The following is a 121896-nucleotide window of genomic DNA, read 5'->3' as shown; positions in this document are numbered from 1 at the left end:
ATGGAGCTAAGGGATTGAGAAACAGGACTTAGGCTAGAACCTAACTTCTCATTCTCACCCTTTCTGGGTTCCAAAGGAATGAGATGGGACATTGGAATAAGACATATGTATATTTTCACATAGTCATAGTTTATTTCTAAGTTTGGCACTGGTGTGAAATTCCATAATGTTGTTGGAGTACCATGAATTGTTCCCTACATGGTATCAGGGGCTGTTAAACACAGTGTGGCATCCAAGGAAGGTATGGTGAGTGGGAAAAGATATGCCAACTTTATCACAATCCCATATTTCTGTAGGAATATGTTGCTGGAAAAATGATTGGTGTATGAAAAGAATGTGAAGTCATTGAGATAAATGGTAATCCTTAAGTGATATTTTAATTATTGTACAGTATAAACATACCATATGTGTGTGTGTGTGTGTGTGTGTGTGTGTGTGTGTATGTGTTAAGATAGAAAATGAAACTAAATAAAATCTGTGAATCTGTTAAAGTCCTCTTTGGGAATGCCTCAAGTGACCAAAGGAGAGAGTCTTGGACTTGAAATCTTTTCATCCTGAAAGAATTTATAACAGAGGAATTGGCTAATTCTCTGTATTAGGTTGAATGATGATCCCCCAAAAGATATAGCCATGTCCTGATCCCGAGACCTATGAATGTGACCTTATTTGGAAAACGGGTCTTTGCAGAAGGAATTCAGTTAAGCATCTCGAGATGTGATCATCCTGGGTTATCCAGGTGGGCCCTAACTCAAATGACAAACATCCTTATAAGACACAGAAAGAAGGAAAGAAAAAGGTAATGTGAAGATGGGGGTGGAGATTGGAGTGTTGTGGCTATAAGCTAAGAACTGCCAAGAAACACCTGGAGCCAATGGGATCTAATCCTGAGTATTCCCTAGAGACTTAAGAGCGATTGAGGTCTTGCTGACACCTTGAATTTGGACTTCTAGACTCCAGAACTGTGAGGAATGAGTTTCTGTTGGTTCAGATTGCGGTAACATGTTATAGCAGCCCTAGGGAACAAACAAACATAATCCCCATGGGAGAGAGTTCTAGAGGAATTGAAGAAGCAAGGCCATCCTATCAAGGGTCACCATGGTGGCTGGAGCATTACTTCCACGTGGCCAGGTATGGGACAGCAGTCAGGTTCTCACTGGAATTTCTCTGCAAAACCTAGGCATTTTTGGCCTCAGCTCTATCATTCCAACAGTCATTACCAGTGGGGACATCCCGGTCATGTACTGTTTATTTGTATGTCTGTCTCCTCAGTCGGATTGTGAACTTCTAAAGGCGAAGAGCCTTTTTTTCTTCCCTCCGTGGAAATTATTCAACAATTGGGATGTGCTCTACTCTGTGCCAGCTGCTGATATAAAATACCGGGTAACACATCTTTCTTGCTTTCAAGACTCAGGCAGACTTTCGGAAGGTACACGGCTTTGCCTTCAGCTACCATATGGTGAATGAAGCAAAGAAATATGGACAAAACAGCTCGGAGGAGTGGATGGATTGTACCGGGAGCCCCTGCGTGCAAACTGTAAACTTGCGCAATTTCCTTAACTGCGAAATGGGGAAAATAATCCCTACCTCGTAGGGTTGCTAGGATCATGACCATATACATATATAATGTTAATGAATAAGAATCTTATGTTCTAGCAAAGTTTCAGTGTATCTATCCATGTCCAAAAAAGGTAATACATTCTATCTTGCATCAGTGATATCTAGCACTTTTCCCATGTATTTTTACTTAGCGTGTCATTTGATTTTTCTCCAGCTTCCTAATGTAGGCAGGCCACGGAGGGGTCTCAGGTGAGGCACAAGAGTGAAAGACTGAAGTTACAGGAGAACAAGGTGATGGATGGTGAAGCTAGACTAAACCCCAAGATTGCCTGGCTTGCAGAGCCCTGTATTTACCATCACAGCCACGCCAGGCACACTGAACGAAAACAGTCCCTTCCATGGACTCTGAGAAACAAACTGAGGGCTTCAGAGGGGAGGGGGGTGGGGGAATGGGATAGGCTGGTGATGGGTAGTAAGGAGGGCATGTATTGCATGGTGCACTGGGTGTTATACGCAACTAATGAATCATGGAACTTTACATCAAAAACCAAGGATGAACTATATGGTGACTAACATAATATAATAAAAAAAATTATTAAAAAAAAAAAAAAGAAAAGAAAACAGTCCCTTCCAGGATATGGGGCGGGCTGCTCACAGTTACAGATAAATAGGACTCATTTTTCTCAAGAGTCCATTTTGCCCCCAAATTTGGGGAACACTATGTCTGCAAAATATTACAACAGAGCTTCATTTTAGAGTAGAATGGAAAAAATAATCATTATCAACCTAACAACTAGTGCTTATGTGCACCAACCTCTGTTCTAACCGCTTTTAAAATAGGAACCCTATTCTTGTAAAAATTCTTACCATTCCCCCAGGTACCTCCTATCACTTCCCCATTTTACGCATTAAGAAGCCAGAGGAATAAAACAGTTAAGAGGCTTGCACAAAGTCACATAGCTAGTTGGTGGCAGAGCTGGGATTTGAACCAAAGGAGTCTGGCTCTAGAGGTCCTGATTTTAATGATTTTGTTATGAATTGATAGACAAAACATGAAAATTCAAAGGCATTTTATCTTTTTTGATGACCCGATGGCATACGGGCTATCGTTATTCTGTTGTTTACCATGTGACTGCATACAGAAGTGATTTTTAAGGACCACTTGTGTGTGTGCGTGTGTGTGTGTGCGCGCGCGCGTGCGCGCGTGCGCACGCGCGCCCGCACGCGCACGCATGTGCATAATGAGTGAAAGAGAGCGAGCATTTCACAGTGTATGTAATTTTAGCTTAATTAGAATGGGAAGACTATTAAGTTATTTTTAAATGCAGCAAAGATCAGGAGGGGTACTAGAATGAAATTCCGCTGTGTGAGGCTGATTGGCAGGCCATGTCATGTGGGAAAGTTCACAATCTCGTCTTTATCAGCACAGTTTGCAAAATGCCTGGGAGCTGTGGCCCCAAACCCATAGTCTGGAGCTATAATTACTCAAGTAAAAAAAAAAAAAGTAATTGGAAATGTGATAAGCGACGATTAGAAGGCCTATTTCAGGAAGAAAATGAACAGAATGAGCAGATGCCAATTGCGGCGACTTTTGTGAACAAGGGTGGACACACCAGTTCAAAGGAAAAGTTTCCTGAATGTCACCTAGGGAAAGGATTTCTCTCAGGACCGCACCGTCATCTGCAAAGAGAGCTTACAACAAAACCACCGCCACAAAACAGGACCTGCTGGGCACTCAAAAGCTAGGCACGGGTGCAAGAGACCGCGTCCCTGCTGAGGGCACTTGGAGACTTACTGCCTACCGGGAATGCTCCTGACCTTGCAGTAGCCAGCACGGAAATAGCCCCGGCAAAACGGAGCCTGCGAAGGGGGTCAGAAGACCTTGGCTCCTGTTTTGGCTGAAGCTCTTGGGCTGAAGCCCAGAGTCCATGTGCCTTTGAGGAATGACTTTCTCTCCCTGGGCTCCCTTATGGCCAACTCCCTCCCCTCCAGTGCAAACTGCATTTTCCTCTTCCATATTTTAGGCTAACGAATCAGGCTCTGGAGCATGCCAGAGGCTCCCCCCATGCTCTCTTACACCAGCTTTATCTTGTGTTCAAGGTGGGAGAGAGAGCTCTGGAATCTCATTGCTTCAGTTCAAATGCTGGCCTCACCATGACTAACTGTGGAACTCTTAGGAATGGCTCACTCTGCCTCAGTGTATCGCTAACATGGAGGTAAGGCTACCTCGAAGGTTTGTGGTGAAGATTAAAGCAGATAAAGAAGGTAAAAGAGAGAATAGCGGTTGATGCTTCTGAATACTCAATATATGTTAATGATTAATATGGATTCATATTTGTGAAATCCGAGGCTTAAGGTAGTTTTTTTTTCCCATTGCATGTTAAAATAAAAATAGACCCACTAAAACCATGTTTTTAAGGGTTGGCATGATCTGAAGTCATCTGAAGAAACAGGGTACATTTCCCACATTAGATAACGCTGTCCACACATATTCATCTTTCAATCGTTCTCATCAAGGCTTTAGACAACATTTATCATGTGAGTGGAGAGCTAGAGGACAATAGAGTTGAAGAAGCACCTTCTTCGCCTCCACTGAGCCAACAGATCCATGGTGGGGAGACGAGAACAATGACCATGCCTTGTGTAGATGGAATAGAACATTTCATCCTGCTGTGGTCTCTCATTCCACTGGGCAGGCCAATTCCCTCAGGAAACAATGTGAGGTGGAGAAAAGGACCAAGCATGATTCCAAATTATGATTTCAAATTATTCTAAATTCTGGGACAACTTGGCCTCGCACTTGGATTCTACATCTGTGAGACCCTAGGCTTCTTTCTTGAGTTCTCTCGGCGTGACTTCTCATCTGTAAAATGGGCACAATATCTACCTCAGGGGGCTAGTGGGGGATTAAATGTGATGACACAGCAGCTAGTGAATGAGAGTTCTCCTCAGACTGTCAATACACAGGACAGAAACACTCCTGTTCTACAGGCCTGTAGCATGTGCCTAGATCTCTTCTGTGTTGTGAATGCTTTCTAGGGTCCACCTCAAAATCTACCTCTTTGTGAAAGCCGCCATTGGTGTACTAAATCAACTTAATGTTGGCCAATACGCATCGCAGGCTTTCCAAGTTCAAGACACAATTCCAAAAACTTTTGCATGTATTCCTATCACAACGGTATCTTGTATAAGATGAGGCCTGCAAAATCCTATTTTACATATAATTAAACTGAGGCATGGATAGGTTAAGTAATTTACCCAGGTCACATAGCTGGTAAATGGAGGAGCAGGTAACCACTGAAATTGCCAACCTACTAGTTAAGATAGGACCATAACTCATGCCCACGTAGTATAGAACGATATCATCTAGTTCACTGATTCTCAGCTGGGAGCAGTTTCATCCCATAGGGGGCATTTGGCAATATTTGATGACATTTTTGGTTGTCACAGCTGTGGGGTGGGTGCCAGGAACGCTGCCTGCAGTGCACGGGACAGGTCCATGCCCCAAACAAAGAATTATCCAATGCAGAGCATCAGTAGTGCTGAGGTCTCTAAACCTCAGCATTATTACATTAGATATTTAGAATCTTAACTATTTAGAACTCAGCTGATAACTTAGAAGAAACCATAGAATCTCTCAGATTCCAAAACAGGTAGCCCAAAGTTTGGACAGCAAATCCTATACAGTTACCAGAAAACCTTCAAGCAATGACCTGGAACCAACCGCCTAAGGCACATTCATCTGGTGATGCAGATAAACTGATTAAAATCCCCAAGTAGGATGCTGTGGCTAAGTAGAAAGGAAGAGGGAGGAACCATGACACATAACAGAAGTCAAAAAGATATAGTCAACGACCTGCTATGTGAAGGAAGAAGATAGAAGAAACAGACAAGAGCTCTTAGCAGCGGCGTTGGCTGTGCCAAGCCATGGAAGAAGCAGGCATGTGGATGGAGGCAGTTCCTGGGACAGGCAAGATGGCGGCCGGGGGATGTAGAGACTTCATGCCCAGGCCACCAATGGCATCTGGTATATCTCATATTATGGATGTTTTTGTGATTACTTTTTTTTTTCTTTAAAGGACTCGAGACTGTCAGTTGAAGGTGATGATATGGGAAATTTGGAGAGAATGTGTCTTGTGAATTTTCCTGCATAAACTGTAGAGTAACCAAGTTTTTAGGTTAAATGGCTTAACTGCAATGAATGGGATCAGGAGGCAGGAAGCTGACCTGAGTATTTTTGCTTTATTCCATCTAATAAACATTTTATTTATATAAAAGACAAACAATGCATAGAATGAAAATAAGTGCTTGAGACATTTGATATAAGAAGAGTATATAGCATTCACATTCCTATTTTAATACATGAGTACGGCTGAAGTGTTCCATAAAAGAATAAAACTTACCCTTTATGTATAGTAGTAAAAAAAATCAGTATTTTTAGGAACTACAGAATGTTATTCCTTGGTCTTTTTCTTGACAAAGAAAAAAGAAATAAAACAAGCCACTGTATCATCTGACACTACATTCCAGTTTATGCTGATGACCACCCAGAAGTGATAAAGCTCTTTCGATCTTGGAAAATCCCATTAATGGACCAGTATTCTAGAAATTCACCACTAGAGGTCGATGAGCAACAGCTATTGGGACAGCATCGACAAACCCTAAGGTGCATGGAATTTCTGGGCACTTCCAAGGTACTGCTGGCAAGCTGTCCCGAACTCTCCCAGCCCACCCCCACTGAGCAGGTTGCCTACGAGGTTCACCGAATCCCAAATCTCAGCATATCTGCTAAACCACAAAGAGATGTGATCTTCCAAAATCCAAACGGAACTGATGTACTCACTGCCAGACCTCTCTTACATTCCTATTTGGCTGAAAATAGGTAGCTTCAAAAACATTTTAGAAAATGACGTTTTCTGCAGCATTAACAGTTGTTTGTGGATTAACAAGTTCCTATGGAGTATTAAAGCTCATTCTTTGTTCTTGCCCATGTGGACACGGGCTTCCTAACTGCAGATGGGACTCTTGTGTCCCACATTCAAGTCCTTGCTGGCAAATCCTGCAAAGGGCGGGAAGGCTGGTATGGTGGAGAGAAAGATAACTGTGGCAAAAATTTCTAGGTAAGAGCTCCCCTCCCTAATGCAGGGGTGGGGGGAAAGCTCTTCATATATAGACAAAAATAGATTTGGCTGACCTGGGACCACTCAGAAGGGGTCCCTTTCAGCCCCAAAAAAGACCAACTTCAAATCTTAACACCAGACCAGGAAGAGGGAGGGACTCGAACTCATATCGCCAGAGAATGATTGATGGGAAGTACATTTCTTACAAGAGGCCTGGTTAGGGGTGGGTTTAATTCCCAGACTGGGGTGGGGTGGGCAGTGGAAAATGCAAATGTTTACATCAAGAAGTAAAGCAGCTTTATAAGTGTGTCCACACCTTTGTTTTGTGAATAATGTGGACGAGGGAAAAGCTATCTATCCTCACTTGTGGGATCCAGATTTTTTTTTTTTTTCAAAATCTCCAAATATTTAAAAAGTGACTCAATTTTGTCAAACGCCATGCTGGCCAAGCAAAACACATGATCAGAGTGCCTGAGGAAACACTTCTGACCGTGGCAATGCTGTGAGCTCAAATCCTTCTGACTAGGTCAAACTATACCTGAGCATTCAGGAGCCCAGGCAGATGGAACCCACTGGTGTTTGCATAGAAAGCTAGACATTCCAAACCAAGCCTGATGACAAACCAAACACAACGAACCCGGAGGGGAGATTTGCTCCCTTTAAGGAAAGGGAACAAATTTTTAAAGTAGCACGGGAGTATAGTAGCATAGTTCTGGGGGCAGGGGGGTAGGGGGTGACGATTAAAGAAAAGAAAGAATGATCTCTCCTTAGTAGAATACGTGGCAATTTCATAAGTGGGGAAACTTGTGTCCCGATTTTTATGCCTGTGAAGCCTGCAAAGGTAAAAAATGGGGCTCTAAACTTTTAAGCTCTTGGAGATAGGACAGGGTTTCTGAGCTGGTTGAGGAAGTTGGCTCACAAACCAGAGGTGGGCTTGAAGCTCAAGTGAAAAGTCCAGCAGACACAGTGGCACACAGGAGCCCCAGGATCCGGTCCCCAAACAGTGTGACTATGATTGGCTCCAGAAAAGCCCCCTCTCCCCCCCCCCCCCCCAAGGGAATTATTTTGCAAAAGCAAGTGCAGTGTGGCCACGGCAGGCTCAGAGACTCGGAGCCCCTCTCCTAATGCAGAGCCCCCACCTCGTGCGGGCAGAAAACCAGCGCACGTGTTGATTGTCAAGTGCTAATGCTGTCACGGATCCCTTCCTTCTGCGCCTGGTTCCGGAGCTCTCCAAACAAACCAGTTTCCTGGGATATTTGATTTTATTTTCCTTGTCTCTTTCCAAAGTATGGCTGTATATATATAGATATAGACATATATAGATATATATAAAACATAGCTATTCCATATTTATATACAGGCATTAATAAAGTGCAAATGTTATTGCTATTGTAAAAAATCAGTCTCAATTCCTGAGGAAGAGCTAACACAGCTTATCCTATGACAACGTCAAAGGCATAGAATGCTTCATGTCACCCACTCCCTGCTGCTGGTGGATCATCCCCACCGGCTTACAGGGAGGGCAGTGACCCCCTGGGCTTCCAGGAAGCATTGGTTCAGGTTAAGGGGCAGCCTCCTGCTGCCTCTGTTCTTTGGTGACAGGGGCAGCCTCTTTCCACGTAGGCCAGCCTGCCCCAGAAGAGCTATTTGGTAGTGTTCAGCGAGCCATCTTCGGGAATCTTCTCCTCGGAGCAGCTCCTCCCTGAGAGCCTGTCCAGGTGCTCCAGTTCGCTGAAGCGCTCCGCCACGCACTGGGCCGTGAGCCGGGCCTCCGGGTCGTGGTCCCAGCACTCGGTCAGAGTTTCGCACACCGTCTGGATGCCCTGCAGGTGGGAGAGAAGGCACAGACACCCTGAGCTGCGGCTCTGCGGGGCTCCACGGACGGCAGGCGGGCCCACTGACCTTGCTCCTGCAGTGCAGGCTGGGTGCGCAGGAGCCTGCGCATGCCCACGTCGCGCCTGAGCACCCACTGGGGCGGGGGAGGGGCAGCCGCTTGTCTGTGGAACGAAGGGGCGTGCACTGTCCTGGAAGCCTGCCGTACCCATTTGCTCCCGTGCGCCATTTGATCACGACAGGTCGTAAAATGGAGAGCCAGCACGTTTGATCACGACAAGGCGCCTCCAGTAGGCCTCTGGGGTACAGGAGCATCCCCAATACTGGAAAATTCCCATGAAGACTGGCCCCTAATGCCCTGTCACCCTTTCCTATTTTTTTTTAGGGCACTTTTTGGTTTTCTTGTTTAGGGTGGTTTTGGGTTCAATTTTTAGCAAAATTGAGCGGAAAGCACAGAGGGTTTCCATATACCTCCTCCCCCATCACGGACATCTTGCATCCGTGCGGTATATTTGTTCCAATCAATGAACCAACACTGACACATCACTACCAACCAAAGTCCCCAGTTTATATTGGGGTACATGTTCGGGGTTCTGACAAATGTACAATGACATGTATGCACCATTATAGTACCCCACAGAGTAAGTTTCCTGCCCTAAAAATCATCTGTGCCCCACCACCCCTTCTTCTTCCTCCCTCCCTGAGCCCCTAGAGACCACAGAACTTCCTGTCTCTGTGGGTTTGCCTTTCTAGAGTAGCCTCTTATAGTCGGAACTGTAGACACATTTCTATCTCAACAGCATTAAACACCACGATCGGAGTGAAGTCTAGGCTTTAGTCTGGTTTCATCTCGTAAAGTCACAGGTTCTGTGGACAGCTTCCAGCAGCTGCCAAGGGTGGTCCCCTGGGCCCCACTGCCCCCCAGCAACATCAGGCTGCACTCTAGAAGCCGCTGTCTTGTAGGTCAGCTGTGCTAGACTCTAGGCTATGTCAGAGGGTTTAGTCCAACCCCGTGAAGGCCCCATTCAAAAGGCCCAGCCAGTAAATGCTGCCCAGTATGGTGGCCATGGTCTTCTCTCACAGCCGTAATTTTTATTTTGCATTGCAAGTATTTTTATCATTTCAAGCCCATTTTTGGCACTAAGGCAGGCAGGGGTTAAACAGGTGGGCAGAGCTAGTGCATGCTCCTGGCAATTAGAGAGGCTTGTGTGGTCACTGGTGATCCTTCTCACAAGTGGCCCAGGTGGACTGGATCGATCCCAGCACTTTCCTGTTCAACATCTACCACCAATAACTTGCCCAACACACCTAGGAGCCTCTGCCTCCCTTCCCGACCTGTGAGTGAATTCATGATGTTGAATTAATTGTATAATTCACCTAATTGACGGTATTGATTGATGGCCTGTTAAGAGTGGAGTGGTATTGTTGGTACACAAGTAACATTTATTTTACTCTGGCACTGTAATTACAGGCAGTAAATTAAATTAAATATTAAGCATTAACTTGAAATCAATAGGGCAACAAATCTCATTAAAGAGAAAAAATGTATTATGCAAATTCTTTCCAGAATTTGATCACCATGAATAATGGCTTCATTACAAGAACTGTACAGCGGAGGAGGCAACAGAGTCTGAGAGAAATAACACCAGGGCCTTCTGCGTTCGGAGCTAACACAGAACAGTCTTGCATTTTCAGTCAGAGAGGCTTTGCCCGAAACCCGGGGGAAGCCCTGGGCTGCAGTGGCCCGGTTCACGCTCTCTCCGCCGACTTTATTAGGGTCTGTCTGCTCAAGTGGCTCCAGGCCAGGACTGGCACAGACCGGCCTTCCTGCTCCATCTGTCTTCCTGATTGTGCGTGATTTGTTGTTTCTGTTTCTTATCTCAATTTGCCTGGCCCTGAGGAAAACCTATGACTTAGCCCCAGCCTTCACTGGCTAAGGGAATTCTTCCAAGGGAGGCAATAAAACACTTTACTCCGGAGAAAGATCAGCTATGTCAGTGGGATAGGGGTACACTGTTCTCTCTCCTTCCTCCCTCACGGCTCTGCCACCCGCCACTTTCTTCTTTTTCTCTGACCACTGCCCTCATCGAAATGCCCCCAAACAAAGACTTTGAATAGTTCTCCCTCACCCTATTAAGTCCAGAATCGCTGTCCTTCCATAGATGGCCTTACCTACCATCTCTTCGGAGGAAAAAAAGCAGCAGCCATGAAGATGTTCCCTATAGACACATTTCTTATTTGTTCACTTGCACTTTCCTATTCCTCTTGGCTTTCTTTCTTCTCACTCTGCTAAGTGTTTCCTTCTAGAGCTGAAGATTCCCAGGAGAAAATATTTGGAACCCAGAAGGAAACAAAACATAAACACTCTATGTCAAGGCTTGGGGGTGAGGGGCAGAGGCTGCAAACAAAATATTTTAACCCAGAAACAAGCAGGCTTGCCTAGTGGGACAAATGCCCTTCAAATGCTTCTTTGAGAACCCTCTTTGAATGGCGTGTCTACCTGCTGGCTGGAACTTAGAACAACAGGTCCACACCACTTGACTGCAATTTTCTTTATAAACAAAACCTAACAGGATCATAGAACACAAAGGGACCTGCCCTCTGATTAAAGCCCAATAGCCTAAGATTCTCTCCACCCTCGGAGGCTACTTCGGATAAACCTTATTCTCCCCTCCAAGCAGCCACTCCTTACCTGGTGGTTGAGCCAGGAGCTGGGAATTTCTGGTCGCCCTCGGTCTCTCAGCACGTTGTCCTTCATGCTCTCAACACAAGGATGCTCCCGCACCTTGGAACCAAATGGAGGCTCGTAATCTTTCACTTCTGTTAAAGAGAGCAGGTGAACACGGGGCATTGAGAAAGGCACGTGCAGCTGGGGATGTGAGCAGGTTGTGAGGTCTGGCTGAGCAGCCTGAGGGACTAAGCGTCAAAATATATCTGTGATTACTCCGAGAGCAATTTTAAAGAATAGTGGATTAAAATAAGAAGGAAGGAGTGGTTGTGGGAAGAGCTTGAGAAATATTCAACAGATAATCATTGAGGGCATGCTATGTGCTAGGTCTTGTGCTAACAGCTGGAGATGAAGAACAAGACCCACAAGGTCACTGAGCTTACATTTTATTTATTTTTTTAATTGATTAATTATTTTAGAGATAGAGAAAGAAAGAGCACGAGTGGGGAGAGGAGCAGAAGGAGAGGGACAAGCAGACTCCGCACTGAGCTCAGAGCCCGCCCAGTGCTCCATCCCACGACCCTGAGATCATGACCTGAGCCGAAATCAAGACTCAGATGTTCAACCGACTGAGTCACTCAGGCGCCCCCTGAGGTTACATTTTAATGCAGGCATTGTCAGTGGGGTGATGTTGGCCCAACGGGGCAAAACTGGTTCTTGGGAGACAGAAAAATCTTATGTATTACAATGGTTGGTAGCCCTACAGAGGTCCCCAGTACATAAGCAGCTTTAATATGTGGTGGTAAACTTCATGGGGATACCCAGCCTCAAAGGGAATGAAATTTTGACATGTTACAACATGGATAAACCTTAAGAATGTTATGTTAAGTGAAATAAGGCAGTCACGAGAGGACAAATACTGCATGATTGCATTTATGAGGTACCTAAAATTGACTAATCCATAGAGACAGGAAGTAGAATAGTGGTTGCCAGGGACTGGGGGATGAAGAGATGGAGGGTTGTTGTTTAATGGGTACAGAGTTTCAATTATAGGGCGATGAGAAAGTTCTGGAAATAGATAATGGTGATGATTGCACAACACTGCGAATATACTTAATGCTAGTGAATTCTACACTTAAAAATGGCTGAAAGGGTGAGTTTTAGATTGTGTATATTTTTCCACGAAGGAAAAAAATTGATGTGGAGTACTGATTAAGAAAAAAAAAAATGTCGGGGTGGCTGGCTGGCTCAGTTGGTAGAGCATGTGACTCTTGATCTCAGGGTTGTGAGTTCAAGCCCCATGATGGGTGTGGAGCCTACTTAAAAAAAAAGAAAGGCAAAGAAAACGAGGTCTATAAAGGCTCTTTACCATAGCAATGATGGCATAAGTGTTGAACAATGCTGTTTACTGGGATCACGGAGGAGAGAGATTAACAACACATCAACAAGCAAAATTTAAAAAGGTAATTTTCCTTTAGTGACTACATTCTGGTGGGGGTGGAGTGGGGGTGGGGGATGGGTGAGAGGGCAATAAAATTAGCACACGTAGGGCAAGTAAGTGTGAAACTGTGTGGTAGCAGTAAATGCAGTAAGATTTAAGAAAAAGAAGTCAGGGAAAGGATAACGAAAGATGATGTTTAGATTAGGCCTTGAATGATGGGTGGATTTTGAGAACTGGAGAAAGGAGGGGAGGGTATTCAGCAAAGCAGTTGGCCACAGATATAGAGGTAACGTGGGGCAAAGAAGAGAAGAGAGGATGATATGCCCCTTCCTTAGGACTTCGGGTTTCAACTAAGGTCAATCTCTTTACAGAAACTTCCTTGAATATCCCCCAGCCGTTCCTGGCTGGGTGTCCCGGGCAGAGCTCTATTTTAGTCTGTGTCGTATTTTGATATAATGACATGTTTATTTGTCTCATCTAACAAGACTGCGAACATCTGAGGGCAGGTTCTGACTCCCTTTTGTCATTCTTGTATCCCTAGCATCCCGACAGGACCTCCTATACAAGAGGCTCTCAATACATTCTTTGTTGAGGAATGAACGCAGGTGTGAATGAGTCTTCGATCGGGTCCAAAGTGGCAATGCTTAAACTCTAGGTGAATACTAAAACAAGACAGTAATTTAAGTGGGTGGATTAACATACATGTCACTACGGCCCAGGACCACTGAAAAGATAGAAAACACTCCTGTATTAAACCATGTCTGCGCTGGGAAGGGACGATGGGCCACATCCAACATTCTTCTTCACAGAGTAAGGCCTTTGGCCTGTAGCTAAATAATCTTGTTCAATGAGTAAAACTTTCGATAATTTGTCCTTCCAGGCTAAGAACTGAAGAAGCTTTCAGGGTACATTTTGAAAACAGATGGCCTATTCTTATTGGTTTATTTGTTTTCTCTCCTTTCCCAGAACCCCACTTGTATTTTCATCTTCTGTGATACCGCACCCTCCAAATAGAAGAGTGGCCCGGATATTGTCTTTTTCAGGAGATTTGTGATGAAGGCCTCCCATCACATTGAGACAAGCAAAAACCATCCTCCTGTGTGTCCGCTTTTGCCCTCGAGTGCCGTAACACTTAACCCTTACTGTTCTAGGGGTGAGATCTGAACTTTAATCAGCATAATAGTCTTATTTCTTTCTTCCATTCCCTTATCTTCTATAGACTATACATTCCTAAGGTCTGAGGCAGATGCTGAGTCTAGTGTCTTCCAATGCTCTGCTCAGTGTTTAAAATTGTGCCATATACATAGCAAGGCATTCACTAAATAGGAGTTGTGTTGAATTCAAACTAAAGCAGAGGACTGACAATCGGAGCTGGTTCTCAGTACAGTTTACTCTGACCTAGCTCTTCTCTTCTACCAATGGAAGGGGCTGAATTGGATGACCTCCTTGTTCCCCTCCAGGCTTATCCTGTAATCTAATCTAATCGAACAATATGATGCATTCTGAGCACCATGACTTGAGGTATGTATATTCTAATACAATATAATGGGTTACGATTTGTATATGATATAATGTGCTCCTTAGATAACCTATCAGTCCACACAGTCTCCATTTCCATTGGTTTTGGCTGCCGTGGCTGGTGTCACTGGCTCCCTGCCCGGATCCCTTTACCAAGCCAGACCCCAACTGCCCTTCTCTGGAGGACTTCCCTTGGCTGATGAGAGCTGCCTGGCCTGGAGATTTCCAGAAAGCTTCACCTGAGAGGCAGCCTGCAGCCCATGATAAATTGCCTCTGCAGGGAGTTGACTGTGGTGCAATTCACCCTGTAGAGTTCCCCATGAGATCAGGCCAAGGCTAGAACTCTCTTGAAACTGCAGCTTTGCTGAGCTCCTCCCCTTCCTGCTTCGCTTACTGTCTTCTCCTGTGACCTTATCCTCAATAAACTATTGCACATTGTGTCAGACTACTTCTAGTAAAGTTGGCCTAAGACAGCCGCCAAGGAAGTGCTTTCTCTTTAGGTCAATCTCTCAGCTAAGTGGCCCTATCTGACCCTAGTTGCAAAGCCAGTCTGAGGAAGCCTTAATACGGCCTCTTCTTGAGAAATGGGATGTACTAACCCATCAACAATTCCCATAGCCCAGTGCTCAGAAAGGGGCAGGGGATGACCGCCGTCAGGGAAGGAAAATGGCGGGATCAGAATCAATCCCAGGTGTTGATCTCATGGCTGAGATTCCTACACAACAAAGAAAAAAATCTCCATAGTTGAGGTTATAACCCAGGACCAATTTATTTCATTCCCAGTCCTAATCTTCAAAGTCACAGAAACCACAGTGTCTAATTTTGTAAGTTCTGTGGGGACCAAAGCAGGTTTCCATGGGGAATGAGGAAAAGCTCAGAGAGGATGGCATAGGGCATCACGCACGGGTTTGTTTTTCTGCGTAAAGGAAAAGTAATGAATGCTCCTTTGGAAAGGACGACAAAGGCGATAGTCCTTTCCCAGAGCAAATAAAATTTTAACTGGATTAGTTCCTACTTTCCCTAAAACCTTGGAAAGTTGTGAGATTCTCTAGTATCCCTGAGGGGTATGAGGCCTGCTTCCTGTCTGTGACTTGTGGGAGATTTCATAGGGATGGGAGGTCAAGGACAGGCTGAAAGCGGCTGGCCCTGAGTCGAGCTGGGAGAGTGTGAATCTATGAGTCTCCTTCTAAGGTTAAATTAGACAAGTCTGGGCGACCCTAATGTGACCCAAACGGGCACACCCCAATCCCTTAACACTGAAGTAGTCTTTCAGGTGAGGAACCGAGATGAGATTTAACAAGCATGCATGTTTAAAAAAAAAATAAGTGGGGCACCTGGGTAGTTCAAGTTGGTTAAGCATTTGACTCTTGATTTCAGCTCAGGTCATGATCTCAGGGGCCTGAGATCGAGCCCCGTCCTGGGCTCTGTGCCGGGCATAGAGCCTGCTTAAGATTCTCTCTCTCCCTCGGTCCCTCCCTCCCCTGTGCTGTCTCTCTAGAAAAATATAAAAATTAAAAAAAAAAAAAGTGTATGCATGTTTTAAGCTGACCTTTCTTCAACTCCCAGTGGATGTCATATTTATATAATATATATTTTCCAACATAGTTAAGTGGGCTTTTTTGTCTTATTGCGGATTTTTGTAATTCTTCTTTCTTTGCTCTTCGCCCTCAGTTTAAACATACGACCCCCACCTATTTTTTTAGTCATGCCCTAGAATGTAAAGATGACCCATGTTTGGGAGCACCTCTCAGTCACGAGCTTTAATATCTGATGGTGGCCGTCAGGAAAACCACTGTCAGGCAGTACTTTTTGGTTTTTTTTTTTCCTTTTGTGGCTGTTAAGGCAATGCCACTCTCAGGCCTCCACCAGAATGCAGAGGACAACTGCTGACAGACATTATGCTGGAGGCTGTTTCCTCCTGGAGGCCCTCGGGATACTGAGCACATTTGCTTTGCCTGAGCAGAATGAGGTGGCCACAGACGCCCGGGTTGAGGCCTTAACTCCGGGCAGGTGGTTGAGGGCAGGAGGCCTCTGCCAGCCAGGTGGGCCCCGGTGGTCCTCCCTGGGACGGGATATCAAGCACTGACACCCGGATGGTCCTGGGGAATCGAGCAGAGGTAGTGACTGGCCAACCCCGGGGCTGGTTTTAGCTCCAACTTTCTCCCATGGTTTCAGGCATCTAGAAGCTGAGACACTTCAAAATCCACTCTGGTAAAACTGCTAGGTCCAAATTACATATCTTTTATCCCTATTTATCTTTTATCCTTATCTACTTATTTTTTACATTGGTGCTTAAAGTATTTTTATTTTAGAAAACGCACGTGAGGAGTGCCTGGGTGGCTCACTCGGTTAAGCGTCCCAGGGTCCTGGGATCAAGTCCCAAATTGGGCTCCCTGCTCAGCGGGGAGCCTGCTTCTCCCTCTCTTCCTGGCTTGTGGTATCTCTCTCTATCTCTGTCTCTTTCTCTCAAATAAATAAATAAAACCTTAAAAAAAAAAAAGGAAAAAAGAAAATGTATGTGATTAAAACCCCCAAATTACTAAACAAATGGATACAGCAAAAGCAAATCTTTCTCCCTACTCCTCATCCCTAGTTGCACAAAAGTGGCTTCGGCTGAATGCTGGGATTAAAGGTGACTTAAATTTTCCCCTTACTGTTTATGATGAGCACTTCTCAATCTATATTTTTATAAAAGATGAGGTGTTTTGCCCCCCAGTTCACAGGGGACTGAAGCTTTAGTAAAACACTGCAGAAACAAATCACAAGAAAAATGAATGCTACTCGGGTGTCGTGGGCAACACCGAATTGCTATTAAAGTCACAAAACAGCCGCTCTGTCCTCATCGTATCACAGATCTGGAACAACCCACCCTAGGACCAGCACCTTCCACAGACCACACGTGGAGCAGCATTGCTGTAAATGTTTTGCAGGGAATAGGAGTTGTGTCTTGACAGAGGAACTGAACACAAGTTATTAAGCATAGTTTAAGCCTTTCAAGTGAGTCAGACAGAGAATGTTGAAGAAGAGTCTCGAAAGACGTGATCCAACACTTCATTTCACAGTTGAGAAAAGAGAGGCCAGAGAGTGCCCTGGATTCCGGGAAGAACACTCAGAATCGCATGCTAAATTACCGTTACTCTGAAGATGGTTTTGCCTTTTTAGGAAGCCTACATGCTTTCTCCTCTCTCCTCAAGCATTTCAGTGAGCTCTTTCTCCCCCAACCAGAACAGGCCCAGCTGGGGCAGCCCCAGGTGGGAACACGCCTGTCACAGATGTGACAAATGTGTTCCTCCCTGCCTTGGCCAGCCCCTCCGCGCTGCATGACTCTGAGAAGGGGAAGCTTACGGAACCTATCGAATGGTGATGGTTTGTAATTTCTAAACGAGTTATGCAAAAACCCACTGATTACAAAGAGCAGCCCTCTCCTTAACTACTATTATTTACCGACATTAAACCCAAACATTCGTCCATTTTGAGTTTAGGGAAACAAGTGGGATGGTGGGGGTGGGGAAAAATGAGCCTGTCACAACTTAGGTCACGAGCACCAGATCAGGGCAGGGTTGGCAATGGAGTTCATGCATGGTTTTCTAGAGTTTTCTAGAGTCCTCTTTGTGCATTTGATCAAATGCCTCCCTTCTATGGAGTACTCTAGAGCAAGCAAATTGAGGGGTGAGCAGGCTCCCCCACCATTACTCAGTCTACTCCTAGAAGACAGCTGGCCACACAACTTTCCATGCCTGCTGGCCCCACGCCATGCGGAATAGGCTGGGCAGATTGTGTCCCCCTTCCCAAACTAAACCGGGAGCTACCTTCCACCCAGGATGGATGGGGATTGGAAGGTAAGCCCCCAGCTTCCTCGTGAGTCAGGTGATGTGATGCCGAGGCGTGTGTTTGACTCTGCACCCGGGGGTCCCCGGCAGGACCGTGCTCCAGCTGTCTGCAGTGGTGCCCTGCTTGATAACACGCCATTTCTTGGCCTCCTTCCCTTTCCTGACTCACTTCCCGGTTCCCTTACTGGCATTTCCTGAGATCACTTCCCAAATAAACCACTTAGGCTCAATGCTTGTTCCAGGCTCTGAGGCCCCCAACCCAAGACAGACGCTCACACAACAGAATTATTCAATCAAACCCAGTCTCTGCGCCCCCTCCGGCTGCCTTCCCCGGGCCAGGCGCACCAAGGCCCAGCACCTCCCGATCTCCCCGACTGCCTCAAATAACCTCTTTTCTAAGACATTTCTTTACTGGGAACAACTCGCTCGTCCTTTCCAACCCCCCTTCCGCAGTCTTTCCCCAAAGTCTTTCCGTGACGGCAGCCAGCCTGCCCTCCCAGACCCTTGCAGCTTCTTTTAATTTCTGTCGAAGGCTCTGAAGGGAAGCCGAGCTTGCTCTCCCCCCGCCCCCCCAGCTCCGCACGCGCAGAGGGCAAGGCTCTGGGACGCAGTGCTGTCTCCGGAAGGCAGCATCTGGAAGGCAGCTGTTGTTTCGACGCAGTGCCAACTGAAGAGGGCAGCACTGCTGCTGACGGGGCTCCCCGAAGTTTTAGATCTGCTTCCCGATTTTCCTCCCCGAAGCCCAGGAAAACGAAGCGCTTCTGTCCTGTCTCTCTTCTGCCCCTCTCCCCCCTCCCCTCTTTGCTGTTGTTGTTGTGGCTGTTGTTGTTTTGGTCTCTCTTTCCTTCCTTTTTGATTCGTGCGCACTTCTGTCTGCTGTGCCAGGCCGGGGCAAGCTGTTGGCGCTCAGGGACGATGCTTCTCGTCTTGCTAAACGCTTGCTCGGCTGGCGGCTGTGTGTCAGCTTCTAGTCAAAGGCCTAAATGGCCAGGGATTTGGAAGTCGGCTTGCTTGTGGGCCTGGGTTGGCTGGGGTTTGGCTGGGGAGGATGTGACTATTGGGCCTGCTGTGCTCGCCAAAGGGGGCCCTCAAAGGGTCCCCGCCTTCCTCCGCCTCCCACACACCACAAACACTCGCCTGAACAAGAAACAAACCGAAAGCCGGACAGAGATTTCTTTGTCAGACAGAGCCAGTCTCTGCGTCTGTCCTTGCTGAGTGACGACTGCATGCCTTTCCTCCTTCTTTACAAGACAGCAACAGACTAATCACCTCCTTCTTCGAACAGCTCTGAGAGACCTGTTTTCTGGACCTTCATGTTCTTTCCGATGATCCAAGTGTCTGAAATAATGCCCTCTGTCATAATCTGTCCCTAACTCTTTATTTTTCTTTCTAAACTCATCATATGCGCCTCCTCCCACCCCCGGTGGTGTATCACGTATCTGTTAGTTCACTACCTTTCTTTCTAGAATATTAGCTCTTCAGAGACTCCTTGTCTCTTGAGGACAGAGACTGGTTTTTTGTTTGTTTGTTTTAATTTTTTCACTGCTGTGCCCCTAGCATTTTGAGTATGCCTGCCATGTAATTGGTACTCAATAAATATTTGTTGAGGGAAGGAATGAATGAATAAATAGATCTTCAGAGAAAAGGGTAAGAAAGTTATACCAGACTTTAAGGCGCTGAGCCTGTAACATGCTCAGAAATGAACAGCTTTGGCATTCGGCTAACAGAGATGCACCCAGGGGAGACAGCCATGTCAATCCCTGGAGACTTTCACGAGTGAGGCCGTCATCGAACATTCCTCAAGCGTGTGACTGTCTTGCCAGCTACTTCCGGAAAGGCATCGAATTAAAGGCCAGGATGCACAAAGTAGCACCGGCTGCTTAATCATAATGATAATAACAGTGATGGAAGCTGTTCTTTACTTAAGATGTCCTTCACCGGTCAGGCCGGCAGTGTCCTAGGAACGTTCGGGTCAGTGGGCTGGAGTCAGACAGCTGGGCTCTGATTCCTGGCCTCACAGCTCACCCACCTCCTGACACCTTAGTTCGCCCATCTGTAAAATATGGCTAATAACAGTGCTTACTTCAGGGTCCTTGGTAGACTGGAGGAGCGGGCCCATGAAGCAAGCGTGTGGTCAAGGGGGCTACTCCTCCGTCGTGGCTCTCTTCATTATCACACCTGCGTCCACCGGGAAGCCTTTCCTTTTCGACCACCCTCTTCACTTATGACAGCCCATCTCTTGAGCTCCTGGGAGCGAATGGCGCTGTACCAGTTGGCTTCAGAAGAGCGCTGTGGTCCTCTGTTCGCATTTTCTCATCTGCTAAGAGCGACTTCTCCAGTGTAGCGCTCTATCTTTCTCTGTTCCCCTTGAGCCACTCTGCCCAGAGGACAGGCTGATCAAGAAGTAACGCACGAGGACACTCCCGAGTCTTCCCCTTCCTTCCAGCGCTGACCTAACCCCCCGTGCCTGACCCTACCGCCTCGCTCTCCTCAGCTGACGTGGGCCTGCAGTGCCACGCGCCCCTGCCTTACCTTCCTGCCACACTGGTCACAACTGAATTGCACTTGCCTGTTCAAAAGTCTAGTTCAGTCCCAGTTAATGGCATGAGACACAGCCTAGTGTCGAGACCTAAAAGACATTCATAGAAGACCTGCAGCGTCGAACATTAGTGCCTGCGGAGACGAGCCCAGAAGGGCGAGCGGGGGTCAGGTTTAGCATCCACGTGACGAGTCTGGGCTCAACCACAAGAACAGAATAGAGTCACTTAAAGGCAGGAAAGCTGGGGTTTCTCATTCCCTGCAAGACTGTCCCCTGATGCTTAGTCTTCTGCTGCATTCAGTGTGGTATTTTGCTTCCCAGAATAAAACCCGAAGGAGTATTAATTGACCTACGTTGCAAAATAAAATCTCAATCTACAAGCATCAGACTAGGTGAAGCTTCATATTCCATCATCTCCTTTTTTGAAACAAGGCTGTCAATGAAAAACAGTAATTCTGTACGTTATATTTCAGGTTGCAGAAAAGAAGGTTTAAGCCTAAGGAGAAAGCCTTTTTATATCCTGTCCTCTGTTTTAGATCTTCAAAATTAAAGCCTAACGTCAACTGGAGGGAATTCTTATCCATTTTATTTTTAAGGTAAGAAATGTGTCTGCATGTGTACATTTTTAAAAGGTAAAGAAAAAGAAAAAAGTCTGTCTCATCAGTAGGTGACGAACTTCCTGAGGGCAAAACCTGACCTTCTAGCCGTGTGTCTACAACAGCTGGGAGGGAAAGCATTTATCTGCAGGCTTGATATGGTTTCCACGGGACTCCTGAAATATAGAAGAAAAGTCTCTGAAATGAAGACTAGGCTAAGAATCTGTCTTTAATGTCTTTAAGACAGATTCCCCCTCAAAAAACCACAAAAAAAAAAAACAGAAAAACAACCCAAAAATCCCTAAACCAAAAAACAATGCTTTCCAAAGCAGGTTAACGAAAGAGCTTAATACGTGAGTTCACACACTAAATCAGCTGAAGGGCTTTCAGTGGGACCAAAATGAGCACAGATAAATAACTTGGGTTTCTGCAGCCTGAGCGGAGATGGGAGAAACAGGACTGTGGGCTTAAGATCAAACAAAATGAGAACCGGGATGGCCTCTTTCCGGTTCTCCCAAAGCCGTCTGTTCTTATCCTAAAGGTTATGAAAGGTTTTTTGAGACTAGCTGAGCAAATGAGATCCTGTTCCTTCCTTGGGAAAACTTGTTTATACTGTATCTGTTTTTAGACCTTGTAAAAGTTGGTGAACTCAGTTCTTCCCCATTAGCCCGAATTCTTCCACACTCAGCAAATATCAACAGGAAAGGGCTTCAGTCATTGATAACAATGAAAGCAGGGAGCTCACATAGGGCCTTAATAAGCTGGCTGCGCTGACAGAGGGAAAGACAGACCCACAATCTCCAGCTCATGTTTATAGAATAACGGGTTTGAAAGGATAGAAAAGATACCGAAATCTGGGTAAATTTATTCCGACAGTGACAACAGCATCGTCTCTTACACAACTCATACCCGTCTAAGGATTCATCTTGGGACTGTCAAAGCTTTCAAGCAGAAAATTATTCTCGGTGGCTGAAACTTGGTTAAACAAATTTCACTGTGCAAGGAAAAGTCAAGTTAGTTTTGGAAGTGCTGGTGGGGAAGAAACTCAGGTAAGACAGTCAGATAGGAAGTGCCATCCCCATGTAGGAACCCCAGCAAATAGGTGATGGGACACTAAGGTTTCCAGTGGAAAGGAGTGACCTGGACCCATCCTGGGGAGTCCGCTAAGGAAGCTCTAAGTTCTAAACAGGATGAAGACTCAGAGCCAGCGTGGTGCCAAGCTGATCCACCATGTTTTACCCATGGGTGGCGTGGTCCAGTGACCGAAGCTGCAGCGATCTGAGCAACAAGATAAATATTGATGATATTGGATACCCATAGAATAAAATAAATATTCGCAGCTCCATACTGATATAAATGCATAAAGAAAAGAATAAATAGCGGGGGTGGTGAGAGAAAAGACAGCTCTCCCTTCCAGCAGAAGACCTACTAATACATGTAGAAAGGATAAGAAAATAGCAAATCACTGACAGGCAAACATTACAATGATAATTGCTGCCAACAAGGGTGACGGATGGATCCTAAAATCAGCAGGTAAAGTTATGATAAGAAACCAGCCTAATATCCTGACGAAACAGGTGTTTAGTATCTTTAGAAACAGGTCAAGGTACCTTCTTCTAAGATATGTTTTAATTACAAATGGAAAAAAATAGCATCTTCACAGGGGAGAAACCTGGTAGATACCACCCCAACCCAGGGAACAAGCTGAACAGGCACCCTGACATCTTGTGCCCCCTCCACGAGCTGCCGAGGAGAGCACAGCATCAGTGCTGTGCTCTTCTTGCCCCAAATGCACAATCTCAATCCAACCATGAGAAAACATCAGAGAAACCCAAAGTGAGAGACCGTCTATGAAATACCTCGTCTAACTGCTTCCTGAGTGTCAAGGTCATGAAAGACAGACTGAGGAACTGTCACAAGGTGAAGGAGACTAAGGAGGCATGGACGTTTACTGGAATATAGGATCCTGGGCTGGCATCTGCTCCAGAAAAGGACATTAGTGGGAACTTGGACACATGAATAACTTGTACGGACTAAGGAAGAGTATCGTGCCAATGTGAATGGCCTGTCTTCAATAGCTGTGCTGTGGTTTAGGTAAAGTGTTCACGGTAGGGGAAGCTGCGTGAAGACTATATGGGAACTCCCTATACTATTTTTGTCACTGTTCTGTAAGTCTAAAAATATTACAAAACAAAGAGTTAAAAATAAAACTGGAGTTGGCTTGGCTTGACTTAACAGCCAGCCAGGACCAAGCTGAGATGCATAAATTTCTAAGGTGAGAGCAAAGACCGTCATGGAAACTACTGAGAAGAATGAAAAAAGGGCAAAAATGTAGACCCGGGCCATTCTCATGTCCACGGAGACCAGGGGACAACGCTGTCTAAAACAATGGCATCCCACCTACGTCCCTGAAGACTACCATGGCATTCCTTAATAACCTCTCTACTAGATTTTTATAAAGCTAAACAAATATATCAAATCGTTCTACTTGTATTGCCCAACAAAGGAAAGTCATTTCCATGAAAATAAATTTTGAGCCAAATCCAGCACCTGGACCTTATAGTTCTTAAGGTTTAAAAACCTTAAAATAGAAAACCAAACAAAATCAGATATTTTCCTAAGTAATATTTTCCATTTGATAAGTACAACAAATTCTTATAAATTGTATCAGTGTTCATCTTTTGCCAGATATTTAAATATCAGTGGCGAGATGTGTCAAGAGAAAAGTAATTATACTTCTAAAAGGGGGATCAAAAGCTCTATGCTCCAAACATGGCTTTCAGCTTAAAAATCTAGGCTTTTTAAGCATGATTCCCAGTCATTCTGGAATGGCTGTGTACTAACAGATCTCAACTAGCTCTCACTGTGGGGTTAACTCTGTTGTACCCCTGGAATCATGCCTGAGGCAAGCAACATGACATCATTTTGAAGGCGCGTCACCTCCTGTACCATGATGGTGGTCCATACGTACCTCCCACCGCATTGCAGCGAGATGTCATTTCCCAGAGTACCAGAGCCATGGAGTAGACATCCGTCTGCTTAAAGGATTCAACGTTCTCCAGATTCATCCTGGACTCTAGGACTTCTGGAGCCATGTATCTTGCAGTTCCCACCTAAAGCAATAATAGACATTGAGGCCCATCGTGTCATTCCCAGTGGCATCTTTATTTTATAAAAATATCGCGGCTGTTTGTCCCCTACACATGCAGATGATCTCTGGAAAGCACAGTGCTCTTTTAAATCACGAGACTGGCCAAGAAAGGTACAGATTATGAAATTATTTTTAAAAATAGGCTTTCTCTCCCTGAAAACACTTTTAAAAATATAAACAAAGCATACCAATAAGGAAATGCCAAACCCCAGAGCTGCTTTATCTAGCTTCATGATATATGCCTTTGTATTAGACAATAGCATCCTCACAGATAACCGGGGAGACAACATCTGTGATACCACAGATCTTTATTTTTGCTTTCGCAAATTAACTATTTTCTCATTCCCAAAACACCAAGATTTATGGAGGAAAATAAGAATCATTGCCATTAGTTTCGGTCACTTAAGGACTGTCTCAGTCTCCTTTGTTTACTCCATGGTACATTCTAGTGTGCCAAGAATGTAGTATCATTTCATAAAATCTCTAGTAAACTAAACTGCATGAAAGTATTTCTACAGTAGAAGCCCAAATCCAGATCATTTTACAGTTTCGATGGATATGCTATGTAGTTTTGTTTGGACAATGACGGAAAACGTGAAAACACTGGTATACATAGGAAAAAGAAGAAAGTTATTTCTTTCTAAATGTTTGATCCTGTAGCATGGATAGCTTCATTAAATAACAGTGGAGTCCTACCTTTTCAAGAAGCTAAGGAAGGTCAGGTGAATTGATATTACTGTCCCAAGGAATGTTTCTTAATGGTACGTGTCAGAAGAAAATTTTCTTCTCAATAGGTCAGTCAGTGCCTGACTCATTTCCCTGCCATATTAATCTGTCCATATTTCACTCAGTATGTTTATCTGAACATTGGCTGCGCAGGACCTCTTGGACCTGACCCAAGAGGCCAGATCGAGCAGTAACCAAATGCTTCAGAAGCACATATCCCCACCTGCTTAGAGGTAACAATGGTGCTTTCCAGATTCTACTGTAATCCGCATCAAGCTCCCAGTGCGTGAAAACATGGGCCGCCATCATTCATAAAGGATGGCTTGGTAATTTCTAGTGACCTTCCAATAGCTCCTTATCCAAACAGATTCCTATTTTCATCTGTGAGATGCTTCAACGGAACTGCAGAATTGTATATTCACCCAGTCTGTCAACTCACTCAAATATTTATTGGTCACGTTCGCTGTTCAAGGCATTGTGCTAGATGTGAGCAAATGGATGTGGATTTGGGCTACAAGGAGATCGCCTTCTAGAAAGGTAAAAAGAAACAAGGTAGCCACCACTAGTTCAGAGTAAGAGGCCTGCGTAGAAGCATAAGAGAGGAAAAAGAGAGAGACAAAGCACGAATGGTGTTGGAATTAATGAAAAGTAATTTGCAAATGGGAGAGAAATGAAGACCAACTCAAGGAGAAGACTGTATGTCCTGAATTAGATGGGCTTGGCAGCAACAGGAAGAGAAATGTTGTTCATTAGAAAAGCACCCTGGTGAGAGAGAGTGGGCCATGCCCAGGGGCAACCCTTGACTTCGGCTAGATTCCCTCGACAGGTGTTCAGAGGGTAGGGCTGTTTGAGACAAAAGACATGAGAGATGGGTGGAGAGGTGGCGTGGGCCCCCACAAGTAAGGGGATCCAGGTCTAACTTACCTGCCCACTGTTGGCCAGGTCATCCACAGACAGAGTCGGGTCGAGGCGCAGGGAAAGCCCAAAGTCACACAGGCAGCAGGTCAGGTCGTTCTTGACGAGGATATTGGAGCTCTTGAGGTCCCTGTGCACGATGGGCATCTTGGGCCTCCCGCACAGGGTATGGTCACTGTGCAGGTGAGCAATGCCCCGGGCGAGGGAGCTGCCCAGCTTGCGCAGGTCCTCCCAGCTGATGACGTGCCGCGTGAGGTACTCCTGTAGGTTGCCCTTGGCGTGGAAGGCTGTGATCAGCCAATACTGCTTCCCCAGCTCTGTCTTCCGCTCCTCGGCCGTCAGGAACTGCAGGATGTTCTCATGCTTCAGGTTGATGTCTGAGAAGATGTCCTTCTCTGTCTTCCAGGAGGCGTACTCCTCATAAGGGAAGATCTTGACCGCCACGGTCTCGAACTGTTCTGAAGTGTTCTGCTTCAGCTTGGCCTTGTAGACCTCGGCGAAGCGACCTTTCCCCACCAGGGTGTCCAGCTCAATGGGCAGCAGCTCTGTGTTGTGGTTGATGTTGTTGGCGCAGGTAGAGCTGATGTCGGAGCGGTCGTCTTCCAGAATGATGGCCAGGTGCTCGCTGAACTCCATGAGCTTCCGTGGCTTGCTGGTCTCCCAGGACGGGCTCAGCTTCTGCTGCCGGTGAACCCGGTAGCAGTAGAAGGTGACAATGACGGCTATGGCGATTCCCAGTGGTGGCAGGAGGCTGACGCCTGTCACTTGAAATATGACTAACAACAGGTCAGGGTTGTTGGTGGCATATTCTGATGTGGAAACAAAAGGAGGGAGAGAAGAAGTTGGGATCAGTGGGTGTGTGGGGTCAGAGAGTGGGTCCACACCTCAGGCATCTAGAGCTTTTAACACCTGCAGAGTTTTCGTGGATAATAAATTGTGACTTTTTATTCCAGGGATGGATGCACTTGTCTAGACTTCCTTGCCCCGGCCACCTATTCAATGTCTCCTATTCATCCCTGAGACTTCAGCTTCAATATTACTCTCTAAAGGAGATCAAGGAAAATGTGGGGAAGTGTTTTATTTTATATATTCTCATCACACTCTACATTTTTCCTACATGACAACTTGGCACAATTTGAATTAAATCACCATGACTCCAGTTATGGGGTCTTTCCCTATTTTCCCTACTTTCCCCACCCTCAACAGACTGACAACTCCATGCCGGCAGGGGCCATGTCTTTCTTTTTCACTACTGGAAACAGTGCTGAGCACACATCAGGTCCTCAGTAAGTGTTGAATAAATGGACAAAGCATTTACAGAGTGTTAGCTAAGCCCAAGGCATTACGGGAGGCTTCGGGAATAAAGTAAGAATGACAGTGCCTGCCTCCGAAACGCTTGTGTAGATGGTATCAGGTAAAAATGAAGAGATGGTCACGGTTCTACCATTGTCTTTGTTCTTTTCTATAGTCTAGCTTGTCCTGTTCTGACCGACATCCAGGCCACCCTTAAGCAAGTGGTGGGGAGAGGGTGGGGTCTGTGCAAAAGGGTCTCTTTGGAAGTCAGTCACCTCCTATCCACCCAATATCCCTCTTTTTCTTCCCCCAAAGGTTTTATTTTTTTATTTGAGAGAGAGAGCGAGAGAAAGAAAGCACGAGAGGGGAGAGGGGAGAGGGTCAGAGGGAGAAGCAGGCTCTCCAATGAGCAGGGAGCCTGATGTGGGACTTGATCCTGGGACTCTGGGATCATGACCTTAGCTGAAAGCAGACGCTTAACTGACTGAGCCACCCAGGCGCCCAACACCCATTTTTAATGTGTGTGTGATTTGCAGTTTCATAGAACAGGAAATCTTACTAACAACAGTGGAACTATTACTACAAGGGTGAGAGGAGTACAAAGAAGGCAGTGCAGCCAGGTTTCTAATTTAAACCGCTGAATCAGGTCCTGTGGGGTGATGGAGGAGAGTCCGTAGCCCCAGCTATCTGACCACACGTCACGTCGTGTATGTCTAACTTTGCTTCACGTGCTGGCCTTGGCTGGCTCCGGTTAAAGTTTTCCTTTTGGGAAGAAAAACATGGACGGACACAGTCAGCGGCAGGAGACAGTGAAAGGCAGTTATGGTTCAGTGAGAGCTTTGGGCTAGCCCTTCTCCACTGAGCAAGAATGCCAGAATTCTTCTGCTTTCATGCGTCATTCATTTTCCCTCAAAGGTACCTATTAACAAGCAGATGCTAGATTCGATCATTAAACATAGACTGCTGGGTACCTACTATGGGTACGGCCCTGCCCTCAAAGAGGTTGTAACCCAAGGAGAGGATTAGGACACGTACACAGATACATCGTAACATATGGCAATCTGGGACAGGTGCTGAATGTGTGCTACAGTCTACACGCGTTGGTGAAATGTAGAAAAGCTTAAAGAAACAGAGAACCATAACAGCAAGAACTATCTTTGAGTTGGTCAATGGAAGGAGGAAAAAAGGGAATGTTATGTGAAAACTTACAAATAAATTATCTATTTGAGGAAGAGCAATTTTCCCAAACCACCAGCTCCACACAAGGGAACAGAAAGGACAAATTGGGGTGGATGACCTGGACCTGGACATCATGTCAGAGAAAGTATCTATAATTGTTCAATTGGCAGTTTTCACTTACTCTAGGTGTTCGATGAGAATACAGTGATAAGAATATAGTGCAGGTGGCAAGGGAGAGAGCCACAACCTCTTGAGGAGAACCCATTACCTAGATCATACTTGATATCATCACGTAACAAAGCACAGTGAGAAATGAAGCTCGTGCTGTGTCAGTCTGGGTGTTTGGGTTTTTATTTTGAGGGGTTATTCAGGTTTAACACGACGTACTGCCTGGTCCTAAGGTCAGTTCTAAGTGGAAATGCCAACTTCCACCGCCTCTCTCTTCTGGATGAAAACCTTAGCTCTTACGTCTATTTGCTGGCACTAAAAAACTCAAAACACCTGAGTTTCAGCAACCAAGAAGAAAAATAGTCACTATTTTGGGGAAAGATCTATGAGTGCATTAAAAAGAATAGGAAAGAGGAAACAAGATGGTAACTGACTCTTGAAAACCCAAATTCTTGCTCACGCTGGGAGGTGTGAATGAGACAAAGGACAGGTGGTCAGAGTGGGGGTGGAAGTGACAATGGGACAAGGCAATGACAGAGGGGACTGGAACTGCAAAACAAAAGAGTTCATGTGGACAAGTATGGACTGTCCCCATCGTTCAGCAAAGTTCGAGCCTGGAGAGCAAGGTTAAGGGGCAGATGAAGGAGGTGTCGGAGCAGGAAACAAGGTTCCCTCCCAGTTAACCCCACTTCTAGTATCTGAAGTATCTCATGAATGTGTCTGCTTCGAGCACCCACCTGTCTAACCACACAAGATGCCTTATAATCACAAATCAGTTTGATCCCCACATAGCTTGTTTCCCCCAAGAGAAAGCGAGATCTACAGGGTAAATCTACATGTATTGATCACCATGCTATCCCCAGCGCCTAGCTCAGGATGGGGTACCTACAGTATTCGGCAAATGTTGGTTACAGAAGCTGAGTGGGTGATGACGTACACGGGACAAGAGCCCTCTCATGTTCTTTATGTTCTACAGCTGGATTGGCAAAACATGGCCCCGGAGACTATTCTGTACACCCCACATGCTACAAATGTTTGTCTGTGTTTTAAAGGGTTGTTTATTTATTTATTTATTTATTTATTTATTTATTTATTTATTTATTTTAAGATTTTATTTATTTATTTGACACAGAGAGAGAGACAGCCAGCGAGAGAGGGAACACAAGCAGGGGAAGTGGGAGAGGAAGAAGCAGGCTCCCAGCATAGGAGCCTGTTGTGGGGCTCGATCCCAGAACGCCGGGATCACACCCTGAGCTGAAGGCAGACGCTTAACGACTGAGCCACCCAGGCGCCCCTAAAGGGTTGTTTAGAAAAAGAAAGAAACGAAGAAGTTCGTGCAGCAGAGATGATATCAGGCCCAGAAAGCCTAAAATATTTACTACCTGGCCCTTCATAGACAAGGTTTGCCGGCCCCTCTTGTATAGATGTTATTTTAACAACCTCTAAGGCATTGGCAGAATGGGGGGAGACTTCACTTTGGTCCAGTGTGAAAATTCTTTTTCAATTATATGCCAACAACACTACCAGAAAATAAAAAATATTAATTGCATAATTACTTGGCTGTGTCTTCAATGGGTTAAAAAGAGCAAAACGTTCAAATGAACTGTTCAATTATCGCTGATAATTTTATTTTGTAATTCCTGGCTATGGATGAAAAGGGTCTTCCTAGCTAACTTCTATTTTTTTTCAGGCTAAGGCAAACACAAACACAGAAATCCCCTGAAATTTATGTGTGAAGAAGATTCTAGAAATCCCCCCCGTTCAATGTCAGAAACCAAAGTTTTACTTTCCCCTCAAATTTCCTGTGATTTCTTTTTGAAAACCTACATGTAAAAATTTGGGGGGGCGGGAATTAGTGAATAACAGCTGTCAATCTTGAAACTTCAAAGAGGTGGTGAAAAACCCTAACAATAGCAAGCCCGGTTAAAAGGGAGCTTTGGGATGTGGTTTTTATCTAAACAGGAGCCACCCACACCCTCTCGAAATATTAACCCTTGGGCTGCTGCTAGAAAAACCAACAGCTGTAGGTATATGGACAAGCTAGCATCTCCCTTACTCAGAGACTAATGGGAGGCATTTCTTTTGGACAACCCCAATTACACAAAAACTCAGAAATCAAATACTTAGTATGAGCCTGGCTATGTGCTCAGAGTTTTATATAATATTTGTATTTGATCAACAGAAAAACCCTATGAGGTCGATATTACTATGATTACAAGCCCCATTCCACAGATAGGGAAGCGGATGGGTGGGACAGATTCAATGATTTCCCCAAATCATACAGAAATGAATTGTCTGATTGGAGACAGACCATTCATCCTGCTCTTAATCCCATGCCATGTCGTCCCTACACTTCACATTGGTGACAGCCAATTAAGAAAGACTTTATATAAGCTCTCCATTTGGGGCGCCTGGGTGGCTCAGTCATTAAGTGTCTGCCTTCAGCTCGAGTCATGATCCCAGGGTCCTGGGATCGAGCCCCACAGTGGGCTCCCTGCTCAGCCGGGAGCCTGCTTCTCCCTCTGCCTGCCACTCGGCCTACTTGTTCTCTCTCTCTCTCTTTCAAATAAATAAATAAAATCTTAAATAAATAAATAAATAAATAAAACCTCCCAACTTGCTAAATTAGTTGCCTTCACTGGGGCCTAGGCTAGGTGATTTTATGGCCATTGACTAAGTGATGCCGGCCATTCTTAGCTAATGCACCCCAAAGGGTATGTTCTAGGTGTGCAGACCATTCTCGTTGGTTCCTAACTAAGAACCACTATTGAGTAGTGACCCTACAAATATGTGCCTGAGACGAAAAGTTTTACGTGAGGAAGAACCCTAAAATCTCTTTTGTCAGAGTCTATCCCAGGGCCTACAGCACAGGAGGCTCAAGACAGAATTGCTGAACCACTGGAATTTTGACATCAACGGTTTCCTAAGATGTCAGGTCACTAGTGCTCAAGACTTGACCTTCACGTTGCGCTCCCTTGTTCCGTCACATCGAGTCAGACACAGGTATTCTCCACTTGTTAAAAGTTTCTACTAGGTCACTCGCTCTTACAAAAGACCTTAGTACCTGTTTTTGCTAACGGCAAGAGAGCCAAAGAGGATTGTCGCTTCCATGAAAGGAAGCAAGAGGAGAAAACAGCAGTCAGGGTTTTGCAGGGAGCTGTAACAGAGGCAGCGCACGCCCCAGCAGCCAGACTGGCCCTGCCAAGCTCCTTCCCTGAGAGCTGCGTCCCTGCATCCAGCCGCCATCGCTTTGCACTCTGGGAACATCTAGATTTATTTTGCGCATCTGTTAGCAAGATGTGTCCCCAGTATCAGGAAAGCTAAAAGCGGTTATTGGGGGGGGGTGTCTGGGAATGCTCAAAAATGTTTCCAAATAAATTCATGGTAATTGCTTCTTTGCTCTACATCATTTTGGCTTGCAAAAAGCTTTCACAGGAAAGTTCTCCTTTTGGATAGCGGGGCACACCTGTAAAGTTCTGGGAGGAGAGGATTACAAAGAAGAGTAGGGTTTCTCTAAGATTCATAAAAGTAAAGCTCTACAGCAAAAGTTATTAGCCTGACCTCCATGGGTGGAACTCAGTAGATCTGTGAATGTAAATGGGCAAAAATCACATCTGTTTATTTTCTCCAACCATTAGCTAAAATTTAACATGTCCTATTAGTAGCTGTAGCTATGATTTGTCACCAGTAGAAACCACAGATATTTTCATGCCATGTTACATTTGTGGCAGATGTCTTGGTATATCATTTATACTCATCACTTAGACATCTCAATATTTTAGATCTGACGCTAGATCTTGTCATTTCAAGCATGACTACGGAAGCCGTATTACTGTATCACAAATGTATTTTTTAAATATTTGACAATTATTTTTCAGTCTCAGTAATTTTCTTTGAAACCCCGAGTATTATATTTTATGCACTTAAAAACGTCCCTTTGAGAAGGGGTCCACGGGGTTCACCAGACTTGCAAGAAGTCCATGGCACATGCACAAAAAAAGCGAAGAACTCCTGACAGAGGGAAGGCACTAGAAGTCTAGTCTCTGCCAGGATTTCCTAGAGCAGAGATTCGGAGATTCGGCTGTGTCTCTGGGAAGTTACTGAGGGAAGAAGCTTGTGCCAATAACAGAGCCTCCTGGCATGATGTGTTCTGTCCCCCAGGGGCAACTCTGAATTCTGTCAGAGCTTCTGTCCCTTCTGTCCTGCATGAAGGGAGGTCTGCCATGGAAAATGGTGGGAAGCCCTCCTCTGAAATCCCAACAATAATAAAGATAACTAACATAAAATGTGCTTTATGGAAGTGGGCAATTCACTTTAGAAGCATCATCTCACTTTATTTCTCTAACAACCAAGTCGGGCTCTATTAGTAGCCCTGTTTTACAGAGAAAGATACTGACCCTTGGTGGATTCTACAATATTCTTGTTTACTTAGTTTACTTAGGAAATGAAATCAAAGTTGTCCCTAGAATCAATTTTCCTGCCAATTTTCTCTGGCACAGCCAAAGTAGAATTGTCGTTGTTAGAGAGACAGGTTTTTGCTCACCATCGGATTGCTCAGAGCTTGGCACCTAAATAAGGAGACTAGTCAAATTTGTTGAGTGAATGAATGAATCGATTTGAGGAATCAGTCTGATGAGGAATAATCGTACAGAGCTGACCCGCTTTCCTCCAAAGGCCAAATTCCGCAGACAAGCAGGCTTTCCTCTGCTTGGTAAGTGCATGCTTCCTACACGCCAGTCTCCCTGTCACCGCATATAGCATGTGGGCACTGTAAACATGAGTACTTGGGATGTGGTGTGAGGGAAGGAGCCCTAGACTGGAAACCAGGAGACTGAGATCCTATCCCTGTATCAGTCATTAATTACCATGAAATCCGAGGCAAGTCATTTAGCCTCACTAGGACTCAGTTGCCTATGAAAGTTTATGGTTCTTGGTCCCACCGAGGGGGGAAAAATCTCATCAATGGAACACTTCCAATATTAGAAACCAGAGCTTCTTGGCAAAATAGCCAATTCTAGGTCTGGGGATGGAAATAATGAGCTTGGAATATTTTGTTATACCACATAACAGGAAGTGATGAAAGATGACGAAGGTCATGACAAAAGGACCCAAGAGCCATCTTGAAGAGATTCTCACTGGCCAAGATAGGACACTGAGAAGTTTAATGAAGATTTAAAAAAGGCAACACACTGAGATCCATTAAGTACGCTTAAGCTTATGATATCAGAATAATTAAAAAACAAATTTATCAACTTCTGAGGAGAACAGGATGTCAGCTCATTATATAGAAAAATATAAAATGCAGAGAAACATCAAGCATGCATCCTGCCATTTTCATTAGAACCATAGCACTGGGTAACCGCAGAGTTGAAGAAAGGATCTCCTTATGCAATGATTCCAGCTAACAAATGAAAATGAGTTGATAGAAATAGATGGTCCTTTTTAAACACTTAATTAGTTAAACGAATCTAGGCAGCAAACATCCATGCCAACTCCTATCACAAATCAAGAGATAGTCAGACATCATTATCATCGATGGAGGAGCATAATCCAACCTATAGACTTGCCAAAGAGATCTAAACGGAGTCTGAAGAAGCCTCGGGAGCCAGCTGCCAATTTGCAAACAATACAGGGGACAGAGAAATGCAACGAATTGCACCATGAAAGCAATTGGCAAAATCCAGTCTGTAAAGTAGTACAGGTTAGAGGGGTTCTTCCACAGCCGTGCTATAAGGGGGAAAAAGGAAGTGGAGAGGGCAGTAGATTAACCCAAACTGTAGGTATATCAAGTTACCAAAATAATAACAATAATAATAATAGGTAGGACTAAGGGAGTGCCTACAGATGCAAACTTGAATGATACAGCCATTTAAGAAAACACAGGAAGTGATAATTATAAAAGAATAGTGGTAATTCTGGAGGGAAGGAGGGTTTTGTGATTGAGTTGAGGAACATGCAACAACTTCTGGGATATGTGGCAAAGTTATATTTTTTGGAACTGGCAGGGGTTACAAAAATGTTAGCATTATTCACTAAGCAGGACATTTGTTTTATGTGCTTTTCTGTATTTGTATTTTATTTTGGAATGAAAAGAGGTTTTTTTTTTTGTTTGTTTTTTTTTTTTGGTTTTTTTCCCAAAAGAGAGAAATCAGAAGAATAATTATGGAGGCCACGCCTTGCTCCTGGGCTAAGTATATTATTTCAGATGCTCTTGGGAGAAAAGGAAAGGGGAGACAAAACTAACTGTATTTTGGAGCCCCTACTATGTGCCAGAAATGTATCAAATATGTAACCTCATTTGATGTTCATCCCATCTTAGGGGTTAAGAAATTAATTTCCTTGTCTGAATATATAAGCACCACTATTGGTCCTTTCGAGGCCCGATGCTGCTGCAAGAAACCTTGGAATGTGGAGGGAAAGACGGAAGGGAAGCAGGGAAGGAAAGAGAGAGGAAGGAAGAGAAATTGAGAGTTATGATAAATCACTCAAGGGCAAATAGGGGAGCCTGTTTTCCCCAAATTTGAGTGACCCCAAAGCCTTTGTTCTTTCCACGCCACCAAGTTGTCTCCCTAGCAATGAACTCGGAAGTCTATTTAGTAATTCTGAAAATCTCCAACAAAACGTGCCCCACATACAGAGGCCAGACCTAGTTGCAAATAAGGAACTGTTTGCAAATGTCAGAGCCTTGATAAATAAATATTTTTTAAAGACAAAGGTCAAAGATAAATGTTAGTATGCCATAAAAAAAAATACAAGCTGGCAAAAAGCCTCAAGGGGAGATTTCATGGTATACACTCCTTTGGAGTGATTTAAAAGTAAACACGTTGCCTAGTAACACACACACACACACACACACACACACACACGCAAATGATGATGAAAACAGGTTGCTACCAGCCTCTCCCAAGTCCTTTCTTATGCCCAAATCCAACACCGGTTGTTAAAAGGAGCTTCAAACCGAACCTATATAATTCACAGTTTCAAAAAAAAAAAAAAAAAAAATCAGGCAGTAAAAGAGACAATGAATGAAGCCAACACAGTAAAAAAACCACAGGTGGGTCAATTAATGCATCTTGATTAAAAGCCAAATCACCGTAGGTGAATTTGAGAGATGGGCTCCTACTTTTAGTATTTGAAGTCATTTTGGCAATTCTTCCACTTAATGAAGGAGTTTGGGGCACAAGTTTAGCGAGATGTTAATGTATCCGAGCAACAGAAAGGGACAGGAATGGTTGGTTCCCGCACGCTTTGGTGCGTGGGTCTACTCATGAACACCGCACGACAACCCAGAGATCCTTGAAGATGGCAGCGACAGTCTAACCGCCAAGCTTTCACACGCCAATACCACCTAAAGCAACAGGATACATACGCAACTGGCAGAGATCCAAAGAAGGAAACTGCTAAAGAGAGATAGGCTGGGGTGGGGGGTGGGGGTGGGGGGACTTCCTGTCTCAAGTCCTACTGTTCGTTATAACGTTAAAAAGCACAGCGCTCATTTTACTGAGCAGCTCCTTCATGCCAAACACTGTTTTGCATGGATCATTTTGAACTCTGGTAGCCACCCTGCTAGATAGGTATTATTTATTTCCATGCCCTAGAAATGGAAACTGGGAAAAGGTACATGAAGCGAGCTGAGGTGAAAGCGGAGGAGTCTTGTGCGGTAGGTAGCGGTATAGACGGCGCCGTGGAGTTTCATGTAGAGGGATGATTATGGCGGTGATTGGGACCTTCAGCCAGCACAGGGTTCAACATAGAACAGAGGACAAAGAAGAGGACAAGAGCCCTGGAAAGAGGGCAAGACTAGAGAGCCAAAGAAAAATAGAAGGAAAGAGACAGTAAAGATAAAAGTTGAAATCGGGGAAATAGGAAACTAAGACACAAGAGGGGGATCGACAACACCCCAAGTTGGCCGTGTGACTCATACGATACATAAACCTCTGCGAGATTGTTAAGGCACTAAAGCAACGGCACGGGGGGCATCGTTACAGGCACAGCAGAGTCAAAGGATCATGGCCAGCTCTTTGCTAATAAATTGAAAGACTTACACAACAATGGTCAAAGTCCTAAAAATAGATATGTGTAACTTACCAAAACTGACCCAAGAAAAACTATGAAACGTGAATAAGCTCATGAATATTAAAGACATGGAAGGAGTAAACATTTTCCTAATTTCTTAATTTTTTCTTTCTCTCCCTTTCTCTCTCTTTTTTAAGCCTTTTACTGTCAAGTTAGTGTCTTTGGTATTAACATGTCTGTATACACATCTCAGAATTTGATTTTTACAGAACTGTCAATCCCTCTCCCCAAACTTGCCTACAATAAAAACACCGGGAGAATCCTTACAAAAACGTTTAGTCTGAATCTAATTAATCTGAAGGAAATGAAATCACTATTTCCAAAGAAAGAGATGCACCCCCATGTTCATTGTAGCATTATTTACAGTAGCCAAGACATGGAAATAACCTCAGTATCCATCGATGGATGAATGGACAAAGAAAATATGATGTATATATATATATATAAATATATAAATACACACACAAGAGGATTATTATTCAGCCATTAAAAGAAGGAAATCCTGCCGTTTATGACAACATGGATGGACCTTGAGTGCATTATGCTAGGTGACATAAGTCACACAGAGAAAGACTAATACTTTATCATGGAAGTTATATGTGGAATCTCAAAAAACAAAAAATTAAACTTATAGATTCGGAGCCTGGTGGTTGCCAGAAGTGGGGGTTAAGAGGTAGGAGAAATCCGTGAACAGGGTTGAAAGGTACAAACTTCCAGTTATAAAATACGTCTGGAGGATATAATGTACAGCCTCGTGACTCGGGTTAAAAATCCTGTATTGCATCTTTAAAAGTTGCTAAGAGAGTTAATCTTAAAGTTCTCATCGCAAGAAAAAAATGTTTGTAAGCATGTGTGGTGACAGATGTTACAGACTTGTTACAGCGATCACTTTGCAATATATACATACAGTGAATCGTTATGTTGTACGCCTGAAACTAATGTAACGTTATACGTCAATTACATCACAATAAGCAAAAAGAATTTCATTAAAGCAGGAACCCTCAGACAAATCCAAAATAAAATACACGAGCTGGCCTGTTCCAAGTCAATGTCATGAAAAACAAGAAACACAGAGATAAGGCAAAACAACCACATATGGTGGGTAGTGCTTGACTGGATCCCGAATCTAAACAACAGTAACTCCACAGCTTTGGGGAAATTTGAATACTGACCATAATTTACACAGAGGTGTGCCTATGCGTGTGCGTGCGCGCACACACACACACACACACACACACACACACACACACAGGTATTCAGAGAGAAGCAAGGGTGCGGTAAAGTGTTAACACAGGCTAAATATTGAGAAAGGGAAAAGGGTATACAATGGTACCCTGCACGATCCTTTTGACTTTTCTACACGTTTAAAATGCTTTTAAATAAAAAAAGTGGGGAAAAAAGTAACCCAAAACATTTGAGCAACAGCCCCAAACCCATACCAGTCCCAGACGAAGCTGAGAGCTACCAAACTTGCAAGGAACAGGTCGTTTCAATTTTACACAAACTCTTTCAGAGAATAGAAAAAAAATGTAACATGGCTCAATTCATTCTATGAAAATAAGTACAATCAAAAATAAGTACAATCAAAAATAAGTACAATCAAAAGCAGATAAGGAGAGTATGAGAAAAGAACATTATTGAACAATCTCACTTATGTACAGCGATTTAAAAAAAATAATGCTAACTAAATAGTAGCCAAATCCATTAAAGGACATAAAACAAAGATAAGACAGCAGGACCACATTACCAGGAAAGCATCTCTTAGCACTAAATCAAACAAAATGACCCACTACCATTTACCACATTAATACATTTTAGGAGAAAAACTATATGATCTATTCAGTGGACACAGAGAAAGTGTATGATGCCCTAAACACCTTGATAAGGCATATACACCAATGATCTTCAACAAACCATATTCTAATGGGGAAATGTTAGAGGCATTTCATATTTTTATAAAGATTTATTTACTTATTTGAGAGCCAGAGGGAGAGAGAGCAGGGGGAGGGGTAGAGGCAGAGAGAGAATCTCAAGTCGACTTCGCGCCAAGCACAGAGCCCGACATGGGGGTTTGATCTCACAACTCTGACATCATGACCTGACCTGAAACCGAGAGTCAGAAGCTTAACCGAGTGAGCCACCCAGGTACCCCATGTGCATTTCTTTTAAAAGCAGGAACAGGGGGCGCCTGGGTGGCACAGTGGTTAAGCGTCTGCCTTCGGCTCAGGGAGTGATCCCAGCGTTGTGGGATCGAGCCCCACATCAGGCTCCTCGGCTATGAGCCTGCTTCTTCCTCTCCCACTCCCCTGCTTGTGTTCCCTCTCTCGCTGGCTGTCTCTATCTCTGTCGAATAAATAAATAAAATCTTAAAAATAAAATAAAATAAAATAAAATAAAATAAAATAAAATAAAATAAAAACAGGAACAGGATGCCAACCGTAGCTATCTCTGCTGAACATGAATTGGAGATCCTAACCAGCTTAGTGAAACAAAACAGAGGAATCCGCATTACGATATAAGGAATTTTATAACTCTCCAGCTTCCTCTAGCGAAGGTCTTTTCACCTGGTCTCAGTGACTCTTGGTCTCCAGATGTCCCTCATCTGCTATATAACCAGATTCACTGACATGTGGCTTCTTTTCTGATGAAATAATATATTTGTAAGCGATGATATAGGTATCGGGAAGGCCAAGAACTTCATGTTGTTAAAAGTACTCTTATTTTCAGTAGACACTATCATTTCCAAACAGATCAACACTAAGTAGATTTTGTGAAACAGCTTATTGCAGGATTTTTATCCCAAGTCTCCCAATATAACCCAGAGTCATCTTTCTTTGCCATGCTGTGTTGTTTGCTGCCTGGGATTTAAGGTCTCTTTACTTCCCTTAAACTATTTAGCAGTATATTCTGCAGCAGCCACTACAGTTAAAACCCTGAAGTCCCTGCTGCTCTTGGAAGGGAATTTTCTCGATTCTTCCAGGACTAAGTGAGGTACTAGTATCTTTCGTGCTACTTTACCTCCCAACCGTAGTATTTCTAGACACCACATTGTGCTGAGATCCAGTTTCATGACTTTTGCAAGGCACAGTAAAAAGCTGACTTTTCTGGCAGTTTGCAGGGAAATTAAAAAAAAAAAAAAAACACTAGCTCTAGATTCAAACTAGTAACATTTTACCAGGCAATATGAAGCTCCGAAAACGAAGTAGACCCTGAGATCAAAAAATTTACAGAAAATGTTCTGTACATTTATGCAGTATAACTTGGTTTTTAAAACACTTGGGAATCTGATTTTTAAAGATTTTATTTATTTATTTATTTATTTATTTATTTATTTATTTGACAGAGAGAGAGACAGCCAGCGAGAAGGGGAACACAAGAGGGGGGGGGGGTGGGAGAGGAAGAAGCAGGCTCCCAGTGGGGCAGGGAGCCCGATGTGGGGCTCGATCCCAGGACCCTGGGATCACGCCCTGAGCCAAAGGCAGACGTTTAACGACTGAGCCACCCAGGCGCCCCTGATTTTTAGATCTAGCTTTGTTTCCTTCTCCTTCCTCATCTGCATAATGAAGACAACCCAGGACCAACCCCACTGGGCTCTTATCAGGCTTATAAGAGATATTTGTCAAGCTCTTAAGTATTTGTCCAGCTCTCTATGGTAGAAAACACTCAAGAAATGTTTGTATTATTTTGGGATAAACCCTAACAAAAAATAATTCTCAATAATAACATATTTCACAGATTTCAGATTTCCACCCAGAAAGAAAAAATCCTGGTTTGTGGTTTGATTGCAGCCTTGCTTGGCCTCTTCTGTATCATGTCCAATGATAACGCTGCTTTCAGAAAACCCATTTTTCCCTTGACTATCTGAGCTGCAAGATTCTCTTTCTTGAAAAAGGGAAGCAATATCTCACCTTGTTGGAAATAAGTTTAAGATAGCATATACTTTAAGAGTTGGAAGTGAAATAGCAACTAGAAGGTAGAAGGCTCCTTTAGGGAAGTCACGAGGTCGTCTGGCTCTCCTGGGGAAATGGAGGCACGTGCTTTTTGGTGTGGATGTCGTCCTTCCAGGGACATAACTCAGTTGAACCATATGCCTAATGAAGCTGGACCCGGTTACAAGAAAGAAACTGATGAAAGTGAACCAAAGATACTGATATCTCCTAGACATTTACTGAATATGTTTCACGTATGTTCATTCCACATGGAAAGCAAGTATTACAGAACCACAGCCCTCTTCAGGCACGGACGCGCTGGGATCCCCAGGCAGCGAGATAAAGGCTTTCATAAGAAGCACAACAAATTGTCTCTCTTGATTCTGTTATATCCCGTATCCTTATCAGTTTTCTTTTGATCTTGTCCCACCACATACGCATACAGACACACCAAGCCACCATATTTTACACATACACACACACACACACACACACACACACACACACACACACGCTCCCTAACTCAGGATTTCTAATATCTTATCAACATTTTCTGCATTTTTAAAAATTTTGGTGGCGAGAAGGCTCCACAGCTCAATGGCTAGAGCGTGGGTCCTGTAAAAATGTTGGTGGCATGATAGAGACAGAATCTCTTGGCACCCTGCTGCTCAAAGTGTGCTCCCTAGTTGTACGCCTGAAACTAATGTAACATCGTGTATCAACTATACTGAAATAAAAAAAAACCAACAAACCAACAAACCAAGGTGTGTTCCCCAGACCAACAACCTCAGCAGGCATTACGTGGGTACTTATTTGAAATGCAGAATCTCAGCCCTGTCCTAAATTCCTGAATCAGAACCTACATTTTACAAAGTTCCCAAGTTGCTTCATTTACACAGTCGAGTTTGAGAAGCAGGGCTTTAGCAAACATGGACCAAGTTCCTTGGTTCTCTGCCATAGAGAGGATTCCCTCTCACATAGAAAATTCGTAGGGGACCTGTCTGCAAAACCCTAGTAGAATTGTATTCAGTCCTAGTCAATGAGAAAATGGTCCCTGAGAATTTACAAAACCAACTGCGGCAGGAGTGCAAAATGAGATACGATTCATCATCCGTCTCAACAAAAAGCAAACAGCTAAATTCAGGCAAACAATAAGAAATCATTTTAATTAAACAACAGAAGGACAGGGAGCTCCCTGGGCATACAGGATTGAATTTAGCTTCCAGAATATTGACAGAACTGTTTGACATTCTGGACAGACTTTGAGGATAATTTTTCCCAAAATGATGGAAGATGTCTTCCCTCCTGCCCTTGTGATTGCTTTGTTGCAATTATACATATTTCAAAACTAAGCCACTCCCTAGCCTTTGCACTCTATTCCATTGCCCACCTTACGTTATTTCCTTCCTACCCTCCTCCCCAACAAAAGTACCTTACAGGTGGTCCAGTCTGGTATGACAACCTCTTCTGGAATATCCCTGAGATCAAACTTCTGGTTGAAATGTTACAACAGAGAGATCACACTTCTGTGTAAATCATCCCCTAATCTAATCCCAATACATCTAGTTATAGATCTATTAGGATAAAGTCTAAACAGTGGGATATTTACAAATTTACTCTTTATATTAAATCAAATGTGGCCTTCCTGCTCGTCTACTTACTGGTTTTTATCTGTTTTCTAAAGTGAAAGACAACAAAATGGCCTCTTCTTCTAGGGGATGGATGACAGCTCCTAAACGCTTGCTGAGCATTTCATCTGTTTCCCTAAATCACTTCTTTTTCAGGTTGCACATCTCTGTTTCCTTCAATCGCTCTTCAAAAGATTTATGTATGACTCTAAAGTCTGCCTGCCCAGCATATCACAGACACCCACCAAAAGCCAGTTCCCTTTCCTAAATGCAAAATGATCTATTCTCTGAAATCACTCTTGCTACTCCAGATTCTCCATGTTTCGCCACAATACTTGGAATGTAACCCGTGTAGCAAAGATTACATTGGGACTCTCACCACCCCTTCCGATGAGTGCAGCTGAAGACTATTGTTGGTTGGTCAGTTGGTTCTGTTTTGTTCTGAAACTCTCGGCCAGATCACCCTGAATTCAAAATGACCTCAACTCACTTGTAAACCCCTGGGTCTTTATCACACGAACAGGTGCCAAGCCAGCTCTTGATGAGCCACGCTTCTGCACCTACATGCCTGACTTTCCATGAATCTGTTAAGTTTCATATCACTGGTCATTCCAGGCAATTAAAACCCTGATTCTATTTCTGCTGTAGTAGGCGCTCCCTTCGTTGCACTTACCATCTTCCATGTTCCTCCTTGGGATAGAGATTCTTGCTACTTTTGTTGCTATGGCTTTCGGAGGGCAACCAACATTAATAGAGAGCCTAAATCATGCCAGGCTTTGCCCAAGAAATGATTACATGTCTTACGAATGCCTATTTCTCCACCGACAGAGTTGCAGCCTGACCACTTAGCTTGGGTTTTGTTAGGCTCCCCTACCTGCCCTGAGTCTTCTATTCTTTTCTGGGCTGCCTGTCTGGATGACATCTTCTACTCTGTCTAGGGGCCCTTCATGCTCTCACAAAATCTGAAAGCAGAGATATAGTAAGGTATTTCAGTATCTTCTCCAACAGAGACACCAGACCACTTTAGAAAAGCATGTTAATTATTCCCACTATTGATTCCCCTTCGGCCACTTGAAATGCATCCTCACTTCTCTTCCGGCCTTCCACGTGAACCATAGCTTGTTTCAGATCCTCCTACCCGAGGATCTTCACCTCCTATAATTATGCACACCACCTCCCCTCGCTTGTCTTTGCCAAAGCAGTGACACCCCAAATTTGCCATCCAACCTTCCAATCACACTTTGAGGCTTAACATACACCTGCTCTGAATGTATAATTTCATCAGTTCTACAGCCTCAGATGCCTCCACCCAGTGAGGCACTTGGCCTTGTTCGGAAGTAACTGCTTATAAGTTATGGACAGCACAGTATCATCCTGTATTAAAGAATCCTCTATTCCTCAAGGATGTGGTAATAAAGTTATTTTGTTTGGTTGTTCTTCTCCTCTAACCTAGGAGGCTGAATTTCAGCTACTTCCTGTGGTGGTTGTCATTCTCTAATTGTTACCATCCTTTTCCAGGTTATGCGGGGAACATGATGAAAAATATAAAAATATTTGGCAGAACAAACTGTCTTGAGTTCAGTGGTTCCCAACATTGGCTGCATATTAGAATATCTTGGGGAGTTTTTTTTTTTTTTTTTAAATCCTGATACCAGGCCTCAGACCAATTAATTCTGAAACTGCAGGGCTAAGACCCAGTTAATAAGTAGTTTTTAAAGATTCTCAGGTGTTTCCAAAGCATAGCCAGGAAGAGAGCAATGACTTCAGCTGGATGGGAGAAATAGGTATTCTGAATAGGATGGGACCTGAAAAAAGAAGCAATGGAAGGAATTTTAATGCCTACTTTTAGGATCGATTGTTCTTGACCCTGGAACTAGCTATACCCTAATGAGGCAACACAAGGTGTATTTTTTTAAAGTAAAAATTTGAATTATGTCCTTGAAGTAATGAAATGTTACAACAGAGGGACCCCACTCCTCTGTAAATCATTCCATAATCCAATCTCAAGAGAATCTAGCTGTAGATCTATGAGGATAAGGTCTCAACACTGGGATATTTAACAATTTATTCTTTAAATTAAGTCAAAGTGGCCTTCCCCTCCATCCACTTACTGGTTTTCATGCTGTTCTCTAAAGCAAAAGATAAACAAAATGGTTCCTTCTTAATGACTGTATAATGATGGCTGGTAAATTTGATATTTTGCATAATTAGCACCATGCAGGAGTGATTTCAGGATCAGAAAAGGTTTTACAAAAGCATGTCAGCCAGACGTCCAAGTGGTGGTAAGTACGGCCTCTGGAGTCTAGTATGAGCGGAAATGAAAGTCAATTTCATGGTGGTTAGCTAGCTCGCCGGTGTTTTTCCACTGGTGGGACACCGGGACACTTATAAAGTAGCAAAAGGGTCTCCGTGGACCCTTTTTACCATCACCCATCCGTGTGTTGTTTGTAGAACACGAGGAGGTGGTCATGGGCGTGACGAGAGACTGCAGACGTACCCCCTTATCAGACCAACTGTTTAACTGGTCACTCCCATCCAGTGGTGGGGATTCCAGACAGATCGCGCCCTTACTGGATTCCACTCTGCCATGATTCACATTAAACTGAGGTTCCAGCGTGGAAAGAGTCACAACAGGCAACCACATGTAGCCTCGGAGCATCTTTGCTTACTGGGGAGCTTAGGAAAAAAAAAGAATCCACAGAAGCAAGTTGGTTTGCCTGGAGACGCTACAACTACGTTCTAAGCTTCACTTGCCTGAGTCACGATGCCCTCTGGCATGTACGACCTTTGTTATTTCCTTGGCCAGACATGGGTCGCATGCACAGATTTAGAGAATGCTTTCTAACCTAGCTCATTCACAACCCAAGGCCCCTTCAGCCCTGAGTCATCACCTCAAATAACTGATTTCTCTTCCCAGGAATGAAACCAGGGACTTCCATCCATAATTTTCTTCCTCTTCTAACAACTCCTCGCAACCCTCTTTCCACACTTAACTTTTTTCTTCTGCATTTCGACCGGAAAGTCAATCTGGTTTGTTTCTCCTAAAACAAAAACGCGCAGCTGACGAGCCGGCTATTTTGGGGTAGCGACTGCACAGTTCGAAAGCAGTACACCCAGAAGCCCCAGAGCTGCCAAAGCACCATTTATTCTTCCCATTTCTTCCATGCAAGAGCTAAGCGTTGCCCCCAGGAAGCCAGCTCTGGGATGCTGGGACAGAACCAACACAAAGCGGGATTTAAGAGAAAGGGGGCCACGCTCCTGGGTCGTCTCTGACTCTGAAACCAATACGAGTCAATAGAGTGTGGCGAGGCATGTGATCGATACACAGGGTGGGTTTGCTGGATGGCGTGAGGCCATGTGATTAAGGTCACAATAGGTCCAGGGGGAACCAGCTGGCTGAGATGTTCTGCTAGCAAGTTAAACATAGACAGGAAACCGCGCGTCTGATACTGTAAAAAAATCATTTGTCTTCCTGCCAGAGCGAGGCCTGCAAACCAAAGAGGCTGTTTTCATTTAAAAGAAATTCTACAATGAGAGAGGAAGGAATGAAACTCTGTGGCTACTGGGAGCCCTTGCCTCTCGCCTCTCAGCCTCTCAGGTTCAAGGGCGTGCTAAGTGCAGGAGTCCGCACGTAGCCGGCACGTCAGCAGGGCACGCACACTGGGCGGCAGCCTGCTTTGGAGGGCCGGCTTCTCTGTGTAACCACGTGGGCTGAACCCGGAGTCAGAAGTGGTTTCTAGAGTCCTCGTGTCTAAGTTGACTGCATATAATTGATGTATTTACTGATAGTTCCGTCCTGTTGAACAACAACAACAACAACAATCTCGTGTAACCAAGAGATAGGTACGGTAGGGAAGGAAGACAAGTGAAAGGGGGATGGAGCGAAGATAACGAGAAGATCGATGTGGGATACAAGGCAAGCAGGGGTGTTGTCCGTAGGCACGTACTCGCTAGAAGCACGACTGAGCTGGTACCGAAGGGGGATACACAAAAAGCCCGATCTACGTCAGGGGCTGAAGTCTGTTTTTGTAAATGAAGTGTTATTGGAACACAGCTGCATCCAATTGTTTATACGCCGTCTCTGGCTGCTTCCACGGCAGAGCTGAGTAGCTGGGACAGGGAGAGGCTCTAGGGCCTGCAAAGGCAAAAAATATTTACTAACGGGTCCTTTGGCAAAGAAGTTTGCTGACCTCTACTCGATATGCTTCAGCGTGTCCTTAAGATCAGACCCGAACAGGACCCCATGAGGGAAACACTCTTTCTAAGGGGAACAGCTGTGAGAAATTCCTCCTGGCTTCCTCACGGATAGAACAGGACAATGCAACCGTTTCCCCAACAGCATTCCTTACAGTGAACATATCACCCTGATTTCACTTCTCAAAGCTCCTTGCTCATCTGGCTAAATCCAGTGAGAAGACATTTGAATCTAGGGGACCAATAGTAACTATTTACAGCCAAGGTTTATGGAAGACTTGCCCTGGGCCAGGGACCACTCTAAGTCCCCTCCATGAATAAAAAAGCCATTTATCCTCGCAAGAATCCTGTCCGAAGAAGCACGATTTCTATCCCTACTTTTCAGAGGGGAAACCTGAGGTGAAGTGGTTCACTCAGGGATAGTTTATAAGTGGCTTAGTGGGGATTTGCACTCAGATCATCTTCCTGGGGGGGGGGGACCCTGAGCTTCTCAGAAGATGAGCATTTTGCTGGTCATCCTCTGCGGTATAAGCATCATTTGTCACTAGCCCTTGAAGAATGTCAGCCTAAGGTGGTACTTCTTGCCAAGGACTCGCAGAATGGTGAGTCTGTACTACATGTCGTTCAGCGACCAGTCCTGTGCCCACAGACCAGGCAGCCTCGGAGGCGAGGGGTGCAAACCGCCACGGGTGTAAGCCTGACAAAGAGCCTACACCCCCCACCCGACCTGACTGTGGGAGGGTGAGGGCATTCCCTGAAGAAGACACAAGATTCTCTGCTTCTCTGTGGGCAAAAGGTAAAGAACCAACGGTGAGATCTTGGGAAACTCATGTCACTCTCCGGAGACCCATTTCTTTGTAAGTAAAATGAAAAGTGTAGATGAGCTTATTTCATGGGACTCACTTCAGCATTAAAAAAATTATGAGTCTCCAGGGACGCCTGGGTGGCACAGTCGTTAAGCGTCTGCCTTCGGCTCAGGGCGTGATCCCAGCGTTCTGGGATCGAGCCCCACATCAGGCTCCTCCACTATGAGCCTGCTTCTTCCTCTCCCACTCCCCCTGCTTGTGTTCCCTCTCTCGCCGGCTGTATCTCTGTCAAATAAATAAATAAAATCTTAAAAAAAAAAAATTATGAGTCCCCAAAGGCAGGAGATAACGAGTGTTGGCAAGGAGGTAGAGCAAAGGAAATTTTTTGCACTGTTGGTGCCGATGTACATTGGTGCAGCCACTGGGGAAAAGGGTATGGCGGCTCCTCAAAAAATTAAAAATAGAACTACCATAGGATCCAGCAATCCCACTTCAGAGTAAATATCCAAAGGAAATAAAAACAGGATCTCGAAGATCTATCTGCACTCCCATAGTCGCTGCAGCAGTATCCACAACGGCCAAGATATAGAAACAACCTAAGTGTCCTTGAATGGGTGACTGGATAAAAAAGATATGGAATCCACACACACACACACACACACACACACACACACACACACACACAATGGAGTACTACTCAGCTACGGGAAAGAAGAGAATCCTACCATTCACAACAACATGGATGGACCTTGAGGGCATTAGGCTAAGTCAACTAAGCCAGACAGAGAAAGATAAATACGGCATGATATTACTTATGTGCGGACTCTTTAAAAAAAAAAAAAAAAAGTCAAACTCATAGAAAGTAGAAAAGTGGTTGCCAGAGGCTGGAAGGTGGGAAAAATAGAGAGAGGTTGACAAAAGGGTACAAACGTTCAGCTATAAGGTGAATAAGGTCAGAAGATCTAATGTAAAACACGGTGAGTGTAGTTGACAATGGCCTCGTATAATCAAAATTTGCTAAGATGTGCTTAAATGTTCTCACACACGCACATAAATATGTGAGGTGACGATGTCATTAACTAGATGAGAGGAATCCCTTCAGAGTGTATGTGCATACTTTTTCTTAAGATTTTATTTGTTTACTTGACAGAAAGAACACAAGCAGGGGGAGCAGGAGAGGGAGAAGCAGGCTTCCCACTGAGCAGGGAGAGCCCAATGCGGGGCTCGATCCCAGCACCCTGCGATCATGACCTGAGCCAAAGGCAGGTGCTTAACTGATTGAGCCACGCAGGTGCCCCTGATGTTTATACTTCAAACATCTTGCAATCGTATTTGCCTATTATACCTCAATAAAGCTTAAAAAAAAAAAAGCTAAAACATGATGTCCGAAAAAACTAGCGCCTGGGTGGCTCAGTCAGTGAAGTGTCCAACTCTTGATTTCAGCTCAGGTCATGATCTCAGGGTCGCAGGATCAAGTCCTGCATGGGGCTCCACACTAGGTGGGGAGCCTGCTTTGGATTCTTTCTCTCTCTCTCTTTCTCTCTCTCTGTCCCTCTCCCCTCTCTAAAATAAATGAATGAATCTTAATAAATAAATAAATATATATATATATATATAGCTCTAGGAAACAAGACAACGTATCTGCAAGTGGTTAGCACAGGTGACCAATCCGACTTAGACTCTCCACCAAGGGCAGTGATCGTCACGGCTGTTGTTCTAATTATTCTATGAATTTCCACAGCCTGGGCCTTGGACAAGGTGTCAGCTTGCTGGCTCTTCAGTTAAGGAAGGGGCTGGGTCTCTGGCCTTGAAACCAGACTTTTCAAAGTTCAGGACTTGAGTTTAATGCTATTTCCCTTTTCTTGCCGAGCCATGGTGCCTCTCGATTTCTGGAATGAGCAGTTCAGCTCCAAGTCAAGGGGAAAGGTGGGATGGCCAGGGTTCCAATCATCTGGGAGCTGGAAGTTGCTATACGTCACCTTCCCGCTTTCCACGTACCCATCTCCAGATGATCATAACAGACAACTAAGGGACAAACTGATTCAGGCAAACTCTTTTTAATGTTACTCTATTACTTGGCCGGGGCTGCCCAGGACTGCCAAACAGCTCCTCGGTAGACCCGATTCAGAACCACGTCTTAAAAGCATTCCTAAATGTCTTCTTGCTTCGGGAAATATTAGGGGACAGTCCCACAGACAAATTAACATAAACATTATCATGGAAACCAAAGAAATGTTACCTAAAAGGTGCTTGATATCTACATGCATCTGCTAGTGAAAGTGTGTGGCATATATAAAAGAATGACCTTTACTATCACTGTTGGAAGACACCCACATTTCACTGGGGAGTTCTGCTATGCGATACATGAATGGACTGGGTACGGTAACGTTAGCTCATTTCCAAATGACCAGGTTTAAGGCCAAACGTGTGCCTCTTGGGCTGATCAGCTCAGCAAGTCAGCAGCATGAACTTAACAAGACCCATCTCCAGTTCCATGCCCAGCTGGGTGAGTTCACACCAGAGCTTTTCATACTTCAGTCTGCAAAGAAATCACCAAGGACATTGTTAGGGCAGATGCCGGTGTGATAGGCCCAGGAGGCTGCATACATCTTATAAGCTCCCTGGTAAGGCTGCCACTGCTGGTGAGCCAAGACTTTGGGTATGAAAGGGTTTCAGCATTCAGAAGAGTTGCACTCCTCAGCACAGTGCTCCCCTTCCCCAGGGAGGAAGGAGTGAGACAGAAGGCACCTACTGTGTGCTGGCTACAGAGACGGGTTCTCCCAGCATCACCTTCTTTACCCCTGCCCCCCACAGCCAGCCTGGGCCATAGGTCCCACTCTCAGCACTAGGGGGTCGACAGTGGCACGGCCATTCAGTGAGAGGGGCACGTGAGAGGGGCACGAGGCGAGCTTCCTGATGTGAAAAAGAAGAGGGAATGACTCTCTCTAGCAAGGACAGCGTGATTGCCCTCATCGCTGATCTGAGAGGCACTTGTGAGTCTTTCCAGTTTTATTTAGCTGCCTCCTGCTGTGATTCTGAGTCAAAATAGGAACAAGGTGCCTCATTTGTCATATCATCCGGCGATGTCAGGGATGTGGTTAGCTGTGATTAGAAATCCTAGACTCAACATGCTCCCCTTGCCTCTGCGAAGGCGTGTGCAGGGTGAGGCTCCGACACCCAGCGGGGTCCGAATGCTCTGCCGGCACACCATGGTCGAAACTCAACTACACGAGCAGACCAAGGCTGCACCGTCCTGTCCGCGGCTCACACAAAAGTCCCAAGCCCTGTACAAAGAGCCCGCGTAATACTAGCAGCCAGCGGGGACTCCTCACGCTGGGCTGGGCACAGACGCAAATGCCCTGCATGCATCCGTTTAGGCAATCCTGACAATGGCACGACACCCCCACCCCGCCCATTTGCTTCCACTTCGCACATGAGAGGATGGAAGCAGGGAGACAGCGGGTAACTGGCCCAAGGTCGCAAAGCTAGTAAGTAACGGGGCGGGCCTTTAATGCGGGGAAAGCCATCTGGGGCTCTCACTCTTGACCGATTACATGAGACTGTTTCTCTCTTTCCTGAAACAGCAAAACTCATCTTGCTCAAGGCTCTGCAAAGGAAGGGTCTTTGCTACCCTTGGAAACCGTTGATGGAATGAATACAACTGAGCGGTTGTGTTTGATTCTTAAAGGTTCAGTGGGAGATCAATAACTGCATAATGTCTTTGCAAAGTGGCTATGTCATCTGCAAGTAAACAGAGCAGCTGTTGGCTCGGGGGTCCCTCTTCCCGCATGCTAAGCTCAGTCCTGGAGCCTGACAGGTCTCCTCTGACGAACAGCTGTCACTAGGCTGTCAATAAGGACTAACACAAATACCCGCTCCTATAGCTGGAATCTTGAGGTCTGGGTGAGTCCGGACCCTGACTTCTCAGAATTCTACACACTGCCTTTTGGCAAGAGAGAGGATCCATTCTCTCTCAATGTCAGCTATTACGAATAATAGCACCGAAAATTAAGACCCACATTTAAAAAGAAAATCTCATGGCTCATCTTTTTCCCTTAATTTTTTTTAAATTATTTATTATTTTAGAGAGAGACTGAGATTGGGAGAGGTAGGGGGAGGGAGAGAGAGCATCTCAAGCAGACTCCCCTCGCACGGAGCCCGATGCGGGGCTCAATTCCACGACCCTGAGATGATGACCTGAGCCGAGATCAAGAGTCAGATGCTTAGGCGACTAAGCCACCCAGGCGCCCCTTCTCTTAAATGTTTAAGAAAAATGGAAGACGTAAGTAATTATCATTCACTGTGTTTGCAGATCAGAAATCTGGCAACAAGAACAGTACTGTATTAATAAAAATACAGCATAAAACACTTTAGAGGGTTGTGCTTGACATCTTATTTGACTTGGAGTGGAGAAATAAAAATTGCTTCAAGAGATTTCATTCCTCGGTGTAAGGGAGAGAGGGTGGCAATAAGAGGGGAAGTGGGTCCCCAAATATTGCTAATTATGGGGTGTTTTGGTGGGGCAATTATCCCACTGCAGTGAAGGGAGATGTCGAAAAAACAAACATTCCCTGGAGCATTTTAGGAGACTCTGAAGTCATCCAGGCAACCGAGGCGTCAGCTGCGCTGGAGTTCCTGAGCTGTACAATGAGAAACGGACTTTATGCTGATTACCCTGCCTCATAAGGAAAGAAGTAGTCTGATAATGAATAAGAGGGAAAATATAGACACGGGCCCATGATTATCACCTGAGTTGAAATACACTGAAAGTCGAAGTCATGACTATCTTAAGAGCATATATATATATATATATATATATCTATCTCCAACTTGCAGTCCATTTATTAACTTTGGTCCCCTTAGACAAAATAAACTTCCATTGTGGATAAGCCAGTATGCAGAAGGAGAGAAAAGTTTCATGGATGGTAATAAGCTTGTTTGGATATTCTGCTATTAGAGATTAATTCCTTTGGCTTAAACTGGGAGTTCTTTGAAAAGGTGAACTACTTGGGGAAAGTTAGCATGTTAAGTCAACATAGCAGGTGTTACCATGCTTTAGTGTGATTTAATACAGTTACATCTTCCCTCCTAACTCAAATTACATAAGAAAAATGAAAGAAATGGAGTATTTAGGATGAGAAAATAGGAGGGAGGAGTGATTTTAGAAAGTGTTGTGCTGACAAGATGAACATGTCTGACTTTGTACACTGAGAAGTTAGCATCGGTAAGGGGCTGGACAAGAAGAGCAGGGAAATGGCAGTAGGTGAAAGACACAGAGAGGGGCGCCTGGGTGGCGCAGCAGTTAAGCGTCTGCCTTTGGCTCAGGGCGTGATCCCGGCCTTATGGGATCAAGCCCCACATCAGGCTCTTCCGCTGGGAGTCTGCTTCTTCCTCTCCCACTCCCCGTGCTTCTGTTCCCTCTCTCACTGGCTGTCTCTATCTCTGTTGAATAAATAAATAAAATCTTAAAAAAAAAAAAAAAAGACACAGAGAGGGAAAAAGGTAGGTCAGCAGTGCTGGTGAGCACCAAACACAAAGCCTGAGACATCGTTTTCCACGGTTGGGATATACATAGTAGCAGGGACAGTGTGTAAACCCAGAGCTTGTGTTCTAAAAGAACTTTTTACTGACTCAGACCTACTTTGGGCTAAAATAATCTTTCCCGACTCTGAATTTACATTCCTAAAACCAAGAGAATATTATTTTCACTATCTGACTGGCAAAATTAAAAGGCTTATGATCTCTAGTGTTAAGGAAGGGACATGGAAATCCATACACTCAGATTATCTTTGTGGGGGAGGAGAGTAATTTAATAGTGGTTATTCAGATTTAAAATGTGTATAACTTTGGGCTCAAAATTTCATTTCTAGAAATGAAATTCAAGTCCTATTTTGCAGAAATATTAGCACAAATGTACAAGACATTTGTACAAAGGTATCCAACGTAGCATTAGGTGGAAACATGGAGACAACTAAATAATCTACCAACAGGGGAATGGGTAAATCAGTCAGAGAAAATAATCCAAACTATGGAATTTCTAGACAATAATTAAGAGGCATGTAGTATATCCACAGGCATTGTCTTGTTTAAAAGGAGGAGTAAAAGTGGTTGGGTGAAAAAAATATTGTCAAATAATATTTACTGTATGATCAACTATTTGCATCGAAAGGTGGATGAGTGTATGAGATGGACGGACAGACAGATGGACAGATGGATGGATGGATACGTGGATTGAAGAAGGGAAGAAGGGAGAGAGGGAGGAAACAGGGAAAGAGAGGAGGTAAGGAGGGATAATATGAATGAATGATAGAGACAAGTATGCACCCAATAAACTATCCATACTGATTATCTATTGGGTCAGGAGTGAGGGGTTGAGGTCCATGGACTTCCATTTAAACATTTTTACAGACTGTTGGACTGTTTGGATTTTTGATAAGGGACATACACTATTTTATAACTGCAAATCACTGAATAGCGTCTTAAACTGAAGGAGTCGTGTGTGCCCTCCTTTCAAGCTGAGTGAATCCCTGCACGTCCAAGACGGAGGCTAGCATCGAACCTCGCTTTTCTCTGCCTCCATGGGTAAACCCTGGCTTGTTACTTGCCCTCTGCTCTTCTCTCAGATGGGACCGTGAACAAGAACCCTTCAGACAAATCCCAAGAACAGTACACAAAGCCACTGGAGTTCATTCAAAGTAAGTCTCCCTCCAATATCTAACAGCCTCCTCCAATCTCCAGACCAGCAGTTCTCAAAATTGAGCAGCACCCGAATCACCTGCAGGGCTTGCTCAAACACAGACTGCAGGGCCTGCACCCAGAGTTTCTGCTTCCATAGTCTGGCCTGGGGCCCCAGGTTCTGCGTTGCTGGCAATTTCTCGGGTGCGGCTGCTGCTACTCCAGGGACTGCGTGGAAAACCACCGCTGTCGGTTGAAGGCGAATAATAACGTGGGCCCTATAAGCCAGACTGGCTGTGGGCCAGAACCAACCCTGTCACTCCTGAACCACCTCGTCCTGCCCGGTGACTGGGTTCCTAAACCACAGGGTGTAAGCTGCCTCTCCAGTCCCAGAAGCCGGAGCGTGAGTCCGCGGACCAGGGTCAAGAGACAGACACAGAGGAAGCTGGGCTCCTGACCCTCCAGAGAAGAAAACTCACCTTCCGAGAAGATGATGTAGTCATTGCACTCATCAGAGCTACAGGAACACATAAAGAAAGTCTCGCCCAACACCTTTTTTTCCTTCATAATACACTTTGGAGAAGCAGAATCTTCGAGAACGATTCCGTGGTAGGTGTCCTTGGGGTCATGGCAAAGCGTCTCTAGTGTTATGTTCTCATCATTCTTTCTCCTAGGGTGCAGAGGTTCATGGCAGGGGAGAGAAGAGAAAAAAAGGAGAATGGATAAATACGACCTCTGGGCAGAAAAGCAATCTGGACTCTTTTCCTTCCCAAAGCTGTTCGAACAACGGCAGCTGGTTCCTGTTCTGCCACGTTAGCAGGTTGTCCTCTAGTCTCCTGTGCCTTTTCTACTCATCCCGCTCTTTCTGTTGTGTATTCTCAAAACCCACTTATGAGTGTAAACATGAAGGCTTTCCCTGGGGGCTGTCCGGCTGGAGAACCTTACACATTACGTCTTAATTAAACCAGGAGACAGGAAGGCATGGTAAACCGGAGCCTGCGAGGTCCTCAGGGTTAAACCTTCCATCCTGAAAACCCTGCCAGGCTCACACGGCATCCCCAGTTTATCTCACAGGATCCGGGTCATGTCTAGCTAAACTGTGCTCCAAGAGCATTGCTGGGAGCGTCGTGGCAGTTCCTCGAGTCTGTTTGCTGGGCCCCAGAGAGCTCCGTGTGGGGGCACATGCCATGTCAGCGGCTGGCTGTGCGGACAGAACGGAACACACTTCCTAGACGAAGCACTGGCAATTTCCCCGACTCACAGAAAGGAACGGAAGGGGGGAAAATGAAAACACATGGGAAAGAACTGCAAGGTTTTCTTCATTTACAGTTCAGTGTAATCTTTTATGCTGTCACGAACGAGTTACTTCTACATTTAGTATCCCTTCGCTGCATGTGTCTGAAGGCTAACCCAGCTAAGGGCTCGAGAAGCTCTCATGTGGCATTTCACTGAGGCCGTAGGAAGTGCTCAGTGGGCTCTAGGATTACAATATGTTTAAAAATGACATGATAAATGCCCACTATTATAATTGCAAAAGCCAAAACAAAAGGCTGGCATCCGTGGAAAAGGGCATCATTCTCTGCCTCTTTCAGTCTGCTTCTCTCGTAAACTTGCCATCTAGGATGACTCTGTCCAACACCAAAGTTAGTCTGACCTCTCTCCTCCCATCTCTGACCTTTTCAGATACAAAATACCTGTTGTCCTGAATGGTCCTCTCCGCATCTGGAGGGGAGTCTAGGGAAGGACTAGTCAGGCCTGAATGGCGGCCAGTTTTGCGAACATCATCTTCCCTGGGAAGGATTCTGAGTGCCTGCAGTCGAGGGTCCATTGGCTCCCGCATGCCAGCTCACACTCACCAGCCGCTCCCCCCCCCCCCCCCCCCCCCGCAAGTTCACTGTTTGCAGCATGCAAAATGGGAGGCAGGCTGGAAGCAAGAAGCAGGGAAAGCACAGCCTTCCCCTGGAAAACAAGCGAGGCCCCATGCACAGGGAAAGAGTGCCTTTGAGGGCACCGCCACTGGAGTGCTTCATTCCGGACACTAAAGGACAAGTAGGTCAACGAGGGGATAAAAAGAGCAGAAGCGAGGGCGCAGATGGAACAGTCCAACCAAGAATGGAGTCAATGTGGCTGACGTCCGTGCAACCCAGAGCTGGCTCCAGCAGAGAAATGCGTGCCTTTGGTGAAGGAGCTCAAGGGTTCTGGTTCTTGAACTAACACTCCAGCGGGTGCAAAAGGAGCAAGCCCTTGCTAAGTAGGTCTCTACTGGTAAAGGAAGCACCACAATCGGAATCCTTATTCCAGCGTGGCTAGCAGGGAACTGCGTGACACTTGGCATGATGACACAACAAACTATGTATGTTTAAAAATTCACTTCTCCTTAACCACAAAGCTCCTGGGAAGTCTTGGCAAAAATGGCAGCCATGAAACAAGAGCACCTTCCTCCCTGTCTCCACAGTGGGGTGTGTGTGTGTGTGTGTGTGCATGTGTGTGTGTGTGTGTGTGTGTGTTTGCCCAAGGAGGGTTGTTTTCTGGTTTGGGTAACAAAATGAAGGCATGTTGAGTCTTCAGTGTCCCCAGGTAAAAGCACGGTGTCTCTTCCTTATGAAGCTTCTAGAGGCCAAAGAATGGAACGAGGAAGGAACTGTGAGCCCTGAGGAAAGCCGCTCTATAACCACTGGGCAGCTCTTCCAGAGCCTCTTGCCTTCCACCCACGCACTGCTTAGAGGACTAAAATTGCAGAGAGGAAATTCAGTTAGAATTTCCTGCGTTCTTCACTCACTCCTATAATAGAGCTCAATGGCAGGCAGGGCCAACTTTGCAAAATATCTTTGGATACGGTTGAGCACAGGAAGGGAAAATACAATGAACCAAATACAGACTTTTTCTTTGTCCTGAAACATTTGCTCTGAGCCATTGAAGAGGTTTGTCACCATCCACTCACAAAAGAACCACCATAATAAAATTAATATTGGTTCCACAAATCCTTGGAAAGAACTTACACATTTGACATGGCATGGGTGCACAGCTGCCATCGGTTTAAGTGAACAAACGAATCAGTGAATGAATGAAAAGATTGCTAAGACTAATAAAGGCATTGCAATGTACTACCAGGGTAGAGTCTTTCAGTTTCCTCATCTCGCTGTTCGTTTGGGTTCCCTGGAAACAGACCTTAAGGCTGTGTGATTTATGTGCAGAAAGTTTTCGGAGGCCCCTGTAAGGGAAGCAGCACCCCACACCATGGGGCTGGAACCACAATGCAGATCACAGCAACCAACTCACTGATCCCTCGGAAGCCGTGAAGCTAAGATGGCCAGTCAGAGCTGTCCTGAAGGAGGTAAAGTGGCCAGCCATTTTGGACCCTGGCATCAACCAGTCATGGGATGCTGGCTGCCTATGGAGGGAGCAAACTTCAGGAGGGGCCCAAAGAGGGAAGAAGCTCTAGTCAGCGGGGGCAGGGGGCGTAGTCCCCTGGAGGGACTCAGGGTGATCCCTCAGCAGCTACTGAGAGGGGGAGCACCTCAGAGCTGAGGGGGCATCAGCGAGGTGCGCCATGGCACCTCTCACTTCCTTTTCTCCGTACTGCCATTCCACTCCACAGGAGTATTTATCTTTGCCGAGACAGGTAAAAACAACTTTCAGTGTATTAACTCTTCCTGGTGGGAACAGTGAGGAGACAGGGAGGTTTCCTCTCCCCTACACGCTCACATTTTCTGAGACAGCGAGTAACCTAATGCCTCATTCCAGAGATTGGAATCCCAGAGAGACTTGATTCACATTCAATCATTGGGGTTTGTATGATGGGTCAAGAAAAAAATGTCTTTATTGGATGAGCCTGTTTGGGTTAGCAGAAGTAAGCTCTCATGCCGCAGTGCATATTCAAGCAAAGATGGTCAGCAGAGAACAGAAGCAAAGAAGGAAGCGTTGAGGTCACCCAGTCTGGTGTCTCAATCTTTCTTGCACTAGACTTGATGGGTGGTCCCCCAGCGTCTCCTGAACTTTGACTCCTCAGAGGAGGAAGCTTGCTTTGCTGTTAGGAAACCAGGATTGTGAAAATGTTTAAACTTATACTGAAGTCTGTCCCCTGGTAAATTTTACAGATCCTCTTTCTGCCCTTCAGAATGACACAGAACAAGTTTATTATATTTTCCACTTGAGAGCCCTTCCAGCATCTCTCAACAGAACCCATCCATATCTTCTCTCTATTGGACTCGCTGTGTCTGATTCCATTGGTCATTCCTCACAGCGTAAACTTTCTCAGCCTGCAATCATACTGGCCCCTTTGCCTCTGGACACCATCTCTGTCAAAATCCCTTTTGCAAAAGCATTGCTCAGAATTGGACCTGAATGAAGTTGGCAGGTATGGCAAAGTGTCGCGAAGCTCTTTGCTGTAAACAGTCTGTTAGTGCTTAAGAAACTAGTTCATCGCAGTACGTACGGAAATCCGCAAGCTTTCCAGATCTATCATCAAGGCTAACTATATGTGGTCAAAAGACTTTTTCTCCCAAAGTGCGGGGGATGGGGGAGATTTGGGTTTATATTCTCATTTGCCAACTGGCCAGGAGACACATAGGTTACTTAAAAAAAAAAAATTGGCTGATAAATTCAAAACATCAGAATAAGTCTGCAAATGTTATATTTCATTAATGAATTTACACATTTTTATAAAATGGGGGCTCGTTTAATCTCTACTTTCCTTTTATCTCTTGCTCATACTCCCAGTCTGTAACTGTGAAGGAGTCAAAGGATTTGTGAACACCATGTACGTGTGTGTGTGTGGGTGTGTGTGTGTGTGTGTGTGTGTGTGTTACGGTGGGGGGGATGAGAGGGAGAGGGACAGGGAGGGAAGGAGAGAGAGAGAGAATATGGAGGTAATATGGGGGGAGGGAAGGAGAGAGAGAGAGAGAATATGGAGGTAATATGGAGGGAGGGAGAGAGAGAGAGAGAGACAGAGAGAATATTGAGGGAATGTGATTTAAGAGAAATGCGCAGTATTGCCCCAAGAAGATGTTGCATGAAGCCTGTGGTGCTGAGTGACCCGGCCAGGGCTTCTGAGTGCACAATGGGTTGTTTTTCTGGATCTCCAAAAAGCTTCCCTTTTTTTGACAAAGACTTTCCTCTTCCAACAGCCCACCTTTCCTCTCCTCTCCTCTCCTTCCACAGAACAAGACTGAGATGGCTCAGAAGAACACGGCTCCTGGTATCACTCTGGGGTACCAAGCAGGTGTCAATTAAGACAACAAGTGGCAAATGTCTCTCTCCTTCATACAAGGATGGGGCCCGAATTTATTGTAAATATTAAAGGTCATCTTATACACTGTCCCACGCACATATATATAGATGCACACGCGTGTGTGTGTATCTGAGCGTTACAGAATATCTCTGGAAATTACATGTAATCATTGAAAGAGAGATGGCCTGAAGGAAAGGGATGTGTGAGAGGGCATGGAGACAGCCCTGACTCTATAGACCACAGCGTGCATCACCTACAAAAGGGGGAAAAGGGAGGTTTTCAAAGGCCACCTTACCAGACCGCCAGACAGACTTCATGTGGCTTCTCACAGATGGATGTAATGCTGCAGTTGCTCACGCAGGATTTCTGATTGTCACAGGTGGAAGATCTCACATCGCAAAATTTACACAATTGTGGAAATTTGATGACACCATTGTTGTCGGTGACCATCATGTCATTATTAACTGGGGAGGGAAAAGAAAGACATTAAATCAGTTATCTCCCTGCTAGGCAGCCTGCCGATGAATTCCTGATGATGTTATGCAATTTCAAATCAACCAAAATAATACCTTCACCTCAGAGTAGAATTTCCTTCATGTAGGCAATTGGTAATGAAAGCCATTGCAGGGGGGTGTGGCTAGGGTTGCGGGGGGAGGTCTGAGTAACTTCTTGCTTTTGTCAGTGATTACCGTGAGGCACTCTAAATCCAAACACAATTGTTCAATTGAGAAACATCCATCGGATTGGTCCACTGCATAGTGCTGGGTGCTAGGAGCACGGAGAACGCTACCTTAAGGAAATTATCACTTAGTTGAGTAGACAGATGAGGAAACAGATGAGGGTAGGGTAACCCAAATAGAAAGAAGCACAGAGAATATGGGATCCTGACAAGAGTCACCACCCAAACGGGCAGAGACAGGTCACAATGGAGAGGAGCTGTGCAGTGCAGAAGGGTGTTGGCCAACTCAGAGGAGACACTATGGGGGGCAGGACACTGCCTTCATTCTCTTGACGTGCAGAAGAGCTCGAAGGGCCTTCTTTGCAAGAGACTAGTTCTAATTTCGCCCCATTGCCTTGAGGGAAATTACGTGATTAACCAACACTCAGTGTCTCTGAGACAGAATCCCAAACATCGGCGAGGCTCAGCGCACTGGAGTCCTGCAGGTGAGGAAAAGCTGAGTTCCACCCTGAGAGTCTGCTCCCCGCCGCCTCTCTGACGTCATCCCCCACCGCCAACCCATTTACTCCTTACTCATTACCTTTTGGGACACATGGGCCTTCCCTGGAAGAAGCCAAGTTCCTTCCTCCCCAGAACTTTTCACTTGCTATTCCCTTGGTCGCCTTTGTGGTTTCCCGTTAATGTCACCTCCTCAACCCAAAGCAGCCCACAAGTAACTACCACAGGATTCTGTTTGATCTCCTGCACAACTATCTCACTCACTTACTTGCTTATAATCTATCCACCAAAATGCAAGCTCCGCAAGCTTTTGTCTGCCTTGTTTACATGCCAGGTCTCTGGTGCCAAGAAGAGGACCCACTCCATAGAAGGTACCCCAAAGTCTTTGTTGAATGAGTGAACGAATAGTGAATTCACAAGGACTGACTATAAGAAGTTCACATTTGGTTCTTTATACCAAGTGGGAAAGGATATAGAACTTCTTCACTCAGATGGGGAGGGTGGTGATTAGAAATGCAATATTCATTCACAGTCAACCATAACATACTAAAGACAGATCATTCTCAGCAAAACATGTGCTATGTGTTGAGAGACCATTAACAAAGGTGTAACACTGCCTTCCCCATCTTTTTCCTCCAAGAGATCCATTTTTATTGGCAAAAGTGGAAATTGAACGGATGAGTTTGGAGAGTCAAGTGAAGTATGACAAGGCTATGAGGCATTTGGTCCACAAACATGAGCTTAGAGACACTTACAGGCTAGACTAAGAAAGATGATGCACGTAGACCACCTGTAGGAGTGGGCCAGCCACTGGCTATTAGGAAGCTGGGAGGTGTGTTTCTCCCTTGGAAAGGCTTGAGGACAGCCTCCTCATCTCCCTGTGTCAAGTACGCTCCTGACTAAAGCCAGACAAACAACTTCAATGCCCTCCCACGGTCTCTCCCCGTCCTGTGAATTTTTGATATCTGCCATCCACACTTTGCCACGAAACCCTCCTTGATGCTTGGGCATAGCACCTGTTTCCTGGGTCTCTAAAAATACAAACACATATAAATTTGAGATTTGCTTTCTTGTGGTAACATTAAATATAGAAGGTAAAAAAAAAAACAAAAAACCATTCATCCCTCTCAGGCCTCAAGTTCATTTCAGGAAGTGTATTTTTAGGCAACAAACTATTTTGAAATTTGTCTCCCAGACCAAGAGCTCAATGCTAAGCTAAAAATACAGGCCAAAATGCTTTCTGAACTTTGTGTTCAATCTGGGACTAACACAACAATGAATCAATATATATATTTTTCTACAATAGTTAGATTTGGACTATTTGTGAAGCAACTAATTTAACCCTTCAGGTTTCTCTAAAAGACATGGGTAAAACAACAAAAATCTGGGTCATGTTTTGTTTATGTAAATTTTTCTTTCTTTCTTTCTTTCTTTCTTTCTTTCTTTCTTTCTTTCTTTTTTTTTTTTTTTGGTATAGCGTATGTTTCACACAAACATGTATTTGCTGGTTGGGAAGATTTTGTTGATTTTAAATATAAAATCAAGCCTCCATGAAATGGAATTCAGCCTTCTCACATTTTAGGATTTTAGCCTGTACTAGAAGTTACCAACTTTGAGGGCATGTTAGAATCAATCACCTAGGGAGGTTTAAAAAATAATGAGGTCTGAGTCCCACTTCCAGATACACTCATTTAATTATTCTGGATGGTAGCGTGAGCATCAGAATTTTTTGAAGCTGCCCAGATATTCTAACGTGCACCCAAGGCAGAGAACACTGACCTGAAATGAGGTAAAAACAACAGGACTGGCTAGAAAACAAAACACACACACACACACACACACACACACAATTTCTGTGACAGTGAAGGAACAGCCCTTCAATAAATCTAGAAGGAGTTTCCTTGAGAAAAACAGGGCCCGAAAGCCATGTGATGAACCCTTTTACATCTCAGATGGAAAGAAGTCCTTTGCTGGGCTGGCCAATGCCTTTCTTTCTTTCTTTCTTTCTTTCTTTCTTTCTTTCTTTCTTTCTTTCTTTCTTCTTTCTTTCTTTCTTTCTTTCTTTCTTTCTTTCTTTCTTTCTTTCTTTCTTTCTTTTTTAAAGATTTTTATTTATTTATTTGACAGACAGAGACAGCGAGAGAGGGAACACAAGCAGGGGGAGTGGGAGAGGGAGAAGCAGGCTTCCCACCAAGCAGGGAGCCCAATGCGGGGCTCGATCCCAGGACCCTGGGAACATGACCTGAGCCAAAGGCAGACTCTTAATGGCTGAGCCACCCAGGCGCCCCTGGCCAATGCTTTTCTAACACAAGTTAAGAAGTGTGAGAAAAGCTAGAGGAGTTAGGAGTGAGAGGAGAGAAGTGCCAACAGTGAGTCTGCTGTTGGAAGCCACAGTGGCGGCCACGGACGTGTTGACAAGTATAAGTGGTTTAGATCTGATGCCTACAAAACACAATCAACAGTGAAGACACAAAAGAGGGCCATCGAAAAAGAAAAAAAAAAAGAAAAGAATAGAGAAGGGCCACCAAGCTGCACAGCTCTGGGGGCGTCACTCAGACTGCAGTCTGCAAATGGGGCCCCTGGAGACGGGCAGGTGTATGACGCCTGCTGCCTACAGCCAGACCCAGGAAGAGGAGACCTTTGCAATGAACTCTGGGAAAAAGGCAAACAGCCAACTTCACTCCACACTTGGAGTCACAAGCCTGTGGGGGAGGAGACGGCATACAGTGGGAGCTCATACACATTCAACACCTACTGTGTGCCAGTTAAAGTATGCAAGTTATCACATATCACGTCCTAAGTACCCAGTGAGGAGGCCTCATTTTTCTCTCTAATATGGTAAAAGCGACCACGTTGGCAGTGGTCGGCTTGATCAGCTTTTTGTTTTGTTTTGTTTTTGAAAAATGTGAAAGCCTTTACCTAGGGCATATTCACTGTCCTTTCCCCCCTCTCTTCCCCAGCCAGCCGCTCCCTAACTAATTGACCTCAGGAGGCGCCCCACCTTGACAACTCACTTGACAACAAGCCAGTCAGCAGTGGTCAGCCTCTGCTTTAAGCCAGGATTCTCCCTTATGAATACGTGTGTTGGCAGGATAGGGTGAAGCGTAAAGGGCAAAGCTACCCTTAAGCCTTGTTGGAGGTCACCTAATTTTGATAAAAAACTCTATGGAGTCACGCTAGGGAGAAGGGGCCGAGACACATAACATACAAAGTTTTGCTCCTAATTGCAGAGGGCTGACTTACAGACTCCCTGAAGACCCATAAGCCCCCACTGAAGAATCCAGGAAGTAACCCAGTGTCCTCTAGGGTCACAGATGACACCCTAAGTATATACCACTACTCAGAGTAGGGGTGGAGGGTTCCTGGGGGCAGGAAGGGCGGTGATGGCTATTTACTGTAGGCACGATTACATCTATGCATTCCAATTCACGGGAAAAGAAGTTACCATTGGGACCTCGGCTATCAAACATCTTATGTTTAATAATGTTCGTGAAGCCTAAGTCATGAAGAATAATATATTCACGGATATATGTGAATAGCCAGGGACAAAGATATGACCGTAAACAGCACAACAAAAGCCATCTAATTAACCCCAGAATAAACCCTAACCAACTTCAAAATTACTTCCAATTCAGGTTAAATTACTCTCCCGCGTCTTTAGTTAATATGTTCTCATATTAAGGCAGTGATTTCAGTGTCTCTAGGCCCTCTGTGCGCAGCTGACCATCCTCGGGGATTTTCTACCCATAACGGGCCAATTAGCTATTCATAATGTCCCCCAGAAACAGGCTCTATTAAGAGTGTCTCTCACCTAGAAAGTCATTCACTAAAGGAAGTGAGCACGGGCAGCTTCTTTCAGCATATGATGGGATCACATGGTACATGATATTTCACTTCTCTTCAAACAAACCCGTGAGTAATATCAAGCCCTTCAGACTAGGGCATGCTGCCTTCCTCATTTTAGGGCACATTTTCCCCAAACTCATTGCCTGGAGACACAAGTTCCAGGTCCTGAGAATATGAATTAAGTCAATGCTTAGCTGTGTCTATTTCTGGAAAAGTACTGCTGTCTCTGAAGGTCAGAGATGAGCAGCCTACTAAGGCTTAGATTTACTGCAGATAACTATAAGGAAATTTGGATACACATTCTTAGTCCGTTATCTTTGGAATGAGATCAACTATTAACTGAACTATTAGGTAAAAATCTCAAGACTCCACAAATAATCTTAAACACTTTGCCAGAAAGGCATTCACGTACCTTTGAGTTCATGCATCTATCTGCTGTGATTTAGTGCTGTGTTTTGGGGGGCACCTAAGAATTCATTTATTCTACAAACACCTGTGGCTGTCTTGCTTCGTGCTATATATTTCAGAGCAGGACCACGAACATTGATACAACTACGTGCTGCATCTCAAAGAATAATCCATGGTGACTGGAGAACAGAACTCGGTATGTTTCTCAGCTGTACTTCTCAGATGTTAAGAGGACACAAAGCTTTTGGGAATACATTTAACTCACAGGTGTGGGGTAGTGTATTGGCTCATACAATAGGGGGGCTGGCCAGTCTGAAATTTATAGGGCAGGCCAACAGGCTGGAAACTCGGGCAGGAATGAATGTGGCAGTGTTGGACAGAAATGTCTTCTCGGGGGGGGGGGGGGGGGGGGGGGGGGGGCTTTCTGCTCCCAAGGCCTTCCAACTGATTGGAAGAGGCCCAGTCACATCACTGGGGGTAACTTCCTTTACTTTAAGTCAACTGATTGCAATTGTTAATCACATCTGCAAAGGACCTTCACAGCAACACCCAGGTTAATGTTTGATGGAAGAACTCGGCCCTGTAACCTGGCCAAGGCCTCATTAAACAGCAGTACAGGTAGGAGTTGAGACCATTCCCGGGTGATGTCCATGCTGCTGGTTCATGTGTTAAGTGGGAAGGCGCGGGTGACCCCAGTTTTTGACTGGCCATTATTTCCCTTTCTCCCCTCATGCTGGATCCAGCAAAATTAAATACTATTCCTCACCTTTTTTTACAGGCCTGTCTCATCTTACAGTTCTTTCCATCTGCTTTTCTCTTGAGTCTGGCCTCTTAAACGATCACAGGCCCAGAGGCTCTGATCACCATATGGGCCCAGAATTGAAAGACTTGTTCTCTGAAAGAAGGTTTTTAATTGCAGTTGGCATTTCAGAGTCAGACACTGAGGCAACCATCTGGCAGACAGCCGCCATGGTCTGTGATGCTGGCAACAAACACGCCACGGCCCCCAAGACCAGGTGGGACAAGTGTATGGGCCCGTCACACACGTCCTCCCCTCCAGAACAAAGCAGCAAGTCAGTCAGCCTCAGAGGAGTCCCTTCATGATTCTTCACGAAAGGAAGATATTTCCAAGTGAGTAAAATACTTCGGCCAATTACTATAAGCAAACAAAAAACACCTCGCGATTAAGTCAAAGATACTTCAGGAATATTTTCTTCTCTATGGCATACCTGGAAATTCTAACACAATGTAGTACGTTCTTTCTTAGTTTTAAAAGTGCTTGAACCCTCATTGTCTAAGTAATTACAAACATCTTGAGAGCAGGGGAGGTGGGCTTTCCTTCAAGTGAGGGTCCCACATGATCTCTGGGGCAGCCATCACAGAGTTAACTTGGAGACCAGGGGGAGAGAAATAGAGAGGAGGAGGAGAGAAATAGAGAAAAGCAGCCTGAACACATCAATTCCTCTCTTCATGCAAACGTTCTGTAATAATAACACTTTTGAAAAACCTCCCAAGGATGACCTAATCAATACTCTAAAATCTCTTTTTGAAATGGCTGAAAAATCATTCCAGTCAAAACCTAATAGAAAAGATATTTTCACACCAAAATTGCCTGCCACATGGGCAACAGTTAAGGACTTGTCAAGGGTCTGGGATATTCTCCCCAGAGTAAGAGATTTAAAACACACCTCAGCTTGGTCCCCGCCCCTCCTGCAGCTTACATTCTAGTCGGAGAAGCAGAATCATCAAATGCAAGCTACTTGCCTTTACATGCAAGCAAGAGGTCAGGAAAAGGAGAGAGAGCTGCTACAGGGACACCCAGCTTCAAGGAGGAGCCTGTCCTTGAAGAATGGGTGGCTTTGAGAGGCAGGGGGAGGACAAAATGGGCACTCTGAGCTGAGAACACTGCTCAGACCAGGAGAGGCTGAGCAGAGGAGGCATGCAGACGATCTAGAGACGAGATCTCTGAAGACAGAAAATCACTCAACAAATAGGCTTCTTGCATTTTACAGGTGGGGAAGGCTGGGGGCATACGGGTGTTCTGCTGTGTACGCTGGTCGTACGACTGCCTTGACCCCAGTGAGATGCACAAAAGGCAGGGATTGCTGAGAAGGCAGAGATTAAGTCCCCGCAGAAGCACAAGGGCCAACAACAGAATCTCAGACTTTGTCCGCCTACTCTCGTAACAGAAATATTCTACGCAAGAAATGGACTGAATAAACTCAAGGCCTGGTTGAAAAACTCAAAAGTCGGGGGCTGGCAAAGAAACTAATGACGCTGGACAGCTGTCAACCATCCTAATAAACTTCACTCAAACATAGGGAACTGTGAATGAATTGGAGAGGAGGGGTGTGTGTGTGTGTGTGTGTGTGTGTGTGTGTTTCCTCCGTCTTTGACTCCTTCAACTGAGGAATTTAGCCTTTTTGGCTAAAATGAGTTGAGTTGCTTACTCTGGATTGCTTTAAGGAAACTGCGTAAACAAACATAGAAATTTGTACTCAGCAAACAAGTAAGTTAAAAGATTAAGGTACATTTCAAAGGGATTCATCCAAAAGGGTACTTTAAATGGAAAACTTGACTGTGTCTTTAAAAGAGGATTTTTAAGATTTGATACGCAAGGAAATTTTTAAAAGCCATATATAGAATAAAACAAGCTGTAGCTGAATGGAAAAGTAATTGGCATTTTCTAGGGACAAACATAAAATAACTGAGCTGGGGTTTCAATTGCAAACTTCTCAGTTGAACACTCCCCAGCCCCTAGAGCTCCAAATAGCTCCCAATATGCACACTCTGTTTTCTTGCTTAGCCCTGAATTTCTTGGATCGCTGAGGATGAAGTGCAGCTTGAGTTCTCCCAACACTTGCTGAATTTGCTTTCTGTTTTTGGGGATATATGTCCCAGAATCAGGTCACATATCAGGTGACAAAACCCAAACATTTGAAATGACTCTTGCAGATGGAAATATCTATATTATTGCCAAAGGCAGTATTTCAGAATACTAGCATTTTTGCCATATTCAAAGAGCTGAAACACTTTTAGCTCTCTCAATTACCCTCCTTCGTCTTTAATAGGGATCTAGTACAAAAACAGCCCTCAGAAAGCTGGGCAGGGGTGAGCAGTCGGCAACAAATACCACCGTCCGTACGTGACAATTTTAGTTTATCATTGAGAGAGCTGATTTTCACAGTGTGTTTATCTGGCAAATCTTCACTGTAGAGACTTCGAGATGAGCCAACACTGGGAGCATGCAGGGGCTGGAGCCGAGGAGAAGAGGAAACAAGTTGAAAAAATTTAGCCACATCAATACAAATGGGATACTACACCAAGCTAAGAAGTACAATTTGGCACTATTTCACATACTGTCAAAATAATCACTGTTTTTCTGCTGGGAAATGCTTGAAGTTGGTACTTTATGTAAAATAATTGAGTAAACTCAAAAAAAGTAACTGAGAAAACAATTCTGAGTTGATACAACTTGAATGGTATACTGTGGCAACCAGCAAAAGGACCGAGATTATTGCAAGTAAATATGATTAACTAACTCCTTGGTGGCAGTTGAAACAGCGCTGGTAAATAGCCTGATAGAGGCAAGATAATGAGCACACGATTTACGGAGTGCTATCGCATTCCAATTCAGCTCAAATAATTTGTTACCAGAAAAATTAGCCGACATAAACCAACATGCGTTACGTGTCTGCTCTGCAAGTGGCCTCACATTCAACTGTGACGGCAAGGGTGGATACTATAAGACGTAACCCTTTTCCCCCAAGATGCTGACGCTCTTGCAGGGAACCAAAAGAAAAAAAAATGTACAAAAATGATTTTTATCAAAAGAATCTTGGAAGCGGAGAGGCTCGTTATGAAGATGTGCTTTTTAATGAAGTTATTCATTTAAGATTTAAACAATACTTTATCTCGCAGTGCTGAGGCAAAGTAATGCCAAATTCCAAAACTAATAGAAAATCTGGGAAGTTTTTTTTTTTTTTTTTTAAGGTAAAAGATATTAGAGAATCAGAAAAATAGGCACTTGAGATGAGCCGTTTGCTTCCACGAAGCAAGGCATTTGGCCTGCATATCAATTTCCTGCGAGATCGGGATTTTCATTTAGAAATTTCTCTGCAGAGGCTTTCTCCCCTTCTCTTCACAATGTGCTGCAGCATCCTGGTGCATGCTTGGTGCCGAGAGGTTTTTCAATTACAGTTGTATTAAGTATGTGAAAATACTGGTCAAAGCAGATGATTCCCATATTCCCGCTCTGGAAAAAGGCAGGGAATAGAATAGCACTCAGGCGAAGTACTTCTTTAAGGGGTGTTGTCCCAGAGGCTTGGTTTCTGACCACTAAGTAACCTGGGAGGGGACGAGGCTGGGAGACACTGGAACAGGGACTGCATGAGCCATGTACAGTCCCCAGATGTGCTCTGTTTGGCCTAAACTTTTTTCTTTTGAACATGTGACCCAAGTTTGGAAATGAGGAAATTTCACATGAAAAGCTAGATTTCCAACTTCAGTTAAGAAAATAAAAAGAAGTGGCAGCATTAGCCTACAGGGTCCCCTGACAACAGTCTGCAGTCTGCTGGCAAGGAGCGGTGGGCCCTTCAGGCGACACAAGGACCCGTATGTTTGCACTCCCTGCTACTCCCTCGCGTCTCCTATCCCCTGTCCGGCCCCTGTGGCCATCTGAATTTTTACCATTAGTGATTCTTTAACATGTCCATTCAGTTCTCTCTTCCAGTATTGGAACTTTAACCGGAGTGCAAAAATTCATGTATAACTCTCTAATATGGATATTTTCCAATATGTATTTGATTCACTAATGTGGACACTCACATTTCAGTTCAAGGAAAAGGAAAATTTTCTACCTTAGATATCAGATCTACATGGGATAATAATAATAGTAATAATAATAGTTATTTCTACACCATTTATTGAATCCAGACCAAATGCCTAGTCCAATATCAAGTGTTGTGACGATCATTTCATTTACTCATCATGACCACCCTGTGATTTTGTCATCGCCATTTTATCGATGGGGAAATTAAGGGTCAAAGAGGTGAAATAACTATCCGAGGTCAATGAGAGACAGCTAATGAGAAACAAAGCCACGGGTCACAAGAAAACCCTCAGCCCTCCTGATACTAGCAGTGCATAGCCATCCCCACGGTGAAGGTTCCCCAGCAGAACTTTATGTTCCCTCCAACAGGAGGCAAAGACACGGGAGTGTAGCCAGAAGGAGTTGGGAGAGGGGGGCATGTGGGGACGGGGGAGCAGCACGTTTCTTAGAAAAGAGCTTTGGTTCCTTGTAATTATTTCACTTATTTGGGGCGCAGGTAGCTTGGTGAAGTCCAACGGTTTTAAAGTCAAAGACTTTGGAGTTCATGTTCTGCTGTTAATTAGAGCCGTGGGACCTGAGGCAAACCACTTAATTTCTTGGAAGCCCCATTTCTTGATCTTTGAAACGGTACTTTCTAGGGTCAGGATGAAGACAGAGCATGCTTGAAGTTCATGTGAAAATCATCTGGACAATAAAAAGTGCCACACAAGTACTCTGGTTAGAAAAGGAACACGGGTAGCGCCTGGGTGGCTCAGTCATTAAGCGTCTGCCTTCGCCTCAGAGCGTGATCCCGGCGTTCTGGGATCGAGCCCCGCATCAGGCTCCTCCCCTGGGAGCCTGCTTCTTCCTCTCCCACTCCCCCTGCTTATGTTCCCTTTCTGGCTGTCTCTCTCTCTCTCTCAAATGAATAAATAAAATCTTTAAAAAAAAAAAAAAAGAAAAGTAACATGGCATGCAACGCTCTCTCACAAAAGAAAATTATAGGAAAGGCATGACAAGATAATTAAGAGTTTGGTAGAGCTATTCCTACTCATCAACAGAATGCAGCAGTTTGATGACTTCCACAAAATATTTCAGGAAATTTGAGTAAATAGGCGAACTGAAATATAGTAACTTTCTGTTACCACCACACTCCAAAGCTTTCAAAGAGATATAATGAATCAACCATTATGATATTCAAGTTCCCAAGAGTGCCCGGGGTCTTTAAACACCCTTCTAGAGCCACATCAGCTGGCTTAAAATATTGTTGATAACCAGCTTAGGTCTGCAAATAGGCAGTAACTTGAGGATCGAGTTCGATTTTCGAATCTTCTGCTGACTCTTGCACAACATTGACCAGGGAGAGCTGATCCGCCTTGGCTTTGAGGCGCCTCGTGTGTTATTTGGCAACATGCTAATAAAATTAGTGAGTTTGACAAGCAGAGATGGGGAGGCACCGAGGCGCCTGAAGATTATGGAATTCTAAAATGTTGAAATGAAGTTATGTTTGGCCTTCTTGCTCATGGAAATAAAACCAGTACAATGTGATTCGCAGCTGATGAGAAAGTCGGAGAAGAATCTGAGCAACAATTGGACTAGATTTTTAAGGATCTAGTTAAGAAGCGTTCTGTGCCATTCGGATATATGGAAAGCAATATTCCTTAATCTCTTCTCCTTGAAGCCATTTACTCATGTAAAAATTAATTATGTGATATTGCCATACAATTTCTACTGGAGGAGAATTCACGCTGGGTAAAGAAGAAGCAGCCTACAGCAGAGAAGGCTCTGGATGAACCGTGAGCTGCCTCGGGGTTCTGCGGGAAGCTACTCAACCACTCTCTGTGTCCATCCTCTGACCAGTCAAACAGGTGGGCTGAACATGACGATCTTCAAGTCCCTTTCATTTTGGAAAATACTCACAATTCAACCCCCAAAAGTCAAGAGAGCGGAATTGTCCAAACATGCCTAGCATTGACCTTGAAGCCCCGGTTCAACAGGATGAGATGCTATGTCTCAGCTCATAAGAAAAATGGCTTCAGGACTATCAAGCAGTCTGATTTAAGTGTTGTTTTCCCTACTCATCGAGAAGCCCACTCTTTGCAACTTTGGGAGGTTCACATCCGCTGTTAACACTCAGGTTTGAACCTGATCACTGCCGCTGATCTATCTTTCAAGAAACAAATATTCATGCATCCTGAGTTTGGAAGGAAGGAAAATTATGTCAGATGACAAAGGATCACTTTCCACTCAGCCCTTGGAGGCATTTCCTCTAATTTTATGGGGGATGTGGAGGAAATTCTGGTTTAGAGCACAGACATTCACTTTAGCACTTTAAAAAAAAACAACCTCTAGCATTAGAAACATCTCTGTTTACTCTGAACCCAATTCTGGGCTCAGCTTGAACGATAAGTAATAATAACATGTATGATTGTACAAAAACATCCTATTACTTGATCTATACCTTGATTATGTCTGACAAGTAACTGTGGAAGATTAGCATTATTGCTTCCATTGTACAGAAGAGGGAAGTGTTTAAAATAACTTGCTGAGGTTGGCCGACAGCAGGCTGTAAGACCATCACCTGTCTTGTTCCAAGGTGGATAGCCTCGGCCCAGGGTCTGTACCAAATAGGGGCTCAATAAATGTTGAATTAAAAGCCAAAAATTCAAAATCGAGTTCCTTCTACGATGCCATCTATTTAAGGCTGATTTTCCCTGAAGTAAAAATTAAGGCGAAGAAATAGTCAATTTTAAGGAAATAAAAGTAAAAACCACTCCTGGTATAGTTTTAGCATATTAAAACTGCGATCTACTTCTAAAAGAATCTGGGGAGACTTTTAACTGACTAGTAGCAGCCAAACTACCCTTGCCTAGTTGGCATAAGAAAACTAAAAGGCACATTCAGATTCACGTTGGTTTCTAAGATAACACCAAATACTTTGAAACCTCCCCTTCATGTTTTTCAAGCAGAGGAAGTGAAATAAAAAAGAAACACTTTTTAAGCATTGTGAAGCCTTCAAGAAGGGACAACAAAGGGTAGGAAATTTGAAATGAAATCTGAGAATCTGCCCTTAAACTGGGCAACTTTGCTTGTTTTCTCACAGCGCAGTTGGATGAGAAAGTGTGAGGCGGATTTATGCCTTTCCTGGGCATTACTCATCGCTGTCATGACCTTAATGTTATTTGCAGTAAACAGCAGAAAGCGCTCTCGTAAGGCAGAGGAGCTGCCATTTGTGAGATGCTATCCTCCACTGAGTAAAAAGTCAACCGCCTTCCATGCCGTGATAATCTCACTGAAATTGGTGAGAAGAGAGAATTTACGTGAGGATGGTGCTTTCATTGTCAACAGGCCATGGATGAGTCAAGATAGACTCCAGTAGTCATTCCAAAACAGAAAATATGAGCCACACCCACAGCTCTTGCATTGCCTTGTTCTAGCCACTGAGTACTGGAATACAGTGGGCTCCTTCCATCTCTGGGAACAGCCATATTTGCATACGAAAATAACATTCATTACTAGGGCTAAGTGAGGAATAAGTAACTCAACCTTCGAAATGTTCTGAATTGTCTTTGGGAGGTCAAAATGACAATACCTTCTAGTTCTTCAGAAGACTTTTTGTACAAACTCTCACAGGCAGAGAACTTCTGCCCCTTGGATTTGCCCCCCCACTCAAATAATCTGATTCATTCAATCTCCCCAGTGCTGGAATCTACCTAGTGCTGGAGTGAGAGCTGAGACGTGTTAAAATGCTGCATGGCCCTTGTGGTGACCAAGAAAGCACATTTGGACTACATTGCACGGTCTCTCATCCATTTTAATCTAACCTTTTTACCAACAGCAATGGGGTTGCAGACTGGCTCCGTGTCTTGAGGAGTCCAATGTAAAAATGTGTATCTATAAATGTAAAAAAAAAAAAGACAAGTAAAGATGAGAGACCATGGGGATGTGGAGAGGGTGTGAAGAGGTAACAAGCACACTCTGGTTTTAGGACATTTGGACTTGCTATTCCCTCCAACTAGAATATTCTTACCTCAGATAGATGCCTTCTCCAGATAAGATTATGACAACCCTTTCTACAATTACATTCATCATCAGTCTCTGCCCCCTCACCCTGCCCTTATCATCCCCTACGTATTAGTAGAATCCTGTTTGCTAGCTTGAGCACAATGGACTTTGTTTAGCTCACTACTATACTCTAGAATCTTCAACGTTGCCTGGCACGTGCTAGTTGGCACACGATAAACACTTGTTTCCAGTTTTCCATTTCCCTCTGTCCTGGGATGCCAAGTTTCATAGCCCTTCGTTAGGTTCCTAGAGAAAACATCTGCCTTTCTGACAAATTCTTACTTGTAAAAAAACAAATAATAGGGGCGCCTGGGTGGCTCAGTCGTTAAGCATCTGCCTTCAGCTCAGGGCGCGATCCCAGAGTCCTGGGATCGAGCCCCGCATCGCGCTCCCTGCTCTGCTGGGAGCCTGCTTCTTCCTCTCCCACTCCCTCTGCTTGTGTTCCCTCTCTCGCTGGCTGTCTCTCTCTCTGTCAAATAAATAAATAAAATCTTAAAAAAAAAACAAAAAAAAACACAAAAAAAACAAATAATAATGCATATTTGCAGTTGTTGGACAAGGAATAAAGATATGCCCCCAGAGGAAATAGGACAATAGAAAAAAAAAAAAGGCATGTTGAACCCAGGTGCGGAGAGTGTGAACAGTCTGTGCAGCGTCTAACAAAATAAAAATAAAAAGCTCAAGTTTCCGTGAATCAAAATTAGCAGTATAAAGAAGTCAGTTCAGAAGCGAGGAGAGTTTCTTTCCTGAGAGGGGCTGGTTCCCAAAGGTAGAAGAACACGGGGCACTCAAGAGAAGGTGCTTCTGTCAAGGCACATTGTTCTGAAGCCAAGGGTCTGGCGCTGCACTGTGTGATATGTGTAATATGTAATATGTGTAATATGGTAGCCAGAAGTACACATGGCTTTCTAAATTTAAATAACGTAATTAGTAAACATAAACAACTAAAGTAAAATAAAATCACATATTCAGTTTCAAGTAACACTAGCCATTTTCAAGTGCTTAGGAGCCACGTGTCACCAGAAGAGATTTAGAACATTTCCGTCACAGTAGAATGTTCTATTGGGCAACACTGATCTGAAGAAATCCTAAAAGACCTGGGCTCCTCAGCTTCCAGGGAGCTCTGAAATCAGAAGCTAGAAAGGACACGGAAGGAGAAATAGGACAGAGCCAGAATAGAAGTCCCATGGGAAAGAGACTTGCCTACTGGCTTGAATGGCCTTTGTAATTAACGTTCCATCCTGACTTCTTAAGGGATGCGTGATGTAGGAACTGACTGTAGTATTTATTGCTGAGGTAGGGACAGAAGACAATTAGGGACTAGGACTAGAGTTCCCCAGTAAACCCATAAACCATGAGTGGCAGCAACAGAAGGTTCCAGAAGTGAGAAGAATGGACCAAACTTGGTTTGCAACAAGCTGAAACCTGTGGGGGCTCAAGTCAGCTGGCACAACCTCTCGAAATGCAAATCCCTGTGCTGAAGATAAAAGACTGTTTAAAAAAAAAAAAAGTGAGGCTCATCTGACTCCGAAGGTACCCAGTAATTCTTATTAAGCCCCATTTCAATGACTGAAACCTAATGCAGAGCCGAGGCACACAGATTAAGTTTCCAGTCAAAGCCTACATAAGCCTAAAGCAAGGAAATCAGCATTTTAGAAAAAAATACTGGCTTCTCTTCCAAGATTTTCTGGAGGGTTTAAGTCAAGGCATGTCAAGTAAGGGTGAGTTTCTAGAAGAACATAGTAGAGAGATGACCCACCGATGGGGAAGAGAATTTATTCACAGGGGAAAATCCCGATGCCCTCAGGGAAAGCCACTTTGCTAGACTCTTCTGAGAGAAGCTAAATCTAATTAAAAGCATTCCTCCAGGGCAAGTTCTCTCCTTGGAGACTTCTACCTGCCTCTTTAACTTCTCTTTAGCCAATATTTCCAGGAGAAGTTTGAATGTTTTATAATCCCTAGTGCTCCATGGGCATCGACTTAAGGCATATTTTTTTTTCTTGCAAGACAATACTATTTTTACAGCCCTTTTAAGATTAAAACTAAAAACACAGATGATAAAAGAGGCCTGGCTGGATCCTCCCAGAACAAAGTATTATAATTAAAGTGTACTACTGAAGACTATTTCCATAAACATTAGAATACCATGTGTCCGGGACAGAAACAGCCTACAGTCCTCAAGTACAGGGATGGAAAGATATAAATAATGTCATCGGTCCCACTAGGACTACAGGTGCTAAGAAATTACCTGACTGTGCTCGTTCAGAGGACTTGAAGAGAAGGAGGATTTTAAGGATCTTCTATAACTGCTCTGTCCCGTATGGTAGCCAATAGCCACGTGTGGCCATATACATTTAAGCGTAACTGAAATAAAATAATGTTTTAAACTCAGTTCCTTAGTTGCACCTGCCACGTTGCAAGCCACATGTGACAAATGGTTAGCGCAGTGGACGGCACAGATAGAAGATACTGTGACCGCTGCAGAAAGTTCTAGTAAACTGTGCTGCTCTCTAAGAGGGTATAGAATTTGTCCCGATGTTGTCATGGTGACTACAAAGTAAAAAGCTCCCTAAATACCACAGTTCTGGGCTACTGGCATCGTTCTCCACTCTAGTAAATTCCTTGCAATGGTTTATATATGTTGTCCAGTCAACCCAACCTTCCTAGTCTCAAGCCCATTAAAATGGCATTAGATATAATAAAAGTATTCCATTGAGGCTCTACCCAACTGAAACTCTAAATTCTTCGGATTTCTAAAAGTATGGAGCATATGTTGGAGATACTTGGGGTGTGAACATGTCAGGAAAATGTCTACGAGCGAGGCCCCGGCAAAAGAAAGCACCCCCTTGAAATTAACGAATCTGTGCCCTTGTTTGGTTTGTTCACACCTCATTCCAGAGGAGTCAGCAGACGACTTTGTATGGAGTGAGATCTGCACAGAACCTAAGAGAAAGTGGAGATATTAGAAGTTCTGGGACACTTAAGAGCTTCCCCATATATCTTTTTGAGGTACAATGAAGGAACAGTCGTTTTGAAAAATCATGAGGTGCTCTCGGTGGACCCCTAGCCCTCCCGTGGGATCAGAAGCCAGAAGGGCTCAGGCGCTGACCGGGTGCATAGGCAGGATGCGATGGGCGCCCCTGCCCTCTGCTAACTGCAGAGGCAGGCACTGGGGGCAAAGAAGAAAGGCATTCACAGTCTTCACATCACAAACTCCTGGCCTTGCGATGGCTCTATTATGCCGTGTCCCTACTTACCATTTGCCAGTGACTCAGAGAATTAAGCCCACACAACACGGCCTGGTATTTAAGGCCCCCATAGTCTGATTACCTTTCTGCCAAACAACCCCTTATCAGAAACTCTATGGTATGTTAACTCCTTCTGCCCTCCTCACCCCCAGCATTCCACCTCCCCACAAGATCTCCCATCCCCAGGGCGGTCTGCCCAGGCCTCAGAAAGAGCCCAGTATCTCTGCCAGCAGCTGTAGGCGTTATTCTGGCTGGAGAGGGACTCAGAAAATGGCTTCTCCAGGGATGTGGTGTCTGCCATCTTCCATGAGGAGAGGCCAAGACAGTGAGTGTGCTGACTGTCCATGTCGGCTGCGGCCTGGGAGAGCTGGACACCTCCTCTGTGTGGCTGGTGGGTGTGCCTCCCAAGCAGGCATCTCCCCAGCTGTGCCTCAGTTTCCCTGAAGCAAGTGCAGAGACACAGCTGCTGACGCGTGGACAATGGATGGTACCATGGAGGGGTGCCCAGCCTGTCCAAGCCAGGTCAACTGTTGGCTCCTATGGGTAGTCCCCCACCTGCAATCCACCCCACCGTGCTCCAGTTCCTCTGGCCTTGATTTTCAACCACCTGTACTGTGAGACAGGGTTTTCGATGGTAGCTAGCCCCACTCTGCTGGTGAGTTTCCAGAAGGAAAGGGATTTTGATTCTCCCATGGTTCTATAACAAAGCCTTGCTCTTATTTGTTATACTGGATTTAGAGTCAGAATATGGGGCAGTCTGACCCTAATCAATGGTACTGTTTCGCTGCAGGACATTAAGTGAATACCCTGACCTCTCTGTTCAGATTCTCCATTTGTAGCCATCAGCGTTTCTCAACCTGGGTTCCACAACAGAACCATCTGGGGACCTTTTGAAATAATATTGATGCCAGAGCCCCGCCCCAGGGGGAATGAATCAGAACTTCGGGGGTTTGGCTGGGGTACTGGATGATTTTAAAAGCTCCCCAGACGATTCTTATGTGTAGCCAGAAGTGGAAAAAATAAATAAATACAGTTCAGGAAAGGATTTATTCTGTATGGAGCAAAGAACTAAACAGGAACAAACTCAGGGGTTAGAGATAGGAGGCAGTCCCAGAGAGAGGAGGGCAGGCTTACAGACCATGTTTCCCAAGTTGGCCTGGCTGCTAGGAAAGTCGCAAACTGCGTTATAACAGAACGTTTTTATCAATGGATACAGGTAGGGTGAAGCCCAACCCAAGTGATTTTCTTTTTTTTTTTTAAGAGTTTTTTTTTATTATTATTTATTTGAGAGAAAGAGAGGGAGCACAACAAGCAGAGGCAGAGGGAGAAGCAGACTCCATGCTGAGCAGGGAGCCCGACGTGGGGCTCGATCCCAGGACCCTGAGATCATGACCTGAGCTGAAGGCAGACACTTAACCGACTGAGCCACAGTGGCGCCCCCCCCCCAATGATTTTCTTATGTGACTCAAACTCTAATAATGCTTTGGGATGGGGCAGGGATCATCAACACAGTTGTCGCCACGGCATTTGGTTGCTATTGTACCAATTCTCCCTGGAAGGTCATTTTTAGATTAATTTTTTAGTAGAAGTTTTACAAATTCCCATCTTCTTCAAGGGTGGAAATCCTTTGCCAATCTCCAAGGGCACAATGAGTTTGAAGGAAGACCTGCATGAAGACCTGAGAAGCAGGTTTCCTGAGAAAGCTGAGTTTTTAAAGGGCTTTGACCCCACATGGCAAAATGAAAAATGACTTCAAAAAAGTCCAACGTAAAAAAGTGTATCTCCCTTTAGATAAACTACCAATGAAATTAGTAAGATACATAGTTCCTCGGATCACCGTTAACAGTTGTGGATAAGCTTTTCCTTCAGAAAATCACGAGGCTAAATAGATATAACACAAAAAAATAACTTTTAAGCCAATATAGTCCTACAATTTAATTTCTCTTCCTCATCTGATTTTTTTTCTTTCTTACTCCATTTAACAGATATATATATTGAGCACCACTTCTGTACCAGATCTGAAGAAGGACTATCTCTGAAATGTTCAAAGTTTGAACATTTCTCTAAGTAGAATTACATCTGCCTTAACAGGGAACGGTATGTACAAATTACCATTTTTTAAAGGATTGTATAAAAGGTAGTCTTCTAGAAGATTTACTCTGGCATCCCTTTTAAACAAGAAGTACGTAAAAAGGTAACACTGAAATCTAATTTGAAGATCTCTCCACTTCTCACATAAATTCACGAACCCAGTCATTCCTTAAAGAAGCTGATCTCTTCTAGGAAATTTTCACAGAGGCGGAAGGATCACAATAATCGTTAGTCCCAAGTCCACTGGAAAAATCATCCTGATGAATGATGCTGGAAAAGACGAGAAAGAAGTCCATACTACATACTATGGGAGCAGATTTAACGTGTTTCTTTAACCCAAATGAAGTAAACGATATCATGACTCAACTTCTCTTTGTATGTCGTTGGGGAAATGGCATTTTATTGAACGACTTGCAGGCAAGCAGGGGTATCAGCTTTGTGTGGCTGACAAACAGCATGCAGTTTCTGCTCGTCAAGGTGATTCTTTACCATAGCCTTGGAAAATGTCAGTCAAATAAGAAGGCTTTGCAACTCCTCAAGATACAAGTTCTTTTATATAAAAGTAATTTAAATAAATACTAGATGCCTGTGTTTCTTGTGTTCTGCCAGTCAAAACAATCTTGTTCTTCTCCGTATCTTTATTCAGACATTCATCTTTAGGAAGTTCTGGGAAAGGAAGCCAAAGACGACACTTGACCTCCAGGCCTACATGGCGAAAACACACCCTTCCTGTGTAAAGATGCCCTTCTCCCTGATTATATGAAGGACCTTGAAACTCTGGAGCAGAGCAACACGACAGGACTATGGCAACAGCCATAGTCTTTTATAAATGGCAACCTGTGTCCGTTGGCAAAATGACAGAACCCTCAAGAAAGCCGACCGCATAGTGTTTTAAAAGAAAAACTGCCCCACAAGAAAAGGAGAAAAAGAAAAATGACTCATTACATAGCTTGAACTCTAGTAAGACTGGGGGACAAAGCCCTCAGAGAAGTGTGTCTTGAAGGAAGGAATTCTCCTGTCCTAAATATGGTTTCCGATTTCTGAGGCAAAGAACAGGGCTTCTGACGTCAACCCGACCGTCCCCTCTCCTACAAGTTAGCTACGGAAATATACAAACACGATGAGACCATAGAGTTCGTCTTACATTTACTTAGAACATTAAGCAGCAAGGGAGCACGAAGACCAAAAAATGGCAAAATGACAGAAACGCAAATTTGTGATGCTTTACAATGTCTCAGATGCTTTCATCTTTCTGGGCTTCTGTTTCTGAATTATCTGTAAAACAGGGTAATTAGAGCCACTCAGAGGATTGTTTCCAAAGTTAAATATGACATCCAGTGAAACAGCTTTACATAAAGTACTCTATGAACGTAAGGGATTATTAAAAAAAATTGTTATAGCCAGACATGGTCAACATGTTTCCTTCAGAGTTATCACACTAGACTTTTTTCCCACCGGTGCTCTTTCCCCCATAAGCCTCAAAAAGAATAAAGTTATTCAAATCCCTGCTCTTTTCTGTTTTCCTGACACTAGTTTTTTATCTGCCTGGACAAGCCGGCAAATGACTATTTTTACGATGTTTGTTGTGCTTTTCGTATTCATTTAACAGCCATTTTAACAACAAAGGACATTTTATATGTTCCCAAGAGATATGTGCCAGAGAGGGCTGTGGGCAGGAATGTTCACGAAAATCACGACCTTCCACTGCAGCCCTGGTCACTGCTGATAAAGGGCACACAAGTGGCTGCTTTCAGCCAGCACGACCATCAACTACCATCTCGGACCCATTCATTTGGTCTTAACTTCAAGGCACTTCCATTCAGAGAGCAAAGCACCAAGGTGGGCTCCACGGTCACTTCGTGTAACATGGGAAGAAGTGACATTGGGTCAATCAGATTTTCCCAAGATTTTCAGGGGCTCCCTCTAAAGACTCTCTTTTATTATTATTATTAATTGCAGTACCCTTGGCATACAATATTATATTAGCTTCATGTGTACAACATAGTGATTTGATAATTATGTAATTATAAAATGCTCATCATGACTCACTTTAACATAAATTTTATTAAAGTGCTGATCGTAATAAAAACAGTACATTGTATCAGAGGTCAAGGTTAAGATTCCTTCCCCAGAATTTAAAGATGAATGTCTGACTAAAAATAGAGAGAGAAGAACAAAACTGTTTCGACTGGCAGAAGATGAGTAAGCCAGACATCTAACAGGTAGTCAATTGCTTTGAAGAAGGAGTTATACCTTGAGGAGTAACAAAGCCAGTAAGCTTGGGGCAGAAGTAACTGCAGTTCCAACAGCTAGGCAAGAAGCAAAAATGGAAGTATTAAGAAACTAGGTTCCTTCCTTGGCCCTGAAGATACCATAAGTATTTCATTAATAAACTGGTAACAGGAGACACTCTTGAGTTTGACCAAATGCTTTGCCCAGGGCTACGTAAGTGATTATGTAATGGCCACAAACATCCTCACCGACAGCATCACCGAGATCTTGAAAGAGAAATGTTTTCAGCCGTTGTGAAAGCTAACCAACAATACATCCAACTAAGAGTATTCTAGTTCAACCACTGCCCCTAAGAGCCACGGAACATTAAGACATGGTTCTTATTTCATCTTTTCCCCTAGCTAGGGCAGGTAGGGCATGGTTAGTCCGTGCCTAAGTAATGTTATGAAGTCAGGGGCAGCTCCCCAGTTTCCCTGGAGGAGGGGCTCCATCAGTGACAATCTGGCTGGAAGAGGGGAAGGAGCCATGTCTGGAAGCTGTGCTGTCGAAACCCGAAGTCATCTTTGCAATAGGGGATGTCTTCCCTCAGCTGGGTAGAAGGGTGTCTTCAGACTCTCTCCATTGCACCAGACCCCTTCGTTCATCTGCCCCTTCTCCGACTATCCCAATGATGGAAGATAGCCTACAATGCATAAAAAATGAAAGGCAGGAGTGGCAAAAATTGTTCTGAGTCAGATAATGGGATTTACTTTATGACTTTTCCTGGCGCCTGAAGTCGTAACACTTTGGGTCCTCTACAAAAGATTCACACCCAAGAGGATAAGTGAATCAAAGGCAGTCTGTGACGGGTGGAAAAGCAACAGGTCTTAACACCCACATACTGCAGCTCCCCCAAACTCACAGAAGCTAAAGACGAAGGCAGAGGGAACCTCCCCTGCAAAGAGCAACTTACACGTCTCAGACCATTCGAAATTTCCCACAAGCCCATGGTTCCCTCAAGGTGGCTTTATTATAAATGACAAACCCCCTGATGACACACTTGGTGGTGAGAAGGTAAACAGTCTAGAAAAATATATACATAAACAAATCTATATATGAATACATCAATATAAATATATAAGTATATATATATATGCGTGTGTGTGTGTGTGTGTGTGTGTGTCTCCTATGATCCCATCTTGGATTTATAAGCAGTTTCCCTGGCCTTTAAAAGTAATGAATTCTAAACGGCAACAATATTTCAGTGAGAATGCACAGTGAGTGCTAGGGAAGAACCAGACAGAAGATTCTCCCTCCAAGAATTTTCATTATAATAAGGAGCACACATATACAGCCGCAGGTAGCCTGGTGGCCAAAGCCAGCTGAGTTGTGGGAGCCAGGCCTGTTAGTGAGGCTGGTGAAGAAGAAAAAGAAGGGAAATCTGACTGGGATAACTAACTGAAGACCCAAGAAAGGAACTGGCATTTGATCAGGCATTACGTCAGCATGGTGGAGATACCCTAGCGCACGGAGAGAGAATGGGAAAACTGGGAGAAGCGGAACAGCCACCAGTTAGAAAATCGAAGAGCAAAAGGATGTGTGAGGATGCCTAGTTCGAATGGAACCAGGGCCCGAGGCATGCGCAAGAGCAGAAAGGGCAGTAGGGGAGAGGCCTGGCCTCACGCACGCATGGAGTCATCAACCCAGTCCTGTAACCCATCGGTGCCTCTTAGGAACCAAAGATACTGACATGGCCCCTGACCTCAAAGAGAAAGTAAGGGCCATGTAAGCAATCACCTAGGATCCACAGAGAAGATCCAGAAGCCACCTATTCAACATGACGTCTGGGGCGAAGATTGAACTGATGGCCCTGCATGTGTGTTAAAGAGAAAAGGGACGGAGGGTATCCACGGGCAGAAACCAATGAGCTTCTCACAGAGGACAGAAAACACGAGTCCAGACTTGCGTTGTGGTAGCACGATTTAAGAGTAAAAACGAAACCAAATGGTTATGCATTTCATGTAACTAGGTTCCTCTTGTAAAAATGTGTCTGATTACAAGATTCTAGCGAATAAGATTTACAGTTACTCTGATGAATAAGTTGAGATTTGATGCAAAAGGCAGCAACGTGAGATACAGGTTTCTATGGAAAGGTTTTTTCTATTTTTTGTTTGTTCTGTTTTTTGCCGGGTACAGTTACAATGTCAAAAGGAAAAAAAAATTAGGAAATAAAATTATTTGAAAAAAATCAGAAAGAGGTGTGAGAACTGATTGCTGTAAGTGCTAGAGACCAATAATTCTTAAAGACGAAAGTAACCGAGGTGCAAAAAGTTGCCTTACGGTGAATAAATGCCAATTACTGAAAAAAGCCATTGGTGGCATTCTCAGAACAGACTAAAATACATGTTGACGGAGTCAAGAAAAATTGAGTGAGTTCTCACTCGGCATCAACCAAATAAGTTTCTCAAGGCAAAAGGTTTTTTGTTTTTTGGTTTTTTTTTAATGCTGAAGAGTTGAACCATGTCCTGAAAAACCCTGACATTCATTCATCCATTTATTGGGTACATACTTTGTATACAGCACAGTGCTACATACTTGAAGAAATGCCAAGGTATAATAGCTCTTAATTAAGGCCTACAAATGTCAAGGCGGTCAATGATTAAATGCCTAATGAGTAAACGTGTTAAATGCAGGGAAACGGATCTCTAGGATCTACTGCTGTTGGTCAAGGGAATGAGCCATGGAAGATGTTTTGGGTAAACAGACAGGATAACACTGACTCACTAATTGACTTGACTTGCTGTCAGAGCGTTTGCTTCTGCTGGCCTCAGTGTGTTAGTTACATACAGTTAAAAGGGGGCCTGGGAGCTAGGGAGGAGTCAAAACACCCTCGTAAATCTAGAAGCTACTCTCCCTGGAATCCTTCTGTTCCTCAGCGACGGAAACAAGTCTGATCTGATCCACCAACACCAGGGCAGAGCCTTCGATTCCTCTGTGGCAAATGCTTTAGTGCTATGGGAGCTATTGCAGCACTTCTCAATCGTCAGGGCATAGGTGCATGGATCACCTGGGGATCCCGTTAAAATGCTGATTCTGAGCAGGCCCGACATTCTGCCTTTCCTGTAATTCTCAGTGACGCTGATGCCGCTGGTCTCTGGACCCCCCCTTTGAGGAGCAAGGTAGTAGGACATCCTCAGCTACTGTTACCAGAGGATGATATAAAAGCATCGTTTGGGGGGCGCCTGGGTGGCTCAGTCGTTAAGCGTCTGCCTTCAGCTCAGGGCGTGATCCCGGCGTTCTGGGATCGAGCCCCACATCAGGCTCCTCCACTAGGAGCCTGCGTCTTCCTCTCCCACTCCCCCTGCTGTGTTCCTTCTCTCGCTGGCTGTCTCTCTCTCTGTCAAATAAATAAATAAAATCTTAAAAAAAAAAAAAAAAGCATCGTTTGGGGGTCAGAATGCTTGAGTTCCAGATTTGAACCTCGGTGCTCATGATATAACTCATGATAGGTAGATGTCAAAGGAGGCTCGTGAAAGGGTAAGACGGTAGGACACGCAGGGCCTGCTGGAGATAACGGAAAACAGAAAACAGCGAAAAGGAAAAGACTGGCTGGTTTGGGACTCCTTGGAATAAATAAATAGGTGATAAGAGAGGCAATACAAATTATATCATTAATTATAATAGAAACTGTAAGAATAAAAGAGTGCTCAGGAAGGGCTGAGATTGTTAGAAATTATTTTACGACAATGTGATTTTTAGGGATTCCAGAATAGTGAACGCAAAATGTGACTGCTCGTCGTTGTAGCTGTTGTTGTTTTTCCTTTTCACGTATTTGAGGTCAAATTTTATCATCGTTTTCCCCCAATACAATGGGTTTTGGAGAACAAAGCGTGAAAGTGATATGTAGTAACAAGACAGTCATTCAAAGCAATAGTTAGAAGATTTCTTCGCTGTGCTAACTGGTGTATGCAGGCCATACAGAAATGCAATTATGGGGCTCATAGCTAGTCCCCTGCCTAAAAAAGCAGTCTGCAATCTGCCACTCTGTACCAAAATTTTGTCTTTTCTGAGAATATTTTAAGAAAAGTGGTGGAGAAATCTTTGAAAGGCAAGAGAAGACTAATTATATTCAGGAGAGTTTCCTTTCTTTTCCCAAAAAACACAGAAGCTCCTTTAGGACTTGCTTTTCCTAGACATAGCAAAGCATTTCATAATTCTCTTCCTCAGGAAAAAACCTTCACAGACACTTCAACCAATTCGGAGGAAAGGGAGAATGAGAACACCATAATTAACGGAAGAGAAATGGTATTACCACCAAAACCAAGTAAGCCTTTGCTTCAGCAAGGAAGAACTGCCAGCTCAAGTAAACATGCTATTTAGTCAGGGTGGGTGCTTGGGCACCTGTACCAGGAAAGTTTCCAACTAACTATGGTTTCTTTTTCTTTTTCCAATAGTAATCATCTCCAACAAACTCCAAGTGGAGGCTTGAGGTACGTGTCCGTTCTCACCTGTTACCACTTTTGAGTTTTCTACTTCGATTAGTTAAGGATTATGTTTTTAAGTCAGCTTCAATGGCTTCCTCCATTAAGCTACAAAATGAAACATTTCAGAACAGAAAAAAACTGAAAATCTCCTCTAGTCCAATTCTTGCCACTGCACCTAGAATAAAAAAGGAGAACTAGTAGGGCCAAGGGCCTTGGCTAGAACACCTGGACACGTCAGTTGACAGTATACCATGTTTTTGTCTTCACCACCTGTCTCCCAGGCAAAGTCCTCATCTCAAACTAAGGGTCGGATCTGGGTTTCATTCAAGATCAAGGTTCTGTGATAATTACATATTTGCAACTTCTTCTCTACTTGGCATGGGGCCTCTAAACTAGGAAAATAATGAAGGGTTTAGCTAGACCTGGAAAAAAAAAGTTTGGGTTTGGTGACGTAGCAATGCAGACTTCAGTCTCTGTGTGGGGGTGGGGCTAGAGGAGAAGCCTTTTTATTTATTTTCTAGGCCAACAAGCAAATCCTACCATTAAGCATAGAGTCGGGTCTTGCGAAAGCTGAAGCTTTTAAATTTCAGGGGCACTCTTTAAGAAAAAGAATATAAAAGTAAGAATAGAAATTCAGGTATGAAAGTGATTATTTGAATTTAAAATGCCATCTTAAACACTGCAAATTTTAAAAAGCTACACATACCACAAACATAAAATTTAAAAAGAAATAATTATTTTTATTAATTAACTGCCTGACGTACCTCTGAAATATTTTTACTATCTTTTTTGATTTCATACTCTTTGATTGCCTCTTCCAATGATATTTTGTAATATTCTCTATAGAGAGAGCAGAAAAATAATTCAATCTTTCCTCTAGAATTGTTGATCAGAATTTGTAACTTATTTGTGAATAGCTTGGAAAAAGTTTCAGCTTCACCCTTCATTTTAAGTGATATCCTATAAATGTTCTGAGTTGCCTCTAAATTTGGGAAAACCTCTATCAAGTTTCTTTTATATGGTGAGCTATGATATTCAAGGCACTGCAAAATTTCTTAGATACTCTTGAACTTGACTGACACTCACTAACCACACTGCCAGTCTCCCTTCCAGACCCAGGAGATGGGTCTATACCAGGGATAAGCCTTGAAAGTTACATTCCATTCACGTCATGGTGAATCTACCTTGGCATACCATATATATCCCCCACAAAAAATTACCCATCCTTCAATTCCCCCAGTCCTTCCAAGTAAAGGGCTGATTTTGCTCAGAATACCTAAAAACTCTTTGATGGCATAAATATTCCACGATTCATCAACTGATGTATACATTTCATTTTCCCAGTGAGGTCAACACAAGACAGGCATGATGTTTGATTACTTGGTGTATGAACCAAACGTTATTTTATTTAGCTAAAGAAATTAAATGGGATAATAATGGAAAAACATTAAAGCATTAGAAATATGTTGGATATTACCAATAGTTTTCTTGACCCCTATGTTCCCCCACCACCCATGCTACAATAGAGAACGGTTTATGTCAATTAAGGCAGCCTTGTCTCAGTATAGTATATAATAAAACAATCAGAGGTGAGGTCCGTAGACCAGAACATCTTGGTTCCAACCCCAGCATAAGCATGTGCTAACTGGGTAGCCTTTGCTAAGTTTTCTAAACTCCAATGGACTTAAATAAGCATTATAAAATCCACCTGATGGAGTTGTTTTAAAGGTTAACGAACAGGGCGCCTGGGTAGCGCAGTCCTTAAGCGTCTGCCTTCGGCTCAGGGCGTGATCCTGGCGTTGGGATCGAGTCCCACATCGGGCTCCTTGGCTGAGAGCCTGCTTCTTCCTCTCCCTCTCCCCTGCTTGTGTTCCCTCTCTTGCTGGCTGTCTCTCTGTCACATAAATAAATAAATAAAATCTTTAAAAAAAAAAAATAAAGGTTAACGAACAGAGATGCCGTGCTCAGCATGATTCAGGCAGCAGCAAGAGCTCGATAAGTAGGCTCCATATATTACTGGGAAACCTGTCTGTGAAGACTCATGAATCAAGCTTCCTCAAGAGAAGGACACCACTCACAGGCATCATGAGGCCAGTTCAATTTCCCTACGTGGCAACGTTTCACAGAATTTTAGGGTGACCAGTAGTCACCCACAAAGCAGCAGAGTGAGTTTTCTCCAACATCAGTGGATCTTCTATAATGATTTACAGCTTTCACAGATAAGACCTGCTCTGGCACATGCTCAAAGTATGCACCTGACGCCATATTTCCCTCCGATCATGTTTGTTCTGCCAACTCCCTGGCTCTCTAAAATGCATAGTTTTGACAATCCTATACCTTTTATAGTATCAGAAGGGCTTTTTACTTCTTTTTTTTTTTAAGATTTTATTTATTTATTCGACAGAGATAGAGACAGCCAGCAAGAGACGGAACACAAGCAGGGGGAGTGGGAGAGGAAGAAGCAGGCTCATGGTGGAGGAGCCTGATGTGGGGCTCGATCCCAGAACGCCGGGATCACGCCCTGAGCCGAAGGCAGACACTTAACCGCTATGCCACCCAGGTGCCCCATGGGCTTTTTACTTCTTAACACTGTTGGAATGTTCGTGTGTTCCTTACAGAGGCTTGAGAAGGCCATGGATCACTCAAATAAATATTTACAATAGTAGAAAAAAACATCCAGGTAAGTTTCACCTTGCCCTAGTGTTCCTAATACATGGAGGGAATGCCACTAGAGCACTGGGAGATCTTTAAACAAATGTGTAAGTGAAAAAGCAGACAGAACAAGTCAAATTAATAGAATGAAGGTTTCCTTCAAGAAAATACAAACTATGAAAAACTGAATTTCACAAAGAAGAGAACAACGTTGTGATTACAGAGGCTTCGCTTTTTCATTAATGACCAGTCTCTCCAGGGAAAACACAACGCAATCAACAAAACCTAACCTGGTGCCCCACACCTCTGCAAAGGAATGCCGTTGATGCCAGATGCATCCCTGGCTCTGGAAGACCCAAGGTGAGGACCAATGGAGGCCCACGTACCATAGATCAAAATACTGGAAGTCATAAATCAAGTAGAGAAACTGTTCCATAAAATAGGTTTTGTCCTACCTTGATTGACAAATGTATCTTCATAACACTTTGGAAGACCAAGTATACTTGCAAAACTCTTGAACTATTCAAGTCCCTTTCTAGAACGGGGTGTTTTGGGTAAACACTGTCCCAGGACTGGCCAATAAAATGCCTTCCTCTTTCCACTGTCTGCTCCATCCTGTATCAAGTGGGGCCTTGTAAGATATGCATGGACACTACATTGTAACGCATCCCAGCACACACCCCACATATACACAGCTCCCCCTTAGCCACCCCTTAGATTCACAGAGGTACCCAAAGGTCCATATAAAAGCTAACCCAAGGCTATTTGGACAGTGAAGAGTGGTTCCCGGATACCTGAAATGTGATCTACAAAAGGGAGGGGTCTGGACTCAGAGGTCCAGAGTCTTCTCACCCCATGGACAGGGGTCTGACTTGAGAAGACCAAATGCAGTGCTCTCTAAGACCCAGGGAAGAGGTCCCTTTTGCCCATATATTAGGCCTATATTTTAATTGAGCTGAAAAAATTGCGGGAGGGGGGGAAATCTCATCATAAAAGAAGAAAGTAAAGAAAAAGAAGGAGGGAAGGAAGAAAAAGAAGGAAAGGAAGGGAAGGAAAGGAGGAAAGAAAAGGAAAGAAAGGAAGAGAGAGAAAGAGAGCTACATGTCTTGACAGCAGACAGCCTTTCCCACCTACATCCTCAGGAGTCCTGGGCACTTACTCTGCAGCTAAACCCATTCCAATGACCTCAGCTTCAGCCCTGTACACAAAAGAAAGATGCTAGGAAACCCTTAGAAGCCTAAGGGGGAGATCCTGAGTTGACTACATCTAAGGAGGCGGTAGCTTCATGTTGAGGGCCAAGACCTAAAACGCTGATCATAGCAAGTGAAAGGCCAGATCCTATCATGAGAAGAACCTTCGCCACCCACAAGTTTTCAAATTAGTGGAACCTCAAAAGTCAAATCATCCGCCTTTGTTATGTTGGGTAAATTCCGTTCTTTTGCCTTCACCAGCAGTTGCTGGAGGTCTGTATACAGAGGCTGGTGCTACGTGCCTGGAACTTGAGCTGTATAATACACAGCTTTGAGAACGGTGCTTGCCCAACTGCCGTACGTGGTCGAACCACGGGTCACATGAGGTGGGTCCCGCCACCAGGACTCCGTGATCAGACTAGGAAGAGTAGAGCTTCCTTGTAAAGAGACGGCCTTATCTTGATTTTCTATGGTACAGAGATAGTCAGGAAGGAGGCAGATCACGCAAGCAAAGCAAATCGTGAAATCAGGAGCACCGACTTGATGGTATCAGATGGTAAGTTTCCCCTTCTCAAACACGATGACTCTTTACCCCGCTCTGTAACTTTCATCTCAACGTATGTACTCACAGATCTACTAAGGAACAGAGCCTAGCAGAATGCAAGCAGGGCAAGCTGAGAACGCACGCACGCACGCGCGTACAACACGGGCCAACCTCAAGTGACCCTGAGCAGACTCCCATCTTCCCCATTTATAAATAAAGATAATAAAACGTATCTTGCAGGCTTCTTCTGAAGATTAAATTAGATAAGTAATGTCAAGCAGCTGGCTCAGAGCAGATTTTCAAATGTTAGTTTCCCTTCTCCCCACTTCTCCCTGAGATGAGCCCATGTGTCTGCCCGGCATGCTAAACCCTTCTGACATGCCAGGCAAGGAAGGAGAATCACCGTATTGCCTCAGTCAGAAGCAACAGGGACCTGGGGAGCAAAATATGATGTGAAAAAGAGGTAGCACGGAATAAGTCGCGAACATTCTTCCTGTGAATGCCTATCTGCTAAGTCAGTTCCACTGAAAATCATGTGTTAAATCGGCCAAAGCTACCCGTGAGGAGCTGAAGGGCAGAAGCTAACAAGGTGAGAGAGTTATGCTTTTATGTGGAAATTGGCTAAATAATGCCATGCTCTAGCCAGGAAGTACGTTTCCTCTGCACCCTATTTTAAACTGTTTTGGTGGTTTGCATCAGACCTAAATAACGTCCACACTGCTGTGCGGCAGACAGAAGCTGCTACAGGCCTACACTTCCCTTCCACCAACTCTGCTTCACCGCTTATAAACCAAAACATCAAACCCTGATGAAAAAAGAAACTTAAAAGCTAAATTTAGATTTCAGCACTTCATTTTTAACGAAAGTCTCCTTTTGACAACCTTCTAGAGAAAAAAGAGAGAGAGAGAGAGAGAGACTTCAGTATTTACTGGAAAATTTCTTTGGTGAAATCCTAAAGTTTTGGAATGGCTTAGAATGCCTTATACCAGTTCAAAATCTATAGCCCAAAAGGCTGGATGAGAACTTTCCAGCATGTTTGTCAGAAGTTGAAGCATCTTTTTCCATATCTCATCAGAGTAATAATAAAAAAAACCCACCAATTACATACTATAAAAACAGCCGAACTGCCCACTGAGATCAGAGCCAAGACCATTCTAACTAAAAGGAAGATTTTACCATTCAGAGCAAACTGCCAATGGACGAGGACTGCCTGGGTGTTAAAATGCTTGCCCTGGATGGTACCAGCAGCTCAGCTCAACCTTTCCTGGGTGCTAGGTGATGTGTCAGGTCCTTCCGGAGACCGTGGGTATGGAGAAATTAATAAGATACACATCCTGCCTTTGAGAGGCTTGATTGGCAAGGGAGTCATATACAGATATAATTTTGGCTATTGTTACAAGCTAAGAGAGAGGCCTGTCCCCAGGAGGGGACGTTTAGCTCAACCCCAGGCATTCAAACAGGTTTCCTTAAGCAGATGACACTTGAGTTAAGTCTGAAAGACAAGGGAAGATTATTCTATTCGGGTAGGAGGAGTTCCAGACAGATAGCAGCTTGCACAAAGGCACTAAAAGGCCTAACCTGCTCAGGGAATGTGTATGCAGGATGACAAGGATACACCGGAAATGTGTAAGCCTTGGTGGGATGTGAAGTCTCAGAATCAAACAGCAACCCGGTCATGGAGGACCCTATAGAGGCCTGACTAAGGAGTTAATAATAATAATGAAAGCTGGTATTTACTGAGCACTTACTATGTTGCAGGCACTGGGTTAAGCACTTGAAAGCATTATTTCATTTACTCTTCACCATAACTCCATAATCCCTATTTACAAATGGGTTTGGGGGTTAGAGAAGGAAGGGGACTGAGTCTCCTTACACAGCCAGTAAAATGGAAGGTGCATCTGGAACCCAGAAGGCCTCCATTCCAAAGGTTGTATCTCGAAGCCTCTCCTCAAAAGACTGGAGGGGCACATTGGGTCCACTACACTGGCTACAGAAGGACTAGGGTGGCCCAAGCGGGGGCCTACATCATGGTGGGCATAGAAAAGAACAAATCAATGAAAAGAAAGACATTCAGAAGGGCTGAAAAATGCCCCAAGAGAAAAAACATTCAACTTGCACCCTTCTAAGTACATTCAACAACCAAGACACTTTTGAAAAGGGGGTCTAGAAAATAAACCCCCAGTATTCATTTATGCCCCCAAGTACACAGGGTTAAACTATGTGTCCTTGTCTTTGCCTTTAACACCCTCCCATACATTAAACTGTCTTATTCATTCGGGATATTGTCTACAGGTCAGAGCCACCTGCCTGGTACAAGGAGATGCTCTATAAATACGCTGAAAAGAACGAATGAGTAATGGCCGCTTTTTACCATGACGCCAATGGCGTGTCATTTTTAATTGGAAAAATGGTGTTAAAAAATAAAGAAAAATGTTAAAATTGTGTTGATAACTAAGGACTGGCAAACTAAAATGGAATCCATGTAGCATTTAAGGTAGCTTCACAGACAATAACGAGGACGCATCACCATGGGTGCTACCATGAAAAAAGGCCATAAATCCAAAATAGGATGAGTATTTTGTATAGACCATAAGTGGTGAAAAATAAGGTGTTATTAAAGGAAGTGGCCGAGGAGGTAAAATTGTGTTTTTTGAAAAGCAATAGACCAAAGATCAAATTCTGGGCCTAGTGATCTCTAGTCTCTGACCTTGACAAAAAAAAGCAGAGCATTAATATGATTTTAGGAAAGAAGTTTATCTGTATGACACTTTTACCAACACTGAGTCCTCAACAGAAATCTCTTGTTAGGTATTTGAAAAGTAATAGTCACATTTTTCAGATCTGACAAGAGTTTTCTGACATTTAAGATTTTCTCCTAAAGAGTAATTACTTAATTTGGGGCATTTAGGAAAGGGGGATCTACAAAACAAAACAAAACAAAAATTTTTTTAAGGCTTTAAGTACATTTCTTGGTAAAGTTTGTTCTTATACTGAAATCCTTTGCCCACTTATCAATCTACTGAACAGAAGACGGACTTTTTTAAGGGGCCTAATAGGACGCTGTTAGCCATCTCATTTCCTCATATCTTATCACACAGGAAGATATTTTGAAAAATATCTTGACGGTTTACCAGTTATTTTAGAAAAATCCTGAAACCAGTTACTTACACAGAAAAATTAAAATGGAAGTGGAAGTAGGTTTCTCGTTTTCATTATAGCTACCTTCAACCTTCTAGTGTCTTTGAAAATTTAAATTCAAATGAATGCAAATTCCAAAATGATTCCTTAGTTCAAATTTGGAAACTTGAATTCCATCAAAATATGAAATCTGTGGGTTTTTTAAAAGCTGTTCAAAAGCCCAAATAAAAAGCCACTAGGCTTTTAAGCTAATTGTTTAGAAATGTGTATATAGATGAAAAGAAACTGACTCATGAACTACTGAGTCTGGAATTCGAAAATTCACAAATCTTATCCTTGTAAACAAAATCTAATGAAATCAGCGTCTGCTGATTTCCTTCTTTCGTAACCTGAAACAAAAGTTTTAATACTTTTTAACATACTCAGAAAATTAAGGGTGCCATTTAAAACCTTTATTAACGACATATAACTCAGTTTTTAAGTGTTTGGAGTATAATCAGAGACACTTGAACATGCTGGTACTGCAACGTAGGAAAACATCCAAGAATGAGACACTAGGACTTTATTAAACTCAAATTTGTGTTAGGATTTTTTGTTTACAACAGTGCTTCTTCCTCATTCCATTCAAAACTCCCATCTCCATGCCACTTTCAATAAGAAACATCATTTAAAAAATGTCTCAATCCCCCTAAAATACTCTGAAAGGTACCATTTAGAACCTGGTGCTTATTTCTTCTAGGCAAACCTAAAGGTAAGCCTGTCCATGGCCTTTGGTAAATAAAGCAATTGCCTCAGGGTGATGTGGGCTATCAGGGCATCTCCAAGTCACCAAAGGGGGAAGAGTGCGACAAGATGTGACGGATGAAGGAGATGTAAAGTCCAAATCCTACCATTTTACAGATGAGGAAGCTGAGGCCCTCAAGGTCCAAGTGCTCAGTTAACCCAGACCCCAGCTGCAGATACTCAGTTATGTGGATCACTGCTGCCAAAAAAATAATAACTTTGAAGGTCTCAGGGGTTTGGTACTTTCCATAACAAATAATTAAGAACTCAATTCCTGCATTTTTCACCTCTGAAAACCTCCAGAGATGGGGAGCTCAGGGACAGTTAAGAATTTAACCTTTCCGTTTCCCTCAAAGGACACTTGCAGAGAACCATCACCTCCGGGAAGGCAGGGCTGTCTCGCTCCGGGCAACATCTCCAGCACCCAGCACCCAGCACCTAGTAGGCACCGAGTTAATAATTCCCCGCCTGCCACCTGACAATCCCCGCTCCTTCCCCACCCACGCCCAGCCATCGGTGGAGCCAGATAACTTTCTTTTGGAAATTGCCTCGTTGCTTGAAACTTTCATACAGGGACTCCGGGCCAAGAAGCCGGCCTGGGGGAACGTGCGGCGCCTCCCCGGAGCCCAGGCTGGAATCACCGGCCACTGAAGGGGCTGGCTGGCCGAGACCTGGGTGGGCACACAGCATCGCCCCGGGCCGCGGCGACCCCAGGTGCGCCAGCTGCTGTGGCGGCCTCGGCGGCCTCCGCTCCGGGCCGCGGCTCCCCAGCCTCCTTCAGATACCCAAGCAACTTCTCAAACTTCCCTTTCCGGGGGTGGGGGCTCGCCTCGAACGCGGCCGGCACAACGCCTTTCCTGCCCGCACAAAGGGGGCCCGACGTGCCCCGAGCCCCTTCCCCTGTAACTTTCCTCCTCTTTTGAAAGAGAAACTCACACCCCGGCGCCTCGGGCAGCCGGGCTGCGTGGGTGCCGCCTAGGGAACTTTCCCGTTTCCGCCCGAGCGCTGGGCGCCCGGGGCCGACTGTCAAGCGCAGCGGGGGACCCCCGGCGCCCCGCCGAGCCCGCCTGGGGGCCACTCACCCGACTTCTGAACTTGCGGCGGGATCGTGCTGGCGATGCGCGTCCACAGGACGATGTGCAGCGGCCACAGGCCCCTGAGCAGCCCCCGACCCATGGCAGCCCCCGCCGCTCGTCATAGACCGAGCCCCGAGCGCAGCGGACGGCGCCTCCCGGAGCCCCGGCTGCGCCTCCGCGCCGCGCCCTCTCGGCACCCCGCGCCGGCCGGCCGGGCAGATGCGCGGGCCAGATGTGGCGCCGCTCGCCAGCCGGGAGGGGGGCCTGGAGGCCGGCGGGCGCGGGGAGGCCCCCGGCGGCCGAGGGGAGCTGCGCAGGAGGCCGGCTCCTGCCCCTGGCGAGCGCGCGCGCGGGGGTGTCTTCGGTCGGTGCGCGCGAGTGACTCACTCAACTTCACCCGGGCGCCGCGGGGGAAACAGGAAACTCCTCGCCAACAGCTGGGCAGGACCTCTCGCCGCCCGAGAGCCTTCTCCCTCCACTCGGCTTCCAGCCCTCCTCTCTCTCCTGACTGCCAATCATGTCCCCGAGACCGGCCCCTCCGAGGGCTTTGGCAAACTTTCAGCTGCCCCCGCCGCCCTCAGGAGTTCCTGGCTCGAAGTATTTACCCCGGCGTGACTGAGGGCACGCGTTTCAGAAAGGCGCTGAGCACACAAAGTGTGTACACTTCCCAGGGCACCCCCACCGAGCATCTTCCGCCTCCCCGCAGCCTTCTTTGCATTGTTCCCAGGTGCTCCAGAATTGTGTTTTCCAACTCCCAATGCCTGACCCGCGGGCTGACGCTGAAATCGGTGTTGGGAGCACATGTTTGGTTCAAATCAAATAGCAAGCATTGCCTCACTAAACTTCGGTTTCGGTTACCTAGGCACACACCGCCACATCGTAACATGTTTTGCTTACTGTAGGTCGAAGTCCGGAAGTTTTCCTTCTCAAACTTGACTGTGCGTCTGGACCACCTGAGTACCTTGTGAAAATGCGGATTCTGATCCAGGACGTCGGAGGTGCGGCACTGGTGATGGGCTCTGGAGTGCTGCCTCCCTTTTGGAATTGCCTCTTCCTGGCGATGCCTCAGTTCAGTGTCAATGAGCAGCCGTCGCAGAGTGATAGTGGTGGGACATTTTATGTTGCGAATGTATCCAGTGTGGCAGAAAATGTAAATAGAAAAGTGGCCTGGGAGTCAGCTCAGTGCCGGGGTTTGCATTCCAATACTGCCTGTAAGAGAGATAATCCTTAGCTTCTCCTCTGCGGAAGGGGAAACAAGGGCAGCAGGACAGGATAGACTTTCAACCCTCCCTTCTTGCTAGGGTGACCAAGTCTGCATTCAAAGATCCTGGCGTACACCTTCGAAGTTTAATTATTAAAGAACCCCCTTTTTCTTTCCCATGCGTCTTGTTTGGGTAGGGAATTATATGCTCATCTTACTTCCAACTCTCAAAGACTTCGATTCTGTGTAGTTCCCAGGCCAGGAGATCTTCCAGCAGGTTACACAATGAACTTCCTTTATCTGAAAGAAAGATTCTTTGCAGAGGCAGGTGGCCAGGCTCACTGGGAAGAAAAGCAAATATCTTTCCCCAGAAACCCAACTCCAGAAACTTCCCTGTCAATCTAAGCGTTCATTTGCTTGATCCTGAAGCCTTATGTCTGGTTGCCATTGGTCCCCCCAATACTGAGGCTGCCTCTGAATGTCTCTTAGGAAAAGACCGCTTCCCAGCTCTTGTGTTCAGGATGCCGGAAGGGCAGGGAAATCAGGAGCGCTGGACATCTTCTTGCTTTACCAAACAGCCTCCCCAAAGCGGGAGCCACTTTAGCCGTGGAGCCCAAGTTCTGTTCAAAATCTGATTCTTGCCATTTCTGCCACTGCCATCCCTAGGGCGGAAGTCTCCCAACCACCCATCCCCAGTCATGGCCAGTTCTGGACCCTGTCACCCAATTTCTCAACTCAGAGCTAAAGTCCATTTTTCAAAATGGAAACCTAATTATACCAACCCTCTGATTAAATTCATTCAATGGCTTCCCACTGCTCTTGAGATAGAGGTTAGAAACCAGTTCCTTCAATGCCCTTCCTCGCTGGTAACCTTTCATCGGGCTTCTCTTTCTCTCCTGCTGAGAGCCTTCTCAAAATTCATAGAGCATACCCACTATTCCTCCTGCACAGAACCTTCCCCAGGGCACCCTTCCCTTTCTCTGTCCTTCCTTTCCTCTTCACCCAGCCAACTCCTGGTCTTGCTTGGGTCAGTCCTAACTTCCTTGATGGACAAGCTTTCTCTGACCTCCGTGAATAGATCTTTTATTATAGGCTCTCTTGGCACCTTATGCTTCTCATTTTTAGCACTCACTACAGCTGTGGTTTTAAGATTCTTTTGTGGCATTCTTTCACTTCTATTCCTCTCCTCCACTCAAGTTCCAATTTTTCGAAACTTGAAAAATTAAAATTTTTCCCTCCACTCACTGTTGTATCCTTAGTACCTAACACATAATAGATGTTTAATAAATATCTGTTGGATGAAGGAAAGAATGAAGTAATAAAGATCAGAAGAAAACTGGGCTTCATCCTCCTCACTATTTCACAACTCTGGAGAAGGCATTCTCTTACCTACTACACTGAGATGTAAACAGGCTAGATTTTAGCTGAGGGTGATGTCACTATTACTTCCTTTTCTTTAAAAAGGAGAAGTGTGTGGGTTTTTTTCTTTTTTCTTTTTTCTAAATTTGCCCAAGTTCCTCTGGGTAGCATACATATACTTCCTTACTCCCCAAAACACACTGAGAGGCAAATAAAAATGCCCAAGGGATTCCAAAGGCTTTCTTTTCTATACATATTGCAAAGACAGATGTTTTTCACTGTTAGAGGCCAGGTTTGAGATATTCAATTCCGTGGCGGGGTATTTAACCGGTGGCCTTTGTCATCATGTATCACGAATGTTGATTTTAATTTTGTTTGCCTTTAACATTTCTGATTTAATCCCCAATCTCCTGTGAAACTGAGCATCTGAAGTCAGCACCGCCAAGTGCAAACTCATCCTTTAGAAGCCGTCACAATGAAATCAGAGACGTGTAAACTCACACACATTGCAATTTGGCGATCTTAAAAATTTGTCGATATGACCTTCCTTTTGGGACTCTCACTGAAAGAGAAACCTGATACTCTCCGTAAAAACATTGTTTTCACACAGAGTTGTATATTTGACTCAATATGATTTTCAACTAATATACGTATGCAAAAACTGGGCCGTTTGCAGATAGAAACAAAAATTAAAAGCTCAACTCGGGACTTAAAAAACAAAGAGAGTCATTTTGAGGCCCTTACCAAGTTGAAAAACAATAAAAACCAAGTCGAACCAAAGTTAAACAGCTTGAGTGTCTGCATATTTCCAGCTTTACGAACTCGGAACACGCATACACGCAAAACAATTGGACTGAATCAAAATGTAGTTAATTTAGGCCCTGCATTTTCCAGTTGTGATGAGGCAAGAACTTTCTACTCCCCTGAACTTCTTGACATGCAGCTGTTGAGGTTACTGGCAACCAAAGCAGTTGAAGGGGAGGCTCCTCTCCATATAAATCAACCGTTCTGCATTCTCAGCTCTCAGCTCTTGACCAATTTTCTTCTATTGTGAAGCAGACCAATGAGCACTGAGACAATAGCGAATGTGTGAGGAACACCGCCCCCCTTCAGAGTCATACACCCCTTAGCTCCTCCGGGAAACAGTTTGTGATTCCTCCTGCTTAAACCGATTCCTTCTCTCCCAAGGAGAACCAGGGGAGCATTTAGTTTATTCAACCTCTTTTTTAATGTTTATTCCATTCTGACCTGGAGTACGTTGTAATTATTCATTGGTTTCTGGAATCCTACCCCACCAATTGTAAGGTCCTTAGAAGCATATGTTATTCCCTCTTCAACTTTGAACCACACACGGCACCCGACAGTAATCAATGCAATGTTTCCTGTCTTCGATAAAGGGGGAAAAATGAGCCTATCTGTTTTTCTAATCCATCCCCTTGTTTGCAATTCTTTACAGATATTGATAAAAACTGCAATTATACCACAGGTTTAGGGAAAGCATGAGTAGTTTCTTTCGGAGAAAACATAGCTTTGTTTTAAATTACAGAAATAATATATGGTAACTGCAGGTAGAAAAAAATCTGAAATACAGATAAGCCAAAGGCAGAAAATAAAGATCCTTCACTCTCTCACCCAAACATAATCACTTGTTAACATTAGGGAGCACGTCCTCGCTGTACTATTCTAAGCTTCACTTTACGGGTGAAGAAACTGAGGATTACAGAGATTAAGTAGTTGGCAAAGGTCACATAGCTAGTGAGGGACAGAGCCCAGGTTTCAACACAGGCCTGTCTCTAGCTCCAGAGTCTGCATTCTAGAGTAAGTCGATCCCGGAGTTGATCCTAACCACCGGACCGGCCCGATCACCACAGTATTTTGAGTCACTAAGGGTTGAGTAGAGCCACCCTTTACTATCACTACTTCCTCATCTCTTACTCATTAATCAGCCCTTGGCAGTCACCTCTCCATTGGAAAGTTCTTTGGCTTAGCTCACATCTTATCTTCAGCTTGTACAACCAGTAGGCACGTTCCAATCAGTGGTTAACCTGCCTTCTTTCTCTATTGCGTTGGATACTACTCACATGCTCACCTCTCTTCCTTGGCATTCTCTCTTCTTTGACTTCCATGTTGCTTTTGCATTCCTGTGTCCTGGACTGAATAATACCCCCCCAAAATTCGTATGTTGAAACCCGAACCTACTATATGGTTATATTTGAAGCTAGGAACTTTAAAGAGACACTGAGTGTTAAATGAGCTCATAAGGTGAGGGCCCTCACCCAGTGTGACTGACATCCTCACAAGAAGAGAAAAGGACGCCACGGAGGCAGACGTGTGCACACAGGGAATAGGCCATATGAAGACAGTGGAAGGCAGTCATCTGCAAGCCAAGAAGAGAGGCCTCTGGAGAAACCAAACCACCAACACCTTGATCTTGAACTTCCAGCCTCCAGAACCGTGAGAAATAAATTTCTGTTGTTTAAGCCACCCAGTCTGTGGTATTTGGTTATGGCTGCTAGCAGACTAGTACACCCCATTTCCTGCTCACTTGTCCAGCTAGCTGTTCTTTCTCAATATCTTAACAGGTTTATTTTCCTCCACTCACTAGTCAGATGCTAGTCCTTACCAGTTCTGTTCTCTGCCCTTCCCATCCTTCCTGGGAGCACATCTGTTTCTATGGCTGCACTGATACATGACGATTTCCAAATCTAATCATCAAGCTCTAATTTCTCACCGAGGCTACCATTATTCCAATCACCTACTCGACTCTTCATGGATTCCTCTGGCATCGCACACACTCATTATTCTAAAATTGGGCTCCAAAATGTATGTCCCCTTGGTGCATTCCCCATATCCAGAAATGGCTCTATCCCCACTGGGTAACCCGATCCAGAAACATTAAAGATCAGCTAAGAGTTTGCTTCTAGTTTACCCACCTGTGCTAAGTAGGCACTGGGGTCTATTTACTTTCTACATATCTTTGAGTCTGTGCTGTTCTCATCCCTCCACTGACATGTTTTAGTTCTGTCTCTTGTTACTTCACAGAGGATTCCTTCAGTTTCTTCATCTGCTTGCCTCTCCAGTGTTACCACAGCCCACTACATCCTTCACTGCGACCAAATAGTCCCCTCCGAAAACACAAGAATAACAATCACATTTAAAATTATCCAACGGTTTCCCATTGCCTTCAGGATAGAATTTCAACCCTCCGTCCATCCGTTTATGCATTCCACCAGCATTTGATCCTCTATTATGACCCAAATACTGTGTTAAGCACTGAAAACATGAGGGCTCAGAAAATGTAATCCAGGCCTTAATTGAAGGGCATTACGCTGTCCTTATGATCTAATGTGAAACGGAGATAAGGAGACAAATAACATGAATAAGTCTGGTAATATGATTGTCACAATGGTGATAAGCTCAGGGTATCTCAGGAGCAGGCACTAGAGGCCATGAAGAAGCCTGACGGTGAGAGAAGGCTGCCGGGCAGAAGTGTCTTTTGAGCTGAATCTTGAAGCATGATCAGGTGAAGGCATGAGGAAAGGTGTTGCAGACGCACAGATCGGCCCACAAAGACAAGGAGAAGCATGAGCGTAGAGGGTAGGGAAATGCAAAGACTTCAGAATGCCCAGAGTCTAGATTGGGAGGGAGTTTAAGATTCTATTTTTTGGCCCCAATTCTGCACCCCTCCCTGAAGTCATGTCCTTTGCCTTGTGAGTGTGGAGTCCCTTCCGCTAGAGGCAAAGGATTCTTACAGGCAAAAACTAGCATGGGATTTGTCATGCGGCTGGAGAAGAGGAGGGCAATGCAGCTCTAATTTAGATTTTTGGTATTATCTACAAACTTGGTTGCATATACAATTACAGAATATGGCCAACACTGTTGCTTGCTTGCACAAAATTCATTCTTCCCCTTCCTATTTTGCTATCAGAGTCTAATTTTGCTTAGGAGATGAATTTAACCATATTTTAAGGAAAGAGTCCATCCTTATTTGAGGGCTGATATGTAATCCAATTCTGGGCAAGGAAATGTAAGAAGAAATCAGATTGGGGCTTGTGAGAAAGGTTGCTTTCCAAGGAAAGCCACTCTGCCCACTCCTGTTTCCTACATTTGAACAGGATTGGGGGAGGGTCAAGCAGTTCCAGCTGACATAATCAGCTCTCAGCAGCGACGGAAGGCCAAAAGTATCACAGGGTAGAACCACTGCACCAGTACAAGTAATCCCCTCAACTTGGACATTATCCGAGTCTGGTAGACAGTCTTTACTGAGGGGTGTGATTCCTTCCTTCCCGCACTGACTTACAGTTGCTTCTCACATCAAGAGATGAGATGGAGCCTATTTTCTCTTTCCTCTCTCCCTAAATCTGGTCTAGCTTTGTAACATGCTTTCACCAATACAACACAGTCGAAATGATACAGTGCCTGTTCTAGGACTGGTCTCAAGGAGAGACTTCTCTCAGAAACCAGTTACCAGGTGAGAAGTCTGAATACCCTACAACCATGATGCTGTGAGGAAGCCCACATTAGCTACAGGAGAGGCCATATGGAGAATGAGATACCCAGCCAGCCACCAGCTCTTCCAGTCTTCCTGGTTGAGGCACCGGACATGTGAATGAAGAAGCCATCTTGGACTTTCCAGCACTAGCAAATGCCAGAGGGCATAGAATCAGCAAGGTGATCCCAGAATCAAGGTGATTGCATAATTGCGAGACATCATAAATGGATATTATATAAATTGTTAGTTCCAGTCAAAATTATTTCTAACTAATAGGGAGAAGTCCGCTAATGAAATGGAAAGAAGGAGATGTTCCAGTCACCACATGGCTGTCAATCTGTGTACCAAATGCGAACCACATCAATGATGAATTAAGAACTGTATGATTTCTCCAATTATCTTGCAAATCACACAATTATATTTTTATGTATTTGTATTCATAAAGAAATATATTCACGTGTGTTTGTACTGATTAGACATTTCAAACGTGTAAATGTACCAAAGTTTTGTGATTTCATTTTAATAGTTATCTATTTTTACACATTAACAGGGAATCTCAAAGCCCAAGAGTGGCCCAGGGAAACCTCAGGTTTGAGAAGACCTTTTTTTCATGTCAGACTAAAGAGATTGTATTTCATATTTCAGGTGATAAAAGACATCGAAAGAGATTTTGATCAGGGGAAGGAGATGATCAAAGCTAATCAGATAGGATTTTCAAAATAGTGATTAGAAAGTCTGAAGGATGCATTTGAGGGCATAAGACTATGGCAGGAAAACAAGTGCGAAATAACACATCTGAGCCAAAGGAGCTTGGGAATGGAGGGAAATCGACGGATAAGAAAGATAAAGAGCTCCATTTGGCAGGAGCTGGTGTCTGTACTGAGATGGGATGAAGCAGAGGGGTATCCTTGCAGAAGCTGGGTCCTAAAGCATCCACGCTCGATTAACTGTAACCAACACGGGCTGTCCTGCACATATACTACTCTGTGCTACCACTGTTGTGGTTTTTTTATATAAATAAATGCTTGTAGTCCTCACAGCAATCCTATGAGGTAGGTAGTATTATTATATCCACTTTATAGGTGCGGATACCGTACCACAAAGAGATTAAGTAACAACGGAGCCAGAATTCCAGCCCAGTGGAGACCAGCTGCAGAGCCCAGGCACTAAGCCACTTTGTCATCTGCTGCCATTGCATAGTGAGCCCTCAGCTCCTCCCACCTGACTGTGACATTCACGAGGTGGGGACTGGGTTTTTCACACCTTTAGCTTCCTACATGCGTGATCCATGCTTGTTGCTCAATAAATCCTGTGAATGATAAGATGATTCAATGAATAAACATAATACATAACATTCAAGAACTGAGATGCTGCAGATTGGGGATCTGGAAAATAAAATCCGTAACCCCCTCAATGCCTGGCTTCCCAATGAGGCTAGAAATGCTTGCCATGGAATGTAAACACCAGCATAAACTCCTTAAAATGTTGAGAAATGCTTCCTATAAGTGAAAATGGTACAAATAAGTGAAAACAGGTTTTTACCTCCCAATAGATTTTTCTTTAAGATTTTGTTTATTTATTTGAGAGAGAGAAAAAGAGCAAGAGAGAGAGACAGCATGAGCAGGGGGAAGGGCAGAGGGAAGGGGAGAAACAGGGAGCCTGCTCTGAGCCTGGCACAGCATGGGGCTTGATCCCAGGACCCTGAGATCATGACCTAGGCCTAAGGCAGAAGCTTAACCAACTGAGCCACCGAGGCGCCCCGAGAAGATTTATGTTTTTGACAGTTACATTCATCAATTTCATCCTGGTAAGTGTTCATCTCTAATTTTCAAGTTTAAAAAAAAAAAAAAAAAGAAAATTGCAACAAAATTGCTGAAATGCTGGATAACTTTAGTCTCGTTTTAACATTATTTTCTCAGCTCCAAAATCATTCAGTTGAATAAGTAGCTATTAACTGAATTATAAGACTTGAAAGTTAGACACTTAATCAAATGTAAGTTATTGCTTTAATTACAACAAACTGTTTTAATTGTTCATTTCACAAAAGTACAAAATCACTTAACAGTACTGGTTCATTGACTTAAAAAATTATACTTTAAGGTGAATTTATTTAGTTGGTTTGAGAAAAAATTATATAACCATATTAAGAGCTACATTTAATTTGTACTTTGATCCCACGGTATTACACATCTTAGAGCATGTAATATGCATGTGTGCTAATTAGATTCAATGAATATTTGAGATTTTCTGGTAAGACATTTGTACCCTAGTCAAAGATAAGTATTTTGAGAGTAATGGTAGCATCTAGGAAGCTCTTATCAAAGGACTGCCCCCATCTTAGATCAATTCCTGAAGGTTTGTTAAGTGTCATAATGGAGGTCAGAAATGAATTTTCATTGGCGAAATGATTGCTGTTCAAGATATATAAATTGGCTTAAAGGAGGGAGCCCCAGCCTAACCCAGTATCCCGTGTTTGGCCACTATTGGAAGAATCTGACCCTTGATCTCAGATTAACTGAACCCTACTGCTAAAACATTGTCACATTTTCCTGGAGTGACTATGTCCCGCAAAATACTTTCAGGGTGTGTGAAAGGACAGAGAGCAGAGTCTTTACCTTTCCGCCGAGGAGACCAACGTTGGTTTGCTTAATAAATATATGTATGTGTAGCCAACTGCAATCTGAGACTTTCTTCCACTGTTAAATGTTACCTGGCAACAAGGATCTGGGGAGACCTCGAGTTCTCACCCCATCTCTAACTTCTCCCATCTACCAACCAGAAGCAAATATTTGGCAATGACAAAATGACTTGAGTCAGTTCACAGCAGTTCCATAAACACAGAAGCTTTAGATTAACTGCTAAAAACGCTTGCAATGAATATTTGGTAACAAAACACTTACGCTTTAGTGTATCAGGGGTGAAGAATTCACAGTGTGATATGTGCTCTTGCATAATCATTTGCGAAATTCTCGAGAGGTTATTAATTATTAACTCACTGAATCATTGGAAAAGCCTGTGCCACTTGTGCCTTTAGGCATTTCAAAGGGTTGCCTCCTTCCTGAAGTTGACAATAGACGTACAGGTTCTTGTTTAGAATTGCCATGGTAAATGCTTATCTCCAAGTCATAATAACATCAAACCATCTGCTTCGTGCACTCATTCCTCACCTAAAGGCTATCAGAACGCTCCTAGTTCTTTAGGAAGCCAGAGGAAGTATTTCAGAGCGGCTGCCTTTGAAATTTATCATTATCATTTTGCCGCCACACACAAAATAAACTCCTGAAAGACAATTAAAACATTGGCCTATTTTCCCAACACTTAATGTTTTATTTGACTGATTTTATAGACACCTTTTATTATGCTCGCCTTTTTTTTTTCATCTCAGCCATCTGCTCCCACGAAACGTATTTGCTTCTTTTATGGAGAACACCCCGTATTCCCTAGGACATTTTTCTCCAAGTAAAGAAAACTAGATTGTGGTCTTACCATAGTACTTTTATAGGTTTTCAAATCAGGTCCTTTACGTAAATATCTTTTACAGAAAAATAACAATTCTGGACATTAAATCCTACTTCTGGGTGAAATGTACCGTCTCTAGTCAGACCTAAAAATAATATTGGTGTAGCATTTTCCAATTTAAGAAGAGGCTGCACGCATACGATCTTATTTGTGTCTCGTGGAAACCATGTGATGTAGACAGGGCAGGAGTTGTTAACTCCACTTTGCAGATGATGAAAGCGACATTCCAAGACATGAGTGACTTGACCCGAGGCTGCACAGCCAGTGGAGACCAGAACACAGATTGGTTACCTGCCTGTTCTTTCTTCTCTTCCTCAGGGACTTCTTAAACTCTCTTCTTGGCTGACTTCCACATCTCTACACTGGGCTCTCACCTCTGCGCCTGGCAGAGGGTATACTGATATGCCTAAGTCCACCCTCGAAGTCCAAGTTCCAGAAGGGGACAGAAGCAACCTGGGAACATTACTACAGACCATGCAGCATGGTGGATGAAAATTAGCGGACAGCAGCTTCACACACAGAGGAGCCCAGGGGGCCTGCCTGTCCAGGACAGTCATCCCTGAGGGAGTCAGGGTGTGGGGTGGACAGTGGAGCCCTGGGGGGGGGGATGCCATCCAGTTTAACCCCTGCTCTTGGCACTCACATGATGCCCCCAAGGTTGCTCTCTCCTCGCTCCATGGCCTCAGACCCTTCTGATCCTGAGGTCAGCTCTTGAACCAGTGAATGAGCTTTTGGAATGTGATTCTTTGCTGCTTCTTCATGAATGTGGCCTCTCTCTTCCCTCTATGCAAACCTACTGTATACTTTTCTCCAAAACAGGAGATCTTAATCTGGAATTCATGGAATTTACCATGATGTGCTGAATTTTGTAGGAATTGACATAAATGTGTTGTTCAAAAGAGGGGATCATAGCTTTCAGCAGATTTTCAAAGGGGTTTTTCATTAAAAAAAATCTTACTAATAATATTTAGAGTGAGTGATAGATCTCAGAACCAGACCCAATCCTTCTCACTCTAGAGTCTTTATTCTTGACCCTTTTCCTGATCCTCCAGCTTCTAACTGGGAGACCCTGAGCAATTTATCCAACATTGCTGAGCCTGATTGATTTCAAGTTTGAAGTCAAGTTGATAATCACATCAGATTTCCACTTCACAGAAGATGGCACAGATCTACTTTTCCCTATTCCTCCAGATAAGTACTTCTAAAAACCTTGGACACTATATGTAAGAAACATAGGAAAACTATGAAAGATGGAAAGAAGAAGTAAGACCATCTAAGGACCTTGAACCTGAGGAACCACATGGTGAATTTCCTAATTCCTATCTCCCCTCCTCCCTAACCCCTCCCCCCACCCCCATAAAGCTCCTATTTGGAGCTGAAGATGCCTACAACCTGTAAACAGCAATAGGTAAGATAAAAAAAACAAAACAAACCAAAAAGAAACCCTCCAACCAAAGCCTCCTCTTTTTAGCCAAAAGAGTGGTAAAGAGACAATCTATCAAGACAGAAAAATTTTAGACAGTAATTGCTATACTCCATCAAAATATCACACAAAATATTGTGGCTCCAGCCCCAGCCAGGCTAGCAAAGACCAAATAGGGAGCATAGATTTCCATGCTTGTGAAGTTGGAATGAGGGACCCCAACACCCCCACCAAGGTGGAGTTAGGGAAGGCCAAGTAGAAAGACAGGACTTTTGTCCCCTAGACAGCCCCATTTTGCTCCTTCCTGCTTTTGTGCTGTCCGTGGAGACCACGTAGAGAGCCTGAACTTCTACCCCCATCCTGTGGTAATAAAGTGTCTCTTCCCATCCCCAGTGGGGTGGTGCTGAGAGCTCTTGGAGATTCAGAGCTTTTACAGTTGCCCAGGAGTAATAAGGCCACCTCAACAACCATGTCACTAGATACCACGTGGGAGCTGGAACTCCTGCCTGCACCCAGCAATGAGAATCTCCCCACCCCACAGTCAGGTGTCAGTGGAGGTCGGTTTGGCAGCCTGGACTCTGACTTCTAGCTGTTAGTAACAGCATGGTGCCCCTCAACCTACTGGAGCTGTATTGAAAACAAAGCACACACACACACACACACACACACGCACACACCACCAACACCACCACCACCAACAATACATTTAAATAAGGATTTAAATAAGGATTAAATAAGGATTTAAATGAGAGCCAGGGTTTTATAACATAATTTAAAAAGTCTAGATTCCTACAGAATATCACTCATACCAAGAAACAGGAAGATCTCAAACTGAATGAAAAAAGAGAATCAATAAATGCCAACACTAGGATAATGGTAATATTACAATTATACCAAAGATTTTAAAACTTCAACAAGCAACAAGGAATATGCTTAAAAATAAATGAAAAAAAAAAAGAAAAAACCAGCAAAGAAAAAAAGAGAAAATATAAAGAAGAACTATATGGAAATTTAAGACTGAAAAATATAATAACAATAAAAAACTCATTCAATGGGCTCAACAGCAGATTATAGAAGACAGAGGAATGAACCAGTGAATTAGAGCAAATGATAGAAACTACTGTTCCTATGTTCAGATGACATGATTGTCTACATAGAAAATCCCAGCAAAACTACAAAGACATTTCCTAGAAATAATAAGTGTCAAGGTCACAAGATAGAAGATAAATATATAAATATCAATAGTATTTCTATATACTAGCAATGAACATACAGACACTGAAATGAAAACTACAATGCCAGTTACATAGTTCAAAAATGAAACACTTGGGGGAAATTTAACAAAACATGTACAGAACTTGTATGCTAAAAACCATACATAGATGAAAGAAATCAGGAGAGACCCAAATACATGGAGAGATGTACCAGGTCCACTGAGTGTAATACACAAAATAGTGAAGATGTCAATTCTCTTTAACTTTAAACTGATACACAAGTTTCAATCAGTTCCTATCAAAATACTAGCATGATTTTTTGTTGATATAGGAAAAATATTCTAAAAGAAAAAAAAATTGTTCTAAAATGCACATGGAAAGGCAAAGAAACCTAAATACCTAAACCAACTTTGAAAAAAATAATAGAGTGAGAGGACTCAGTCTACCTGAGTTTAAGCTGTAGTAATCAAGACTGTGTGGTTGTGGCAGAGAGAGAGACACACATAGATCAGTGAAACAGAACCCAGAAATTGACCCATATAAATGTGTCCAAGTGAGGTTTGACAGAGATACAAAAGAAATTCAATGGAGAGAAGATAGCCTTTTCCAAATTTGGTGCTAGAACGTGTAGACCCCCATATGTAAAAATCAAAGCCAAAACCAAACCAAACAACCAAAACTTTGACCTAACTCTTCTATCTTATGCAAAAATCAATTCAAAATGGATCACAGATTTACATGTAGAAAGTGAAACTATAAGAAGTTTAGGAAAGTAAGCATAGGAGGAGAAATCTTTGGGATCTGGCTCTAGCTGAGCGTTCTTAGTCTTGAGAACAAAGGCCCATCCATAGAAGAAAAGAATTGATAAATTAGAATTCATCAAAATTAAAATGTCTGCTCTATGAAAGACCCTTTAAGAAAATGAACAAACTATAGGTGAGTAAAAATATTTGCAATCCGCATATCTGATCAATAACAACTGTCTAGAATATATTAAAAATTCTCAAAATTCAACAGTACAAAGCAATGAGGTCATGGGCAAACAAAATGAGAAGACGTTTCACCGAGGAAGGCCTATGGATGGCACACAAGCACATAAAAAGATGTTCAACATCAAGAGTCACTAGGGAGCTACAGATTAAAGCCACAACGATCTATCACTACATACCTATGAGTATAGCAAAAATAAAAAATAAGGACGCCATCAAATGCTGGTGTGGATTGGAGGAACTGGATCACTTATACATTTCTGGAGGGAATGTAAAATGGTATGGCCACTTCGGAAAACAATGGGGCAGTTTCTTAAATAATTAAATATGCAACTACTGTATAACTGAACAGTGCCACTTCTCAGCATTTATCCCATAAAAATGAAGATATTTGTTCACAAAGAAAAATGGACAATAATGTTTACAGTAGATTTACTCATAATAGCCCCAAAGTGGAAATAGCACCGATCTCTTTCAACAGGTGAATGATTAAATAAATTGTGATACATTGATAGACTATTACTAGTACTCAGACCATAGACTAGTACTCAGCAATAAAAAGGATTGAACTACTGGTACACCCAGTAGTCAGGATGCATACCCAGAGAATTACGCCAGTGAATAAAGCCCATTGCAGAGAGTTACATACTGTAGGCTTCCATTTATGTAACATGCCTGAAATAACAAAAATAGAAAAATGGAAAAACCGAGCTGTTGCCAGGGGTTGAAGAGAATGTAAGGTAGTAGGGAATGGGTGTGGCTAATAAAGAAGGAACATGAGGGAACCTCGAGGTGAAACAATGTTCTGTATCTTGATTGCATCATTGTCAATATCATGGTTGAAATACTGTCCTATAGTTTTGCAATGTTACCATTGATGGAAAGCTGGATTTATAGTACATGGAATCTCTCTGTATAATATCTTATATCTGTATATGAATCTATAATCATCTTAAAATAAAAGTTTAATTAAAGGGCCATATCTCACTCTCTATGTTTCCTTAGGAATCAAGTATGGTAATGTCTGTGAAAACTATAACTTACAAAACTTTAACAAATGTTTAATTTATGTATATGTGTGTATATATATAATATTTTTAAAACATATATATGACACATACATATAATATATAATATGTATATTATATATATAATTTATTATCAAAATAGCAACAACTTTAAGCTTTTCTTTGCAGGTATTTGAATGCGATATTTATTAGTCTGTTGTACTCAATGCATTTTCAAGCATTTAATTTTTAGGTTCTTCAGTGTATATAAATGAGAAATAGTTCATGAGTGTGCAGGTCTGATTCTAGTGATAACAAGAGAAAACCTCACTCCTAATGATAACAAGAGAAAACCTCACTCCTGAGTTAACATACACAATGTGGCTTTTGCATTTGAGGATGTTGTTGCCAACAATGTGATTAACTATCAGTGATGCACCAATGAATGGATTCCAAAATTGGCTTCAGAAGCAATGGTTGGAGGTCACTGGGCAACTACCTTGTAGCAGGGTTTGGAAGATTACATAACAGAATGATTTTAATGGGTTGAGGTTAATCCCAAGTATGCAATAGGTATACAATAAATATTTGCTGAATGAATGAATGATATACTACCAAATAAACAAGAGCAGACTGTACTATAATTAAATTTGTATGGGAATGTTCTGAAGACACCTTAAACTCATAATTTCCATCTCTGAACTTGGCGCCTCTGCCCCTGCAATCAAACTAGACACTTCCCTTGTATTCTTGTCCTAGCAAATGACACCTCTATCCACAGATGTTGGCTATACCATACCAGGAAGTTCAGTCTTTCTAGACTTCCTGATCCAACCAGAAACTAAGTTCTTTTTTTTTTTTTTAAGATTTTATTTATTTATTCGACAGAGATAGAGACAGCCAGTGAGAGAGGGAACACAAGCAGGGGGAGTGGGAGAGGAAGAAGCAGGCTCATAGCGGAGGAGCCTGATGTGGGGCTCGATCCCATAATGCCGGGATCACGCCCTGAGCCAAAGGCAGACGCTTAACCGCTGTGCCACCCAGGCACCCCTAGAAACTAAGTTCTTAGCATCTCCTTGATTGTCTGCCATCTCCTGCCTTACAATCTCTGGCCTCCTTCCTTCCCTTGTCATTTGACATCTAGGCAATTTCTAATTGCCTCTGTCTTCAACACTCAGAGCGGCACATCCTATGGGAATTTTTCCAGATCACACTCGTCTTCTGTAGATAGAAAACATTAAAAAACTATTTATTGAGGCTTTGCACATACTGCGCACTGTATTAAGCTCCTTTCATAAACTAACTGGGTTTGGTTTAGCAGGCATTTTGGTGGTTTTCCCAAATCTATCTGGCCCATGCTCATCTCCACTTTCAACCCCACATAACTTTTCCTTCCTGGATTTTCTTCCAGATTCTGTTCTAATCTTTTCTTCGTTTATCCTCATGTTCTGGGAAAAAGTCCTTTCCCTGCATGTTTCAAGAGGACGAATCTTGATGAGTCTAGGTCAAGCATGCCATTCTACCGGCTTTCCCAGACAGAGGTTAAGATGTGGGCAAATGACCCAATTCTGGCCAAACAAAATGTTTGCTGGTAGGGTGAGAAATAGCTTCTGCCAAAGAGTTTTGTTGCTCTCCAAGGAGATACATGACTTCCCTTTTTGGTCCTGTAGACATGGCTACTTGAGGAGATGGTTTGAGCCCTTATGGCCATCTAGCAAACACAAAGGGGTTATTACTGAAGGAAAACACCTACATACACAAGGAATTTTGGTCCTTAAGGATGTCATCAAGTGACTCGGTTAATCAATTCTCATCTTCTCTAATGTGAGGTAATTGTTCTTATTGTTAAAGAATCTGAATTTGGTTTCGTATTACTTGTAGCTGAACTCACCAGGAATGATAAAAAGTTATTATCCCCATTTTGTTAATGAGGAACTGTGTGTAAGGCCTCCACAACTGAGCTGTAGCAGATCTTGGATCTGAGCCCCACATAATTCCAAGACTCTTTCTGTTGCTCACAGTACTTACCACACAGTAGTACATTTATTGGTCACTTCACTAGCTCCTCTCCTACACTAACCTATGTAAGTTTTATAGCATTACATCCGTGAGTCTTTTCAGTGCTGGGACTATATATTGTCACGGTTTTATATGACTAGACATGACATTAAGGCAAGCAAATAGTTCACCTTAGAAATATGGTTTTTTTATCTTCTTCGGTAATGGATATTCTAATGGCCTTTCGAAAATTTGTTCCATCCCCTTTACCCTGCAGAGCAGGCATAAGGTTCATGTGAGACTGACCAGGCCTCTGGCTCTAGAGGTCACAACTGGCCCAGGTCCATCAAGATAATTCTAACTTCCTTGTCACATTTATAGTTTTAGAGATCATAATATGATAAAGGATGATACAATGCAAAGCTTAACACTTTTAATTCTTGGGTTGGGGAAAAGTAGTATCCCTCACCCACAAGTGAAGAAGTCAGGAGGGAGCTCTGGAAACCGCTAGCAGCCATCTTCCTATCATGAGGGAAGCCAGCCTAAGGATGAGATAAAAGCACAAAGGAGGGAAAAGCGGAAGGAATGGAAGGGAAATGAGACCTGATGATATTGTGATTTTTTGGGTCAAACCAAACGTAAAGCCTGCCTTAATTCTGAACTTTCCAATCTTGTGAGTCGATACGTTCTTTCATTATATTTGAGTCGGGCTTTCTATTGCATATAATATAAAAAGTCCTTACTGATATAATCTTAATTACATTTTAAATTAAAACCTATTCCAAATAAAAGATCACGTTGCAAATTGTGTAAATACAGACTCTAGCCTGCATTATCCGGCTATAATAATAGCATTTATTACTTGCTCTCCTTTTTAGTTACATTCTTAAAGTATTATAATTCTATATCTAATTTTGTATTGCTTGGCTATAAACCATTTAAGAATTTTAGGAAGTGAAGTGTGAATATTAACCTAAAAAGAGAAAAATGAAATTTTTATCTCTGTACAATTAATTTCCCTTCGGGTATCTGTCAAATCATGATTTGGGCATAAATACAAATCCTACATAACAAAGAGAAACAAGACCAGCATTTCATTGCAGTTAGGGCTGGGGTTTTAAACTCATGACCCTCCTATCCATTGTGGAAACTTAGATCCAATAATCCTGGGAGATGTGTTCCTTTTCGCAGAAATAAAATTTTTGTGAGGAAATCAATCCTTTTACCTCTAAGCATTTATATACGTATCCACACAAACATATCCACACACATGCATGCATAATTCTGAGGTTTATTTTTCCTGATGAAGGCAGAAATTTGAAGATTTAAGATATTGATATTGTATTTGTTGAAGGAATTACTGAAACCTGGCAACAATTTCTGGGGAGACCTTATAAAGAGTTCAAGAAGCCTTAAATTCAGTTTATTTGGGGGATCTGCCTTTCAAAAAATTAGGGATTTGTTGGGAGATGAAGTGGAGATGTTACTTGGATATTCTGTTCAAAAACTGAAATCCACATATAAAGCTTGCAGGCAAGGGATAGGTATTCAAAAGGGGGGAAAAATCCATTCTTTGTCTGTTACGTTGAAAGTGAGTTCAACAACCACAGGACTGCTGTTGAAGTTAGTGGTACAATGTTGCAAAACAAAGGGACTCTTTTCCTGTCTTTCTGAACACTTGGCTCTCCTCTTAAGAGAGCTTTATGACCTTTGACAATCAAAATTTAACCATAGGCCACTAATATGACTACTTGGTCTTGCTCACAAGTGGTAGCTAAATGACTTTAATGACGCCTGTCTACTTTTATCTGCTTTCCTCTCTTCTACTTGACTTTGCTTCCAATAAAGAATTAATGTTTAAGCAAGTCTTCAAAAGCAATGGCAGAGCAAAAGAAAGAGAGTGAGTGGCAGGTAATGAGACCAGAGAGGTAGCCTGGCCTTCTCATGAAGGAGTTTTATTTTATCTTTATCAAGACAGCTCTAGGGTACTCCCAAGGAACGGACACAAAAAAGAACCCTTCGGGGTGGTCAGGTTGGATTATTCCCTTAGTGGAGGTTGGTGCAGTTCTAAAATAGAGTCCAGCTTTTCCCCAAACCCTCTCCTATCCTCCTGTGGCCTGGTTGACTTTCCCCTCTGCTATTTATTTCCCACCACCAATCATGGACATTCTATCTTCTTTCATAGGCCAGGGATCTCCAAAAATTTTTAGTTACCTTTATCAGTTAGAAAAAATGTGAAAACAAACTAATTTTCTCTCACAAAGAATAAGCCCTGAGACTGACCTTCCAGGGCTAGCATGATGGCTCCAGTGTCATAAGCTATTTCTCGCTTTCTGTTCCCTTATCCTTTCTGTGGCTTTTATCCTCAAAGCAACAAGATGGCTACCAAAGATCTAGCCATCAGATCTGGGCCCAAGAAGGAATGAAAGGAAGGGCAAGATCAAAAGTCTATAGTCTAGCTCTCTATTCTCTCTTTCAAGGAAAGTTCCCAGAAGTTCCATCCAACAACTTCATCTCATTGTCCAGAGTATAGTCACATGACCATACCTAGCTGCAAAGGAGGCTGGGGAATGTAGTTCCTTAGCTGGACACACTACCACACCCAACAAATATGATAGAAGAAAAGGATGCTATTCCTGCCAGTTTGCTTTCGAATTTTATTTTTTCTAGTCAAAACAGGCACAGTTCCCCTCTAAAATATTCGAAACAAAGCATCATCTCTTGCACATCTGTCCTTTATTAGTTTCCTAAAATGCATTTCTTCATGTATCCCTGTACACAGAGGAATTTAGTAAATAGCGGAGGAAACGGAGACAAGTATTTTTATGTGACAGCACAGCACCTTCCCACACTGTGTCATTTGCAGTAAGTTCGTCTCTTTCACACCGCCATCAATGTCTTTTCCACCATCAATGTCTTCTGTGCCTTTCCTGTAAGTTCGTTGGCAAAAGCCTTTTAGTTTTTTGTCGCATTGCACCTTAATGTCATTTTAGTCATTTTTACTCTGGAAATAAAAAATAAGCAGTTACAATTGTTGAGTGGCATTTTGTAAAACACTGGATTGAGCATACGATGACTTAAACTTCACTGGATAGCCTGGATGTTTAATTTTTAGTTGTCTCGTTAGTCATGTTTTCATACTAATATTAGCTCTAAATTCAAGCTGCTTCCCTTAAGGAATTTTTGGCATGTGGCTCCAGGCCTGGCTTCTGTGTTGTTAGCATGACACAGCCCTGTGCCTTAAACTGTTCAGATAAGTACTACCAGCGATATACCAGCCATGTTTTTACTTTAATATTTTTAGTAGCCACATTAGTAAATATAAAAAGAAGCAGGTAAGATTAATCCTAATAATACGTATTGTTTAACCTAAAAATCTAAAACATTATAATTTCAATGCATAACTTAATAAAAATTATTGAGATATTTTATACATTTTTTGTACTAAATCTTTGATTTTCATCATATATTTTACACTTATCTTGCATGTCAATTTAAACTACATTTTAAGTGCTCAATAGCCACATGCGACAAATGGCTACTGTATTGGTCAGCACAGGCCTATAACCTGGGGGATATACGCCTAGCTATATCCTGGAGAAGAGGACATGGGTTTTGTGACTTCTTTAAACTCAAGGTCAATTCCAAGGATACATTTCCCAGATAATCCCCTTTAGGATTAAGTTGTTTCTCTATTGTAATGTAAAATGATGGTGAATATATCTGGCTATTTGACCCAACTCCTCCCCCTGACCCCCCCCAGCCCTGAATGTGTCTCAAACCTCGTACAGTTTCATTGGTGGATATGAATCTCACTGACCTAGCTTAACTCCCTAGCATATGCAAATAAGACCTCATATATTCAGCATACCCTAGATAATTATTATCCCAGAAATACCGGTGTCCGTTCCTGAGTCCAGGATCATTTTGCACTAGGTCTTACAGTAACCATCGAAATCTGACCTTTAAGTAGCAGTTCATGCTGTGTGTCTTCTCTGACCCAGATGTCCCGATAAAGTCCATTGTCATAACTCCATGTCATAACTCAGGAAGTTTCAGCCAAGAGTAGCAGAAAGACCTTACCCATACCATCTTCAAACACAAGGACTTATACTGGTTCACACAATGGGAAGAACAGAGACAGGGCAGGTGTCAGGTATGGTTTAATCATGCTTTTAGGCACTGTCTTGAGTTGGGTTCCCAGGAAAAAGAAGGTGAAACAAGTGTTTGAGTCCAGGTGGTTTATGGAGGAAGAACTCTAAGGAGAAAGGGAGTGAGTAAATAAAGATAAATAAAGAGGCAGGGAAAGGTGCTAAGTAGAGACATCATATCAGTTGGATTGGCTTCTGCCTAGTTGCTCAGGGATCTCTCCCTTGAGCATGAATTGTACTACAAAGCTAGTCTTCCTGGAAGTTAAGAAGGTAGCCTTTCATATCCCTCTACTGATCAGTCATTTGCTGTAGGTTATTTTAGGGATGGAAGGGGTGCATAACTTTTGGGAGGGGGCTCTTGGGTAACTCATCCACAGAGAGCAATTCTCAGGAGAGAAGGGCAGCTGTTAGCTCTTTGCAGCCCACACTCCCAGCAGTGGCATGTGTCAGTGTGGTAAAGAACAGGGATCAGGGCAGGGTACCCACAGCATCCGCTAGCTGCATTTTTCTGTGCTTCTCTTGGTTATACTCTCCTCTGTGCATGGGTTTTGTCTTTAGCATTTGTCTCATGGTTTCATGATGGCTGTTAGCAACCCCTGGGGAAAATTTTTAACCCATATTCCTGGGGAGTCGGAGTATTAGAGTCCCTCTGAGTCTCTCAAATGAGTTAGGAAAACTCCCAGAAGCCCCCACCAATTCTCTCCTATTGTTTATTGGCCAAAATCTGATCACGTGATTCCAGAAACTTTCATTAGCAAGAAGAGTGGGATTACATGGAGACCAATCAGGTTCTTGCCTGATCCGAAGTCACCATCCACCCCAGGAGAAGTAGACTAGATAATGGTGCAGCAGCCTCCAAGAATGCACCTCAGTCTGAGAGAGAGCCTGAGAGATCAGTTTTTGTCAAAATGTAAGCTGTTAATGGCTTCTAGGAAAGGGGTCATTCCAGGGACTTTTCTCTCTTATGACACAGAAAGGCGAGGATTCGCCTAAGGATATTTTCACAGAATTTAGTGCCACGTGGTACGAAGGAGAGCCATTGCAACTTTATGTTTGTAGCAAGTTAGTAAAAGAAACAGATAAAGAGGAAAACTTATATAATGTAATATTATATATAATTATTGCAATAATGACATTATTATGTTAATATATTAATATAATTATTATGTATATACGTGCATGTGTGCGTGTCTGTATATGCAAGTTTTGTAGTTGATGAACTGAAATCATCAATGATTACCAGATGTTTATAATATAAAAAACTGTATAATCGTACTCTTATATATTTGAGTACATTTATTCCCATTTACTCTACAGAGTAAAACAGATTGCATCATGAATTAGATATCTTGGATTTTGTTCCCAGCTCTCTTACTTACTAGTTGTGTGATCATGGGGAACTGATTTAACTTCTCTGAATTTCACTTTCTTTATTTCCATAATAAAAAGATAAGTATATATTTCTCCTACTTAGAGGTAATGTGACATAATGAACGAATGAATATAAGTCTTGTGAAGGATAGGCTCACATATTTTATGATCTCTTTACTACAGTACTATTACAGTAGGAAATTGATTTGGGGACATTCTGTCCTAGAATATCTCTATAGCTCCAATAATGTTCCAGGTACTGAGCCTGATACTTTTAAATGTAGCACATTTAAGTTCTAAATATAGTACCTATGTGTGCTAGGTTTAGCTTCCATTTAGCTTTCACCTTGCTTGAAGGAACATTTGCTGTCAGAAATCTGGGCTATCATGTAAGAAAGCTGAATACCCTGTGGCCGCCATGATGGCGAGGTCTTGAGGAGAAATCACAGGGAGAGGCCCCGAGACTACATCAAAAGGGATGCCAGGGAGCCCAGTCATTTGAGTCATCTCAGCTCTGGCACCAGACATGTAAGTGAAGAAGCCTTTAGATAGTTCCAGCCCCATCCATTCAAGTCAACCCCAGCCATTTGAGCCTTCCCAGCCAACGTTCCAGACAATGCAGCACAGACAAGCCATATTGGCTGTACCCTGTTTGAATTCCCGACCAAGAAATTCATAAGCAAAATGACATAGTCATTGATACATCCCTACATTCTCGATGGTGTGTTAGGCAGTAATAAATAATCAGAACGGTTTCTCAGTTGGTTTCCACAAAGCCCTGAATAATCCCATTTTTTAAGATGAAAACTAAGAAAAGAGTAACTTCAGTAACTTTTAGTCCTACCGTTGATAGTGGCAGGGCTAGGATTTGAACTCAGGTTAGGCAGAATCTTTATTCTTCTAACCACCACCACGCTGACCTCTGAGGGAGGGCACGTGTGTGACCAGCTTGCTGAGTCCACAGGACGGAGGGTCAGAAGGAGAAACATGTACTCCTGCTTCAGTGCTTGCTGCTTTCCGGGCTGTCGGCAAGATGATCATTTGGGGAGCCGAATCCCTCACATTTGTTATTATCTGCCTCAGACATCTTAATTAAATGCTTTGGAAGCCTGTACCATACAATCAAAATGCTAAGCACTTTTCTCTCCCTGGGAAAAAAAAAAAGCAAACTAAAATTCCTGTCCACTCTTCAAATTCCAGCTATTGATTTCTGCTCTTGATTTGAACCTACTTTCTCTCTGAGAGTGCAAGTCTCCCAACAAGATAAGGAAAAAGAAAATCAAGTTGGTGCCACTTGTGTCAAAGAGGGTGGGGGAGATGAGAACGCCCTGATCAGGGCCTGGATTGATGGTTCAATAGGAGAGGGGTTAAGGCACCTTAAGCTGAAACTTGTTTGAACTTGAGAAGTTCTTTCTTGAAACCCCAGTGGAAGGTCTTCATACTCTCACAGTGCACTTTGCTCTACATAGGCTCCCAAAAATAAAAATAAGAACAGCTACGAGACAGAGAACAACAAAGCAAAGGGAGGGTGTATGAAGTAGTGTGCATTTCATCAACTGATGTTTTCGATAGAAAAAGAATTTACTCTCCCAATTTTATTAGGTAGAAAGACCAAGGCCCAGCGAGCCCATGCGGTGTTGGTGAGGTGGCAGGTGACCAACAGAAGCAGAACCTGCAGAATTCTCCATTCTGTACTCTTGCTTCCTAAGAGTAGCCCAGCTTTCTTTTTATATTGTTCCTATTTATTTTTGTTCAATGGGATTGTTAAGACTGATGTTTGTTCTGCGTACAGGTGGGCCATATAATTGAGCAGCTATGACTGAGCATCTAAACCATCCATGGAAGGCTCCAATGAGATGTTTTGCATATACATTATTTCATTGAACCCTCACGATTCCCTGAGGTCAGTTTCCCTATCTCTATATTTACATGAAGAATTGACTTTCAAAGAGGTTACACCTTGGAAATGGCAAAGCTCTGGCTTGAATGTCTATTCATCCTCTCCCAAAGTCTATGTTAATTCCACTGTGCCAATGTTTCCACTGGTATATACAAGATTTTATATAGTTCTAGAATGGGCATGACATATTGCAATATTTATGTGTTGATTCTAATCTGCATTAGAAAAATAACACAACAGACACATAAATCAAATATTCACAGATGTTATTTCTTTTTTTTTTTTTTAAGATTTTATTTATTTATCTGACAGAGATAGAGACAGCCAGCGAGAGGGGGAACACAAGCAGGGGGAGTGGGAGAGGAAGAAGCAGGCTCATAGCGGAAGAGCCTGATGTGGGGCTCGATCCCATAACGCCGGGATCACGCCCTGAGCCAAAGGCAGGCGCTTAACCACTGTGCCACCCAGGCGCCCCAACACAGATGTTATTTCTTATCACGGTGTTAAGATGTTTATGTACACTTAAAAAAAGTATGTAAAGTTAAAATATTTACAAAAGAATCATGTAAATAATATAAAATAGGTTAGGGAAAAATATGAAGTGGTGTGCAATGAAGTTGAAGTTTAAGAAATTGTACTGTACTAGGCTGCCATGACATCATTAATTGGCTATTGGCTACTGAAGGATTTCCCAAAAAATTCATTCAGATTCAGATACTTAACACAAGTGAGGAGGGGTTTTAAAGTCTATCAGTTATATCAAGGTTAGACTATGCTCTTAAAGAAATGTATGGTTCCTTGAAAACATATCTGTTTAATTAGTAGAAATGTACATCTCATGTATTCACAAAAGCTTTGTTCTCAGATGAGAGCACGATCCATCCATCCATGCATCCATTCCTCCCTCCATCCAGTGGCATTTATAGGCTCTTGAAATGTATTAGGAATAGTATAATGAATGAACATTCCCTGTGTTATAGGAATTCATGACTACTGGAGGAGACAATCATGTAAATGTTTATTCATGACGTATTTATTTGTGGGCAAAGTGCTATGGGATCAGCTGAGGAACGAGTAACTCTCTAACTCTCCAGCAGTGGGACCTCTGGGAAAATATCACAGTGCAGAGAATTCTATTATCGATCCTAAATTGCCACTAAATTCTGTCCAGATGCGGGGCAGGTGAACCTGCTACCTACATGTGGTAAATCTTGGGAATCTAGTTTGGGATAAAGGCAGAACGTGACACTTCTCAAGGTGAAAAATCTAGCATAATTGTCACCTGGAGCTTATCCTATTTTAACGCTGCCTTTAATTACTAGATAAAATTATTTTCAGTATATTCTGAAGTAAAAGGATCCATAACAACAATGGTTTGAAAAGAAACGCAGAGTAGTGGATTAATACTTATTAATTACATTAATGTATTCTTTGAACAAAGAAGAGAATGTATACCATCATATTATTCACTACAATAATGAATAACAACATGACAGTTCATTTCTGAGGCTTAATTTCTGAACATTTGTCCATGACTTCACCAAAATTAATCTTCTTCATACGTTCCTGGAGAAACGAGTATCCTCAGAGTTTTCAATCCATTTTATTCATAGTTGATTAGAACACATACTTTATTAATTTTATTCTCCTAGAGTTGCTTTCACATTAAACAATATATAGAGAGATAATTATGAAACACCTTAAATGTAAGGATAAATTTGGCAGAAATTATAAAAATTCCATTTTATAATAAATCCCCCCAAATACAACTAACAGCATATTTGTTTCTTTGGCACAGTGTGACTGATTCTAGGGGCTTTAAACAAATGTCCCTGCAGTTAAAGAATTATAAACAGAAATTACAACCCCATACAATGACAGAATTGGCCACTCAAGTTCTGTTTCTTGTCTTTGCGATCACTGGGCCGTCAATATTTATTTCCAAGTTGATGTTTAAATACAAGAGTATGTAGTCCAGCAGGGGTTGGACACAGGAACTTAGCCCAAAACCGGCTCAAAGGATTTCAGACTGTGACTAACTTATTCTCAAAGTGAATTCCTATACAGCTGGGTCTAGTTTCTGGGTCAGGCTGTCTAACGGAGGACTCTCTGAATTTCACATCGAAATAATAAAATACGCTAATTTTCTCCTTACATATATATTTTAAAAATTCAGTTACAGGGGCGCCTGGGTGGCACAGCTGTTAAGCGTCTGCCTTCGGCTCAGGGCGTGATCCCGGCATTATGGGATCGAGCCCCACATCAGGCTCCTCCGCTATGAGCCTGCTTCTTCCTCTCCCACTTTCCCTGCTTATGTTCCCCCTCTCGCTGGCTGTCTCTATCTCTGTCAGATAAATAAATAAAATCTTTTAAAAAAAAAATTCAGTTACAACCACAGCAATTGTTTAGAACTTAACAATGTATTTTTTCCGAGAGGAACATCTCTACATACCCGACATTATTCAGATTTGCTAGTG

At 43.6% G+C, this 121896-nt stretch overlaps 1 protein-coding gene across 2 annotated transcripts; it reads right to left on the bottom strand.

The window, feature by feature from the left end:
* Positions 1–5780: 5780 nt before the first annotated feature.
* On the bottom strand, positions 5781–95315 carry TGFBR2 (transforming growth factor beta receptor 2). Of its 2 annotated transcripts, none has more exons than XM_057315805.1 (7): positions 95183–95315; positions 59368–59536; positions 54322–54512; positions 25904–26703; positions 24074–24215; positions 11203–11330; positions 5781–8500 (listed from the first exon to the last, which is right to left on the bottom strand). In XM_057315805.1, exons 2-7 carry the CDS (start codon positions 59523–59525, stop codon positions 8321–8323), a joined length of 1599 nt encoding a protein of 532 aa, XP_057171788.1. In that variant the 5' UTR covers positions 59526–59536; positions 95183–95315; the 3' UTR covers positions 5781–8320. The 2 variants fall into 2 exon arrangements, with proteins under 2 accessions (XP_057171788.1, XP_026352640.1); XM_026496855.4 differs by lacking the exon at positions 95183–95315 and adding an exon at positions 94802–95156.
* Between the last annotated feature and the right edge of the window lie 26581 nt (positions 95316–121896).

This window comes from Ursus arctos, unplaced genomic scaffold (genome assembly GCF_023065955.2).
Source record: "Ursus arctos isolate Adak ecotype North America unplaced genomic scaffold, UrsArc2.0 scaffold_20, whole genome shotgun sequence".
NCBI lineage: Eukaryota > Metazoa > Chordata > Mammalia > Carnivora > Ursidae > Ursus > Ursus arctos.
This window is presented reverse-complemented; position numbering and strand designations above follow the sequence as displayed.

What these genes read in the sequence shown, in the direction of transcription:
- TGFBR2 (XM_026496855.4), bottom strand. Translation starts at nt 94,895, where the DNA reads ATGGGTCGGGGGCTGCTCAGGGGCCTGTGGCCGCTGCACATCGTCCTG. An exon ending in GAAGTCTGTCTGGCGGTCTG is followed by an intron (nt 54,513 to 59,367) that starts GTAAGGTGGCCT and finishes TCTGCACCCTAG; the next exon opens with GAGAAAGAATGATGAGAACA. An exon ending in TCGCTGCAATGCGGTGGGAG is followed by an intron (nt 11,331 to 24,073) that starts GTACGTATGGAC and finishes TCTCTTTAACAG; the next exon opens with AAGTGAAAGATTACGAGCCT.